The 144,179-nt window shown below is 39.7% G+C and overlaps 1 protein-coding gene across 4 annotated transcripts; it reads right to left on the bottom strand.

Moving 5' to 3' along the window:
• Nucleotides 1–53,730: 53,730 nt before the first annotated feature.
• On the bottom strand, nucleotides 53,731–97,467 carry Jakmip2 (janus kinase and microtubule interacting protein 2). 4 transcript variants are annotated; one of them, XM_035439042.1, is made up of 21 exons: nucleotides 97,339–97,467; nucleotides 88,618–89,115; nucleotides 84,206–84,415; nucleotides 83,246–83,266; nucleotides 82,146–82,244; nucleotides 78,392–78,538; nucleotides 77,634–77,774; nucleotides 75,572–75,628; nucleotides 74,575–74,694; nucleotides 73,770–73,898; nucleotides 72,022–72,105; nucleotides 71,271–71,333; nucleotides 67,975–68,073; nucleotides 66,994–67,092; nucleotides 66,145–66,198; nucleotides 65,327–65,392; nucleotides 64,310–64,378; nucleotides 61,760–61,841; nucleotides 60,414–60,652; nucleotides 54,644–54,709; nucleotides 53,731–53,781 (listed from the first exon to the last, which is right to left on the bottom strand). In XM_035439042.1, the coding sequence occupies exons 1-21, from the start codon at nucleotides 97,465–97,467 to the stop codon at nucleotides 53,731–53,733; spliced, it is 2,523 nt and encodes an 840-aa protein (XP_035294933.1). The 4 variants fall into 4 exon arrangements, with proteins under 4 accessions (XP_035294933.1, XP_035294934.1, XP_035294935.1 ...); XM_035439043.1 differs by having other exon boundaries at nucleotides 60,414–60,617; nucleotides 61,764–61,841; XM_035439044.1 differs by lacking the exon at nucleotides 83,246–83,266 and having other exon boundaries at nucleotides 60,414–60,617; nucleotides 61,764–61,841.
• Nucleotides 97,468–144,179: the final 46,712 nt, after the last annotated feature.

Here is a 144,179-nt window from a genome sequence, read left to right as displayed (position 1 = left end):
GCCAAAATAAACCTCTGATCCTTTAAATTATCCCATTCAGGTGTCTTATCCAAATAATGAAAGTGTCTAACATTGGTACTTTGAAGATTTTAAGTGACATGTTGGTCAGAACAAATGTACCAATGAATATTAATATGCTATGGATTAGCATACCTTCAGCACTCAGACTTCTAGCTGGGAAAGGTTTCTCATTGACTGAGACAGAGGAAGTCTTTGAGTAGTCATCTGTCTTAGAGCTTTTCTTTGCTGTGGTTAAAAAACAAAAACAAAAACAAAACAAAAACATTACCAAAAGCATCTTGGGAAAGAAGTGGTCTATTTCATCTTACACTTCCAAGTCACACTCTATCATTGAGAGAATTCAGGGTAAAAAATCAGAATAGAAACTTAGAGGCACTGAAACAGGCCCCAAGACCTTATATGCCCCCAGACCTTAGCATAATTGACACCATGATGGAAATACAATTCAGGCCTTGAAACCCAACAAGGATGAATAAGGACTTGCCAAAATGAGAACAAAGACCTAAATCAAAGTCCATAGTTCTGAGAAAATCTGTAACAAACTAACCATGCTTTTTGGCTTCTATATTTCCACTTCTGACTAACTGTTCTTGCTAACTGTTGAATCAGTATGTGGTTTATGTGCTTAAAAGCTTACCCTGAGAAAGGCTCTGGACTGCACTTGGATCCCAAACACACAGTATTGTCTCTGGCCAGCTATTAAGAATGTTCTATTGGCTTGAACAAGAGCACCAATGGATACTGTTGGGTTGAACTCATGTACAAGTGGTCTTCTCTGGTGGATTTCTCACAACAGCATTGAAGCAGAAGCCATGAAGGAATGCTGCTTACTGGCCTTTCTGCAGCTTGTTCATTCTGCTTTTATATGCCATCCAGGGCCATCTGCCCAAAGGTGACACCACCTGAAATGAGCTAGGTCCTCTCAACATCAGTCAAGAATCAAGACAATACCCTACAGAGTTGCCTACAGGCCAATCTGATGGAGTCATTTCTCAATTAAGATCTTCTCTTCCAAGATACGTCTAGATTTACTTCAAGTTGACCACAACCAAACATCACAGTTTCTTTGTGCTAAAGAGAGCAGCTGAGGATATAAATCCATGGGAGCTCACTTGCTTCTCAGACAAGAATGAAGCGCTAGGTTTGGTTCTCAGTAATGCACCATCTGCCCCTCCCCCAGAAAAAGAAAGAAATTAGTAATAAGCCTATGTTTTTATTTTTCAAGGTCATTAGCTAAGAAGTTAAATGTTGGTGAAGGAGGGGAAAAATTGCAGCCAGTGCCACAGTGGCTCTGACACTTTATTAGTAGTGTGGCATTAAGGGAAGTACTGAGCCTCTCTTTGCCTCATGTTTTCATCTGGAAAGAAAGAATGATAGTGACAATAAATAACTATCTTGGCATTCTTGGCACTCTTGCTTTATTAAATGAGTTGCCAAATATAAAAACATTAGGAAAGTGCTTTGGTACAATGCCACTTGGTCTGTAAGGAGGAAGTGAGAGACTATATGATCAATAGTAATCTTAAACTTAAGTCATCTGTAAATCCCCACCACCCACATTTATGTATCCTAAAATCCAGACACATAGAAGCCTTATTTCTGGATATAAAAAGTATATGTATATATTCAGATTTTTGCTATGTAAATACTTTTATTCAGTAAGAATTCAAATGACCTCTAACTTATGAATCTGTCCTTCAACTTGATTTTCCTACTTTTTGTTTCTTGGCATTTATTTTACATTTGTTACAAAGACCTATTTTAAGCTTTTGCTTTGTATCATTATCTGCCCATCATTAGCTTAGCCAATGTTTTAACATGGGAGTCCTCTGAACCTTTCACCCTGTCATGCAAAATGTCAAATGTCCCAATTAAGATTTTATAGACCATTGGAATATTCCAGAAAGCATAGTGAGGCAAAGGCCACAGATATAATCTTTGTACAAAGGTCATTTGTTGTCCTTTTAAGGATGTGGAACCCAAGACTTAGAGACTACCTGACTTGTCCAAAATAAGATTCAGACGTTGTACCCTTCCCTAGGGGAAGTAAGTATCCATGGTAGGAGTTGGGTGCTGGAGAAGGCACTGAGATTGGAAGAATTCTATCTGATCTCAGACACAGAGAAGCACCCCCCCCCATAAGCAACTTCCCCAGGACTACTGTTTGACTACTCTGCTGCTCTCTCAAGCTTGGAGCTCCACCATGAATCCAAGGGCTTTATTGCTAAGAAACCAAAGTCAATCCAGTTACTACTGTAATGCTAAGTGACTCCAGTGACTCACGTTGTTGGGTAACTGCCTTTGTTCTGCCCTTATTTTTCCCTTCTGGAAAATAAGAGTTAGACCTGAACCTATTCTTTTTGGCAAGCAAAGAAAAGCACTCACAAAAAAAGGTTTAGCCTCTTGACTGTGACATTTACCAAAATATAGCCTTCATGCTGGTCTTCCTAGTTTCCTGAGTTTTTCATGTGACACATCACAGGCACATTCATTATCAAATGTTTAGTATGTCTACAGTCCTCATGTTAAGCATTTAGTAATGATAGGTGCATGACATACTCATTTTAATAATGGATAAAAAAGAAATAGGCCAGAACATGGTTAGTTTTAATAGGCAGAAAGAAAATAAGGTGAATTTGGAGACATAGCATATATCATGGATAACAGAAGAGTAGACACTTGTCTTATTGGATGGTCTCAAATAAGAGAGCAAAGAAAGAGGTTCTTCTATGTTCTTTAATGATTTTATTGAGATAGAATCAACGGCTATAACTTACCCATTTAAAGCATACAAATCAATTGTTTCTAATATATTGATAAAGCTTATAACCATTACCACTGTAAGGTAGGAAACAAAATTTACTTTTGCATCCATTACTCCATCTGTGCCTCAGACACCTATGATAAAGAGCCTATTAACAACAGATAAGCACAGATTTATTCAAAATGAATAATTTACATGTGACATGGTGGGGGATCCATAAATAAACACCCAAAGAAATAGAAGAAACCATGACATTAGCAATTCTTGTCACTGTGACAGAATACCAGCCAACCTAGACTAATGGGGATTTGTTTTGGCTCACAGTTAAAGGGGATATAGTACATGATATAAGACAAGCTCCATGGTAGTGGGAGCATGCAATTAGGACTCTACCTTACATCTTGGCTAGAGAGTAAACAGGGCTCGTTTATAAACCCCAAGACCCACCCTCCAAGGTCCACCATACCTGATTAGTGTCAACCTCCTGGAGTTCCACAACCTCAAAAAAGGATACCACAATCTGGGTATTAAATGATAAAACACATGAACCTAATTGTCAGCCAACATCTAACATTCAGAACATGACACCTGTGCATGGTAGTTCCTCCAAAATTTTTGGTGTTGTTCAGAATTTTTGGGGCTATTCTTTTGTCCTTTCATGTGAAATTTAAAAATAATTTTTTCAGTTACTGTGAAGAATTGAATTTGGATTTTAATGGTGATTATGGTGAGTCTGTAAATTGCTTTTGGTAAATAGTTACTTTTCTATAACTGTGATAAAACACCATGGCAAAGAAAATTTATAGAAGAAAGGCTTATTTAGGGCATTTTGTTCAATAGGAACAAGAGCCATAACCATCATGGGAAGAAGCATGGCAGCAGGCAGATAGGCATGATGCTGGAACAGCAGCAGAGAGCTTGCATCTTGATCCTCAACAGAAAGCAGGGAGGCCTGACTTGAAATAGAAAGAGCCTTTTGAAGCCTCAAACCTGCTCTCCACAACAACCTTCCTCCAGCAAAGTCACACTTTCTAATGCTTCCTCAAAAAGTTACCAAAGCTGGGAGCAAGTATTCAAATGCCGAAGACTTGTCAGGGACCTCTCATTCAAAACAATACAGCTGGATGGCCATTTTCACAATATTAATCCTTCCAATCCATTAGCATGGGAGGGCTTTTGATCTTCTAGTATCTTCTTCAATTTTTTTTCCTAGTGTCTGGAACTTTTCATTCTACAAGTCTTTTCATTGGATTTATTCCAAGATTTTTTTTTAGGCTTTTGTGAATGGGGTTGTTTCCCATATTTCTTTCTTAGTATGTTTGCCATTTGTATGTAGGCAGGCTTCTGATTTTTTGAGTGTTAATTTTGTATCCTGCTACTTTGCTGAATGTATTCACTAGCCATAGATGTTTTCTTGAGGCATCTTTAGGGTTTGCTAAATATAGCATTACATCATCTGCAAGTAGAGAAACTTGACTACTTTCTTTCCTGTTTGTATCTCTTTTATCGCCTTCATTTGTCCTTTGGCTCCGGCTATGATCTCCAACACTGTATTGAGTGGGATGAGCGACAGTGAGCATTGTCTTGTTTCTCATTTTAGTGGAAAGCTTTGAGATTTTCTCCATTTAGAATGGTGTTGACTGTAAACTAACTTACCTTAATTATGTTATGTCACCTGTATCTTTTATTGTGAAAGGTATAGGATTTTGTCAAAGGCCATTCTGCATCTAATGAAATGAGCATGTGGTTTATGTTCTTGAATCTGTTTATGTGTTGATCTCCTTCATTAATTCCCTGCCCCAATTTCTCCCGATTTTGCCTTTCAAATTACATGTGCACTGCTATTCCCCTCAATGTTGTTCCTCTTTCATCTATGGTTCACTTTTCCTTTCCTGATTTTTATTATTCCAGGTTATGTATTCATATCTGAAGACTTGAAATTAGAAATTGCAGATGAGAGAAAGGGTGATGTTTGTCTCTCTAGTCTCAGTTACTTCACTCAATGCAATATTCTCTAGTTCCATTCATTTACCTGCATATTACATTGTTTCATTTTTCTTTGTAGCCGAATAGTATTCCACGGTGCATATGTGCGTATTTTCATTATCCATTCTTTGATTGAAGGACATTTAGGTTGTTTCCATTTTTTATAGTGAGTAGAGCATCCATGAGAATGGCTGAGTAAGTATCTGTCAAGTCCTTTGGTCATATTTTGAGGAGTGGTATAGCTAGGTCATATGGTAGATTCATTTTTAGATTTATGAGGGTTCAACATACTGATTTCCAGAGTGAATGGACCAGTTTGCAGCTCCACCAACAGTAAATGAGGGTTCCCCTTCCCTCACATCCTTGCTAGAATTTGTTGTTGGTTGCTTTGTTGATCTTTGCCGTCGTTTCCACTATTATATGCTGTGGGGAGTTTATTTTCTGTTCCCGTACATTTGATGTTCTGTATGCCTCCTGTACCTTGATAGGAATCTCTTTATTTAGATTATAGATTTTATTGAAAATACTTTTCCAATAAAAAGTATTGTTTTATGATTTTCTTGAAAATTCTGTGTCTTTGACCTGAATCTCTTCTATTTCTGTAACTATGATTCATAGATTTGTTCATTTATTCTGTCCCAGAGTTCTTAGATGTTTTAGCCATGTGTTTTTTAAAAATTTATTTAATATTTGCTTTGGCTGATTGATCAAATTCTTTTACCTTATCTTCAAGACCTGATATTCACCTTCCACTTGATCCAATCTAGTGGTGAAGCTTTTCCCAGAGCTTTTCATTTGACTTTCTGAATTTTTCATTTTGAGTTTTATTTCAGTTTGATTTTTTTCTTTAGAGAGTCTCTTCTTATTAAATTCTGTTTTCACGTTTTGAATTGTTTTGATTATTCCACTCAACTGTTTATGCTTTTCTGGTTTTCTATCTGGCATTCATTCACGTCCTCTTTTCCTTGAACATAGTTATTATTGTTATTTTGAAATCATTGTTTTGTATGTCATCTAAGTTGAGTTTTGGGGGGGAACATTTCTATGGGAACACTAATTTTTGAAGAAGACATATTGTAATGATTATTCCTACCTATTATTTTGTGGGTTTTGGTGGGACCTAGACTTCTGGCATTAAGGCATTGGTAGTGTTTCTTGGTGGTATGACTATTTGACCATCTCTTCTTTTGAGTATGTATTTGGATCTCTGTTTACTGTCACTTAATTTGTCAGGTTGAAGACCAGCTGAATGTGATTTCAGTCTTGGAGAAAATCAGTCCTGATGTTCAAATGGAGTATGAGACGTGATCTCAGCTCAGTTAGAGCTAAGTGAAGGTTCTGAGCCCAGGACCAGAACTTTTGTACAACTGGAAGATTCTCCGCCAATCCTCAGGAATTTGGACAAAGTATTCAGAACTGATCCTCAGGCAGCAGAGATAAATAGAATGGCAATGGAAGTCTGGGGTCTCTACCTGGAAAGGAGGGTCAGACAGGAGATGGGAGGTATGTGTATTTGGAGGTGTGTTTTCTGTCCATACTGGAGAGGAGGGGCAGGGAGGAGCAAGATGTGTGGTCCTCAGGCAGGCAGCAGGGGTTGGTAAGGTTGGTAGTGGGATTCTGAGGCCACTACCTGAAGAAGAGGGGCATGTGAGCAAGTATGTCACAGGTAGTCTTCACATAAGATATAGAGATGGGTATTACTGAAGGCTTGAGTCTGAGTCTCCCATTGGAAAGCAGAGGCAGGCAGACACAGGATCTGAGCCTTCTTTTTCATGACAACACCAGCCACTTGCTTATTTCTTTAGGAAATGTCTAACAAAATGTTTTGTTAGTTTCTTATTATTTTGTTGTTGAGTGACAGAGTTCTCCATGTATTGTGGCTGTTAGTACCATATTTTGTATGTGAGGTGCAAACATACTTTCTCATCCCCTTGGTTACCATTTGACTCTTAAGATATATAAACCATTCACTTTCTAAGTTTTCTTCTGTTGCCTTTGTTTTTGGTGCCATTTTCAGGAAATTCTTGCCAAATCCAAGTTCACATTATGTTTGCTACTAAAAATTTTACAGTTTGTGATCTTATATTTAAATTTTTGGTCCATGTTGAGTTAACTATTGTATATGGTATAAGGCTGAAGTCAAACTTTAATCTTTTCCATATATACACAGCTTTATCAACACCATTAGCTGAAAATAGCTGGAGTTCTTAAAGGAAAAAAGTTAATGTCTTGCTTTGATGTCTTTTGAAGTAGACTCTGTGACAAGAACTTATTTATAGATCATTTATTTGGATGTGATCTGAGGAGGCAAGATTAAAGAATAGACAACAAGATAGGAGAAGATAGAGATCCATTATAATGGACACAGTGAAGGGTGTTGTTACAAGTGATAAGGTTCTATCAGGACATCCAAGTCTCCCAAGTCTCCAGCTGAGAACAGAGGATGAGGAATTTACCCCTGTTCCTGATTTCACTGGATAGGGGTTACCCTTGTGCCAAGTTAATGTTTTGACACCTCAAAAGGATGTAGGTATGGGTGGCTAAAGCTCTTGAGCATCTTTCATCTGAAAACCCTTGCAGAGATGGCTTAGGCGCTGAGAGGTGCCCTCAGCAATTCACACACATAATATAAACTGAGGAAAGTATAGCATAGTATCTGCTGTACTAAGTAGCTGTGTGATGTTGATGTGATAAGCAACTGGGAGAGGAGAGGATTTATTTCAGCTTACAACTCTCAGGTTTCACTCCATCACTGAAGTGAGTCAGGGTGGTAACTGAAGGCAGGAACTGAAGTAGAAGCCATGAAGGAATTCTGTCTTTTTACTTTCCTATGGTTTACTCAGCTTGCTTTTTTATACAATCCACGACCACCATCTCAGAGGAAGCACCAGCCACCATGGGCCTTCCCATATCAAACATTAACCAAGAAAATGCCCTTACAGACTGGCCTACAAGCAATCTGATGGAGACATTTTCTCAATTATATTTTCTCTTCCCAGATATGTCTAGCTTTGTGTCAAGTTGACAAAACCCAACCAACCCTGTAGCCAAGAGGTAAATATCATCTTTGTCAACATTTTACACAGAGCTAGCTATAGGACCAAGCCTGTGCCTTGGGCAATTGTAGGGAAAAGGAACAAAACATTGTTATATTTTTATTGGGCCTTTGTGACATAAGCTGGTGTGTATCTATGTGTGCATGTGCTAGTGTGTGGAGTCTATAAAAATGAATTAGACATTTTGTAAAGAGCTATAATTTCAGAGATAATGAAATAGCAAAAATCACCTCTTATAAAAGAAGTGGGAGAGGGATGTAGTTCAATGATAGATAATTTGGTTACCGTGCATGAAGCAGAGTCTGTGGCAAGAACTTATGTACAGATCGTTTATTTGGGAAGGGATCTTGGGAGGTAAGAGAGAGAATGAGACCATATAGGAAAAAAAATAAAAGAAGAGGCCTTTCATAGTAATGGGTGTGTTGCGTTTGAATAAGAATGATCCCCATAGGCTCATATAGTCGAATGCTTAATCACTGAGGAGTGGAACTCTTTGATAGCATTAGAAAGATTAGGAGGTGTTGCCTTGTTAGAGGAAATATGTCACTGGGATTGGACTTTCTGATTTCAAATACTCATCCTCTCTCTCTCTCTTCCCCCCTCTCTCTTTCTCCATCACTCCCCACCTACCTACCTCCCCCCTCTCTGCCTGCTGCCTGTGGATCAGGATGTAACTCTCAGCTACTTCTCCAGCATCACATCTGCTGCTGTGTTCCTGCCATGATGATTATGGACTAAGCTTCTGAAACTATAAGCAAGCCCCAATTAAATGCTTCCTTTTGAAAGTGTTGCCTTGGTCATGGTGTTGGTTCACTGCAATAGAACAATGACTAAGACAGGGTTACAAAAAATCAGAGAGTACATGTATTTATTTATTCATGCAAAACCATTTTTCACCTATTGCCTTTTTATATGATAGTTCTGATATTAGGGGTTCTGTGTTGAACATATCAGAAATGGTCTTTAGCCTTTCATGGCAAGAATCTGACAATGGATTATTAGATGAATGAACAAGATAATGTCAACTGCTGATAGGTGCTTTATTAAAGAACACGAGAGAATCTGGCAGTATGCTAAGGTGGGACATGCTTGACAGAACAATCAAGAAATTCTTTGAGGAGAAAATATCTAAAGCTAAAACCTGAATGACAAGGACAAGTGTCAATCCCACAAAATCAGGGGAAACTTGAAAATACAAAGGTCAGAAGCTAGGGAAGTGTATTCTTATTTCAGAGATTGGGAAAGGTCAGGATTCTAGAGAGCAAGAGACAAGTCTAGGAGAAGGAGTATGGAATAGTCAGATTCAGATAAGTGGATGTGCGCCAGGTCACTCAAGACTCAACAGGACTTGTGTGTGATATCTTTGGAATTAATCTTCATGCCAGGAAAGTGCACTGAGGGATTTTATGCAGAAGAGTGACTGAATGAGACTTAAGTATGTAAGGATCTGACCACATAGGACTGAAGTAAAAATGTGTGTCCAGATCTGAGGCTTGTGCAGAGATGGTGTGGTTCCAGCAGAGATGCAGAGAAGGTTGGGATTCCATGTTGGAGGTAGTTTAAAGTTTGCTTGGGTTAAATGGAGTTGACAGCGGGGCATGGACAGAGAAGACAAGGTCAAACAGGAATGAAACTTCAAAGGCAATTTAACTTCTTCTGGAACAAAGCTTAAGGTTGGATTTACAAACAGTAATAGATAAATGACTCTGAAAGGGATATGGGAGAATTTTGAAGCCATGCCAAGTAACTGAGCTGACTTCTGTAGGTGATGATGAATAACTAAAGGTATTTTTAAAACAAAAAGTGCTCCAAGGTCTTATTACTACATGGTCAAATGGCTCATAGATGTAACAACATGCAGAAACCACAGCTCTAGCAGTGTGTGCAAGCATGTGTGTGTGTGCGTGCACATGTGTACATGCACCTACACATTCTCATGAATGTATGTGTACATGCAGATGTGAGTTTAAGCAGGCAAAGGAAGGGGAATTTGGACAGCAAAGCTAGCATGCTTGTTTTTCAGAGGTTAATTTACTTTTCTGTTTATTGGTGTTGCTATGGTGATACAAAAAACCATCCAGGAGGACAGAGAACAGTTGAATGTCTCTGCACTTAATAATCTGATTTTATGTAAGACATCAGAAAAGAATGCCAAAACGCAGACCATTGCTGGGAGCTTTAAAAGAAACCAGACAGATGAGGCTGAGCTCCCAGGCTCCCAGCCACATCAGTCCCCTCCTTGGGCACAAGCTTCCAGGCCCAGCTGTCCTGGCACTCCCCAGCTTGGCACTTGGAGGAATTACTTCTGCACTGTTTCTTCTCCCTCTCCCTTTTGCTGCTTCAAACCAGAACATTGCAAACAGCCCATAAAGTGAAACAAAACCCGAGGGAAACAGAACAGGGGATTTTGCCTATAAAACGGGGGTGGGGTTTGCACAAGGCTTTTATCTTTGCCTGATGGAAAGTATTCTCTCCTGTAGTCCAGTGGACATGGCCCCAAGCATCCATCCTGGAGAAGACATGGGTTCCTATTTAGGCTGGGACTTTCCACTCTCCTTAGTAAGCTCATGTTCCAGGGCTGGGGTGGGGGTGGGGTCAAGGTATTTACTATAATTGCAAACACATTCCTTCTGTTATTGTTTAGAGTGATGCCAGTGAATTCTTCATTTTTTTCAGTGTTGTGATTTTTCCTGTCTTTCCTTCTTTCTTTCTTTCTTTCTTCCTTTCTTTCTTTCTTTCCTTCCTTCCTTCCTTCCTTCCTTCCTTCCTTCCTGCCTGCCTTCCTTCCTTCTTTTAGTTTCTAAGTGGACTTTTGACCAGATGAGTAGGAAACTCTACTCTCTAAATGCTAAATCCCATTTTATTTTCTGTTTGATAATTAATTTTTTTATTGAAAACAAAGTTAGTTTCATGTATTACGTTATGATTACAGTTCCTCTCCCTCATCTCCCCCAAGATCCTCTCTGCATTCTCACCCTTACAACTACTTGCCTATTTTTCTCTCTTACGAAAATAGGCAAATCAAAATGAAACAAACAAGGACAAAAGAAAATGAACAAGCTAACAAAGGAACTAAGGAAAAAAAACACAATAAACACACACACACACACACACACACACACACACACACACACACACACCATAAAAAATACAAAATTGGAAATCATAATATGCAAGCAAAAAACCAGCAAGATTAAAAAAAAAATGTCTCCAAAAATACTTTTGTGTAGAGTGATGTAGCTAGGTTTTGTGGTAGACTTACTCCCAGCATCCTGAGGAAACTGCCACACTGATTCCCATAGTAGCTGTGTAAATTTGCCCTCCCTCTAGCAATGGGTAAGTGTTCCCCTTACTCCACATCCTTGTCAGCATGACTGTCATTGTTTTATTGATCTTGGCCATTCTTTCTAGTGTAAAGTGAAATCTCAAAGTAGTTTTGATTTGTATTTGCCTGATGACTAAAGATGTTGAACACTTCTTTAAGTGTTTCTTGGTTGTCATGACCTGGCATGTCTCAGTCCCAAACCACAGAAGCCACAAGGTCCAGCATGAGTGGGGGAGCGAGGACTTGGAAATTCCTAGTAAACCATTGGCGATAAGGACCAGACACAGGCATCTTGTCATCTTTAGAGAGCTCTCAGTTCCATGCTGCAAAACTGGAGTCTCTCTTTTATTCAGCATCATCGCATTTGCTTTCTAACCATTCTTCCCTGGCACAGAGACCATTTCTGTCCCATCTCCCTAGACCCTATCAGCTGATCTCTCTCAAAAGACTCTACTCCTGTAGTCCTTTCAGCAGATACCTCCTTAACCATCTATCCTTACTCCTCACTAGACCTAGCCCTCTGCCCTGGTGCAGGCCTATTCAAATGGTTAGTTCTGTAGAGATGCAAAACTAGGGGACATTCTCCACAGAGGCTATGCCATTCAACAGCAAATCAGCCAGCATCTGCAATACAATGCAGACTAGAGCTCCTGGGTTACTGGAACCATTTGGACCCTGAGAAATTCTCTAATGTAATTGTTCTCAGCTTCTGACACTTGGTTATCTGTGTTTTGTTCTTTGAGAACTCTCTGTTTATTTTGTACCACATTTTAAATTAGTTTGTTTTCTGGATGTCCGTTTTTAAAATTATTTATATAGTTTAGATAAAGCCCTGTATCAGGTGTGTAATTGGAAAAGATCTTTTTCCATTCTGTAACCTGCAGATTTTATTTGTCTATCATGTCTCTTGCCATGTGGGAGCTATTGAAGTTCATGAGATTCCATTTGTTAATTGTTGATCTTAGTGATGGCAGTTATTGCCTCTTAGAACTGCTTTTATTTTGTCCCATAGGTATGGGTATGCTGCGTTTTCATTTTCACTCAATTATGAAAAAGTTTACATTTTCTTAATTTGTCTTCACCCACTTTTCATTCAGTTGTGAGCTGTTCATTTTCCATGAATTTGTGTATTTTCTGTTGTCTTTGGTATTGTTAGACCCCCGAAAACTCAAGTATCCAGGGTCCCAGGCCACGTTCGAGGTCACCCCAATCACCAGGCGGATTCGAGAGCTTGCTGCAAACTGCACAAGGCTTTATTGTAATTTAACGAGCTAACCCCATGTTAGCTCGGGTCTTTCACCCACCCACCATGGCAGACAGCTAGAAAAGACGGCTCTTAGGGTCTCCCAAAAGATCTTATATGGCAGCGTAAGGGGAGTGTCTAGGGGTACGCACAGGCTTATGCACAGGCTCACGATTGGTGTGCTTCCAGGCTTGGAGGGCTTGCCCTGTGTTGATTGGTCAACTGGTTGTTATGGCCCATAGGCCCTCCCAGGGTGGTTGCTATGCTCTCTGCTGTGCGCTTGTCTGTAAAGCACACCCAGGGTCGTAAAGCATAGCACCACCAGCTAACTTTCGATTGGCTCCTTGTCATGAGACAGGCATCTGACTTTCTAGTGACTAAGGTTCCTTGTCACGAGACAGGCATCTGACCTCTAAGTGACCAAGGCAGGTTTATGGCAAACACGTGTTCGGCTGTTATGGCTGCCAAAAGGGAAGCTGGTTCCTTCAGTATCCAGCTCTAATCCATGATGGTTAGAAATGATGCATGCTGCTATGTCAATTTTCTTGTATCTGTTGAGACTTGCTTTGTGTGTAAATATGTGGCCAGTTTTCAAGAATACTCCATGAGCTGCAGAGAAGATGATAAATTCTTTTGTGTTTGGGTGAAATATTCTGTAACTATCTTCTTGGTACTTTTGACTTATATGTCATTTAATGCCAGTGTTTTTCTGTATAGTTTTGCATGGATAACCTGTCTATTGGCAAGAGTGAGGTATTGACTGAAGGGACCAGCTTCCCTTTTGGCAGCCATAACACATGCTTGCCATAAACCTGCCTTGGTCACTTAGAGGTCAGATGCCTGTCTCGTGACAAGGAACCCATCAGAAGTTAGTCACTAGAAAGTCAGATGCCTGTCTCGTGACAAGGAACCAATCGGAAGTTAGCTGGTGGCGCTATGCTTTACGACCCTGGGTGTGCTTTACAGACAAGCGCACAGCAATGACGTAGAGAGCATAGCAACCACCCTGGGAGGGCCTATGGGCCATAACAACCAGTTGACCAATCAACACAGGGCAAGCCCTCCAAGCCTGGAAGCACACCAATTGTGAGCCTGTGCGTACCCCTAGAAACTCCCCTTACGCTACCCTATAAGATCTTTCGGGAGACCTTAGGAGCCGTCTTTTCTAGCCATCCGCCATGGTGGATGGGTGAAAGACCTGAGCTAACATGGGGTTAGCTTGTTAAATTACAATAAAGACTCATGCAGTTTGCAGCAAGCTCTCGAATCTGCCTGGTGATTGGGGTGACCTCGAACGTGGCCAGGGACCCTGGATACTTGAGTTTTCGGGGGCCTAACATTGACATTACCCATTGTCATTGTGTGAAGGTCAATACATGATTTTATTGTAGAGTGATTCTTTTATGAACTTAGGTGCCCTTGTGTTTGGTGCACAAATGTTTACAATTGTGATATCCTCTTGGTAGATTCTTCCTTTATGAGTATGCAATTCCTTATTGTTATGTTTTTATTTAAAAAAAGGAAAAGAGAAAGCTGAGATGAGACATATGGACTAGTTTATTATACAGGCCCAGCAGAGTAGGGAGACTAAGAGTAGAGGAACAGGTGTAATGGCTGACCGCCATGGCCGTTCACCATAGAGAGCCAACAATAAACAGAGAGGGAGAGGAGAGAGAGAGAGAGAAGTTGGAGCTTTTAAAGCGAAGACTGTGCATGCGAATTGAGGTTCCACACTTGTCCAGAGTCATCATGGGTGACATGGCGATGACATAGCATGTTTTCTTGTGCATGCCCTGAGTATTGTCAGGGGGTGGGGTCTGTTTCTTAAAGAGGTAGAGCTGATCAGCATCAAAAGCCTGAACCTTTCATTCCCACCTCTACTTATTATTTAAAAAAAGGTGGGGTGTTAGACATGGCAGGTTAAGGAATAAGGGCGTTGCATTCTCAAGACTGCTTCCTGCTGATGTGGTGGGCGTTGATCATCTTTGGGGGACCCAAGAAGGTTGGGGTGCTGCCATGTCCTGTGGTAGATGTTTGTTTCATGGCAATCCAGGCTGTACTGAACTCCCTGACGCCTCTTAGACCTGTTTGTCTGGATCCAATTCAGCTCCTTGGAACATACAAGAATCCTTAGAGTTTGTGGAAACATAAGTATTAGACACATTAGCAGCATATTCATGTTAGAAGCAACTTGGCTGAAAGCATTACCATTTTAAAAATGACAGATTTTTTTTTTTTTAGGACAATGAAAAGCATCTTAATCTTGACCTTGTAGTTATGATCGTATAGTGGTATTGTTGAACTTTACTATGAACAGTAGCATGAGAAATAGAGAAATCAGGAACATATTTCATTCTTTTTCATGTCTCAACTCACTTTATCATCACTTAAGCCTTTTTATCCTCAGACCTTTATAACATTAATTCATACACTTCACATTACTATCTTAGACATTTCATTTTCAGACCTTTATAACTTGCATTTATTCACCGTGTTAAACCTTTCCATGCTCAGACCTTCGTAACTACATTCTCAGACCTTCATACATCTTATACTTTCCTATATTTACATAGATAAACCCTAAAATACCTGTTCCTGGAATCTGTTTTGCTTTAAGCTGGCAAGACTACCAGTTGGCAAAAGCATCAGAGTTCTTGAGAAGGATAAGATTTTGCCTGAACCAATGATTAAGGAATAACAGAGCCTTGCCAGCAGACTGCATGGACAGCCATCCCCAAGGTCCTCCATCTATAGTATCGGGCTGCAGGACACCTGCCTTCTTGCTGATAGCATGTTACCTGTGGATTATAGACTATAGGAAGACTCGCCTACTGTTGGCCCAAGCAATGTGTGGAAAGCTGATTCCACTGTCCTCTTGTCCATGGCCTGGAGTACTTTGTAGCAGATGAGGTGAAGGGCAGGGTTGCTCAGTGACTAGGGTTGTCACTGACTCGAGATGAAGTTTCTTCAGTGCCCTTCAGTCTTCTTGGAGGAAAGGGGTGGGGCCAGCAGCTGGCCTATCTCTCTGTTATAAAAAACTTTTTAACAAAATATTTTAAATGCCATAATTTCTAGATCTCTGAGCATTTGAGGGCTGTCTGTTTAGTATCTCAGCATTTAAGTTTGCCTTTAGTTAGAAAAAAAATCCCTTTTTGTATATAAAAGCTGTACCTTTGTAACTGGCTTACAGGATAGACTGAGTGGTATAAATATTTTGTTAGTTTGAAATAGACCTTTATGATTTTAAATTTTCATCATCATTTAAAGATACATGAGTTAAATTTAAGTTGTATAGACTTAGCTTATATTTTAAGTATAGTTAAATTAGACTTTTATGACTTTAAATGTTTACCATCATTTCAAGATACATGGCAATTTAGAAATATGAGACTTAGTACAGTTTAAGTTGCATATAGAGCTATATAAATATAAAGTTAAATTACAGGTACAGAGACAAGCAGGACTAGATAACAGTAAAAGGGGGAACCAGAATGTAATCTCTGATCCATACATTGTAGCAAACAGAGAGGAGATTTAAAGGGACAGAGTAGACTTAAACAGGGGCCCTGGAAAGGCACAGTATTTAGTAAACAAGCCATGAACAACAGAGCCAGTAAAAGAAGAAATCACAGACAAAAAATAAAATAAAAAGCAAAAAGATCTGGCAGAAATAAAAAATCCGGCAGACAGGTTTGCTGGCACAGGCCACTGGAGCTGGGCGTGCCTACAGGTAGGTCACATAACCAAGATGGCGTCCCCCAGGTCAGTCCACATGGCCAAGATGACAGAGACCATAAGCTGCTTTTTTGTCTGTTTACCTGCTTGTTGGATGAAACCAGAAAGGTTCCTCTATGCATTTCCCATCAGTGAGGCAAGTGGAAAACCGGCAAAAAGCTCCTCTCCAGATGCACGTCTGCCCGTGGGAGTTGCCAGGGGCCTGACCCTGAAGGGGACACAGCTGTCCCAAAACTGAAAAAGGACCCAGTGGTCCGAACTGAAAAGCAAAAAAGCACCGCTCCTTGAGCGGGATCCCATGCCTGACCCTCAGGAAATGCACCCAACAAGTGAAAGAAGAAATAAAAAGCAAAATGTCTGGTGGCAGTGCTTGCCTGTGCAAGTCACTGAACTGAGTGGGCAGGCCTAAGCTAGGTCACGTGGTTAGGATGGCACATGACCAAGATGGCGACCCCCAGGTTAGCCCATATGGCCGAGATGGCAGCCAGGGGAGGGAAGGCATAAGCACATTCTCAATTGCCGGAAGAAGTTTTTCTCCATGAGTCAAACCTCGTTTGTGTGGAAAAATGAAAAACAGCCAATAAACAAACAAAAAAAACCTCTCAGAGTATCTCAAGCAGACATTGCCAACCAAGAAGAAACATGGTCAGAGATAGAACAAACAGAACAATGAGGGACATTCCCAGGTGAAAGAAAGTTCCCACTGGGAGGCAGAATTCCGCTTATTTACCTACTCGCTGGCAGTAACCGAAAGATCCTGTAAAATGTATTTCCCGTGGGCAAGGCCAAAAATGGCACAGATTGCTCTGTCTGAGAGCACCCGGCAGAAAGCCCAAAAGAGGCTCAGCAGTACGAAACCGAAAAAATGTACCCAGAGTGAACTCCAAAATGCAGTGCTGGGTCTGCCCCATGAGAAAAGTTATAGGTATCTTACCAGATTGCAGCGAACAGGCAGATGAGTGAGTTCCAGAGATCCTTAGTCGGAAAAGCATCTAGTTGAAGTGTACAGAGTTCCGGCATCTCAGGCTGCTGCAGGCAGGAGGAAGTGCCAGGCAAAGCCGAGATGGAAGTGGGTTATGAGTTCAGATTTTAGGATCCCCAAAATTTCCCGTACGCGCAGGAGAATTAGAGAGAAAGCCTATCCTGTCAGTAAGCTTCGAGAGAGTTTACAGAGAGAGCCTAAACCAAGTCAGGTGCCAATGTTGTTTTTATTTAAAAAAAAAAAAAAAAAAGGAAAAGGGAAAGATTTAAGATGAGACATGAGACATTCTGACTAGTTTATTATACGGGCCGGGCAGAGTAGGGAGACTAAGAGGAACAGGGGTAATGGCTGACCGCCATGGCCGGTAGCCATAGATAGCCAAGAAGAAACAGAGAGGGAAAGGAGAGGAGAGGAGAGGAGAGGAGAGGAGAGGGAGGGAGGGAGGGGGACAGGGAGGGAGGAGGGAGGAGGGGAGAGAGAGAGAGAGAGAGAGAGAGAGAGAGAGAGAGAGAGAGAGAGAGAGAGAGAGAGAGAGAGAGAGAGAGAGAGAGAGAGAGAGACATATTGGAGCTTTTAAAGGGAAGACTGCTGCACATGCGCACTGAGGTTCCACACATGTCCAGAGTCATCATGGGTGATGGATGACGTGGCGATGATGTAGCACGTTTTCTTGCATATGCCCTGAATATTGTCAGGGGCCTGGGTCTGTCTCTTAAAGAGGTAGAGCCGATCAGCATCAAAAGCCTGAACCTTTCACTTATCTCTTTGATAAGTTTGGGTTTGAAGTCTAGTTTGTCAGGTGCTTGCTTCTTTGAACCATTTTTTCTTGGAATAACTTCTTCCATCCGTTTACCCTGAAGTGATGTCCACCCTTGCTGGTAAGGTGTGTTTCTTGGATGAAGCAGAAAGATGGATCCTGTTTTCTAATGCAATCTGTTAGTCTGTGTCTTTTTATTGCAGAATTAAAGGCATTAATATTGAGATTTATCAATAAGAAGTGTTTATTGATTCCTGTTATTTTGATGTTATAGTGTAGATTCCACCCCCCCTTAATTGGATGGTCATGGATTATCTATTCTTTTTGCTTTCTTGGGTGTGGTCAAACTCTTCAGATTGAAGTTTTCCTTCTGGTACTAAGTGTAGAGATGGATTGTATGTAGATACTACATAAAATTAGTTTTATCATAGTTTTCTTTTTACTGTATATTGTGATTTATAGTTTTGGTGGGTGTAGCAATTTGGATTGGTATCTGTGGTCTCTTAGAATTTGTAGAACATCAACCCAGGCCCTTCTGGCTATTAGAGTCTCCACTGAGAAATTAGGTGTGATTCTAATAGGTCTGCCTTTACTTGGTCCTTTATCCCTTGCAGCTTTTAATATTCTTTCTTTGTATTGTACATTTAGTGTTTTGATATAAAGTGTAATGGGGAATTTTTCTTTTCAGATTCTATTTGCTGTTCTGTATACTACTTACACTTCAATAGGCACTGTCTTCTTTTGGCTAGGGAAATTTTCTTATATAATTAAAAAAAATTGTACCTCTCACCTGGGTTTCTCCTCTTTTCTCTATTACTGTTATTCATAAGTTTGGTCTTTATATGTTCTGAGATTTTCTGCATGTTTATTGATTTAACATTTTCTTTGGCTGAGGTATCCATTTCTTATACCTAGTCTTCAGTACCTGAGTTTCTGTGTGTAGGGCACATGAGTCAGTCAAAGATGGCACTGAGGGGAAGTCAGATGGGCAAGTTCTGAGTTGTTTATAAAAAAGATGATTGGTTGCCTAGATTGAACCAGATGAGGTCACTGCGTGAACAGCTCCTGTTCACTAGGTATAGCCCAGGGCTCCTAGGTGTGTGATAGGCTGACCTTTAAAACCATTAGCTGACTGTTTTCCCACTCTGTGTTTTTTTCTTTTAAAAGATGCTTGTTCTGAAAACATAAACTGTAACATCTTTTAAAAAGCATAAACATTTAGAAAACTTGTTTTAAAAAAGAAATTTAAACTCCCTTAATGTCTTTCTGTAATATATAGAAGTTAAGTTTAGGGCATTGGTGGCACATGCCTGTAATCCCAGCACTTGGGAGGCAGAGACAGGCGGATCTTTGTGAGTTCAAGGACAGCCTGGTCGACCTGGCGAATTCCAGGACAGGCTCCAAAGCCACAGAGAAACCCTGCCTCAGAAAGAAGTTAAGTTTAAGCAAGCAGCTAAAATATGTACATGTAGCTATTGTTTAAGGAATATAAGGTAACTCTATGCAGTTTTAAATTCAGCTGTGATAAGTTTCAAATATTTTACTAAGTTAAAACCAATTACAGTCAGACTGAAAATTAATTAACTACAGAAATAAGACCTTATCTAGCTACCTGTGTGCTTAATGTGTGCTTAAGGCAAGTAACTAAAACAGACAGACAGACCTCTAATTCTTCAGAGACCTGCAGAATATGGCATTTTAAACGCTGTTTTAAAAGTTTATAATATCAGACAGACTGCCAGATCCTGACAGTGACCCAAAGTCACCAAAGAAGATTATGAGGCACCCCAGTTCCTGCACCTGGATGATGAGGACACGGACCAGTGAGCGAGATGCTCAAATGTGACACTGGCTGCCTGCCAGGACCTGGACAAGACTGTGGAAAAAGCTGCTGGACACTAGAAAATTGATTGCACCCCCTTTGCCTAGACAAAACAAGGTCAGTCTTTTCCATGTCCCTCTTCTACAGAGAGAAAAAATAAACCTCTCACCTTATAGGCGTGGCGAAGATTGCTGTTCTTTGAGACAGCTGCCTCCAACGCTAATGGAGAGATTTGGGTATGGCTAACTCTATATGGACTGGCTTTTAACTGGCTTCCGTCACTTTTTAGTAGATTTGGATAAAATATACCCTTCTCAGATTTCTGAAATATTAATGGTTGTCAGCTTGACAGCATCAGGCATTCAGATCCACTATAGACTATAGTCAGCATGTTAGCTGATAAAGTAGTGACTATCTACTGTTCAGGCACAAGCTCAAGGTTTTTAGGTTTATTTTGGTTGTCATCTAAGTATAAACTTAAAGGGCTTTTCATCAGGCCAAAGGCACCTCTGTCCAATCCATACTTGGCTCTCTGGACAGAAGAAAAATGTACATGCTTCTAGCCCAAATCTGTAGTTTTGCTAGGACTCAAAATTATAAATATGTTTCTGCTGTTTAAAGAGATCCAGATATCTGCTTTTTCTGCACTGCGGGCTTCAGTAAATAAATTTTACCTTCTGTTCCTAGTTTAAACATGTCTTAAACAGGTTTCTGCTTCTGGCAGGCACATTTGAGTATCAGTTGCTGACTACAGGCTGTTCCTAAGTAGACTGTGAGCCCTAGACTTGCTGTGGATGTGAACCAGTCCAGCTGATGTGGACACCCCAGTCTCTGCAACAGAGTCTGCTACCCAGAAACTCCTGATGAATTCCCCATTGCCTAAATTCCCTTTTTTGCTTTTGACTAGCATTTCAGCCTTCTTGGGTCCCTAACTTCTTCCCAAAGTCAGCAGGAAGTAGCATGGGAAAGAATACATCACCTATTTTCCCTGGTTGAAATGCTAAGTCAGAAGGAACTCCCTTGCATGGGGATGCCAATATCTCTCACTCCCTGATGGGGACGCTAGAGAGACAGCAATTCCATGATTGGAATTTCCAAAAAAAAAAAATGGGGGAATGAAGGGACCAGCTCCCCATTTCGGCATCCATAACAGCTGAACACGTGCTTGTCTGACCTTGCCTTGGTCACTAGGAGTTTAGGTGCCTCGTGGCAAGGAGCCAATCAGAAGTTAGCTTGTGGTGCTATGCTTTATGGCTCTGGGTGTGCTTTACGGACAAGTGCACAGCAATGACTCGCAGAGCATAGCAACCACCCTGGGAGGGCCTATGTGCCATAACAACCAGTTGACCAATCAACACAGGGCAAACCCTCCAAGCCTGGAGGCATACCAATCCTGAGCCTGTGTGTACCCCTAGACACTCCCCTTACACTGCCCTATAAGATCTCTATACAGATGCTTCGAGCCATTTTTCCTAGCCATCCACCATGGTGGGTAAATGAAAGACCCATTAAACAGCTATAATAAAGCCTCGTGCAGTTTGCGTCAAAACAAAACAAAACAAAACAAAACCAAAACAAGAAGCTTGTTGTGTGGTAATAAATGAGTTCTGGCTTGACTATACTCCCTGCTGTGTCTGATTGTCCCCATGGATCCTGGAGGCTGGGGAAACAAGTAAGCAGAGCACTTACTCTTCCTTGGACATAGCTCAACCTTCCGTGGTAGGACTAAGTCCCTGTACTATCTTTCAAGTCTTGAACTCTGTTGGAGAGGCTTATCTCAGGAGTTTATATTTGACTTCCTAAAAATCTCATTTACAATTTTATTCCAGTTTTGGTTTTCTTGAATGATTTATTTCTACTTTCATGTCTTGAAATGTTTTCATTATTTCATTCTACTGTTTGTGTTTTCATAGATTTTGATAAGGGATTTACTCATACACCTTTTATCTTGAACACAGATGTAATTGTCATTTTGAAGTCCTTGTCTTTTGCTTGTGTTATATTACAGTTTTAATATTAGTATTAATATTAGTATTACTGTATTCTGGTGGAAACATATTGTTCTGGCTATTCTTGATTATGTCTTTATGCTGATGTCTAGGTATTTGGATTTGGGATGATTGAGGTGATTTGGAATATCTTGTTTTTGTTGGGTATGTGTTCTGTTCATTGGTTTATATTGCTCTCTCTGGATCTTAGGCTATGAGTTCCTTGCAATTTTGTAGAGAGGGATAGAGGTGGGTTATGCAGAAAGACTGTGAGGGGCTTTTGGACAGAGCTGAGGGTGTGCTGTTCATATCTACAGGTAGTGTCCCCATTTAATTGAGGGTGTAGTGTGAAGGGAGTCTTACAAGAGATAATTTTTCCTTGTTTTGCTTAGTTTCCTCTGTCTTTATCTAGAGATTTTGACTCTGATTATAATATACTTCCTTGTCTACAGTTTTTTGTTGATGTTAATGTGCCCCAGTTTTCTCAGACCTTCAGTATGGTATTCATCCTGTGGTGGAGAGAATCAGCCTCTAAGAAGCTTGCAGAGAACTGCCCCAAGGGTTCTTCCTGACAAATGACAGGAGTGGTTGCAGGAGACTGACAACACTAAAATTCCCATGAGCCCCATGGTTCCCATTGGCAATGAAGAAAGTCACAGTGATAATATTCTATTTGACTCCTTTACACCAACCTGAAGCTTTCCTGTGTATTGTTTTCCTCACTTCTCACTGGTCAGATTGTTTTTTTTTTTTTTGTTTTTTTTTAATGAACTTAAAAAAAGAAGTTGTCCCCAAAGAAGTCACATGCAGCTAATTCCATCTAGACTTTATTTTGTGCTTGCATACTTAGGACTATTCCATATAAAAGCTTCTCTAAGTGTCTAGAAACCTTGCCTTTTATCTCTAATGTGTCTAGAAGCACAGACTTCTTAGATTTCCTATAAAACTCTTTTCAGTTGCTTTTGTAGGCAAAGGAAGGTGATATCTGGAGAGGAATACTGTCCAGGTGGCAGAATCAGTGGTGGGAACACCAGTTTAGTAAGCTAGAATGTGGGTGTGAATTACCTTGGTGGGGTAGGGAGTGCTGTTAATATTCATGGTACACTGCAGGAGGTTTGGGTCAGGACTTGAGAAAGTCCTTTGGTCCCCCATGCTCTCACCAGAGTTTCAGATGTTGCTGGCCCATGGCCCACACTTTGTGGAATCCACAGGTGACAGGTGCATGAAAATAACTCCAACCCAGGAGCTGACATTTTGGCCATGTGTGTTTAGGGTGAATTTCTGAGTATTTGTTCTCTTATATATCAGGCAATGGTCATTAAAAATCTGCAAACATTTAATACAAAATATACATTTATTAAAGAAGTACAGCTGAACTGAAATACAGTCATGATAGAAGAATCCTCTTACCTCATATCCTCTGTCTCCTCCTTTTACTCCAGCAGAAGAATGAAGTCTACCATCAATACAGGAATGTCTATGAAATGGCCTCTTGTGCTGCAGGAGCCCACAGGCACTGAATTTAGGATGATAAATGGATTCATTTTGCTTTTCAAAGCATGTAATAAATAAAGGAACTATAACCCAAATTGACAGGGTCCCCTGTGTATGGCAGGATGGCTTGAAGGCTTATTTGTTTCTTGGCAATTCTATGACAGGAGAGTCACTTTTCTTGGTTCTGTTCTGTTTCCTCCTTCTTTCTGTTTACATGCCAGAAATGTTCCCTGTAATAACTGTCCATTGCATGGGTTTTTGCTGCTTCAGCTCAGTTTTACTCATAGATATTTCCCACTGAATATCTGCACAGCTCCAGTCCTACAATGTTCTCGGCCTCTCTAGGTTTTGTGTGTTCATGTGTGTCTCCCTACACTGAGGCTCTCTTCCAGGAATTGGGAATTTGTGTTGTCTTGACACAATGAATATTATTTCTTTCTTTCCTTCATTCCTTTCTCTCAATTCCTTTTCTCCCCCTCCTTTTTTTTTTTCAAAAAACAGGACAATCTAAAATAAGCCTTGTGACTTACTCTTTTCAACGGAATTTTCAGCTATTTCTTTTCTCTTTCTTTCTTTCTTTCTTTCTTTCTTTCTTTCTTTCTTTCTTTCTTTCTTTCCTTCTTTCTCCCTTCCTTCCTTCCTTCCTTCCTTCCTTCCTTCCTTCCTTCCTTCCTTCCTTCCTTCCTTCCTTTCTTTTGGTGCTAATAACTCATTTATTTTACACACAGGAAGAAGAGGCCATCAACCACCCAACTTGGCTTTTTACAGAGGAAGGGGCAACAAGAGCCATGCCAGTCTGTGGGAAGAGCTTCTCCCTGCATGGGAAGCCTTCTGAGACAAAGAAAATTTGTCTGGTTTGGCACTGGAGAGATTGGGCCCTGAGTCTGTCTGATGCCTTCCTCTGTCTCAGGAAGTTATTTGTATGAAAAATGAAAGGACTAACTTTAAGAACATCTTGAGTCTGCACTCCTGGGAGTAACTTTTGAAGGCCTCACATTGAGACCACAATTCCTCAATTACACATTTTTGAAGATCAACACCCATGGGCTTAGCCTGGGAATAGTTTTAGCTAGGCAAGGAAAAAAGGAAATAAAATAGTTTAAATAATTAGCCAAATCAAACCAAGATCAAATTCTGAGGTCAGTGTATACTGATCTTGAGTGAGAAAATATTGTCCTTTCTTTGAAAATTTTAGGAGGTAGGAATAATACAATCCCATTTATTCCTACGGAGCCTGGAAGTCTTCAGTTTCTTAATTAGAGGAGGGGGAATCCCACCACAATGTGATGAGAGAAATGGTAGCTTGCTTACTACCCGACAATCTCGTTTTGCTCTAATTTTTTTTTTGTTTTATTTGATAATTATATGGGAAGGGTTGATAGGTGACTATTCCTTAATGGAAACTCTGAATTCTTCCAATTTAATTCCCTCTGCTGGAGATTAAGACCATGTGTTTCTGCCCATGTAGTTAGCATGCCAGGCTTCATGGTATGCCATGGACCGCAGTGGATTTAATACATAGCAAACAGCAAGAACTATACTGGATTAAACTACGGCACAGTTTTGGTTTGTTTGTTTGCTTTTCTGTGGGTTCAGGGATCAAACTCAGGGTCTTGTACATACCAGGATAGCACTGTGCCACTCAGCTACATCTCCCTTCCTTGGATTTTGCTTTTAATGGGACTTTTGGCTAAAGCAGAGAGGAGAACTCTCTGCTTGGGCAGTAAATAATTTAATCTTTATAAAGCCTGCGGCTATTCTCTCCATTGAGGCAGCTAAGGATGAAAGCTCAGAGAAGTTATACCAACTTTAACAGTCAGACAATCTGAACAAGGAAGAGTTAGACCTTAAACTTCAGCCTAATGATGCCAACAATCTCATTCCCAGCCTTATCTAGCTCTGCCATTCCAACATACCCTCCCTACTCCCTACCCTGCGGAGTAACAGAAAATGAATGTCATTTGGGCACAGTTTTGATAATTGCTGAGTAGTTAGGAGTCCCTTCTCTTCCATTCTGTTCGTTCCCTCATTTATCTGAGGAGGAGGGAGGTCCTGTCTGTCTGCCAACTTCTTTATTTCCTATAACTGAGGGATCTTGGGATTCCAGTTCAAAGATCAGTGTATAGAAATCTGAGCTCAGTGAGCCATATCACAGACACATGAAGGCAGATTTTTCTTTCTTTCTCTTCTCCCTCCTCAGCTGCGTAGAACTGAATGACTGGGCCCTTGGCAACCTCATCGTATCTATTATGTCCCGATCATTATTTAAACAAATGGCATCCAGTGGAGTCCAAGTTAGAAGGAGAGGACACAAGAAGGCTTTTATTCTTTGGCTGGATTGCTCGTCCCCTTTTGCAAGTCTTTTGTGTTCCTCTAGGGACTCTTAAGTATGGAGCAGCTCACAGGCACAAGATACACACAGCTTTTGTTTGGGAATGGACATCCAGTCTGCCCCCTCTGTCCCTCTGCAGGCATCTTGATCTTTTTGAAGGTAATTTTTGTCTCAAATCAAAAAATACTGATGAAGTATCTAATATGCCCCTACGACACAGAGGCAGGAGAAATAGTAAGGCCAGAGTCATGGATGTGGGAGAAATGGGAAGGTCCTGTGCAGACTTTTTTCAAGGTCATGGGCTCTAAAGGAGCTTGTAACTGGCTGCTGAGAAGCATTAGGGATTGAGAGATGCTAGTTTTTACACTAGGGACTTGGATTCTAACAGCTGTCCACCCAGTCTTGAAAACATGCCTTAACTGCAAGAATTAGATCCTTTATCTATAAATAAGGAGAATAATTACAGTGGTGTCAGCATTGGCTACAAGATTACATGAAAGATGGTTTTCTTTGTGCTTGTTGGCCCATTATGTGCTTTTATTAATTTTTTTATCCTTATAGCAGAGGAGGGAATTTTGAAGGGAGGTAGCCTTAAGTGCTGAGAAGGAGAAAAATATTAGAATGTATCTTTTCAGATCCAGAGAGTTCTCATTTTGGGGGAATAAGTAACAAATCTACCATTTATCTTTGTCTCATTCAGGATCAGTGAAAAAGCCTTACAAATCTAAAAGTCTTGAGTAAATTATACTGGGTAACTCACTGGCGCTTGGATGTAATTTCTCAAACCACAGTCCTCAGACTAATGGTCTAGGAATTTCATTTTTAAGTTGCCTCCTTCCAACTCTGCAATCTTGCCAAATGTATCGTAAAAACTTAGAATGTTTGGAAATTCATAATGACCATTAAGACAAAGATTCTCAGCAGGATTATACAAAGACAATGTAAACCAGTGTCAATCAAATGCATTTGGATACAGATGCTATCCCTGGTCCTTTCGGTTGTTGCATTGCTACTGTTCCTAGAAAAGTACACACAGTGACAGCCTGAAAGACACAGCTAGCTACCACACTCTGATGGCCCCTAAGATCAGACCGTTGTGTGGAAGGACTCACATTGTGGTCAGAGCTAGCATTTGCATGTAGGGTGTCTAGTCCATGGAAGAATAGGTTTTACAATTACAGTAGTAGCCAGCACTGCTCTTAACAACACTAATTCCAAAGACTTGAAGACTTCGAAATCTTACATGTTACAGTTAGGCTAACATGTTTGGAGAAAATATGTTGTCATAATATCTGTGCCTTGAAGCAAAATTATACCTGTTCTTTTAATGACCTGAATTTTCAATTTTATTACTGATTACTTTCTGAAAATGTATGTGAAAGTATAACTAGCTCTCTTTCCTTTCAAAGAACACCAAGCCTATGAGAAGGCATAGTATTGAGCTGACAGAGAATACAGGCTAGAGATTAGGAAGGAAAGTGGAAGAGGGAGGAAGGAAGGGAGGGGGATGGTGATACTGTGAACTCTTGGTTCCTATGCAATGTATAGATTAAAACATGATCCTTACAATAAACCATTGCCATGTTTTATACACATGTAAATTCTCTCTATCTATCATCTATCTACACACCTAACTACCTATCCTGATCCTTTTGGAATTAGAAATTCCTTAAAATTCATAGCATTTTCAATTTTCTTTTATGTAATTATAACCAAAATAACAGTAACCTAAAATCTACTTATTTTTAGATTTTTCACAAACTAATAAGCATGACATTCATTACTATCACTGCCTCATGATACTTCCTAGTGTTCAACTGTTTTTATTTGAGTTAATCTACTTCATCCATGATACTGTATCCTTAGAATCTCTCTTGTCTCTTTCTCTGTCTCTCTTGGTGTGTGTCTCTGTCTCTCTCTCTCCCATAGAGTATTGTACATACTAGATAAGTACTCTGCTATGGTGATAAAGCACCAGGCCTATAACATCATTTTTATAGTATTTCTTAGCTTCTTCCTTTGCAAACTCAATTTCTGCTCTTTGTGGAACAAAAACTACTACCACTATTATTAAATACTTCTCCATATATGGGCTAGATCCATAACAAACTCTAGTGGATCTATGGGAAATCAAGAAAACTAAGATCAATGTAATGAGGATTAATAGACTTTATATGATGAAAATGAAGATATTTAATCGCTGACATTAAAAAATAATTTTGATGAAATACCTTTGCACAGTTTCTCTTCATTTCCCCCTAGTATTTTACAAGTAAGAGAAATATCAGCATCCCAGACAATGAGCTGATGATTTTGAAACTCCACCCACCAGAGCTACATGTAAATATTCCTTAGAATTCTCTTTTCTGGATGGAGAGATTTCTCCCTTGATACTGGCTGCCTGTTAGTTTTCAACTGTTTGCCCAGAAGGACAGAGTGAGGGAGAAGGAAAGTAGAGATGGGGACCTCTCTTCAGACATGACTAATTGGTGGCTAATCCTTCTCTAAGTATTTTTGAGTGGCCCTCTTAAAGATACCATTGGTACTGTCAGAATAGAGTGAAGGGAATTGTCACAAGGACACAAACTCACAACTGTGGTCTTACCAGGACTATAGTTCTGCACATGGAAACAGGTAATACATTCAGAAACCATGGTTTTGTTGTTCAGATGTCCTGTGCACATCACAAAGGAATTATGATGTCTCTCTTGTTGGTCTTGCTGTATACAGCAATTTCTGTCTCCTTCCCTCTCTCTCTTCCTCCATGTGGTGGTTTGAACAAGAATACTTCATAGGCTCATATATTTGAATGCTTAGTCATCAAGGAGTAGCAGTATTTGGGAAGGATTAGGAGGCATGGCCTTGTTGGAAGAAATATATTATTAGGGGTGGGCGTTGAGGTTTCCAAAGCTCATGCCAGGCACGGGTGTTCTCTTTCTGTCTCTGTATCTCTTAAGCCTGTGGATTAACATGTAGTCCTCATGCTTCAGAGCCATGCATACTGCCATGCCCCACCCACATGAGGATAATGGACTAAACATGTTAAACTGTAAACAAGTTCCAATTAAATGCATTCTTTTATAATAGTTGCCTTGGTTTTTGTGTCTCTTTACAGTGATAGAACAGTTATTAAGACATTCTATTAATCGCTACAGGTTCATTCTCTAATTCATTTGACAATAACCACCACACCCATGACTTGTCAAGTATCATACTGAATATTTTAACTATATTATTTCATTTAATTCCCAGTGTTTATAGGTGAGAAAATAATGCTCAGAGGATAATAAACCCACAAGTGCCATTTATCAAGTGAGTCACTTACCTGTATTAAGTCCTAGGCATGCCAAGTAGCAAAGGTTCCAGCATTGACTATGGATGTTCAAGTCTTCCAGTGGAAAAGGGAGATACAACAGTTAATCAGAAGGACATATCTCCAAAGATATTATATATATATATATATATATATATATATATATGTATATATATATATATATTATCTTAGCTGTTGTGAATGATATTTTTGTTTTACTCAGGATAAAACTGCAAAACTGCATAACCTTCATGGTTGTTGTCATGTTTAAATTGTGTAAATAGAGCACTGGAACATAGTATGTTTTTGTAAAATGGTGACTATTGGTAATAATGCTAATTACGGTAATTGAACTGCGTTCTAGCTGCCTGGGACTTTGCAAGAAATGAGGAGCTAACATGGGATGCTAAGTGAAGTAAGACATTGGGGATGTGAATTCAGCATCCAAAGTCTTGATGGATTGCAACAAGAGCTGTAAAAGTGTCTGGGTTCCAAGGTGGTAAGGACTTCCTTGCTTAGTCTGTCTTACGTGGTGGACAGAGACAGACTTGGAGAAACAGGGTTCTAGTCTGTTGGCTGCAAAGTAAGCTAAACTTTCCCAGTCTTGCTTGGCAGTACATGGACACAAGAAAAAAGAGGCCCATGTGACTGAGACTCTGAAAGAGAAAGGCTCTGGGATGAGAAATGGAGCTTGACTCACAAGGGATACCCTCCACCCTGCTTTCTGGCTCAATCAGTCTTGATTACCTTGGCCAAAATCCCTTTTCCACATGGGTCCAGGAACTGAAAGAAAGATCAGGACACTTCTGGCAGCTGTTGGCATGATCTGGAGCACAAGGTTTGAACTGACTCCAAGGTGGGAAGCAGCTGCCCTGTGGACTGTACAGACCTAAAGGGGAAATAGCTGTGTAAGGAAATGAAGTCATAGCTTTTGCAGTGTAGCATTTCCTCCTGACTGGGGAACCTCAGAGATTAGACATCTCCTAATTCAATGAATATTTAGAAGCTGGCAACACTTAGGGGTGTGTTATGCTTATTTAGTATTTATATGCATACATTTTCAGTATAGACAAGGCATGGGGGAGTTGTAACTTCTCCAGAAGATGATTCATCTCTCCTGGGCTTTATCCTGCATATGCTGTCTAGGAGACATGAGAAACACTGAGGTTAATTGTACTGAGTTTTCTACAGTTGTTTTTGTACATTTATATATGTCCCCTGTATTTCCAGCCCATGTAACAGTTACTGATTGCATAACCAGCTGCATTGATCTCTCATTATGTATACAAAGATTCCATTGCGAACCTCATCAGATTTCGAAAACAATCCTCCCTATCTAAGTTTCTTATACAATCGGAACCACAGAATTAAAATTGGCACTGAATAAGTGTAGTAGTTTTCTGTTCATTCAAAAAAGATTCAGAAATGTTCCATTTCCCCAGTTTCCTGTTATCCCCTTATTGTCACCCATTTTCCCCTCCACCTTGTTTAGCCCTGACCAACAATGAACTGGTTTTGATATTGCTATTTTCCATTATCCATGGAATCATATTGCAGGCCATCTATTCTTCTATTCACTCCATGGGACTGCAGAGCAGTCTAACCAAATTGCTTGAATTGGTAGCACAGTACCTTTCTATTGCTGAGAAATATTTGATAGTATGACTACATGGTGATTGGTTTAATCATTTGTCTCTTGAATTTCTGCTTTAATTATGGAAATCATAAATAAAACTTCTTGGAGAATTCATGTACAAAATGCATGTTTATGTCAGTTATCTGGGATAAATGTCCAAGAATGTAGTTGCTTGTCTGCTAGGAACATATATTTTCATGTACAAAAATATGACAATTAGTAATTTGATTCAATTTACACACACACACACACACACACACACACACACACACACACACACACACACGTTAAGTACCAAAATGTGATTGAGCATTCCAGTCAGCCATCTGTTTTGGATCCTGGTTGCCCACATACTTAACAATATTTTGTTCAATCAACATTTTATTCTCCCAGTTCTAATATGTATGCAGGGATAACACAATTGCACTCCTTAAAAAATGTGCATGTGGGGTGTGTGTTTGTGTATGTGTATGTGTGTGGGGGGGTGTTCAAGTATATACATATGTGCATGCATGGTCAGAGAATAACTTATGGGAAGTGGGTCTCTCCTTCTATCTTGAGATCCATGGATAAAACTCAGAGTGTTAGTTTTGCTCAGCAAACAATTTACTAGCTAAGCTTTTATGCTGGCCCTAAGTTATAGTCTTATTGTATATTTCCAACAGCTGAGTTGCTACATGTAAACAGCTTTATTGAGATATAACCCATTACAACACCACCTTTAAAATAGGATTAATTGGCTGACTATATAGAGTAGTCAAATGAGTAACAAATCAGAATATTTTCATTCCCTCAAAATGGTCCCTGACCATTATCCCCCAAAGCAAACTATCCCCCCACAGCCATAGTTTCGCTCATTCACTATTTCTAAATATTTGTCCATTATGGACTTTAAATATAAATTAAATCATTCAAACTGTAGTTCTTTGGGACTGGCTTCTGTCACCTCTGTCACAGGAAATAAAAATACTGAATCTCTCTTTATTATTTATTCTAACTTATGAGGTTACACCTAGCTGTGTCACTTCCTGCCTGTCTGTACAGACCTCCACACCTCTATGATTAGCTAGTGGCAGTTTCTGCCCAGCTACGTCATCCTGCTTGGACAATCAATGTTTTATTCATCAACCAATAAGACAAACATATACACAGAACATTCCCCATCACCAACTCATGGACATACAACATTCATTTTATCCACCAGTCAGTTGACAAACTGAAGTGTTTCCATTCTGAGGATCTGATAACTGGTGCTGTTTCCATATACATTGAAGAAATGAATATACATTTTTGTATCAATGAGTTTTAAGTCTCTCTGGATATAGACCTTCAAATGGAATTGCTAGGTCTTAGGGTAACTTTATTTTATGTATTGCCAGATTAATTTCTGAAATGACTGAACCATTTTCCATTCTCACTAACAGGTGTTTTAATTTCAGTTCATTATTTCTTGCTAACAGTTGTCTTTATTCCTGGTTAGAGCCCTCCTGAAGACTGTGAACTGATATCATTGTGACTCTTACTCTAATTTCATCCTGTCTAATGATAAGAACATCTTTTCATTTTGTCTTGGACATCTGCATGCTTTACAGGCTATTTGCATATATTATAGGTCATTTGCCTCTTTTCTTTAGTAGACTGTTTAGATCATTTGTCATTTTTCAGTTGGATTCTTCTCTTTTATTTTTGTTTTAAAAGTCCTTCATGTTGACTCTGGAGAGATGGCTTAGTGATGGGTAGAGCATATATTACTCTTGCAGGGACCTGAGTCTGGTTTCCTGAACTCATGTTGAGTCACAACTGCCTGTACATCCTTTACAGGGAGACCTGACCTCTGTGGGCCCTTTCACTCAAATGCACATACTTGGCACACACATATACACCTTGAATTAAAAACAATAAAAGTAAATTTTTATAGATAAAGTTTGTCAAATATTTTAACATGGTTTATCTGAGAGGGGACAGACATGGAGGATGGAAAAGGAGCAGGAGTGTTGAAATTAGATTTTTAATTAGAAATATTTTTTTTAAATTCAAATAAACAAACAACAGCAAATGTTGAGCTTTAAATTTGTTATATCTGAAAATAGTTTTTATCATTCCCTTGTTGTAATTACAAGTATAAGCTGTGGCAAAAATCTCAATGTTAATTATGGTTTTCTGTTTCATTAATACTGTATTAATGGCCACAAAATAAAGCTGAAAACTTTATTTTGAAATTGAGCAGGGGGTTACATATAAAAATCATAGTCTTAGATGAGGGTTGCAAGGCAGTTTGAAGAGTCAATGTTCAGTGTGTTTGGCATCCTTTTCTGAAACTTCCAAAGCCTGATTCTCTGGATCCTTTCACAATGGCATGGGCTCTGAGAACAAAAGCACATGAACTCAACTTATAACTTGAAAAGCTTTAATTTTAAGGGCAAAGAAGTGGTCCCACAGGTTGGAGTTGGGTGTGCCAGAAAGTGTTTACACCAGTGCATGCTACATGTACTGTGTGTGTGCCAACAAACTTCATTGAAATGGACTGATTTAAAAGTTTAACATCAGGTTATGTTAAATTCAAGTACATTTAAATTATTTAAGTGTAATTTTATTTGTATATATTTTGAATTGTAATCTCTTATAGAACTATTTCTCTAAATGTAACTCCGATTTCCCCCTCATTATCTGTGTATTTTCCTGAAAAGATATCCACAATGATGTAATCAAGATTGTGTCTCTGTCGTATGAATTTTTGAGGCATATTTTCATTTATTTTTATATTTGCCTGTTGTTTTGAGAATTTGTTGTCTTGTTTGATATTCTCTTCACCTTCCTCTTTACTGTTCACAATTTTTTATGTATTAGAAAGATGTACTAATATTTTAATTTTGTGTATATGAGTGATTTGTCTGAATGTATGCCTGTGCACCACGATTAGTGTTTGTGGAGGTCAGAAAAGAGGGCGTCGATACTCTGGAACTGGAGTTATAGATGGTTGTGAGCTGCTATGGGGAATGGAATCTGGGTCCTCTGGAAGAGCAGTGCTCTTAACCAAGCCATCTCTCCAGGCCGACAACTTTAATTTGAAATTAACTATTACCCAATCTAAACTATTTTTTTTAGTCATCAGAATTACTTTTTTGGTTCATGTTTCTTTTTTTTTCTGTCTCTCCATTTTTTATTTAAATTAGAAACAAGATTATTTTACATGTCAATCCCAGTTCCCTCTGCCTCCCCTTCTCCCGTCCTCCCCTGCCCACCCCAACTAACACCCTATTACATACAATTTCTGCTCCCCAGGGAGGGTGAAGCCTTCCATAAGGGGCCTTCAGAGTCTGTCATATCTTTTGGAATACGGCCTAGGCCCACCTCCTTGTGTCTAGGCTCAGGGAGTATCCCTCTCTGTGGAATGGGCTCCCAAAGTCTATTCCTATGCTAGGGATAAGTACTGATCTACTACAAAAGGCCCCATAGATTTCCAAGGTCTCTTCACTGACACATGTTCATGGGGTCTGTATCAGTACCATGCTGGTTTCCCAGCTATCAGTCTGGGGACCAAGAGTTCCCCCTTGTTCAAGTCGGCTATTTCTGTGGGTTCCACCAGCCTGGTCTGGACCCCTTTGCTCATCACTCGTCCTTCTCTGCAACTGGATTCCAGTTCAGTTCAGTGTTTAGCTGTGGATGTCTTCTTCCACTTGCACTAGCCACTGGGTGAAGGCTACAGGATGGCTAAACTATTTATTTTAAGAAGTTTAGAAGCCCTGTAGCACATTCAAGTAGTAGACAATGTCTTATGCACCTTTGACTTATGTCCTCCTATAGCTGACAACTGTAGTACAATGGAGAAACTAGGAAGTAGATTCCGGTACAACTCCATTCACATTTCACCAGGCTACGAACTCACTTGTGGCAGTGTTCCATCCTCCCTGAGTGTCTTCCTTCAGCACTGTGGTGAGGCATGGTGGAAGCATATCGAACTAACTCACCAGGCATAAATGCTTACCATGGATTTCTCATGTGGTACCAAACTATCACCATGAGATGTGCTGGAGCTGGCAATCAGCTGTGAGGTATTTGGCAATCCCATTATTGATAGTTTGAATCAGCCAGGGTGGAGCAATCTGCAAGACATAAATCCAAGTTTGTCTTCCTTCTTAGAGCTTCCTGCTCAGCGGCCCGCTGCAGATGGCAAAGCATTTGCCATTTGTCTTGATTAATCCCTACTCCCTCTACTGCCTTCCCTCTGGGTCTGTCAGTAAATCCTCATTATCTACAGGAACTTTCATTTTCTTATCACTCATCATACTTCATTTCCTGTATGCTTATGAAACAGGACTGCTAAATAATCTAATTGAAAAAGCCAGGCTCTCTGTTAATGGATGTTAATATCTTCTTAAATGACCTTCCTAGAAGTAATTCATTTTTGTTTACCTCTGGGAATTTCTGGAAAAATTATATAATATATTATATATATATATATATATATATATATATATATATATATATCTGAGAGAACATTTCAGTATGTGTGTGTGTGGGTGTCTGTCTGCTGTCTGTCTCTCTGTGTGTGCCTGTTTATGTAAGTACACACATGTGTAGGGTTGGATGGAAGTATTTTAACCCTTAGTTTCCACCAAGTGGGCAGATATTGATTTCTTGCCCATATAAGGTCTTTCCCTTCCAGATCAATTCCTTTCTTTTTAAACTTCTAGGACTCACTGGGACCTTTCCATGAGGCAGATGGTGAAATCTGAAAGGAGAACCTTGGTTTGAACCTGAGAAGAATTCTGTCCTAGTCAGTGTTACCATTGCTGTGAATCACTGTGACCCAAAACCAGTTGGGGAGATCAGGCTTTGTTTGACTTACACTTCCACATCATAGTCCATTATTGAAGGGAGTCAGGGCAGGATCTGACACATCAGTCATGGAGGAGTGCTGCTTACTGGTTTGTTCCCTCTGACTTACTGAACCTGCTTTCTTACAGAACCCAGGACCATCATCCCAGGGGTGGCACCACCCACAATGGGCTGGACCCTTCCATCAATTACTAATTACAGCCAGATCTTATGGAGACATTTTCTCAGCTGGGGTTCTTTCCTCTCTGATGACTTTAGCTTGTATCAAGTTGACATAAAGCTACCCTGCGCAAGTGACCCTCTTGTCAACTACTCACACAAACACATCATCATTAAGCCACAGCCTCTCCTTTCCAGTTCATACCGAGATCACACATGCATATCAACATCACAATATAAACGTTCCAAATTTTAAGCATCCCACAGTCTTCCTAAATTCAAACACTTAAAAATTTAGCCTCTTTCAAATATTCAGTCTCTTTGAAAAATTCAGACTTCAAAAAATTCCAAAACTTTCTTTAAAAGTTCAATCTCTTCAATTGTAAGTTCCTATAAAATAAAAAAAATACGTTAAGTTAAATACTTTCTTAGTTCAAGATGGAAGAGTTAAGGCAGTTACAATCAAATCAAAACAAATCCAAACTCAAATTGTATAAATAACTTAATATCCAATGTCTGGGATCCAAATGGTATCTTCTAGGCTCTTCCAAAGGACTTGGGTCGTCTCAGGCTCCACCCTCTGCAGCTCACACCATTAGTCTTCTAGGCTTCAGATGGTTTCACACCATTGCTGCAATATTGTTCTTGGTGGTCATCCCATAGTACTTGCATCTTCAAAATCCTGGGGTTTTCCTGCTACAAAATGGGGCTGCACATTCACCAATAGCTGACCCTATGCTCTTTTCATGATGCCAAGCCTCAACTTCAGTGTATGACCCCTGCATGCCTTTGAAATCAGTACTATCTGGGTTTGTTTGACTTACACTTCCACATCACAATCCATCATTGAGAGAAGTCAAGACAGGAACTCTGCAGGAGCTGATGCAGATGCCATGGAAAACTGCTACTTGCTGGCTTGGTCCCCATGGGTTGATTAGCCTGCTTTCTTATAGAACCCAAGACCACCAGTCCAGAGATAACCCCACCCACATCAATTACTGTTTAAGAAAATGCCCTACTTGCCTTATGGAGGTATTTTTCTCACTTGAGTTGTGATGACCCTAGTTTATGTCCAAAGTTGACATAAAACCAACCAGTACAGAGTCAAAAGCCACGTGAGCTTTTATAAACAGCAAAGTAGGGCTCCAAGCTTCTAGATAGTGAAGTTCTATATCCTGTTCTCTTATAGCTGTCGTAGAGAACAGCTATTTCCTCTAAACCCTGAGCATATTTGTCATAGACAGAAGAATAAAGCAAAACAATGCCTTTCTACTTGTACAATCTCCTTTTCCATGCTCATTGATTATATATGTGTTAAGTATTTGTAATGCTCCTGCTACCTTAATGAACCCAGCAGATTGCAAATGTGTGTAAAACAAACAAACAAACAAAATTCAAAGATCATTCAATGAATACGCTTAGGCAAAGGTAACTGTATGGTCTATTTCTAGTGTTTCAGTGGATTACATGTTCTTGTCATCTGAAAGACCCAATTAACTGTATAGAGGCCACTTGACAACTGCCTTGCAACCATGTCAAGATCATCAGCTTGAGAGTTAGATCAGAGTTAGTTAGTATTGAATCAGCATAATACCAAGGAGACATGATTGTGCAAATTGTAAGGCATTTGAGCCTCAGGAATATTCAAGAAGTAGGTCAAGGTTTTGGAGGTATGGGGGGGGGATGAAACTGGGATTCAAGGGTGAGCCTGCAATCTGAGATCTTGCTAGTGGCTGCATAAGGATGTGAAAAAGAAATGCTTGGAAACTTCCTGCCCCATCAGGGACTCTGTCATTCCAACACTGCTGTTTATTGAATGAGTGAGAGATTGCACATGCCAATCATATTAGTAAGCATATCAGTACATTTACATATCACACCATCTAAGATCCTATGATTTATTATAAAACGATTAAATAGGTTGATTTCACTATTGTTTTCAGTAAAGTTCTCTAGCTTTGGAGTCAGAGGGTCTGACCCAGGTCTTGGCTTTGTTGCTTCCTAGTACCCTCCCAATGTATGAGTCACTTACATGAGCCACTCACTTTATGCACAGCCACCAGCCCCCCTGTAGCTGTTCAATAAATATTTACTGGAAAATGAACAAACAAGAAAATAATGGGACTGATCCAGACACCATGAATGTGGGTTTCAGTGAGGAGACCTCGGAAATCTGCGGGACCTCCTGTAAGTAGTTCAGTACTTATCCCTAGAATAGGTGTGGACTTTGGGAGCCCATTCCACATAGAGGGATACTCCCTGAGCCAAGACACAAGGGGGTGAACCTAGGCCCTATCCCAAAGGATACAAAAGACTCTGATGGCATCCTATGGAAAGCCTCACTCTCTCTGGGAAGCAGAAATGATATGCTATAGGTAGGGTTTTAGTTGTGGTGGGGGGTGGTAGGGGAGGAGGGGAGGGAGAGGGAACTGGGATTGACATTTAAAACAATCTTGTTTCTACTTCAAATAAAAAACATCGAAAACCCCCCAAAAAACATAAAATAAATAAAAATGGAGAAAAAAAGAAATGAAATGAATATGCATTAAGGTCTTTTCTGGGTCAGAAGCACTTACTTTGTTAAGTCACTAACAACCCAGTCAGACACACCTTGGAGGGTTGTTTCTTCTACTGTACCTCCTGTATGGCTCTGGGCAATTTAGAGCACAGGCTTCCAAGTTCTATCTGGCTCTTGGCATTTTGCCTGTGTTCCCCGACTATTTGTTCCTCTTATGCAGCCTATAACCCTAGTCTAAAAAGGAAGACTGCAGTCTTGCTTGTCCTTTGCAATTTTGAGAGGTGATGGGGCTATAATTGAGGGCCTTGGGTGCTTCAAACTTGCACTCTTGTCGTGGGGCTGCATCCCATCTCTGATCAGACCTAGAATAAAGCACTGCATAATTGTTTACCATTGAGAGGCAGTTTTGCATTTTCTGGCTTTGACAGGGAACCAAGCCACCAGGAGTTGGGGAGGGGTCCTGAAGGCACAGATGTCAGGGGAAATCAGCTTTCTTTTTTACTCCCAACCTTTCATGCTACAAGCTACCACAGTGTCCTTCTGCGCTGCCCCCTTCTGCACTAACAAACTACAAAACATACTCACAAGAGTGCATCCTTACCGGGTTCCAGCCATACATTATTCTTTTGTTCCAACCCTTTTGTTGCTTACTTAATTTTCATTGTAGCCCAATGAAGCACATGGCATTGTCTCTTCACTTTACATGGAAGAAAACGAAGGATGAGAATGGCTAAGTTACTCACTGAATAACACTTAGCTAATGACATAGCTAGGAGTGGGGCCCTGTGTGACTAACTGCTATGTACACACCTCTTGAAATAGAGTAGAGAGGAAGTCCAGAAGAAGTTGACATTAGTGGATCACGAATTTTCTTCCATTTGAAATTAAAATGAAGTTGAGGCTCCCGGTATGCTTGAACTTGTACTTTCCCATAGGTGCACTTGTGTAACTGAAGAAACGGGAGCGGCAGAAACCAGGGTACTGTGTCTGTTACAGTACCATGGATCATTAGGAATGGTAGACTTCTGGAATTCAAGTGTATGAAGTCAACATTTGTACGAGTAAATTATTGCTGTTTTTCATGCTGTGCTTCTTGGGAGGTAGCTAATGTCTTAAGGATCCAGCCATAATTCTTTACTTTAAAAATTCCTTTAGGGAAACAGAGTATGTTTTGCCAATGACATTTTAAACATAATACTGGAATTAAAAAAAAAAGAAAAACAATCAAAGATTCTACATACTCTTAGACACAATAACATGCCGTCCCTGTCTGTTCCCCGGGGCATCTTATTTCTGAGTGGGAACTTAGGGAGTGACTGTTGAGTTGCCTTGACCCCTTTGTCTGTGTCTGGAGCAAGTCTCGGTATTTGGAGGGTGTGTAATTGGTCAAGTTCCTCAGGGCTTCGTGTTTACAGAAGAATTTCCTGCTCAAGTGAAGACAGCCAGAAATGAAAGGCTGCAAATTCGGATAGTGAAAACCATTGTAGAAAAATGAGCACTCCAACACTTGATTTTAGGCTGTCACTTAAGATGGATGTGTAAAGGGGAAAAAAAAAGGAAAGCAAAACCTACAAAATACTACATAAAGGCAACTTTAGACACATGTTTTTCCTGGGCAAATCTTCCCTCTGGTGGTCAGATAGTAGAATACAAAATAGAAACTAACTGGAGGATGCCCAGAAGAAGCAGGCATACAGTACAGTATAGATCCCAGAAGGAACGGACTCACAGTATGGTAGTTTATTTGCATGTTTTGGAAATATTTTCTGGTTCATGGAAACAACAAATTCTTCTTAGGCACAAGGCAGCAAAGCAAGAAAGGGATAACGAAGGAAGGAAAGAAGGAAGAAAGAAAGAGAAAAAGGAAGGAGAGAAAGGAATAGTATAAGGAAGAAAATAACAAAACAAACAAAAGCCCTTTTATGTCCATTAAAGCATTCTGGTTTAGCTTCTCTTCCTTCTTCGAGCCTTCTCCGATCACCCAGATGGTTTGTGAATCTTCTCTAAATTGTCCAATACAGAAAACAACAGAACGAGAGTAATTTAGTAAGATTCTGTTTGGGACAAGGACCTGTCCTAGATGGAAAGGTATGGTAACTTAAAACTACCCTGGGTTTAATTAGGAAATTGAGTGAAAAGGTATAAAACCAATAACTTTATGTGGGAAAGTGCAATAGATGGCACAGGGAAAATATGAAGGCTCTTTTATCAAAACTTAAAATTTTAAAACTTTCTTCTTTTTTTTTTTTTTTTTGAGACAGGGTTTCTCTGTGTAGCTTTGGAGCCTATCATGGCACTCACTCTGGAGACCAGGCTGGCCTCGAACTCACAGAGATTCACCTGCCTCTGCCTTCCAAGTGCTGGGATTAAAGGCATGTGCCACCAACGCCTATCTTTTTAAAAACTTTCTTACTGACTCATATTCATTGAACAGAGTGCTAAATTTCATAAAGACAGTTTTGACTATATTCATGTCTTTTTCCTTTCATTCCCTCCCTCTCTCCCTCTCTCCCTCCCTCCCTCCCTCCCCCCTCCTTCCTTCCTTCCTCCCCTGCCACCCCTTCCTTTCCTAGGTTCATTTTCACTGTTATATCTTATATAGACATAGATGGTTTTATGTATCTATAAGGAATCTGACTTTAGCAAATGCTAGAAAACACATTCATTCAATTCTTATGAAAGCTGCTAAGGTGCAGCTTCAAATGTAAGACTTAAGTAGGTGAGGGGAAAATGAGAGAGAATTCCTGGCCAGGAAGAGCTTAAGTAAAATCTAGAGCAGGGATTTGACTCAAAGCCTATGCAATTACCAGCTCTTCAAACCTGCCAAGGTTTTCTACTACATCAGGGTGAAATTTCACCTAGAGCTTCCAGGCCATAGAATTTGACACATGGTGGGTGCTCATGTTGAGCACACTTGCTAGGTTATGATGTCTGGTGGCTCTCCAAAGCAGAGGACAAGGATAAACAGTTAGGAACAAAGAAGCAAGATCTAGATGAGGATTGCAAGTGCCTGACACAATCATCTGCAAAGGGATCCTAAGAGCCACAGCTCTTTGCAGAAGGCTGTAAGTCCTGTCTTGGTCTCCTTGTAATTGTGTATGTACCAAACACAGCATAAATTTGAGGTTTCAGAAAACTGACAAGAGAAAATATGTGCCTCTTTTTCTTGATGTTGAATTTTATTTTATTTTACAAAATTATACTGTTAATCTTAATTTGCCTCACCCTGCTTTTATAAAAAGGTTATGAATTGAGTTATAAGTTTTTTTATGCTTAGAAATAGCACAAGGTGTTTTTCTTAAAAATGCAGTTTGTTTTATTTTTCATAGAAACTAAAACACCAGAGTTCATTAATTGTTATATTAAATACATAAATTATAAAATAACCATTCATAAAACTTTACATACAATAAATGGATTCCACTCTCTATGGTGGTACATACAGTACATGTACACATCCCATGAACTTCAGATAACCACTCTGCTGCAACCAGTCAAGTTCAACCTCTCATTAGTAAGCAGTGAAGTAGCCTACAGAATCATGCTGATGAGACAGGAAACACCCTGACTAATGCAGGTGACTGTGGGAATGCTTTGGAAACAGGTCCCCTGGCTACACTACTCAGTAGACACACAAGGAATTGTGGATTCAATCCTATTTGTTCTAAACTTAAGTCCCCACAGAATTAGACACTGTAGGTTAGATCATGCACAAAAGCTTCTTGAGATGCAAGTTTAGTTGATAAAAAAAAAACAGGACTCTTGACTGATGTTAATACTGTAAATTGCTCTGGGTTTTTCATTGAGAGTCTAGGGACAAAAATTTCTGGTTTAGGGTTACTGGGTCATTGAAAATTCACAGGCAACAGGAAATAGTGGTAATGGGTGGAAGGTGGGTCAGCTGGACCAAGAGGCAGCCAAATGAAGGGTGAGTATAGACACCATATACTAAACAAAACCAAGTTGCCTAGCAGCATAGAAAAGCATCTTTTTTTTTTTTTAAGTCTTCTGTCCAGGTCTGAAGGACATATCTGTTAATGCCTGCACCATCATACTGTGTACATAATACCTATGTGTGAATATGTATATTTCATGTTGGATGTTGATCTGCCTTACTGTAGGGAGATGGTACAGTTAATAGGCACATTTTTGTGAGGTGTCTGTCAAACTTAAGTGGTTACAGTTTCTAATGGGTTCTCAGTATATTTCTGATTCTTTAGTAAGAATGTGGAATCCTCATTGTGGGCAAAGAGGACTCAAGATTGCTTGTTTGCACCCTGCCACCCTGTAGGGACTGTATATTGCAAAAATGGAAATATACTGGGTATAAAGATTTTTGTACAGAAAAGCAAAATAAAACCAGAAAGATCCATTAAGTCAATCATTTGTAATCTAGGTTTGGCACAGATTGAATGTAGTAAATTGTAATCCATTTTCCTGTACTACCCTTTACATATATCTTTTAAATTACTAATTAAGAATTGGACTCAAGTTTTCCAAGCAATAGAAGATTTATTTAGGAGGAACTCAACTTCTAAATTCAGGGATGGAGTGAGAACTTGTTCTGCTCATCTCTGAAATGGAATAATAGAATTTGGTCCCTGAAGAGGTATCCTGAGGACCAACCCCATTCTTCCACCATAGTGAGTCCTTCTGTAGACATGTCTGGAATTCACTCTAGGCAGTATTCTATATGGAAATTATAAAGTAGTCAGGAAGGAAGAGATCTTTCTCTTATGTTCCCTTTCCCACCTAGAACAGAGGTCCTCTGGAGAGGTATGTGGGTCCATCCTGGAAGCAGTAAGCTCATGCCATAAACAGTCATCTAAGATCTACTTCCATTATTGATACTTCAAAAGGTTTTGTTTCGACATAGTAGATGAAATTTTATCCCTAAACCTACTACATTACCATGGCAAGGATCTGGTAATATACAGCTCTGTACTGTCGAGAATACTCAGGCACCTTGTCACAATCTCTAGCACCACCATAAAAAAAAAAAAACAAAATAAAAGGAGGAAAGTGAGGGAAGGGTGAAGGGATAAAGGGCAGTTAATTGTCACAAAAGCAATGCGACTCCCAAATGGCACAATTGATTCCTACAATTCTTATTCTGCACACGTGTGTGTGTGTGTGTGTGTGTGTGTGTGTGTGTGTGTGTGTGTGCTTCACTCCACTCTTTGACAGATGAAAAGAACACAATTATATGTTTTAATATAGAGTACATTGGTCATCTACTTTGATGTAACATTGCAGAAATGGTTCGGTTATTTAAATATCAACATATAAACAACAGATACTCTTTTTACAGTTTCTGTGAACCCAGGCAGGTTAAAACAATAGGCATCATTTTTAAATAAGGTACTTATCAATTACATTGAGGATATGAACATACAAATTTTATAATGGGCTTATAGAAAAAGTTAACAATAAATAGGCAGAAGAAAACTTGGGCAAGATTTATTTAAAGTAAAAAAACATAGGATGAAACAAAATACTACGGCACAAATGATTTGGCAAATTTCATTTCTTCTACAGCAAGTGGAGACCCTTTATGACTCCAGTGATGGCCATACCTCCTAAGCAGGGCAGAACCATACACTTGCATACGAAGTTGCCTCTGGATTTAATTAAAAAATCAAAGCAAAATATATGCTTTCATTCTTAAAACCTTGCTTTTAGCAGCAATTTAACTGATATGACCTAAGTCAAAGAGGGTCATCACTAGTCTAATTCTTCATCTGAAATAAAAGTTAGATGGCATTTAGATAGCGATGGTGAAGCCGATGACAATGTTTTGTAGAATGGTTATCAAATAGAGTCTGTGCATTTCTTCTCCCTCATGAAAATTCACTATCCTGATGAAGCTAAATAGGAGCTTTTGTTTCTCTTGAACTACTTCAGTCAATTTCAAAGAGATGCATGCTTGGCTAAGACAACATAGGTAAATGAACTCTTAAATCTCTGGCCAAGTGTATCTGGACAGGACAGACACAGAAATTAAAAAGAATGGAATGAGGATTATCTTTTTGAAAAACAAGAAACAAAGTCATAATGGAACTCTTTATTATTAAAGTTGCATTCTTTTGGCTATTCTGAACATCATATGCAAGGAAGTGTTCCACTTTCATGGATCTGTGAATAAGCAGAATACACATCTGCAATTTTCTCAACACTGCTCTAATGTAGATGGTATGGATTCTGTCAACATATTTAAACTTCCCTAGTCTAAATATTAGAGCATTCATTTTGAATACATGACCAAAATCTGGTAAAGGTATCACCATTTAGATTTCAATCTAGAGAAATTTCCTTGGTATTCTGGATATTAAGCAGAAAGAATGACCTACAATACACACACACACACACACACACACACACACACACACACACACACACACACACCCCTAAGTTTTAGAGATGATCAATCAGCCACTGCTCTCAGACAGTTCAGTGTAGCATGGACCCAATTCAACTAACAAAGGGAAGCAGATATGGCATATTATTAACATTCATAATAATAATTTAGATGTAGTTCTCTGGCATTCTCTGGTATTAAAATTTACTCATCAGGTTCTTGGTAGGGAACGTCAAAAGGAGAGAAGGAAGGCATGTTTGTAGCAGATTAAGTATGGATTTTCTCATGTGGGCCCCACAAAGGTAGGTGAAGTATAATTAAGAGGTAAAAAGTCATTTGTATATTTCCATACATGATTGAGAGTTAGCTAGGTGGCAGGCATAATAGAAGTACCCTGTTTCACATCAACTGCACAATGAACCTGCTAATTGCATTTGATCTGGAACTTACCTTATTTGCACAAAAAAGTCCATTGGATAGTTCTGATTTTTATGTTTGCATTAGGACACATCATCTGGCATTCCTTGAAAGAAATATTCAGGCTTCTCTGTTGCTTTCTGTTCTTGCCAACCCTGGGTTGTGAGGTTAGCTCTCCTGTGATGACAATGGAGTCTTGTTTGATGGTGTATTTATGCAATCGGGAGAGCATAGGAGGTGCTTAGATTTGAAATGACATAGTATTTGTTATAGATGATACAACATTGTGATTTTGAATCTGACAATTTATTGCTAGTAATGTCCTAAGTAGCTTGGTGGGGAAGCTTCAGTAATGCTATGCTGTTTGAACCAAAATCAATAACTATTTCATTATACAGGGAAGTCAAACAATATAGCATTTACAACAGTTACAAAGCACTTTGTGCTACTTTAAGCACCTCTTGTTCCAGAATTGCAAATAAAACCTTACAAAAAAAAACCCATTTAACCCCCATTTTGCAGATGAGGAAACTGAGGCACAGAGAGGTTCAGTGACTGGGCCAAATACTTGGGTAAGCATTAAAAACAAGGACAGAAATGTGGGACCCCAGCATTCTGTTTTGCCTTGGAGATCTTTCAGTTGCGTTTCTGGCTTTGAAAACACCAGTGCTAAAACTGAAGGAGAATATGTTCAATTCACATATGGAACTATTTGTGTAACATTTCATAGAAAGAGTTTCTGGCTCCCTACATACATTCCCTAGGCATGGGAATTCCAGCCCCAGAAGGAAAACTTTGAATATTTTAAAACTTGAGGTTTTCTTGTTATCTACAGTAAATGAAGTGTAACATTAGCCTTTCATACATTTACTGACAGTGCTGAATTAAGACTCAGCAATACATAACTTGGGAGAAGTATGAGTCTTCCATCCGCCTATGGTTAAGAACCATGGTGTCAGTAACAGGTTACCTCTCTCTAAAAAAGTAGACCCATCTTGTCGCTGTCAGCTATCTCAGAAAATAATGTTATTGTTCTAAATGACAAGAGTTCAGGTTGCTCTAGGTATAGCAGGATACTCAATATCCACAGCTCTCTGGCAAACCCGACTGTTGGTATCTGACTTATCACCTGTATGATGTCACCCATGTCGGATAGCATATTCATCTGCAGGCAATTTGAACTTGAAACGGGGAGGATGGAGAGGTGCTCTCTGGCCCTAATTCCCTACAGATCTTGATGCTCTAAACAGAGCTAAGTCAGGGAGTTTGAAACTTGTGGGTATCATCTTCATCATTTTCAACATGAATAAGACCAGTCCATCCACAGTGGAGAAATACAGGTGCATGATTACAGGAAGCATCAGATTTCCATTTATATCCTATGTTATACTCCCCAGAGTCCTTTGACTTGGCTGCTTGTAGAGTAACTGGGATCCACTTCTGATCCCCAATTCCACCTTTTGGAGAAACAAAATGGAGAGTATTTTTCTTCCATCTGTATCACAGATGTCTCTGTTCCTGAGTTTAAAACAATCATTAGGACAGAAAAGTAAATCCCTGTAGTAAGAAACCAGACTTTTCAAATGAAACATTTTATTGTAAATAGCTCCTCATAGGTATTCCTCGTGCTTCATTCCCCACCCACCCTCACTTTTTTCTTTTGTTTGTTTGTTTTCTTTAAAATGATGTATATTTTCAGGAATAGTGTTTCCATGGGGTGTGGTGTTACATTAAAATGACCCCCCCTGCACAGCAGGAGTTGAATGTTTCATTGTAACTTTGGTTCCATGCCCAAGACACATCTTCTCTTGATCTGCTGAAACTGGTTCCATTGCTGAATTTTTCCTTCACACAATATATGTTTATAGTTCATTTTTTTCTGGTTCAACATACACATGTTTCATTAAATGCAGCATATAATGTAGATATTTCAACAGGGTCATTATAAACTGTCAAGTAAGAAACCTTGAATAATGGCTTTAAAGCACATAGTCTTGGCTACAGGGTAGTTCTTAGCTTTTGATTTCCCTTACATCGGTGTAAACAATTTTGCCATCTTTGAAGGTTTAAAAGCATATGCCTTCTGGGGGTATGATCTGTGTTCTTGATTTTTCTGTAAGACAGAGAAAAAGAAGTTATCCACCATCATCTGTGTTAATAGCTAAGTCAGAAAAAGTCAAACTCTTACACAAGACAAGTTTTGTTCAGTCTCTGGCACCAGATCCAAACAAAAATCCTAAACAAACCTTAAAAAAGGAAGACACAAACATTATTATTCTTGTCTGTTTTGTGCTGATTTTTTTTTGAAAAATCATGTAATATCTCTAGTCTTAGCTGCTTTAAGAGAGAAAAAAGTTATTTTTCCATAATTTATTGAAATAAGATACATATAAAGAAATAACAGTTTTTATAGTTAGTGCCCAGATACATTAGATATTATCATTATTGCCAGATAATATAGTAAAAGATATGTTATCTACAACTTTCTATGACTTACTTTTATGTCACACTTCCTACTCTGTAATTACAACTGCTGGCATGCTTTCTCACCCTAGGGACTGACGGAAGAACCTCCTGAGGATTCTGCAGTACAGACTTTTATGTTGACTCTGAACTGTCCCTGAAAATGAGCTGTGGTCACTCCCTGTTCCAAGTTAAGTATTACTGTCTGGATTTTTCACTTAAATAGAACACTTCTTTATAATGTTCTCTCTTCCAGCGAAAGCCACAGATGGCACAAGAGGACATGTTATCATGCCTTGCTTAAGGATAGGCCTTCACTCTGAATGACATGGATAGAGAAAAAAAAATTCTTTGTTGCTGCAACAAGTTATTCAGATTCTCTAAGCAGTGATTTTTGTCATCTAGCTAAATGATGAAAATACTGATTCTGTAGAAAAATTATTCTATTGCTCCAGAAATGTTGACCAAGATTCAAATTGAAAGATAATGAAGTGTTTTGTATCTCAATCACATTTTCAAATCACCACATAGAGGCACATTAAACCAACAAACTCTTGATTCAGGTACAAGTTAGACATATCTGTAATGTATGTTTGTGTGAACATTTTTCTCTAAAGGATTAGATTAGGAAGGAGAGTGTAGTCACAGAGTAGGCTATAGGGAAGACATACAATGATTGAGGGGGTGAGGTTATGATGGGAGAGGGCACAGAAGATGGGCAGGTGGATAAAAGTACTTGCTCCATAAGCCTGATGACTTGAGTTTGGATCCCCAGAACCCATAAAAAGCTGGATGTTGTAGTACTTACATGTAACCCCAGTACTTCTATAATGATATGGGAGGTGGAGACAGGAGAATTGTCTAAAATCTTACAAACCTTCTAGCCTGGAGTACAGAGTAAAGCCCCAGAAAAAAAGAGAAACTTTGCCTTATCCTTGTGAAAAAGAAAGAACCAACCCCCCACACACATATGAAATAACAAATGAATGAATGACTAAATAGACAAATAAAAGAATACACTGTGTAGGGGACACCATAACCATGCCTCCTCGGGGCTGGCTACAGATGTGCCTGACTTCCAGGGCATAGTCAGGGTGACTTGAGGGTGTTGTGAGGGAAATTTAAGAGTGAGGGGACGCACATCGGAGCCCCCTCCTTCTGCCCTTGCTCCATTGGCTTGCTTTTTATTTTGTTCCCTGCCGGCTGGCTAGGTGCTCTGTAACTAAGGCATATCCCTAATAAATATACATTAATATCTCTTCTGGCTCCTTATCAGTATCCACCTTATAACACAGGGAAGAGGGGGCATTGCCAAGAGGCATTAAAAGATTGGTGATGTGTACACAGGAAGAGATCTGTCTTCTGTATACATAATTCTTTCTCTTCTTTTGTTTTTCAGAAGAGATAATTGGAGTGGAGGACAGAGTAGAGACAGGGGCAGAAGTGCCATTATTTCTGCTTATGTTTCAACAAAGGATAACCTCCCCTGCAAGAAGCTGTGGGCTAAAGCCACTGATGGGAGCCAGAACAACACTGGAGAAGGTTGGTTCTCAGATAGGCTGAGACAAATAGACTGGGCGTTCTTAGAGTGGTCTTTGAAGAGCTCATGCATGTTTGATGCATACTCTCAGGATGGCCAGGCTTTGGTCATCTCTCCAAGAAAAGACTTCATAGACCTGGTCAATCACAGCGAGTGAAATTGTGACAATCACTCAGAAGCAGGATCCCTCTTCTTTTGCTGCTCTCTCCTCTCAATCAACACTGAGCCCCACGGATGGAAGGAAGGCACAAGATCTACAGTCAAATCATGAACCTATTCGTCTTCCGGGGTATCTGACCTTGACTAAGATAGAATAAGAAAAGACGTGAGATTAAATCAAATATGAGACTGAAGTTTTAAACTGGGCAAGATTTTCAGGTACTAGAAGTGAATGCAAAGTGGGGGAATACATTGAAGAATTATTTAAAGGATGAGGAAAAGAAATGAGGCTGAACTGAAAAGAGAGGACTCAATTCACATTTCCACTCCACTACTAACTACAAGAGCCTCAAACAACTATTTCTAAGAATGGCATTTGTGGGGCCAGAGAGATGGCTCATTGGTTAAATGCACTGGCTGCTTTTCCAGCAGACCCAGGTTTGATTCCCAGCACTCATGCAGTGGTGGCTCACAACTATATGTTACTCCATTTTCAGGAGACCCAATGCCCGCTTCTGGCTTCTGTGGACACTACACACATGTGGTGCACAGATACACATTCTATAAAAGCACCCATACACATAACATACAATAATACTTAATAAAAAAATAGTGTTCTTTACTCCTTGGCAAAGAGATCGTATCCCAACATATACAATGATATTTTAGAGAAATGTTTATGTATCTGTATACATAAAATAAATATATTTTCTTCCAAAGGCATTTACCTGTAAGTTTTCAGTTTATAATCTATGAGAGATTATATCATATATTCTGGATCATATATTATTTTCATTTTCTTTTCTGTTTAATTTTGGCTGTCCTTGTACTCACAATTCTGCTCTAAGTGCCCCAGTGTTGGAACTGTCCCTATCTGCCACCATAATAGGCTATCATTTCTTCCTATCATAGTTGGCTAGATAACACTTGTTGTAGTTAGAACATGTTAATTTTTAAAAACAATTAGTTTATAAGCAATTTACTAGAATTTTACATTTCTTCAAATTGAGTATCTTTAAAGGAAATTATTATTGCTATTCAGACTGAATAACTTCAATTATCCAGAATCATACTGTGGGTCACAGAAATTCTTTTAAGCAACTACTTACAAGTGCCAACCTTTACCTTCCTTCTCTGAAGCACACTACTTGGCAGCTATCACTCTGAAACCCTACATGCCACCAGGCTCTGAACCAAGAGTATGTCACCTCTTATTTGTGATTTAGCATCATATAATACATTTTGATAACACTCATTTCAATTCTCCAACTCCTTCCATACCAACTCCAATTCCTGCCTCCCTACCTTTTGTTCTCAAATAATTTTGTAAACCTAGGAGTCCAATTGGTTCTACTGTTGGGTGGTGACTATCCAGTGGAATGTGGCTGACCTACCCGGGACCACACTCTCAAAGAAAACTGCCTCTTTTAGCAGCTATCATTTGCCAAAGACTTAATATCTTAAAGGCACTATCATTTAACAAGTCACGTCATTTGGAAATCTAGGGACAGCACTCACACTTGTCATTCCTTCATAACTCAAACACAATTTATTATTCAATAAATTCATGTGGTATTCAATAAAAGATAGCCACTGTTATCTCTATTTTACTGATAAAAATGGCACAGAGAATTGTTAAGTAACTGGACAATGGGTGTATGAGTGTGAAAACATATAATATTGAATGAGACCTAATTGAAGCCAGAGGGTAGAGGCGTCCTTGGTTTCTCTACTGACATAGGAGGTGATACCGTCATGGACTGGATTATTATCCCATAAAATGCTTGAGGGAACTAAGTAGATTCTTTTTACCCTTCTATTCCTTCTCGTATATGAGGACATAGTGTCACATAACAATGAGTCACCTTGGAAACAGAAACTGAACCTTCACCAGACGTAGATCCTGACAATGACTAGATGAAGACTTCTTAACTTCCAAACTGTGAAAAATAACTTTAATATTTATAAATCACTCAATCTGCATAATTTCTATGGGAGTGCAGATCCATAAAATAATAAGATATAATAGGAGAATAGCATTTATTTTACAGGGCTGTTATTAGTGCTAGATAAAAATATAGTTATGATCCACTCCCCCTCACCCACTTTTGGCTGGGGATAGAAACTGAAATCAGGGCCATGTAAATGCTAGGATGAAGCATTTTTAAAAATTACCATGGATCACTTACAGGACTGATCAAAGAACAAATGTGTAACTATGAATCACTTTGCTTTAAACAATGCATATCTTTATATGTAAGCTAGTTTTAGGCTTATGAACAGAATAAATTATTGATTTAGTATATACATGATTATGTGTAGTATGCTTTTATTATCTGTGAATAATCTGATCATTTTTCTTCTTTCCATCTTTATCTAAATAGCTTCTCAGACACAAATAACATCATTAAGTTTTCAATAGTGTTGATTTTTCCATAAATTAATCAAGAAAATATTATTTTCTGAAAAGAGGCAACTTTTTGTTTGGATTTATGTCATAATTTGTTTAGAAATACTTCACTTTCATATTTATATTACAAAATCAAAATGTAATAACTAACATTTAAAAATAATAGCTAGCTAAGAAGTCAATTAACTAACATTAATTGACTTCTGTAATTCTCAACCATGGTCATTTTCCCTGCATAATTTTATACTGACCAGATTAATTATCACATGCATTTGCTATTGTATTTCCACATTAGTCCTTCATTTGAGAGAGGATTACTAAGTATCAATTACATGCTGCTTTGAAGCCATAGCCAATCTTGAATATTTCCCAAGAACCTCCAAAAGTTTAGCAGAAACCATGGCGATGACACAGTGTGATTTTACAAGCCAATGGCTGAATGACACATGAGACAGCAGAAGAAGCTGCACCTGCACAATGTAAATTCCTTTGGGATTCAGTACAAATGCCCTGGTATTTGCTGATTCAAGGTGACTGTAGCATGAGGCTTGTGGGTGCAGCCCCTACTCTTGTGTAGCACAGCTGCATGGTAGTGGGTAGTCACTTGATGCCATGTTTCTCACTGTAAAACATTAATAAAGGCGATACTGACCTTGGAGAGAGATGGATGAGGATTAGAAGCACTTGTTGCTCAGAATAACTCCCAGCACTTGATAGCATGAGTGTTAGTGATACTGAAGTTTCTTCCCTTTCTACCTGACGTTTATGAAATCTAGTTTGTCTTTTCTGAATTACCATGTAGCATTGTCTCTTTAATAATTTTATTCACTCTGTTTATTTTGAGGAGGAACTGTTTGCTGACACTGTGGCTCTGTCAGAACAGTGCTAGTGTCTTCCTTTGTTCTCCCTCCTTATAGGAGGCTCAGTCTTCTCAGTGTGTGGGAAAATTATTGCCAGACAGATTGTTTTCAGACTATAAGGAAAATATTTTGGAAGAAGAAATACAGTCAGAGGATTGATAATCAAGGGCATAAATTTCCTAAGCCTTTTTGTTTCACTCTCCCAACTTCAGGTCATGCTAAAGTCTTCTTACATGTTTGTTTCACAGGGAGACAATGAAGTTGACATTGGTGGAGAGGGAAAGTGTCTCTCTTCTTTCTGCTTGCTAGAAGAATAACAACTAACATGAAGCCTAGAAGGGAACTCTGCATAATGTAATTTCACTGGATTGATCAAAGTGGAAGTAGTCTATAGGAAATATATTTAGAATGGCAGGGGGAACTCCCCGTTTATAAACAGTGGTGTTGAGATTTGTGGTTTCCATTGATGATTGGACATCAGAACCACCTGCTATGCTGTGACATGCAGACCAGTCCCTGCTCTTGATCATTCCCACCTTCCATCAACTCTATTAGCCCAAGTGGTCTGGCTCATGAATGCATGGTAAGGCTTCTGTGAGAACTGAGAACACAGAGAACCACAAGCTAGAATTACTGATCAGACATTTGCTTGGTAATGACCATAACAAGACTTCATCTTTTTTTTTCTTTAATTGATATTGAAAAGTATCTTGTTTTAAAAACAGGATCCGAGTTTACTTAATCTCATGTTTTGTTAGTATTCAGGCATCTGTCCAGGCCTGTCCTTGAGGTTCTGACAGGATATGCCCTGAGATGCAGTCACTAAGAGCACCACCTGTACACATTCACCATGTTCCCTTTTAAAAGGATCCTGCCTACCTCCCATCCATCTCTGTCTCTTTCTTTCTCTCCCCCTCTCTTTGCTCCTGTTTCCTCTTTCCTGCTGCTCCTGGCCCCAGAGGCTGGTCTCCCTCCTCCCCTTTCCCTTCTTTATGATCCCTTTTCCCTAATAAAAAAACCCTCTGTTTGAACCCTGTCGAATGGTGTCTTTCTCTCGAGTGTTGCTTTTCTTAAATTACAACATGCTTTTCTGACTTCTGATGTGGAAAGATTGTGACAGAGGTGCAATGGTGGTCAGAATTGGTTTCTCTGAGTCTTAGAATTGCCATTTCCAAGCTGAAGAAATACTAAAGGCGAAATGAGATTTTCTCATATGGGCGATACACAGACAAACCTGCTTCTGCATGATGGAAAGTCACAATAAGAACACTAAAATTCACAGACTTTGAAATTTCTTAAGGTAATATAATTAAACTTAAAATGTCATTTTTGAACCATATAACTATAAATTAAAAAAAAAACAGAAAACAGTCAACCTAGATTGGATCCATTTCTCATTTTATGGCTAATAAAGTGCTTGGTTTGCAAAACAAAACAAAAAACCCAAAACACATGTGATGCAATAGCAGCATGTAACATCCTTCTTATCAGCTGCCTCCTACAGCAGCATCATTGAGTTAAAAGGAATCTTACCTTTAAGAGGCACCTTGACATCAAGGCCATAGAATGAAGGCAAGAGAGAAGAACAAGAATAGAAACAGAAACTGCAGAAGAAAAAGAGGGAGATTATGTAAGTCTGAACTTCCATCAGCATTCAGGTAGCACAAAACCTCAGCTTTCCAGATTATCTCGTTATAAAAAATAAAAGGAAAAAAAAAAAAAAAAACCAACCCATCCCATTTCATTCACCTATGGCCATACATTTTAGAAATAATGACAAGGGACTCTCCATGGCTCTAAGATTTAGGCTTGCAGTGTTGTAGAAACACTAAGCACAGAGCAGTAAAGCAACAGTCTAGTTCCATACATTCTTGGAGGGCAATGGGAGCCAGAGTGTGGGTATGTTGAGTTGTACTTTACTGTGTTCATTGTCTCCCTTTTTCAGAGATCGGAGGGAATTTCAAAACTGTAATCAGAGATATGTGCTTACTAAGCTGTCACTGATTAGTTAATGTGACAGGTTTTGGAGCCAAGACACAGCAGGAAGTGTATTAAGGTTCAGTGTGATGACCACCCTCTTGGGAACACATCTGAGGAGATGAGACACTATTAGGAATTGTATAGTGGTGATGAAGCAAATTTTTATGAATAATGGGAAATGGTGTTTGTTTTGTTTTGTTTTGGGTACTAAAATACATTAGAAAGAAAAAGCAAATTAGAGTAATGGGAAAAAAGTATTAGAAATTAAGATGAGGATGGTAGAGTGAAGGAAATCAAAATTATAGATGGCAAAAATATCAAGGCTTCTGGTGGGACAGCATCACCCCAAATCCTGGTGTTCTACTGAAGGTGAGCACCACCTTCCCTGTACCTATGTCTGCCTGTTCCAGACACAATAACCAAGGAGAAAGTACAGAGGCCAAATCAGCAGCACTTAAAGATTAAACAAAGAAGTTTAATGCATACCTTTTCTTCTAAGTCCTTTATCTGCCGTTTTTGGATGTCTGTCTTATCTTCTAGGTCACGGATTCTCTGAATAAAACAGGGAAAACAAATTAGATGCTAAGTTGTTGAGGAAATTATTCACTACACAAAACAACGCTTTCTATGAAAACATTTATATTCGAGCCAGCACATGGAAATAGCACAAATACACTTTTCGCTATCTACAAGTTTTCTGCTTGTCTCAACCCTGATCTAGACTCACAGTGGGAAAATATTGTCACTGATAATATTTTTAAAAAGAATATTTTCTACATGCTTTAGTTTGGATCTTAAAAGCTTTCCCAAATAATGCATGCTACAAACATGGTCATCAGCCTGTGTGGCTGTACAGGAGGTAGAGTTTTGCAGAAGGCAGCTGAGGTAATCTGGGCACTCCCTTGATTCCATTCACTTTTGCTTTCCAACTGCCTCAGGGCAAGCAACTTTGTTCACTCCTGCTTCTTCCATGATGAACTGCTCCAAAGTAAAGAGCCAACTGTGATCATGGACTAGAACTTCTGAAAGCATGAACACAAATAAACCTTAGCTTTTATTTAATTGGTTTTGTTCTGAATTTTGTCACAGTAACAGGCCACTAACTAACCACCCCCTCCTTACCACCTGGAGAGTCCTAGCCCAGGTGAGAGGCATGTATTCCACCATACAGCCACTGGACTTGGCTAGATTGCTTTTCGCCTGGGGAATGTGAGCTTATATGAGATATGGGAATGCCATATCCATATCCTTGTAAGAGAGCAGTATGTTCCAGAACTAGTGAGAATAAAGTGATTGCCCTTGTCAACCCTTTGGTTGCTTATTTGTACAGTAAAAAGGGCTGAAGCTGACTGTGCAAGGGCAGACAAGTGTTGGCTTTTCTTGTCTCTCTGCTTCAACTCCCTTTGGGGATGGAATTTCCTCACAAAAGGTGATTGGCCAATTCTCAAAAGCCAGCAGAGATTACAGTTTAATACAACTTCTCAGAAGTGAGCCAATAAGCTGGGGATGAAGCAATTCTAACAAAATACCACAGCAGTCAGGAATGCAGAAAAGCCTATGTAACCACATTCCACACAGGGAGAGGACACAGACTGGATAAAGGCATTACACAGACAACTGTTTGGGAGAAAAATAAGTCTTCACAATTTCTCCGACAGCCTAAAGGCTTTTGGTACCCATGTGCATTGTTGTGCATTGCTATTTATGGACCACTGTTTGCAAGAGCTTAAACAGTGACCTTCAGTAGACTAGGGTGATAACATATGTAAAGCTTTTGATAATGCAAAGTGGGGAGAAAAAGAAGGGAAGCCAGAAGAAAAAACTATTTCAACATGGATACCAATTCCCCTTTCTAAAGTGTCATCTGGAGGTGATTTTCACCCTCTCCTGGAGGTGGGCATTTGGTGATGTCTGAGAATCTTTCTGGTTGACTGGTATGCTTATTATATAATGCATAATTATTTCATATTTTACTATCATAGCAAATTTGTGTACCTATCACCAGTACTTAATTGTGTAAATATTTCTTACTATCACAACTGCATTGTAAGATATTTAATGGCGCTACTGATTTAGACCCAGTAGATCCTACAATGCAGGAGACATTCTCCCACTCCCCCAAATTAATAATGATGTGGATGATCTCTCTTAATACAGCCAAGATGGACAAACCCTGCTATCAAAGAAAGGAGGGGAGGCTTGTGCTCTAGTTGTCCTTGTGACATGCTGATGAATGATGGAGATTCAGGTGAACCTGGAATATGGTGGCACTGACATGTGTGTGATATGTGTGCTGGTGTGCACTTGAGTTGTACTGCATACATTCAAAGGCCACATAACAAAACAGTAAATGTGCCAGACATTTCTCTCTTGTTGATGCAGACAATTCCTTGGCCTGTGTCTGCATACAGACATAAATATTGATTGAGAGAACCATATATCCATCAGATTGCTTATTCAGCCATCAACTCTGTGCTAGCTAACAATTTTCTGTCTATGACTGTAGCACCTATACTGAAGAATACAGCTAAAGCATCAACTAATTCCTGATCCGAAAGAGCCATGATATTTTTTGACAAGTTAGAATGTAAAAACAGAATAACAAAATTAAGTAGCCAAGGTAGAAAATGGCTAAGATATAAAACACTGTCACCCATCTCCAATTCCTAGGGCTGTGATAGTCTGTAGACAGACCAATCTACACAGTAGATGAATCCATTGTTCTTCATTGCGTGTTGTAAGATCATTTCTTTCTCTTTCCCAGCCACTTGCCATCCAACCAAGAGGAAACATTGTGAGACACCCAAACAGATTCTCATTTTCTCTCTTTCCATCCCTCCTCCTCCTTCCTTTCCTGCCTCCCTCTTTGTTTATCATCTTCATCCCTTGTTGGGACTGGTGAGACAGTTTATTATTAGTTCTTCCTGCCTCTTGTTTGGTCCATCCTACACCAACTCTGTCCTCCCTACACCAACCAATATTGCTAATATGAACTTGAAATGTGAAATAATCAGATTGGGGTGTGCATAAGATCCCCACTACTATTCTCAGCTCCATAAGGTTAGAAAGATCACAGAAGTCCTGAGTCTAAGAGGTGGAGAAAGGAAAAACTATCTGAGTTGTATCAAACTAAGGGCTAGGTTCCTGCAAGGCCCCTGCACTGATCTTGAGGTTTCCAGCTTCACTTCTTAGCCCAACTGTGCACACCAGCTGTACCGGCTTCTTCTGTGGCTCTTGAATGTATACTGAGTCTTAGTACTTGCTGCTTTTTCTGAGACCTTTGTGTGGATGGTTCCCTGGTTTTCGTGGATCTTTAGAGGTGTCCGATGACTAACTGGCCTAACATGCTTATTCTTTCTGACTCACATGTGCACCTATATACATCGTCTAAGCTTCTTCCCAGCACTTAGTGGCTCCCTTAGGGATGGTTCACTCTGGGGTTCATTTGTGCTGTGCCTTTGTCCTTTCCCATCTGTACAGCAGAGCAGCTGTCTTCAGGGACTGCCATAGTCACAGCATCTGGTACACAGCTGGACATGGATTTTACTGATTATAAAACAAGGTTTTAAATGTATTTTTTTAAGAGTGCTTGGTACATTTTGTTCATCTGGCAGAGGATTCTGGAAGAGGCAGACCTTCAATAGGGACTGGAAACAATGAGAATGTTTGAATGCCATTCTTGGTGGAAAGTTAGGAAAACAAAGGCTTGGGAATAGGAAACTCTGGGCAAGTGACACTAAGCTTTGCACTGGAAAGAACTCATGTGTCCCCAGTCACATCTTAAGGGAGGGATGACCAGCTAATGAAGGACCTTAAGAGACCTACACAGGACTTGATTCACTTAGAAAGAGAGACCACAGATACACTTGAGCAAGAAAAGTAGTAAGACCAGGGTTGACTCATGCAGTAAATTGAAGGGAGAAAAATAGGAAGTTCCTACAATGTGTTTTCCACAGCTCCTGGGCGGCTCATGGGCTTCGTTAATGCTATTTAACAAATTCCACCATAATTATTTTCTTGATGCTAATCACCTTTATCTTGAAATATATATTGAATATACACACACACACATTATTTCAATATATATATGTGTGTGTGTGTGTGTGTGTGTGTGTGTGTGTGTGTGTGTGTAGATGACAGAATCAAGTTAGCAGGGGCCACCTGGAAGCCCTGTAATAATGAAATCCTACAAATGCCTGTAATGGTGTGAGCAATTTAGACTGGCTTCAAAGCAATTATGGGCCAATATCAGTTGGATGTGGTGCTACCTAAGTTCGCTGAGGGAGAGGACAGAGAAGGTGTAAGTGTTGAGGCCTGAGTGATTTTAGATAAGGTTGTTCTATTGACCCAAGCAGATGGAGAGGAGAGAGGAGACAAGGACAAGGAATGCATATTGTTTTCATTTTGGGACATCTAAGCATAAATGTCTAGTAAATAGCTAGCAATTGTCTCTAGAATTTACACATCATAATTATATCATAGTTATCTTTGATACATCCCAGCCAGTGCCTTCTGGAGTGACTCTGCTATTAAGCTACTGATTAAAAGGAAAGAGGACAGTAAAAAATAATTAGGAAAGATACTTTTAATGTGAACATGTTTCAGAGAGGGAGAAATGTCAGGGAACTCTCTCAACTCAACCTGAGTCACATAAAAAGTGAAATTTTTTTCAAGAGAGGTAGCTTAGCTAACAGATTAATGAGAGACTCCAACTGGGATACCAGCATTTTATCATAAGCAAATTTAGATAACCACGTTAAAACAGGCACATATGCATTTATAAGACAAAGCTCTCAATTTGTTAAACTTGATTGGATGCTTTTTAATGTAAGGAATTTGTGCAGAAGACACTTTTATCCTCCAGTAGAAGTGGAAAACAGAGAAACAAAATAACCTATTTTCAAAAGCTTCAAAAACTTTCCACTTGTCAAACTGCAAATCTTTGTAATCCTGGGGGCTTCCTGATAGAAATTTGCATACGCATATCATCTTGGGGCAAATGACTTGAGTGCTCTGCTCCCCTGGTGTGGAGAACACAAAGCCCCTGGTTCTATCTGTGCTCTCAGCCTTCCATGGTTTGCTCTTACTGCTAAAATAAAGTAACCACAATTCATTTTCTACTCTGTTAACTTCAATGCATGCCTTGCACCTCCTATATATTTCAACAGATTGCCATAGCCTGAATAGCACATATTACAACCTGCAATAGGAATTCTAAATTCCTTTGAATTTGAGTAACTCTACTGTTGCTCATTGGTACAATATGAATGAAGAATTGCAAAGATTTTTGGCTGAAAGTTGGTAATAGGTGCCTACATTTTGGCTTGCCAGTCTAGACAGATCATGTAAGTCACAAATGCCTTAAGCTGCATGTGGCAGCAGCCTGAAATGGTTAGCACCTGGGGCTCAGGGGCCGGCACACCTGGTCTGTGATTTTGCTCTACTACTTACTATCTTGAATAAGTCATTTGACTACTTTTGTTTCCACAACTGAGCTTATAGGAACACTTATCTCTTAAAGCTTCTGTGAAGATGAGGTGAAACAATTCAACTACAGACTTTACATTCTTTCTTTGTTTTTATGAATGTGGGTGATTTGCCTGCATGTATGTCTATATTCCATGGGCATACCTGGTATCTGAGGATGTCAGAGGGGGCATCGGAGCCCTTGGAACTGAAGTTACAGACAATTATGAGGCATCATGTGAGTGCTGGGAATAGAACCTAGGTCCCTCGGAAAAGCAGTCAATGCTCTTAACACTGAGCATAGTTCCAGACACAAATACAACCTTCAGATCCCGATGAAGCAAATGCCAGGCAGCACACAGCAGCCTCCAGGTTTTGTTATTATTGCTGTTTGTCCTGAGAATGAAAAGATGGACTCTGCTGCCCTTTACTCTTTCCAGATGATTGCCTCAGGCTCTGTTACTGGCAGGAACAAATAAAGCAGAGGCAGGTCTCTGTTCCCTCACACAGGTGAGTAATCAGGATCTAATAGATTTGGAGCCTATGACAAAGTCATGGAAAAAAAAACAAAAAACAAACAAACAAACAAAAAAACAATAGCCACATCCAGCACCTCTGAAATACCATTTTCCTCAAGACTAAGTTTTATGATCAACCTGTCACCCTGTATTGAGTGATAGTGGGAAGGAGTTACTCATTTCACTCGCCAACAATCTCTGGAGCTGTTGTGCTTGTTACTAAGTCCCATGTGCTTAGGGTTGACTACACCAATGTGGGGCTTGGTCCTCACCTGGTGGGCTTGCTGCAAGAGCTCCATCCTCTCCTGGAGAATCTGACAGTCGTACTCCCTGCTCTTTCTCAGCATCTGTCGCCGTAACTTTTCTACAGCCGTCCTCAGCTCCTCTTGCTGTTTATCACTTAACAGTTCACCAAACTTGATCACAGTTTCTTGTTGGAGAGCATTGTACAAGGTAGCCTCTAGTTCCTGGATTCTCTGGCAAATAGAATCAGAAAAGTCTACCTTGGGGACTGAGCATTTGGGTGTGAGTTTCCAAGTCCGGGTAGTGCATGCTTTTCTACTACTGCTCCTGGACCACACATATTTCATCTTTTGAAAATTAAATATGGCATCCTGTATGAGGTCTCAAGAGTTTCTTTCAGGAACCTAGCTTAATATTGTTTTCTCAAGGCAGGAGAGACAAGAATAAAAGGATAAGGCTTGGAAAAAAATTAAATTTGTGTTTTATTTTCTTATCAGTGACCAATTCTCATTCTCTTGCTTCCCCACTAGAGGATAGCAGGATCTCTTACTCATTTGGGAGAGTGCAGACTCAACCATGTTGATACAACAGGGGTTCAGAGTTTTACTCTTTCCCCAGAGTTGTGAGAGCATCATAAAAACCTCTGCTAGCAAGCTCTGAAATCTTCCACTAATTTGTTCTTTGTCTCCCGGTTCATTAGTATGAACCCATGAAGGAGGGCATAAGGAGTCCAATGTCATGCATTTGGCAGTATGCATCTTGTAGAAGGGAGGAATCAGTCATGAGCCTCTATAAGTACAATTGTCTATGGGGAGAAGAAGGCACAGCCCATTTACCACCATGGCCTCAATTGCTGTGCTGCATTATGGTGCTAAATTAGGCTACAGTTTCTGGAGTAAGAGATACATTGCAGCTTACTCTTCTACAAACTTGAGCAAAGGCTTTACTCTATAAGCCTTGTTTTCCTCATATGTGATTTAGAAATAACAAGATTATTTGTAATTTATATGCCTATTTTAAGAAATAATGAATTTAAATATGCATAACACAATTAAATCCATTTTTATTCGATTACTACATTAGAGTTCCAAATGATGGTACTTGGCTTGGATGTACACTAGCATTCAGTATGTCTTTCATCTAGATATTACCTGAGAGTACATATTTGATTTAAGAATGAATTAGAATTATGTATAAAATATAAGAATATTATAGCAGCAGCAATCTTGGGGTTTCTGTTCCAAAATTGAGGCAGCAGTTAATAGCTGCATGCACACTGTGTGTATTCAACTACACGAAATGACAAATTAGACAGGACATCTTAGTGCTATTGTACAGTGTGATGAACAAGCAGAGTGTTGGCCACTTATGGTACTTACCATATATGCCTGGTCAAGAGCTTGTTTTCTGTAGTCTAGTTCTTCCTCCAGGTAGCCTTTTATTTTGCAGAATTGTTCCTATAAAAAGGGTCACATTGACAAATTGAGAGAACAAGCTCAGTTAATTAAAAGCGATACATGAAAGCAACACAGATGAATGTTTTCTCTAGCACACAAGACAAATCACTAGTATTTGTAGAACTGTAGTTCTCTTCTAAGAAATTAGTATAGCTTTCACAGCTTCATACAGGGAATGTGAAAATCAATAGCAAGAAGCATAAAAGGTATAACAAAGAGTCGCATGAAATGCTCCTAGACCTTCCAGCCTGTCTGAGAGTGGGTAATTAAAGATAGATTTTGAAATGGTTCTTGCTAAGTTATAAGTCTAACTGTGTAAGTACACTTGGCTTTCTGTTTCTCCTGGTTTTGCACCTAGAGACTCCGCTATCTCTGGAATGAAACTATTTGAATAAAACATCTGTTGACTTTGTCATTTGCTTTCATCATCCCTTAGACACATGGAATAAGTATAATAATAGCTTAGAAAGCAGTTACATTATTAAGGTGAAAAATACATAATCACAATCTAGGGATGATTTAAGGTTCATAAGAGGGTGTGTTATACACAGAGCTGTGGTATTTCATAAAAAGAACCTGGGCATCTGAGGACTTTGGTACTTCCAGGGGGGCCTGGAACCAGTTCCCTGAGGACACAGAGAACAGCTGTGTATTGTTATAGTATGTTTTCCTAAGAATGCCATGAAATTTAACACAAGGGTGTTATATAATAAATAGACTTAATTTATTCAAATTAATAAATACAAAGATGAAGGACATTTTAAAGAGCCAGGGAGATTCCACACACACTGCCATTTGATGAATATTTATTGGCCCCTGTTGCAAAGCTTGTGCAGGCTGGGGAACATAAATCTGAAGTTTCTTCACACATCCTCAGTTCTTGTACATTGCTCACTGCTTGACCATCTTGCCATTATTAGTTAAAGCTTTATTTTTGGGTACAGCATATTGTCATATGCAAGTCAATCATTTCTTGGGGTGCTTAAGTGAAGAGTAAATAACTCTTCCAGCTGATTGGAAGATTGAAAACACAGCTGTGCTCATTTCTGAGAGTGTTCAATAATGCTGCTTGGGCTTCCCTGACCATTGCTGGGTCCCAATGCCCAAAGCACCCCAGAAAGGCTGGCTGCTTCATTAGTAGCTGTCTATTGAAGGGTCTTCCAATGGCACTTTAAACACAAACAGTTCTTACATTCTTTCACTATAGATCTTAATTTCTTCATTAAACATGAACTCTGTACAAGATATTTATGATCACCAAAACTGTTAAGTTCTGTAAGACACAAATTATTGTTATAGAATTTCATGACTTGACAGGAACCTACTACCTTAGTTTTAACAATGATCATTTAAATGACATGTTGTTAGAAGATTATATATAATGCTGCAAGTTAATAACCTATTAATTCTTATGTTTAGAGATGTTATTTCAAATTGTGTGAAAACACACATGAAATACAATTAACACTTTAATCATTAAAGTACATATTCATGGTGTGAAATACATCCACACAGTTATGAAATCAATAACTCTTTAATTTTGCAAAAGAGAAACTACTCCCCTTTAATAACCCTATGGTTTTTCTTTCTCTCAACTCTTGACAGCCACAGTGTGCTGTCTTTTCCCATGAATCTTATGACACTAGCCACTCATATGCATGGAATGATAGTGTTTGTCATTTTTTGACAGCTTGTTTCATCACTGTTATCTATGTTGTACCCTTCACTAGACAGTATGGATGCTTGTTTGGAGATGTTGGCTGCAACCAGAGTGAGAGATGTTTAGAAAGAAGATGAGGAGGGAGCCCCAGAAAAAAGAGATGCTCTGTCCAACAGTTATCTTAGACTTAACCAACACATATGCACACCACACTTTGTTCATCCATCAATCTCCAATAGGTGTTTTGGCTGCATTCACCTTTTAGTGAAAAATGTCATTATGAGAGTAGGTGTACAGTAAGCTGCCACAATGCAATTTCCATTGTATTTCTGGGTCATATGATAATTCTATTGAGTTTTCAAAGCAATTCCCATGCTGTTTGCCATATTTGTACTAGTTCACACCTCAGCAGTGCCCTGAATTCCAGCTTCTACACTTCTTGCCAACTATTGTCACTTTTCATTTTTATTTTTAACAGTAGCTATCCTAATGGGGCTGAAATAGCTTGTGGATTCTTAAAACCAGTCATGCCTATCAAGTCTGTAATTATTCACAGCAGAAAAAAAATATTCAGCCTGAGAAAATACCCTACTTAATTTCTTTCAACACTAGTTTTATTAATGTTGCCTATTAATGGCATGCTTTGGGGGAAACAAGAGCTTGATGTCAGGGGCTAATTCTGAAAAATAGACTCCAAGTCTGTACACAGACAAATAGGGCAATTAATAACTTCCGCTGGTGCCAGATAAAAGTGGTAGGAGTGACGTTCATTTTCATTATGGCATAATGTTTTCCTCTTTATGCTTACCATGTCACTTTCCAGTTCCATCATTTTCTGGTGCAGGGCAGCTTCTGCTCCTTCAATCTGCTGGATCCACTAAAGCATTAAGAAGATAGAAATGTTGGTCATGATTGTTGGATGTGGCATGAATTCTGGGGTTGTTCACTGGAGTGGTTGGTCTTTCCCTTTATGTCTCTGGATGCTGATTGAAACCTTAGGTGAAAACTTAATACATGTTTATGTCCTGAAGTTTAAAAAAATGCTACCATCATATAACTTTTAACATTATTGCCATGCCTTTCAGAATTGAGAACATATCTTAATGAATATATGCATTACATTTTTCATGTTATTCAAACATGTGTACATGACTCTCTGCTATGTGCAGATTCTTTTTCATAATAAAAAATTAAGACAGATTCTTGCTATATAAATCAGGGTGGCCTTGAACTTGCCTATGTCTTTCCAACGTGTTGTGATTAAAAGTGTGTACCACCACACCTGGCTATGGGTTCATAGACTTGGACACAATCAGGAATCTGGCTTGCCTGTCTTGGTTCTCTTCCATCTGTCATGTCATTTACCAGGTTCAGACACAAGAGGTCAGCAGTACACCAATATTGTTGCACTTCCAGACTGAAGCTGTAGTCAGTTAAGACCAAGCCACAGAATCTATGGGGAATAATAGGTGTACACACATGTACTAAAGGGACAGCCTACAACTAGAGCAACTCTAGATTCACCAGCTCTCAACAAAACCCTTCTTACTGGCTCCCCAGTTTGCTGGGATTGCTTGAATAATGTAACTGAGAAGGTTCTCTATTTTGATGAATGATATATTTTGCAAGTGACTTCAATGTAAAAAATATCCATCCATCCCAGAGTGGTATATAGGCTTCTGTCAGTTCTCACTCTCCTGGGTCAAATAATTTATTACATATTCAATAATGCAAAATTGGGTACACAGGGCAGGTGTTCCACTCTCCTGCTGTGAGACACCAAGCTCAACACTGGATGACTAGAAATGTCAGCTTCATTCATTACCTTCTCTGCCAGTGACAGCACAGTGCTGGCCTGAATTATGGCCACCTGTTCTTCATTCCTTAAGTTCTGTGAAGGACAAAAGAAAGACAGTAAGGTGAAAATGAAAGTGCCCAGCATGTGTGCAAATAGCCTCTGTACATTCTGGCTCCTAATAATTCCTCAGAATTTCCTCAGAAAATTCTGCAAAGTCTAGTGCTTTGTTTGACTGTACACACACCTTATTACAGTTGTGCTAAGAAACATGGAATAAAGGAGGAGCTGTCTTGTTCCTACAAGATTTCACTGGGTCTCATTTTCAATGGAAAAATGGTGCACCATTTTCCTTGTACATCTGTCAGTGTACTAGGTGTGCCATTCACCTTAGGCTGCTAAGAGTGGTGCTGCCCTGAATTAGTAACCCTTGGCCCTGCTCAGAGGGAGCTGCTCAAAAGAAAAAAATTATAGCTTCCTGCTTCACTTTATAGGGCTGCCAACAACCCTAGTGTTTAGCCATCTTTCCGACGCCTGGCTGATTAATTCTACACTGGATGCCTGAGAACTGCAGTCAGGAGGTAATTAGCTTTAATCACTGCAGATGTGGTCTGCATTCCAACCTGAAGCCTTTCTATGAAAAGCCCTCTTCCACATCTCCTTTCTGTAGTTACCTTCCCGTCATGCCTATGGATGCTTTGGCATGTGGGATTCTCTGTGAGGAGGAAATGCTTAGGTAGATATGCTATCTACTTGCTGTTATGTTACACTTGACACACTGCCAGTGTTTTTTAACTCTGTTCAGGCCAATCCATACCTTTGTCAAATGTAACTGGTGCGTTACTTACCCCATTATCGCCCAGGATATCAAGCTGCTTTATGAGATCAGGGATGTTGACATCCTGCAAAATCAAGGGGATGCATTCAAGTCAGGCCCAGATGAGGCAGAGAGAAGGGCACTGATGCAGGTACACTGGGCAGCTCAGAGTGGAAGCGGGAAGAGCCATGCAGAAGGTAAAGGGACCAACCAGATACAGAAGGAGGCACCCCAGCTATCCCTCAGGAGGAAGTCCTCATGGCTTTCATGAGGATTGCTGGGCAATCTATTTTGTGGGGAACAGAACCACACCAGCCATCTCAACCTTGCTATGTAAAATGTGTTCCACTAAGCACTAAAGGAAGAATCACTTTTGATCTAGTAAACAGCATGTTATAGAGCCTAAGCCCTTCCTAAAGGGCTAAAATCCTCCAATAATTGATTCTATCAAAAGCAACAAGAACTGGACAACTTCAGAAGTCTCATTCACTCAGTAATCCATAACAATGAATTCCATTGCACCTGCGAAGCTGCAATAAAGGGACACAGGTGACATATTCCATCTGGCCGACTTGAATTGTCTTTCTTGAAACACATAGTTTATTAATATTTCCCCAAGGCAATTAATACCATTTATTTTAATGCATGCTTTGATCCTACCCCACTCACTGTGTTACTCTGACCCAAATGGCCCCTCTCTGTTCTTTGCTGTTACCTTTTATAATCCTGTCAAACATTTATGTTGTGTCCTATTGACTTTCCAATAGATGAGTGACTATTTTTGTCGTGCTGTCTAGGCACTGACATACAGAGCAGCCTTGAGCAGCCTGTCCCCGTTTTCCTAATATCTGCATGCGCAGAAGACCCAATGTCAGCCTACCTTGACACCTTCTTTCATGCAGTAGATCTGCAGAGCACTCACACCATCAGAGAAGGGGTGAATTTGTAGGTTAAATGGAGGTGATCTCCTCTCTCTCTCCTCGAAGAATGTAAGAAGAGAAAAGAAGTGGCAACTGATCAAACACTAAGCTAGCTGTCTCCTTACACTGTAACAGCAGTTTGTCAATATGTCATTTGGCAAAAAAAAAACAAAAACAAACCTAGACTCAGTATGTACATGCCTAAATTGAATGAAAGAGAATTAATCAGTCAACTAAAAATATGGGAGAAAATTTATAGATGGTACCATCCATCCTTGAGGATTCCTGCTCAGGGAAATGTGGCAAGTGGAGAAACAATTTAAACAGTATGAATATTTATTCCCTTCAGATATCAGAGGGTGGATTTGCTCTGAAGGTTTATGATGGCAAAGAACCTCTGCACATTTAGTCATCTCATTCTTTAAGGGTTAGATAGAAAGGCTGCAGGGATGCCTCACTCTCTTCCCCTGGAGCACAGTGATTGCTAACTTCACCCCCAGACCTAATCTGAAATAACCTCAAGACAAACATCACTAGCCAAATAACAGAAAACCCAAACAGGAATTTGCCATCACCCAGAACCTCATTCAGATTTTGTAGAATACAATGAAGGTGTATTCACGTGTTTTATTTCAATAAATCCTCCAAAGCAAGCGCCTCAAGTTTGGCCTGATTAATCTAGGTGTTTCCTAAAACCAGTTGCCCAGATGTTGAAAAAGCACAGTCCCTGTGAGGACAGTTTCAAGCTTCCTCAAGACTCACCATTTCCAGTCATATAGCATGGGCAACATTTAGTCTCAATTGTCACAGCTATAGAATTCTGAGCTCACTCTGAGGTCCAAATGAGAATATGATTCTGAAATGCCTACTTCAGGCCCCCAGCCCTAACACACTCTGCATATATCATAATCATGGCATCATGAGCATTATCATTTCCTTACTTCTAGTTCTAGGTTGCGAAACTCCAGCAGCTCATTCTGGTCTCTGGCATCCTGAAGTTCCTGCTGTAGCCGGTGATTCTCTGCTTCCTGTTTCTCTATCTAATAAAGTAAACCCCGGAGTTAGGTAAGCACAGTAAGGAGCACCTTGGCAAAGCAAGCATGGACAGCCCTCATCCACTCATGGAAAGAATTTGCTCTGGACCATGACAACCATCCCTAAGATGTGGTTGGGGGTAGGTCTGGCTTTCCTTGTAGCCATCTTCCAGCCATTTTTGGAAGACACAGAGACAAATGTCAAGAAGAGCCTTTAAGGATAGAGGTTCTGTAGACAGTGAATTTGAAATACTCACATTTCCGGTACAGGTCAGACACAGTGTGCTGGGAATAGATTTATAGGTGTTTATGAGGGCAATTGACATGTTTATCTCTGAAACTACCAGTTGTCACAGGAATAATTTGACCGTTAATATACAGCTCACAACTATGGAAGTTTGTGGCTACAATCTAATCAAGTTATGCCCATCATCTCAAACAACCTTTTGTATTGTGATAAAATTTGACATATACTCTTGCAGGAATTATGAAACACACAGTAATTGTTGAATAGAAGGACATGAGATTCCATAATATGGAATTCTAAAACTTAGAAAATTGCTCAACTCTTGATCACTCAGTCTTCAATGTTATCAGTGTGTCATCGCTGTACAGGCATATGTGAACATGTAGACACACACACACACACACACACACACACACACACACACACACACACACACACACCCCTAGCAGTCCCGATCTATTCCATGATTCCAGGAGCTTTCTCTGTCCTCATCTACCTGGCAAACACTCCTCTATCTTCTTCTTCTTCTTCTTCTTCTTCTTCTTCTTCTTCTTCTTCTTCTTCTTCTTCTTCTTCTTCTTCTTCTTCTTCTTCTTCTTTAAAGATTTTATTATTTATTTATTATGTATACACCAGAAGAGGGCACCAGATCTCATTATAGATAGTGTGAGCCACCATGTGGTTGTTGGGAATTGAACTCAGGACCTCTGGAAGAGCAGTCAGTGCTCTTAACCTCTGAGCCATCTCTCCAGCCCTCCTCTATCTTCTATACTACAAAAAAAAAAATCATTCACTTCCCCAAATGCCAAGCCGTGTGTACCTCCGCTCACCCAAACACTCACAAATGGCACCTCTTTCTCTATAGTCCTATAAGGCTGTTTGTTGTTTATTTGCTACCAATTGCTTGGTTTTCTAAGACAGAGTCTCTCTATGTGGATCAGGATGACTTCCAACTCCTGGCCACCATTGATTGTCCTACTTTACTGTTTGTATAGGGACTACAGGTACACAACATCACACCATTGTCCTAGACAACTTTATCAAGGGCATCTTGTACAACCTGATTTAGCATGAGACAAGGGGTTAACTCAGATGTGCACCAAAGTGTCTTCCCCTCAGATCAAGTCTGAGACCCCTGTGGATTTTAAGGAATCTCATAGTTTCTATGTACTATTTTTCTTGTTGTTGACTATGAAGCAATCATTATGTACAGTGGCAGTTTAAAAGCTTAAATGTAGAAATACAGACACAGAGGCTTTAATTATAGAGATCTTATTTTCCAAATCATATAACTGAAAATAAAGTATTCTCTCTCTCTCTCTCTCTCTCTCTCTCTCTCTGTGTGTGTGTGTGTGTGTGTGTGTGTGTGTGTGTGTGTGTGTGTGTGTGTGTGTGTTTCTGTTAATGAATTAGAAGACGTAGCCCCCAAATTTCTCTTTGGCAAAAAAAAAAAAAAAAAAAAAAACAGACTAAAGAAATTAAGAAAGAATCAACTGCATGATAAAGGATTGTAAAAACACATCATGGGACATCTCTGAGATTAATGATTAATAAGACAACAGCAACAGAGCAAGGGTGAGAAGTTATGTGACATGTGACATTTACTAATATGATCAATAAGGGCTTTTATCACCATGCACCTTCTCAACTTCTCTATCTTTCTGACTGTCTGTTTCTGTCCTCCCACTCTCTCTCCTCCCTCCCTCCCTCTCTCTCTCTCTCTCTCTCTCTCTCTCTCTCTCTCTCTCTCTCTCTGTGTGTGTATGTGTGTGTGTGTGTGTGTGTGTGTGTGTGTGTATGTGTGTAATACTGACTTTTTTCTTGTCTCTTAAGTTTCTATTTAACTTTTTATTTGTTTTGTAACATGGACTGAACATAGAGCTTTAGGTATGCTAGGCAAGTGCTCTACCTCTAAATCCTCTTTTCTATTTTTTCTTCCAGAATGATCTCACTAAGTTACCCAGTCTAGTCTTGAACTCACTATGTATCCTTGGGAGACCTTCAAGTTCTGATTGCCCTGCCTCAGCCACTTGAGTAGCTAGCCATTTGTGTTACCAGGCCCACCTAATCACATTTCTTTTTAGAAGCCTTAAGGTTTGAATTTTGGGTACTGGCCATCTCTGGACTCAATCCTGCCACACCTGGAGAAAGACAGGATGCACTAGCTTTCCCAAACTGGAAGGAAGACAACAGCGTTTTCCTTCCAACTATAACCAGAGCATAGCGGTCATTTTTTTTTAAACCAGGTTTTCTATATTCAAAAGCTTTAAAAGTCTGTTTCTGTTAAGTATAAGATTATGTTTTAAATCTTTGATTAGATTCTATTGGTTATAAACATATCTGTTTTTAACCAGTGTTCTGGACATGATTTTTTTTTTTTGGATGCAACTAAAAACAAACAAACAAACAAACAAACAAAAACTCCCCCCAAATCAATCCCTTCCTTTAAAAAGTAAAAGAAAAGAAGCAGCCAAGCTTAGCAAATATGTCTAAAAGTGAGAATATAGTCTGTGAAAGTCAGAACACAGATATATTCTGTCACTTTCTTACACAAGACACCATGTGCAGTGAGATTTCTTTTTCTTTTTTCTCTTTTTTTTAAGGGGGAGGCAGGTGAACAACCACACAGGCAATACTCATGGGTATGTAAACACACACACACACACACACACACACACACAGACACACACACACACACACATACAGTACATATACATGGTGAACAAATCAGTGGGGCACAGGAGTCACGTCCTCACAAGTCCGCAGCCATGCACGAGTGCCACTTAACGGATGGTGATGGCAGTAATGGGATGCAGTTGTGCGCGCAGCAGAGGACAGAGCAGTGGCGGAAAAGCCTCCCCTTCCCTGGCCCCTGTGCCACTCCTGAGAGCACCCCCTGCTGCTCCTGGATCATCACTTTTTCCTTTGCCCCGCTAGGGTGGTGCGCCCAACATACCTTTTCTAAAAGCTCCTGGTTTCTCTTAATGAAAAGTTGTTTATCTTCTACCCAGTGTGAATCCTGTTTGACAAAGAATATCGCGAAGTCAGCATTTCAGAGTGCCAGGAAGGAGTATGTGTCCTCAAACTAGTTGGCCAGAGCTGTGTTCTTTCCACCCAGTTTGCCTGCACAGAGTAACTGGTTCTGGTAAATGACACCCACCCTTGCCAGCTACTTCTTTAAGGATTCTGGGGCCAAAGTTGCAAAGACAAATTAGCCCTCTTTCCATTGATTGCCACTTACTATCTCTAGCTTTTTCCAGTCTGAATAATCCAGGACCAGCCTTCTGGGGACTCAGAAGTGACCACACAGGCAAAAAAAAGTGAAACAGGTCAGAATGCACACGGGCTCAATACATATGAATGGAAAACATTACAATGCAGAACCATATATGGAGCACAGAGGCAAAGAACGCGCTAGGGGATGGAAGTACTGCCTAAGCAGTTGTGACAGCTCCAAGCCTTGTCCAGACTGGGCACCCCTCCCTTTGGCCTCTCTCTTGCCCACCTTCACTCACCACTGTGGCTGGGTTTGCACTATGGGAGAATAACACTGGGGACAGGAATATTTTACATTCTGACACAGTTTGAGAAAAGTCACTGTGGTGAGCCAAGCCATGTCCTGGGTGTGGCCCATGCATGGGGTGAGCCAGAGGAGAGACAGCCTGAACCAGATGCACCTGCAGAAGAGCTAGCAACCAAGCACCTACCTGCCCTTTCTGAGCTAACGTTGCCTCCAGATCTTCGATTTTGGCCTTGTATCTTAGCACCTCTGCTTGGAGCTGCTCTTGTGCCTGGTGAGATCAAAATTCCAGAGTTCAATGAGTAACATGACCATGTCCTTCACTAGTGCTCAGCAAATTCGTTTGTGCAGGGGAGGGGTTTACAAAAACAAAAGTATTCTTCTAAGTTGCCTTTATGATAAAGACGATCTAGTGTCTTGAATAAATCTCCTTGTGGTTCCACTTGTCATCATCACACTAACATGCACACTCTCCAGCTAGCCAGGAAAGGGTTCTTGTCGTACTCCAGACTCCATCTAGACTTCACCTCTGACCTCAGGTGACATTCCTGTTTGCCAAATCCTCTGTGGTAACTCACCGCTGCTCTCTATCTAAATGAGCTTCTTTTATGGGGGCGGGAAGTATTTATTATTTTCCTCCTCAGGTTCGATTCATTCTTTCAGAGCCAACATTGTGCTTCAGTACTTAAATATAAATTGAAAACTTTTTGTTTTACTACTCATTATATATGTATGTATATACAGTACTATGCAGTATGAAGGTTAACAAATGCTGACAGTGAGAACCTCAAATATCATAGAATTGAGGAAAATACATGAGCAAAAGAGAGCATCTCTTTCTCATGATAGCTTGACTGTCTGTTCCACATCAAAGTTTGGTCTTTAACATTATCCCCATGGGTGTGTGTGTGTCTGTGCTATAAATTAAAAATAGACTTGTATTACCTATCTACCTTCTAAATGAATAAGAGTGGTTGCTGTGGTACCCCCAGCATGTTGTGATCTCTTCACAAAGAAAAGTAGGCAACAGTACTGCAGAGACATGATACTTCTGGTTACTTGCCAAAGTTCATAAGGCAGGTTCTTCTGATGGCTCTGATTCCTCAGCTTAAAGGCTGGGTTCATGTCCTAGCATCAGGACCCAGGTAAATCATTTGACTTCCACTGAATGAATGAATACATAATTTCTTCCCTCCTTCTTTCCTCCTATCCTCCCCACTCCTCTCCTTCTTTCCTCCCTTCCTCCCTCCTTCTTTTCTTCCTATTACCTTCCTTCCTTGCTTCCCACCCTCTCTCCTTCCCTTCCTCCCTTTCTTCCTCTGTCCTTCCTTCTTTTGGAGAAAGGCTTATGAGTGACAATTATGATATTCTAGAAAGAAAGTAGACACAATAATAATTGAGCAATCATCCAAGTTTTAGCACATACTAGCTATGTGACCTTGGGCAAATCCATTAATCTCTCTAGGACTTAAATTCTTCTCTTACAAAAATATCTTCCTTGGGTAGCTGACACAAGGGTTCATTCAAACTTTGTGAAATTCTTAGTGAGCTGTAAATGCAATGTTTTACACTAGTTAATTAAGAAGAGAAAATGGATTAATCAGTACTTTTGAAAAGTGAAATAACTATTTTTAAAGCAAGGAACTTAAAAAAATGGATCATCAAAAATCCAATATGGGTTAGAAAAATGTAAGTTTTAAAGTATGGAAAATAATAAGCACACAGCCCACTATCTTTAAAGGAACAAAAGCATTGATCTGTGCTGGTCCTTATGTGTTTAGATCTGAAGTTTGTAGGAATTAAATAAAAAACAGTAGCTTTGGAGGATAAAAAGGCACACAGAAAGCTGTGCCACTGACATTTTAATGTTCTTGGTGCTTTTGAGATGCAACACCTGCAACTTGACTCCAGACCCTCTTGCAGGTCCACACTTACCTTGGCTTCTCTTTCAGCATCTATGATGCCCCCAGTCTGCTCCTGCAAGAGGGCATATGCTCTCTGGAGGGCCTGGTATTCTTTTGTTAATTGTCGAAATCTTAGCTCGGATTCTTCAGCAGCTAGACTCTGGGGTTTGAAAAACAAAAAGTCCAAAAGTAAATATACTATGTCTGTGTCCCTTGTTTTGTGTGAAAAGTGACATTTTCCTACTCTTGTAAAGAATTATGACTTATTTGATTTGTTTTTAAAACCGAATTATCAGTGAAAATGTGAATACAGGATATGTTCAACATAGTTGGAAAAAACATAAGACATTATTTTAATGAAAGAAAATTATTTTTTACATTAATGCTTACTTCCCATTTGGCCTTGAATAATATCCAATTTTAGATTCAAATAAGAAGTCATACCCAAAGTTTGGATCTAAATTTGAGGCAAGTGTACTTAAATCTTTGCTCTCATTTCTTTCTAAGCACTCAGATACATAAATAAATCATCAATTTATGGTTATAATTCATCTCTAATAAATCATATTCTCAGCCTTAGAACTTAGACTTAGCGCATAATACAATCATCACCAGAGAATTTTCTCAAAAACATGGGATGGGGAGCTGGCGATGAAATTTAGTTGGTAAAATGCTCACGTAGCATGCACAAAGTACAAAGTCCTGGCTCAGTTCCCAGATTATATACATATATATATATATATATATATATATATATATATATATATTTTTCCTTCCCCTTAGAGGGAAGATTTGGTGACAGTATCATACAGGACCAGAGAAAAGAAAAGGCCTACCTCATCTAAGTCATCATCCGGAGTGGCAGGTGTCCGGTCTGTTCTAAAGGAAGCCATGGATGATGTTTCTGAATCCATGGAGTCCTCATCATAGCCAATGAATGGATCCAAAACAGGCCTCTAAGAGGAGAGAAAGTATAAACTTACTAATATGACTAAAATCAGTGAAAAATGCCATATCCAAACACTATTCACTACAGATACAGATGAGCACAGAGATCATGGGTTTTTTAAGGTTCCTCGGTGAAGTACAAACACTAGTCAGGAACACAATGCCAATCCATCTTTTCCTCATGTTTCTCACTTGGACATACTCAAAGGAAGTGTATGACTATTTGGGTATGTTCTAAAGCCACCATAATCTGTTCACATTACCTTCTATGCCATAAATGGTCAATGCATCCTACTCTTTTTAGTATTTAAAATCGGCCCAAGGGGCTTTGAAGATGGAGGCATCCATGTAAAGGAGGTCATGGTCTTCACTCTAGTCATCCAATCCCACATCCAAACCAAGTGACATACATGGTAAATAACAATCACAGAATTCAAAACCAGGAAATGCTGTGTGTCGTAAGGGCTATAAAAATAATGGTGGGCTGAGAATGCCATTATAATATTTCCCAAATGATAATAATGCAAACACATTAATCAGTTACAGGACAGATATCAGAAATTAATATGATTCAATGGAAGATATCAATCATGTATATCTCTTACGTGTTCTTAGAATGTAACCCACCCACTTGTCAGAAAAACCTTCTAACACTAAGTCCACTGGCTTTCCTATTAGAGGAAATCATGGCCTTCCAGATTAGTGCACAACACAGCCATTTTCAGACTGAGAAATGTCAAGAATTTTTTTTTTTAAAGAGTAGTGCTCATAGTTTGCTGCAGTTCAGGAGTGTCTGATTTATCACACTTTGCAGGAAGGTTCCTAGGCACGCCTCCCCTTCCTGGCTCTTTTTGGCAAATGTCAGATAAAAAGTTTCCCCGTTACCTTGATTGGCTTCGAGCTTCTCCTGTGCTTTCTCCTACGGATGAGTTTTTCTCGGTCCTAGAAAACAGATAAGAACTTTTCAGATCGAAAGTTGTGGTACATCTCCCAATAGCTTTATTGCCACTTTCTTCTGCCTACAAAGGCTGGAAGAGAGCACTGGGTCCAAGAGAGTCTCTAGCAGTGTGTTCTGAGGACAGAACTCACCTTCTGAGTTACCTGTGCAGGGACCCTTGTTTTGTTTTTCAGAGACAGTTGTTTTCCCCTGAAAGGATTATATATTTTTATCTGGGGTGGGATTTTACTTTATAAATTTGGTAATGTTTGGATATGATGTGCTAATATTTCCATAGTATGTATATTATAAATTTCCTGCCACTTAATCAGGAGGTGTCCTGTATTCCTTCATTTTATACCTGAAAACAGGGTCACACAAAGAGTAGTTGTTATCCTTTCCAATGCCCACAATTTTCATTTGTGGTGAGAAAATATTATTTCTAATTAGAACACACATTTATTTTTCATATTTTGTCATTTCTTAGCATAGGCAGGTGTCCCTTGACTATTTTTGGATCCTTGTTTTGACTCTGCATCTGGTGAGGATGGAACAGGAAGCAGAACAGCTACTCTATTGGAGTCACCTAGTTTTGTTTCTGTTTTATTTGGGGAGAGATGACTGTGATTTTCTGAGAAACTTGGTGAATACCTACACTCTGTGATCATCTTCATGACTTTATGCTGTGAGCATAGAAACTGGGACAACTTGCATCTATGCATTAAGTACTCTGTGGTTTAAACATATTTGAGCTCCATGGAACTCCCTGACCAATGGGAAACCTACAGCTAAATTTGAGGGTGTTCAAAGACAGGTATATCCCTAGATCAATGACTACATGAGATTTAGGTATTATCAAGGCAGGAGTGAGTAATCAACTATATTTGAATATGATTCAAATCATTAGCCTTTAGACTATTTTGCCTTTATATATAAAATATTTTGATCTTGCATCCTCAATATAACTGTGAAATTTTAAACATTTACACATTGTACACTTAGATTACTCTCAATGTAGGAGGTGCACAGTATAACATATAAGAACAGTGGACAATTTTATTTTCAAGACACGGTTTCTCTGTGGAAGAGTCCTGGCTGTCCTGCAACTTGCTTTGTAGACTAGGTTGGCCTCAAACTCACAGAGATCCTTCTGCCTCTGCCTCCTGAGTGCTGGGATTAAAGGCATGTGGCACTGACACACAGCAACAATGGACAATTTTTAAAAGGTGAGTAGTAATTAATTACAGACAGAAATAGACTCCTTTACTCTCAATGGCAGTGAACCAAAGTTCACCCATTCTGGATACTATTGTGTAACAGCCCACCTGTCCTCATAATTAGTGCAAGTCTTCAGACTTTGGCTTATTCTTGAAATAAGAAGAAATAAAGATGCCATTCACAGAATAAAGACAGAGAGATGAAGAAGGAAGTCTGAAGGCCTTAAGAGGTCTTATTCCACCATATCGATAACAGAAACCTAAACTGGATGCAAAGGGTGTGGCTGTAATCACCCAGTCAACAGGTACTTAAGTATCTATCAATCAAGTGTAGACTGGATTTCTTGCTCTATTACAGAATTATGACACTATTCTTTACCTGTAAAACCTATCTATGTGCTATGCAGATTAGGTATTAGAAACATGGTTTATATGGTCCTGTTTTTGTAGCCAAAAAGTTGAATTGGGGAGCCTGGAAAGCCTGACAGTGGAAAACAACTACAAGGCATGCAGACCTACCCTGTATACTTACATAACAATGCATCTGAAAAGTCCTTAATGTGGCTCATTTTTATGTGTCCAGACTAGTTGGCAAATGGTTATAATTGAAAGGTGTAAATCAGTTTAATGATACTAACATTTGTGGATAGAGTTTCTTGTACATAATTACATGCTGGGCACATGAATATTGGATTCCAGAGTCAATCCAAAATTATTAAATGCTTCCTTACATAGTGGTTGTTGGTTAGACATCCTTGAGAATGGCTAGGGGTTTGCAGATGGGTTCACCTACCCTTGTGAGCTCATCAATGATGTTCTGCTGCTCAATGACCTGCAGTTTCAGAAATTCTGTCTCTTGTTCTTCGTTAGCTTGGTCAAGGTCATTCAGAGACTTCAGTTTCTTTAAGGGTGGGTGAGATGTTATTTTTTCTCTCTAAATTGGAGAAGAAAAAGAAATTACAAGTGGAAAGCTTAAAAATCCCCAATTTTAATCACTGGTAAATTTGTAAAAATTGAGCCTCAACTAATTAGAATATTGTCTCCATTCAGTGTCACACACACACACACACACACACACACACACACACACACCAACTAAAAACCTCAGGTACATCTTATCTGATCTAACACATTGAAGTCCGTGACAGCATTTTTGGATATTTCTATAGTTATCTTATCTCAGCAGTCTTTCCAGGAATATACAATCATGTCAGTCATCCATGATGCTGATTTTCCAACTGTCAAGCAATTTAGAAGGCAGGCATGAGCTCACTCCACGTTTCTGTGGCTTGAAGAACCACACTAAGGCTTTGCTTCTCCATTTGCAAGTATTTGAAGAGTGAGTACATCCCTGGAAGAACTCCTCCAGTTCTGCAAGGTTAAAAACCCTATATGATTCAGAGGCAAGCCCTTCTCTTGCTTTCTTCTTCAAGTTTCCTTGCTTAGATGGGAAGTCTAAGCAGAATATAAGAAATAACCTCAAGGAAAACCAGTAGGTCACAGGGCTCCAAAGGAGGAAGCAGTAGCTTCTGCAGAGTCTTTCATACACACCATTTCTGAGTTTTCCTTGGTTACAGCTTTTAGTTTCTCCTCCATGCGCTGCAAAGACACCATCAGTTCATCGTTTCTCTTGGCGAGGCACTTGTTCCTTTCCAGGAGAGGTTTGCATTGTTTTTCAGTTTCCCGCACACGTTTTAACTGGAAATAAACACATTGAGATTTATTTTTGGTATCCTGAGGGAAGTAGGCAGGAGGGGTCAAATGTAAAAGAGGGAAAGCGCGCCTGCAGTCATTCCACGTATCCCAGGATTGACCAGTACATTCCTGTCCTCCATTTAAGCAATCAATCTATTTTTAGTTTCATTTAGTGGTTATTTGCTTTTTCTCCCTCCTTCCTTCCTCCCTTCTTTTTAATAGGATTTTGTTTCGGAGTGCTAGTAGACTCAGAACTTACTATGTAAGCTAACAAGCATGGGACAGACACAAAATCATCTTGTTTCTACCTTTCCCAGTGCTGTGATTAAAGGCCATGAGCCATGATGCCTGGCTCTAGTGCCTTCCGGTACAATCTTCACATCCTCTCCTGTCCATTATCTTAACAGAGATGCTGCTGCTGCTGGAAGTGGCCAGAAGAAACCAAAGTTCTCTTTGCTCCCTTTTTCTTCCCTCGCCTCACTCACCCATGCATGGACGCATCCACTTCTGGACCAGGAGGAACCTCTCATTGGCTCAGAATGATATAGAAGTACATTGAACCTCACGGTCACAGAACCTGTCTCCAAGCCTCATGCTTTCCCACTGCATCACCTCCTTAAAAGGTCTTGCTGAAATCTCCTTCCTCTCAGTAAGGCAGTTTATATTTTTCTGTTGTTGTCATTGGGGCCTGTTCTATATTTCACAGCGCACTGAACAGCATCCCTACGCTCGGCCTGTTGATGACAGTAACACCTGCCAGCTGTCATGACTATGCATGTTGCCTACATTGCCTTTAGTTTAGAAGCTAAATGTATGAATGTTGTCTTGTAACCATCAGCATCCCTTCCTTTCATTTTCAAAACAATTCTGTTTAGTTGATGGATTATAGGCCAATCTATATAGACACATTGGATTTCCATTCTAATGATTAGTTTATTCTTTTCCTGTCACAAGGAAAAGGGATCTCAGAAATTTCAAAAACCATCACTCCTCTTATGGAAATCTATTATTTGGGGAGATCAAGGAGAAAATGACTTGTGATTGAAAAGAAAAAGACTCCATTTGTGGTTCTTAGCACTACCCCAGTCCTATCCTAATGTCAGTTTGAAAACTACAGTGTTAGGGCAATGACAAAAACATAGAATTTTCTTTTCAGAAATAATCTGGCACAGTACCTTTAGAGTTTTGGTGTCTGAATTGACAATTCAAAATTTTGAGTATGTGTAAAGACAAATTATTCACTGAGTTTATTATTGCAATATTGATCTCTTCTGGAGGTTAATGTCCTGTGTTTTAAATATTTAGGTCTATTTGGTGCATAGTATTCATAGAAAATGCAAACAAGCAAGAAGAGAAAAAACTGCCCAATTTTAGCACAGCATTTAGTCAGAGATTGGAAGTACCCAACAGAATGTGTCTTCAGAAAGACTGGCCGTATTATGGGGAAAAGACTGAAATTATACATATATACTCAACCATGCATATGCATGCATATATATTAATAAACAGATTTGTGTAAACTCTAAGAAGCACTGCTATAGTTTAACTAATAACAGATAGATGTGAGATTAAGGAAAGAAAGCATTTTCTAATCACAAAGTGGCTGATATACCAAAACCATCAGCAAATATTAATTTATACCTATCAAGTGACATAACTTCAAATACGTATAAAAATGGGCAGAACTAAGAAGAGACATGGGCAATTTTGTTGGGAGAAAAAGTAGACAAAATTATTAGAAGTATACACAAAATTTAAAACAAGGCAACAAACTTGACTAAAACTCTAACAAAGATTATAGAGCACAAGTTTCTTTCCTGAGAATATGAGATATTTCTAAAAGTGACTGTACTCTGGTTGGATTTGTGCCAACTCAACACAAACTAGGGTCACCTGAGAAGAGGGAACCTCAATTAAGGAAATATCCCATGGGTATTGGTCTATGAGACATTTTCCTGATTAATGATCCATGTGGGAGGACCCAGCCCATGAGCAGTACCGTCCTGATCAATGGTCCTAGGTTGTATAAGAGAGCAAACTGAGCAAGGTGGGCTCCGCAAGCAGGTTTGCAACATTCTTCCACAGTTCTAGTTTGAGTTCCTACCTTCCCTTCCCTCCCCTTCCCTTCCTGTATATGAACATGCAAGCCAAATAAACCCTTTCCTCCTCAAACTGCTTTTGGTCATGTTGTTTTATAGCAGTAGAAAGCAAAAGAAGACACTGACCCTATGCAATGACCATAAATAAAAGTGTAATAACCCCAAGGGAACAAAATGTTGCTAAGTGTGGTGAGTGTTAAGGAGTAACTAGTAACAGAAGATAATCTAAAAATCTCTAGATGTCTGGAAATTGAGCCACACACTTTCTGGAAGAAGTTGTATGACATTATTTTTAAAAAGCTAGCGGTCAATGTCAAATGATTTCCTCTGATTTACATATCATCATTATTATCATCATCATCATTGTAGGCAGAGTTTCTCTGGGTCTCAGCAGCTGCTCTCAAATAACCACACAGAGGCTTAATATTAATTTTAAATGCTCAGCCTATAGTTAGACTTGTTTTTATTCTAGATCTTATAACTTAACTGAACTGATTTCTATTCAACTAAAAAAATAAAATAGAATGAAGCAGCAATATATTATAACACTTAAAACTTGTGAGAGGTGACTTAAAGTAAGACCTAGAGAGAATGACCCAAAATTAAGGGAAAGGCTAATGTCACCTTTACATAAACAACACCATCAAAATACAAGTCACAGAGCAGTATATCTAAATGTCTAATTTTGAAATGTTCAAATGTTAATAAGAAAATGAAGGAGAATAGAGAAAGAACAAAATGCTGAGGACAGATACTAAAGAAAGCCCAGCAGCCCAGCAGCCCAGCTCCCCCAATCTCATTAGAAAAGATAAAAATCAAACAAAAGTCAGAATAAAAATACACCACACGACCACTGAAATGGCTGAAGTGAATGGTTATCTTTGCATGTTGGCAAAGACATGGAAACACTGAGACCCTTGCACATTGGCAGAGAACATAGTGTTAGAACAACTTCAGGAGCGAGCTGACCTCATTGCAGAATCCAAATTCCTATGCCCAAAGGCAAAAGGCACTTTTCTTCATCACAGATACCTAGCTGCCCCAGTCTTAACAGCCTTAAATGTGCTTAGAAGCTCAATAAATACCCCTTAAGTATAGCTGCATGTATTGCAATGTATTAACTAGATGCTATAGAGTTACTAAAGAGAACCATTTCACAAACAGCTCAAGGGAGACTCTCATAGGCAACACTGACTGAGCTAAAGCAGCCAGACACACAGGCACAGTATGCAATTACATTTTTAAGTTAATTATGACAGATACCTACATAGAAATCAGAGTGGTGCCATTATTAGGTGGGTGTTGGATTGGAGGGAGGGAGGGGTCTTGGTCATTTTCCACTTACTCACTTGGAAGGTACTTCTGTGGGGCAGCCACTTTGTGAGGATTTACCATGATGTACTGTTACTGCTTGCTCATTTTTCTCTCATGATAAACTACACAACAGAATGCATACTTTTATAGCTTAGCATCTAATTCAACACAATAGAAACAGTGTGTGTACAACTTACCAATTCATTTCGCTCATCTCCAAGCAAGGTGTTCCTATCTTCTAACTTTCTTATAGTGGCATTCAATTCAGCTATTCTCTTTTGATTTCTTCGCAAATCCTACACATGAGAAGCAAAACAAGCATCTCTTCAGTAATATTTTATGAAGTCTGGAAAACCATTCATGAATGTAATAGGCTCCTTTCTTCCATTTTGGTCCATGAAATGACAGATAAATGTTCTTTACTAAGAGAAAACTAGTTACCCTCCCTAATTCCCAACATTTACTGCTAGGTTAAGCCTGGTTAAAACTACAAATGAATTCCACGTGGCAAGCAGACCCTGGAGCCCAGAATTGTGGCATGGAGCATGCAGAAGGTTGAGACAGTTCAGCAGAGCTGTTTGCCCTAGGACCAAAATAAGGTGTGAAGTTCGGAGACCATCCTTGTGTTGCAAATGTCCATAGCTTCCCACAACACAGACAACTGTCTGCTATCATACTTAGCCATAGAGTGGACCAATTAGGAAGTAGGCATGGGGTTTGGGGAATTTTTCTGTACTCCTGAAGAAAAAGATCACTGTGGGGAAACATATATTACCTTCATGTATAAAAGGCAGGGTTTACAATATAATCAAGAATAAAATATTTGTACAATATAACAATTGTATGAATCACCTTATTCACAGCAGTTATAGCTTAATTCTGTGCTGTATGCCTACTCTAATTACATGCTTGTGATTCTATTACTGTTTTTTATTTTGATTGTGGTTCACTATTGATGGAGCATCCCTGGAGTCATCATATCCTAGAGGATTCAGCACAACAGGCTAATCTGAGGGTGGTTCTAAATTAGCCTGGGTCTTGTGGTGGATACCAGTAATCAGAGCTATGGAAGTTAACTATGTACCATATACACTGTATTCCCTATATCACATCTTCTAATGCATAGACCAGCCCTGCAGAAATCATCATGACCTTCATCCTACAGATAAGGATAATGAACAGGGAAGTGGTTTGTATAAGGCCACTCAGATAATGAATCTGAACCAAGGGGTCTAACTTTAAAGTCCATTTTTTGGGGTAATCATGCTATATTTCATATAGGTATTAACAAAAGAACTAAAATTTCCATGTGTTGCATCTTAGATCGGTATATATTTCCCACCTCCTACTAGTGTGTGTGTGTGTGTGTGTGTGTGAGAGAGAGAGAGAGAGAGAGAGAGAGAGAGAGAGAGAGAGAGAGAGAGGGAGGGAGGGGGAGGGAGGGAGAGAGAGAGAGGGAGAGAGAGAGAGGGAGAGAGAGAGAGTCCTGAAAAGCAATTCATGAATTATTCAATTCTTTGTTCAAAGTAATACTTTGGAACTTATTTTTTGTTCCTAAATGATATATTTTCAGCCTTTTTTGCAGATAAATCATCTGATAGCCTATTACATTCATGCTTATGTCTTTCATTATACTTTGGAAAATAATTTCTCATATAAGATGATGCTAATCTAGTGAATAAGTGGCAAGTTCACTCAGACTGGAAGTGTTTGTGATATGGCTATGGACGATTCAGTCTTTCTTATAGGCACACACCCCACCTCTGTAGATGATAACTTTCTTTGTCAATTTCTAATCCAATTGTTCACACAGAAAAATTACCAATCTTGGCAACAGGCAAATATTTTCTTTTAACTTATGGTTCTTATGATAGATTCAAGTTTTTTTGTTATTTTTAATTCATTTTATTTTGGTTTGGCTTGGTTTTTGGTTTTTCAAGATAGGGTCTCTCTGTGTATCCCTGGCTGTCCTGGAACTCTCTCTATAGACCAGGCTAGCTTTGAACTCACAGAAATCCACCTACCTCTGCCTCCTGAATGCTGGTATTAAAGGCAGTGGTGGCACACGCCTTCCCACTACATTGTCTGTGAGTCTAGGAAAGCCTTTTCCCATGATACTTGTGGGTTTTACAGTAGGCAGGAGAATTGATTTATTTGTACTTATCAATAGGAAAATAGCTTAAGTGAAAAAGCAGAACTTGAGAGCTAAATAAAAGATGACTCTGGAGTTGTTCAACCTCAACCCAAATGGACTCACCGGGCTGCTGCAGTGTTCGGAGCCATCTCCCGCCCTTCCCGGAATCTCTCTCTTCGGACTGCTCATGTTACACTCTGCCTCCTTGACCAGGAAGAGCTGCTCATCCAAAGCTTCCTTCTGCAGTTGGAGTTTCTGTACATAGCCTGTCTGAGTCTCCAGTTCCTTTTCCAGGGAAAAGATGATCCTGTCCTTGGCTTTGATTTCGTCCATCTGAATTAAATGAGACCCAGGATACTTCATTTAACTATGTTATAAGTAAATCCCATTTTCACTATGGGAAGCCCTTCTTCTAGCCACCTCTTCTAGTTATGATTCAGAAAAAAGCATCCTAAGGAATCTGGCATGTGTACTGAAACTCACAAATAACATGAAGCAAACACTGAATAATAAAAGACTGTTTCGTTTTCTCTCTCTAATCCTCTGGTATATCCTGTATGGGTGTTGACTTCCTTGTAGTGTTTGAAATGGTCTGGGTTGGCTAGGAAAGGCACAGTTTAAAATGGATCATTTGCTTTTATAAAGTTAAATGCAGAATATTCTACTATGATGTTTCTCAGGACACAAACAAAAAAATCACTGTCTTCTTCAGGGAACAAGCATTTGATCTTGATCCTAGCACTGATGGATACTATCAGCCAGTTATTTGAAACTGGAGGAACTGCAGGTTTCCTAGTACTGGTCTACTGATTTTTTAGGAATGTCAATTCTGGTGGTGTCTGGAGGAGGTTCTTGTAGCCATTGCGGTCGTGTGGCCTTCCCTGCCTTCCCATACTTCCAGGCAGACAGCCTTAGCAATTGTTCTATCATTACTGTCAGAGAAGCATCATTGGGACTAGAATAGAGATTTAAAATGCCTGTTAATTTCAGTCAAAATATTTACTTGTGGCATACAGCTATTGATTTTAGCACTCATTTGTGCTAAACTTGGATGTGGCCTCAAATATATGAATTTTCAACTTTAGGCAGAGGAATCAGGTACCAATGGATTAGAGTACTACTGGACTGGACGCAGTTTGCTGTCCGTAGATGAGGAACATACAATAAATGAAATGAATGTCTGTTGTGGAATATTAGTTTAAGATGTGTTACATTTGCTTATGCTGTGGAATATTTGTTTAATGAAGCAAAGATGTGTTGCATTTTTTAAATTTTGCATTTGTTTAAGTCTGTGAAGCTGTGTTACTTTGCCTGCCTAAAACACAACTGGTCTAATAAACAGCTTAATGACCAATATTAGGCAGGAGTGGAATAGGTGGGGCTGGCAGGCAGAAAGAATAAATAGAAGGAGAAAAAGAACAGATGGAAGAGGAGGAGAGAGAGAAAGAGAAGGAGAGGAAGATACCAGGGCCAGCTACCCAGCCACACAACCAGCTACTGAGTAAGAAGGAAAAAAAATCACTTCTCGGCCTTTTGGCTGAGATCAAGTGTAGTAAGAAGAAAAGAAAGATATATAAATAAAGAAGAGTAAAAAGCCCAGAGGCAATGAGAAATGGCATATCTTAAGTTAGAAAAGTGTCTAGAAAGAAGCAAAGCTAAGGCTGGGTATCTACAAGTAAGAATAAGTTTCTGGGAGCTGGGTAGCAGGTCTCCAAAGAGTTAAAAAGAAGACTAAAAATGTAAGAAATTTGAAGAGATTATAGACACTGGTAGACACTGGGTGGAACCTTTTGTCTCATTTTACTATATTCTATGTAAATACTTAAAACAGAAATAAGAAAAGACATTTAGCACAAATGTCATTCTTTCTCCTTTCTCACATTTCATAATTCATGTTGGGAGTTTCTTTACTGTGCCTTTTAGATGAGGAGGAGAGCAGAAAATCATCTGCTTGCACAGTTCCTCATTTTCCACACACTATTGCCTGGCTGTTGACTTTAGGTGACAAAGCTAAATTTTAGGTCAACATTGTGGGACCCTTGGACTGAAGTCTGCATTGTCCTGCAACATCACCTGATAACTGCTGAGTATTGAAATAGTGTCCTGTAGATTTGGGATAGAATTGCAGCTGCATTTTCTTACTCTTCGAAGATGGCTGAGTCATGTTAAGCTGAGTGCTCATTGGTCAGAGTTGTTACACACAGTGTTCGCTGCAGTTTAATACAGTTAATAAACTGCATGTTCTTGGTTGCTTGTGATGCCCTCCAGTGAATGGCAGATGCTAGGCTGTCAGCTCATTAAACCCTCATGGAGTCATCTCTAGTATTATAAATTATAAAGCATAAATACCATCTTTAGTATTATAAATGAAATCTCATCCTCTATGGTATTGGAAGCGCTATAGTTATGAAAGTTATCTCACTTTCTAATAGTGTCACTTTCTAATAGTTCAGTAGGTTCGATGGATGACCATGTGCCAGATGAGAACCTGAAAGGTTAAATATTTGGTCATTGTCCCCTGCCTTGTGAGTGATGAAATATTGATACTTTCACTTCCTCTTTCAGAGCCCATTTATCATGTACTGTGCTATACTAGCTCCAAGATTATTCACACGCCATCAAGAATTTTCCAAAGTGGGTCACTGTAGAATATCTAGCAATAGAGGGGGCTCTGTTATACAGTGGTTGTGAACATGCAATCTGGTTCTCAGAATGTTGCATAATTAACCAGTGCTCCAGTTTGTAGATGAGAAAGAATATATTGCAGAATCCTTTGGTGATATTTTCTAGAAAGAACAGAACTCATTTCTTTCCCTCCAGGTCCAAGAGTGCATATGAGAATGAGGGTAGGTATAGGAAAGGGAAACGAGAAAGTGAAGACAGGGATACAAACATTAAAGAAACATTCCCCCATCTTAGTCTGTTTGCTTCCAATGTTGGAGCCACTCTGGGTGGTTTAGATCTCAGGTGGTTATTTAGGAGAATGTTGTGTCTACTTCAGCAGGGTTCTTTGAAAGATGTAATAGGAAAATTATGACTAAATTGTAGATTTCACACCAAAAGGCAAGCAACAATTTTTAATTCAAGGCTTTCTTTAAACTCACCTACATGATGGCTCCACAGTTCACAGTCTTGAATCCTTCATCAACCACGGTCATTCCAGAAGCCAAGAGCAGGGCAGAGACCACCATTTCTGCACTGCCTTTGGCCTCCATTGTCAAACAGTGCAGCAGAATGAACTGCAGTAAATCCCTCAGGAAGCATGGCAACATTTACAGTCACATCATACAACATTACTAAGAAAAATGACATGGCTTAACTTGTAAAATGTTCTATGGAAGCCGCTTTTAGCTTAAAGTGGAAATCCTGGATATATCACGCAAAGCACAACAGTGGAATTCCTAGGAACTGGTTCCTGAGGATTGGCAGACACAAGAGGGAAAGGATGGTTTTCCCTGAACAGTATTCTACTAAGAACAGTGGTTCCCAACCAATGGGTTGTGACCCCTTTGGGAGGAGGGTGTTGAATGGCCCTTTCATGGGGTCAAATATCAGATATATATCAGATATCCTGCATATTAGATATTTACATTACAAGTCATCACACCAGCAAAATTACAGTTATGTAATATCAATGAAATAATTTTATGGTTGAGGGTCATCACAACATGAGGAACTCTATTTAAAAGGTCTAAGCATTGGGATGGTTGAGAATCACTGGCTTAGAGAAACATAGTATTAAATCCATTCTAAATGGTTTAAGCTAATCCTCAACTTTTGTACATAGATGAATATCAATTTCCCTTCTAAGATCACAGGATGAGGTTAACCTAGGACATTATAGGACAGCACTAGATTAATGCATTAGACTAATTTATTAATGCATTGACTAATTTATTTTTAGCATTACGAGGCATCGGTATATGGTTTTTGGCTTTGCAAGCAAAACAAAACAAAACAAACAAACCAATTCTGTGTGGGTTGAAGTAAAGTATATTGCAAACAGAAAGGAAACTCTTTGTGAATGACACCCAATTAAAAAATAGAATGGCTCATAACAAATATTCCTTGATTATTTGTGGGAAAGGAACTCGGTTTCAAAATGACCAGGGATTTTATAGCTCCACGTTTGCACTGATGAATCACTCAGCATGTTTTCAATAGTGACCATTTTCAGACAAATTGTAGAAACATCCCTTTGTCCTGTAAAATACCCAGGGGCACTTTACAACTGGGAAACCCACAAAAACAAGCTAAGGTTGGAATTGTTTGTAATTTACAATCTTTTCATGGACTACCCAAGAACACATGTCGCTGAGTGAATACCTGTGAAAATGAGGACTGTAAAATCTCTTACATTTTATAATTCCAATTTCTACCAAAGTACCTATCAGTCTACCTTGTGTTTTGAATAGTGTAGCGGCAAAGCCAGGGTGTATGTTTATAGTAACTGACAGTTGAACACTCAGCAAAGCAAATCACACAGAGCTCTGGCAGAGAAAGGTTTCTGCCGGGCTCTCATTATTATTACTGACCAGCCTCCGAATGTCCCGTTCTGACTCCCACTTGATCTTCGAGATGGCTTCCTGGTGGGATTGATGCTCACTCCTAAGGTCACCAGCCTTGATTTTGTCCGCTTGGATCATATTGCTCAGAGCCTCATCCACCTGCTTCTTGGCAGTTTTCAGGTCTGTAATTTCCTGCAAGAGCTTCAGACGCTCTGCATCGAACTGTTTCCGGGCCTCCTCCCTGGCCTCAATGGTGAGAGCTGTCCTTACTTTGTCACTGCTGCCATCCCGGAGGGCGCACAGGGCAGACTTGAGTCTCTGGATCTCCCCATCCCGTACCTTCACTGTCCTTGACATTTCCTGCTCATGCTGCTTGATGAGATTCTCCCTCACCGCCTGCAGCTCCTTCATCTTCTCCTCATGGAGCTTGGCTTTGAGCTCTGTCACCAGGACCGTGTGCTTGCGCTGCTCCAACTCACGAATCCTCTTTGCTTCTTGCGTCTTCTCTCTTTCAAGCTTTGATACCTAGAGGCAGAGAGGTGAAAGGAAGAAAAAGCGTGAGCCTCAAAGAGAACTCGTGCTCCCAGGCAGGATCTTGCAGCTTAGGCCGCTGTGATCTCTTAATATCTTATTTATTAAAAAAAAGTCCAAGCTACTGTGTGCTCAGAGGGAAAGGAAGCACAGACCTTAAAGCAGAGACTAGGGTGTATAAAAAAGGAAACAACTAAGATATTTATCTTAGTGTGTTCAGACAAATACTTGATGTCCTGGGCCTTCTTAATCAGCACGTGGTCCATAGATTAGCAGTTCCAGAGACACTCAGAAGTCTGTTAGAATTGCAGAATCCCAGGTTCCCCACCAAATCCATAAATCAGAATGAATATGCCTTTTAACAACTCCCCAGGTGACTGGTTTACCCAGTCAAACTGGGAGGCTTTGCTGGGGTAGTTCTCCCATTGGTGGAAAAGAGTCTACAACTACTGACTGTATAATTCTGGCTCCACCCAACCCATAGATGTGAGCATCTCTGGATAGCTCAAAGTTTGATACTGCAATAAGGCAAACAAATAGGTGCCTAAAATGTTACTATATAATACCTCTCTTTCTCTTACAGAAGGGGAGAACAGATTGCTGATAATGGAGAAGGTAAAAAATAAAGATAATTATAATAGCAATGACTTTATCTTTCTTTGTATAGTAACCATGTTCCATTCCCCGACTTGTGTATATCCACATATGTGCACATTAGGTAGCCAATTAGCTACAGCCCCAGAGCCTATAGTCTGTTGGGTTCTGTTGTAATTACAGGGCTTCAGGAATGCTATTTCTGCGTGCTGCCGCAGGTCTCTTTGTATTATTCTCTAGTCTCACTCTTATCCCTTGACCTTGATGCCACCCAAGCCAAATACTCCAAGTGATGTACGCATTTCTTCTAATCTTTCCACCTTTCAAGAATTCTGCTGAAAATAATCTCCTGAGTTTTGTTACATTTCCACTGACAACGTTAGTTCTTCCTGCCAATTTGTGCTACTTAAATCTCTGATTGAACAGGTCCCTATGATGTGGTTTGGCCACTTCAGTAGCATAAAAATTCCCTCTGGGGTCCTGTGCTATTCTCTCATCCACTCAGTTCATTCCATCACCTGTCTACATCTTCTCCCTGTTTCTTTTCTTTAGTGGACACACACACACACACACACACACACACACACACACACACACAGAGAGAGAGAGAGAGAGAGAGAGAGAGAGAGAGAGAGAGAGAGAGAGAGAGAGAGGGGAGGGAGAGAGAGAGAGTTTGAGAAAGTGAAAAAAAATGGGAGCCCCAGCAGCATTACCTAGTTGAGTGACAGAGAGCTCTGCCTCTCCCCGTACAATAGATTCTGATTGTGGTTTCCCCTCTCTCAAAATTTGAGAGAGTTTCAACCTACAAATGTCTGATGAGTCAAAGTCCCTTTTAGGATCATTGTAATTACAATATAGAGTGTTTAGGATTTCACTTACCTCAGTCACTTACTTACCTATCTTCAGCTAGTGCAGTATTTTCTAAGTGAAGTAATGTTTTGAGGCCATATGATTTTTAAAAGCACAGCAATTAATCTCACAATGGTTATCCTGTAAGGGTGGAGACCCCAGGAGGACTTGGTAAAGCAGCAGTGAGGTGTCTTCAGATGACTGTCTTCTGACCTCTCCTCAGCTTACTGTCAAGAATGCTGGCCACTGGCTACACTGAACACTTGCAATGGTGCAAAATACACTCTGGATTTTGAAGATTTATCACAAGACAGAGTTTTTGTTGATCCTTTTTTAATAGCTATGTGTTGAAATGATACTATTTTGTATGAATTAAGTTAAACAGGCTCTATTAAGGAAAGTAATGGATTGCTTTCAATTTTTTACGTTTTCAGCTAGAATGAAATTAATTAAAGGTCACATATCTGGCATACATTTGTGGTCCACACTCCGTTTCTTTTGGCCAGTATTGTTCCAGAGTTCTTTGGGCTTCTTTTGGAGAGCTTGACTTCCTTCACACTAGTGATGTTTTCTTAGGAAACCCAGGCCCTGGCAGTACTACTGCAGCAGCTCCTAAGCTCCACAACTGAGGACAAAAATCCCTGTACTTCAGCCTTGCCAGTCCAGACTCTACACAGGTTGGGCTGGAAAACTTCCTGATTCCTTCCCCTTATCTGCCCCTGCTCCTGGTACAAGAGAATATGCTATTTTCTGCACATAGTATATATTTGTACCAATCTGCCTATGGTTTCTTTTCCCTGGTGGCTCTTCCCTTGAATCGCCTTGGGAGTCTCACATTCCTCCCGGCCCAGCTACTCAACATCCTTTCCTTTCATGTGACCTGATTGCCTAGTATTAAGCATGTCTACTGCCTTTGTCTTTTCTGTGAACTTCACTGGGCCTTAGTCCATTTTTCTTTATGTTACAGGTTTTGTGCCTGCCTCTCTCTCATCCCCACCTCCACTTACCCTGCCTGCAGTGGAAACTCCTAAGAGACTACCACTGTATATCCACTGATTGCTGGCACAGCACAATGAGGAGCAAGAAGGCACAGGTGCAATTAAAGGCCATATGCCGTTGTTGCCTAGCTAGCCCCCAAAGCAGAGTAATGAATAAGCAGCCCTGCCATACAGTTTAGAGAACACAGGCTTAGGGAGTTACCAGGGTAACTATGCATCCACTCACTCATCCCCTGTAAGACTCTACAGTAAAGCACAAAATCTCTAACAGATAAGAATGCCTAGTTCTGTTCTCAATGCCTCTTTTGTTGTTTCTCTGAGCTTTTTGTTCCTGTTGTTTTGTTTTTGTTAGCTTTGCTGTGCTGGAACTCTATCTGAAGTCCAGGTTGGTTTCAAGCCCACAGAGATCCATGTACCTCTACTTCCCAAGTACTGTGATTACAGGCATGTGCCACCACCTTCCAACTGCCTCTCTGTTCTTGACAATCTAGAGTTTATGCCCATCTTCCCAGAGTAAACAGAAAATGATATCTTCCAGGAATGAGATGTGGAAACTGGAACTCATAGGCCAAACTGTCTCTGTCTTTATGAATAAAGATCTATTGGAATACAGAAATGCCCATCCACTGACAGATCATTTAGGGCTGCTGTCATAACACAGCGATTGAGTACTTTGAGAGACTGTCTGGCCAATAACCCTAAAATATTTAGTGTCTTCCACTTTGTAGGAAGATTTGTTGATTTCTGTTCTAGATAATGTATGTATTTTTAGAGAAAGGGCTTTTGTTTTCTAATTTAGAAATTCAGTTTAGCATATATATATATATATATATATATATATATATATATATATATATATATGCGCCTTTAACTTGAGTGACGAGAGCTTAGTCCTCCTGAGTTTCAGCAGTAAGTGTTTGTGGTAGCATTGGGAAGAACATAATGACCACAAGGCTGCTGCATCACAAGGTACCAAGGGAAACAACAATTCATAGGACAGTGACAAACTGTAATGAAAATGGACAATGGATAAGGTGTTCTGGGTTTCCATTTCTGTTTCACCATCTAAGAAAAGTATTCAAAAAATACCTATAATAGATATTTCCAGGACTCTGTTTAAAATGCATGGGGAAGGGGCTGGAGAGATGGTTCAGAGTTTAAGAGCACTGGCTGTTCTCCCAGAGGACCCAGGTTCAATTTCTAGCACCCACAATAGCAGCTCACAACTGTCTGTAACACCAGCTCCAGAGGGTTATAGCCAACATCCTAACACAGCCATACATGCAGGCAAAACACCAATGCACATAAAATAAAAGCAATTTAAAAAATGCATGGGGAAATAGTGTGAACTGTAAAGCGTTGTAGTGTATAGAGCAATATTGTTATTAGATATGACAGGAGACACTCCACCCTAAATGACTTATGTCAAATTCTCCTGAGGTACTTAACATAGCATCTCCTTGTGATTTTGTCTGTGATTATGTTTTTTCTCCCATATTATAAATAGTAATCTTTCATGTGTATCGGCAGGAAGGGAGATTAAAGGAAGAAAAAAGTTAGACTCTGAAAATACAGCTGTGTGGAAAATATATTCCAACCCAAAGGGGAAGCTAACATAAACAGAGGCTGGCCATGGTGCCAATCACTTGGGAGAATTCACAAAACAAAGAAACAGTTCACATTTGTTTCAGTTGCCATGGAAACTGCCATTATTTGCAGGATTTCTTGACATGACTTGTTTTCCCTTTAAATTCCTCAGGGAAAGTGCTTCACTTTGAGGGATAGCCAAAGGATGCAATTTGGGGGATGGACAGGAGAGGCAGAGTCTTTTTCTGAGCTTATTTATACAGATTTAGGCATTAAAGGTAGAAGATTTAAATCTCCTAATATAGATCTTGAGATGTGTGATGACACAAAAGAGCTATTGCTGAGTAAAATGTACAATGGTATTTTGAAATGGAGACAATTATTTAGTAAATGGAAATCATTTTGATCAGTGAGGGTGTTTTGCGTAGATCACTTACACTCAACCATAGGCGAGCAGTGTCCCCAAATGTTTTACTGTAGTTGACAACTTTCAAAATAGGCATTGTACATACTAGTACTTCTATCCTCCAGGCCACTCCTGTGATATTTGTTTTCCCACAGTTTCAGGGGAGAAAGCAAGGAACAATTTCTATATGAGCACAGAAATCAGACCAGTGTGGCCAAGAGCCAAGTCTGGCCTATAGCCCAGGCCTGCCTTCTCTCAATCTTTGGGCAAACTCCTTTACCTTGTCGGCCTTTTTTTTCCCATTGGCATATTGGGATGATGTTCTCTTTCTCATCTGGTTGTGGTGAAGATGACTCAATGTATCAAAAGCTAGTGACTAAGCAACAGTAGATACTATCATGTTCATTTTGAAAATATTGTTATATATGGTAATAGATTATACAGTGTTATATCTAGCCACCACCAACAAAAATGCAAATGCCCATATGTATGACTAACACTGCTATACCACATTAAGACTGTAGTAACTGCTTCTCAAACAGAAAGAAATGTCCAAAGGGAAACCTGGGTTTCCTTAGGATGCTTTCTGTTCCCTGGTGCTGGTGACATAGGGTCTTGACTTGAAATGTATTTAGAGTGAGCATGGCCTTAAGGAGAAGGGGAGGGGCTGGGAAGGCAAGGACAAGGGCTAGTGAACAAGGCTGTGAAGATGAACTTTTAAATCCTTTCTGCTCTGGAGATTCTATGGGAGGAAGAGATTCCTAAGAAAAACTAATCCCTGTGTTGAAGGTTTCAATGGGACACAAGAAGGAGTCATGCCTGCTTTATGCAGAGCTCACACTGTGTTTTCTGTCAGTAATTCTAGTCTGGCCTTCAGAAACACCTGTTTAAATTCTGCCAAGTTAAACTTGGCAGTGGCGGGAGTTTTAATGCACTCATAGAAGTCTAGGATTAAAAATCAGAAGGGAGTTAAAGGCAAGGAAAGGGCTGTGGGTTATCTAGAGGGGTCAAGCTATCTGAAGCTGAGGCTTGGATTATCTGCTTTGCACGTTCCTGGAGAATAAATTCACAGACAACCAGCAGGGATTATCACTGGAGCCTGGGAACTTTCAGACATAAGCACTGAGAGGGGAAGCAGCAAGAAGCAGGCTTCTTTTATGGAAAACCTTTCAAGTCCTGCAGTAACAATCTCTTCTCTCCTTTCCTCTTCACACTTCCCTCCCATCTCCTCTCCCTTTCCTTCCCCTCCCCTCTTTCCCTCTTCTCTAGTATCTTCTTTCACACAGTTATACTTCTTGAAAACAGAGGTAGAGGTGCAGAGAGGAAATACCACACTCCAAATTTGAACCCTGAACCAGGGGCTCTAAGAATGGAGGATAAAGAAGATTGCATTCATTTTTTAAGGGGTGCAGGTGGGCAGAGATTAGGTGGTCAAGCACTCCCTTGATCTCTTCTATTTCCTAGAAGAGAATTGCCATTTTGGAGGCTCCACTTGAGGCCACCAGGAAGCAAGTGAGCTAAGCATATTGAAGTTCATTTTCTCCCCCCACCCCAGTGAAATCAGAATGGTACCCACAGGCTGTCTTTGTCCCAACATACTGTGAAGACCAAGAGACCAGCTGTCACATGCTTTGCAGTCTGAGGGCCTGCTTCCCCTGGCAGCTTCTATTTGAAGCTGCAGCTTCCCAGGCCTTGCAACCCGGGCTGGCTGGCTTCAGCCTGTGCCTCAGAACCCTGTTCTCTGCTCCCTGCCCTTCATCCTCTTTGTCACCTCACCCATACTGCTCATTAAACTGTATCCCAGTTCTGAGGCAAGGCACATTCCCTGGTGAAGCCAGTGGGTAAGCTTCTTACCACGGGGAGCATGGGATTGTAGCCTCATGGTATCCACAGACAGGAAAACAGCCATGTATTTGGTGGCTTAAATGTTCAAAGCAAAGACAGGCTTTTCTCCAGTCAGGTTTGAGCTTTCCTACCCAACTACTACAATAGTAATGGAGTCACGAAGGCTCATTTAGGAAGCAGCTTTGAGTTCCACCTACACACCAGGTAAGTACTTTCTTCATACAAACGGAAATAGCAACACCGCCTGTCTGAGGGGGAAGAACTGTGGGTCAGATGAGATAACGGCACAGTTCATTTTCCATGCTTGACACCAACTAACTCCTCCGCCTGCCCTCACTCCCTCACACACTCATTGTGAGCAGGCGCCTCGGCCTCCTCACTTGACAGACAAGGGAAAGAAAGTAAAGTGGGACTCGAAGACCTGCACAGGATCACTCAGGTGCCGAGTGTCAGAGCTGGGCCTGTTCCAGGATGAAGTGTGCATATTGGAGTGTGTGATGGATAGTGTACATTGGGCAAGTTGTAGCTATTTATAAAATCAACCAAAGCACTCACGATGGACTGTTCTCTGCATACTGGGCATTCCGCAAATGCCAAAAGCATTATGTGATTTGCTGGGAAGATGAGTAATGGCCCATCAAAGGTTTTCAGGCTTTACTCCATTCTCTCCCAGTAACTGGATTGTCATTTTCTTGTAAGGGCCCCAGGGCTAAACCAAGAGTGTAAATTCTTACCTTGGCTTTGATCATTTTTCTCCCCTAGAGCCTGCTTCTTTGAAAACACAATCGTATTTATCTATAATGAAATTGCTTTATGATTCCTTTGCCCTCCACTGTCCCTTTGCTTCAGAGGGGCTTTGCTCTAATGCCTGTGTTGAGGTTGTAACTGACTGCCTGGGAAGGGGAGGAGGGCGGGGGTACCAAGAAGAGGGAATGAGAAGATGCATTCTTGTCAAGAGGCCTACTGCCAGAGCCTTGTCAGAGAAAGGGGGGGCGGGTGACACATGCCTGCCCTTGTGGATGCTGTCCTGGGTACTGGACGACAGGCTTCATTCAAATTCAAGAGCTGATCATTTTAAAAAGCTTGGACATGTGGGATACTGGCAGTGGTGGGATCTTGTGTTCCCTCCCCCCAAGCATTCCTGTAACCACCATTTTTTTATTTACTAAAAGGAGCCTGCCTCTCTTCAAATGTTACTTTGCCCCAGGGAAACTGAAACTGAATGAACCAGATTCTGGCAAGACCTGGAAAAGTTCTTACAGTGAGGGACTAACCCTCAAAACTGAGTCCCCCCCCCAATCTGAATCTCCTATGCTGTTTCCTTATGTCACCTATTTAACCCAAATCATGGGTTCAGGGACCTCAGTTCCTACTGGGCTCCCCCAGGCCATTTTCTGGCAGAGTGATGTGTGAGAGATGGTTGTGCAGGAACAGAATTGATCACCAAAGTGACAGCTAGAGCCACTGAGACACCCAAGTCTGTTTCCAAGAAGAAAAAAAAAATAATGCCTAGAACTTCTGAGTCACAAATCAATGTCTTTTAAATGTTGGAACATGCTTCTCTTTGTTCCATGGGGATAAAGATATTTCCTTCATAAACTTCATGTTGGAGTTTACTAATAAAGGCCAAACTTAGCTGACATAGGAAGAAATAACCTCTAGCTGATTCTGAGCTCGTTTGTTATTTTCATTGAAATGGGGTAAAATAGGTTTGGGGTAAAATTAAATTTTTACAGTAATAGAAGAGGATGATGAAACAATGAAATAAGACAGTGAGTTGGTGATCAAGAATGTTTTCGGAGTAAAAATTATCTATTGATATGGCCGTCTCTGGGCTTCAGGCATCAGAGCCCAGGATTCAAAGGAATTGCTGAGTTTGCTGTCCATGAAGACAGCCAGGGCTGGCTAGAGCCATGACCCCAAGCATCCCCTGCTCACCTTGGACTTCTCTTGATGCAATTCTATCTGAATGTCTGTGAGTTTGGTCCTGAGGTCTTCGTTGGCAGCTTGAAGGGCGACAATGAGTGCCTCGGGCTTCTCGCCCTTATTTCGCCCTTTCTTGGACATTGTTCCTTTCTAAACGGAGTCTTTTGGGTTTTAATCCTCTCAGACAGGTACTGCCATGTTATTGTTTCATTTCGAAGACTGAGATGTTGCAGAAACTACTGCGTGGTGTTCCTTGCTAAGGTCTTCTCGGCTGCTGCCCCAGAAGCCCTATGGAGAGATAGAGACAACAGTGATTGCTTGGTGAAGAAATGAGTTTGCACCAGTCCATCCAATCCCAGCCAGAGTGGCCTCTAAATGCTATTTCCTGAGGCATTTCTGTGTTCAGAACCTCCTCTATACTATAGTTTGTAGGTAACTCACAATGACATTTCCAACTACACTAACATCTACCTACAATCATTTACCTGAAGTGTATGCCTTTCACATTGCCTAGTGCCCTTTTGGGAACACCAACCCATTCTTCTGTCTTTTCTCTGTGTCACTCATTGGTAAAAGTCCTTAAAGGAAGGCACAGATATGGAGATGTCTTAGCACTCATACCTCAAAAATAAGAAAATAGTATATATGTAGCTGGATAGTATTCACTGGTTAAGATTTGAACTGTGGGGAATAACTAAGTGGAATTCCTGGATTGAGTCACTCACGTAGTTAATATTGTTACAGTGATTTTTAAATGCTTTGCTAGTACATTATGTTACATTTTTTAAGTCATAGTTCTATGACAGAAAAACAAGTCAATGCCCCATTTACCTACTATCTATCACCTATCTCCCTAATTTCTGCCTATATCTATCTGTCTCTATCTGTCTACCTACCCATCCATCCATCCATCCATCCATCCATCCATGTATCATCTATCTATCTGATCTATACCTACCTATATTCATCATCAGAACTGATACCTAAATGACCTCTCTGGTAGGTGTTTTGATTGCTTTATTTTTTTTTCTTTGACACAAGGTCTCACTATATATCCCTGGCTGGCCTGAAAGTTGCTTTGTAGACCAAGCTGGCTGCAAATTCACAGAGATCAACCTGCCTCTGCCTCCCAAATATTACTGCTAGTATTAGAGGTGTGTGGCATTGTACCTGACTTTAATACGTGTTTTTATAAAATAAACATAAAGTATTTTACAAGTACAGACAAGGACCTTTCTATCTACCTTGCCTACACATAAGGAAGTGTGCCAGAAGATAGCATCCTTAGCCTCGTAATGAGGAACAGGTGGGTGCTAATATCCTAGGTAAAACATTCTAGGTCAAGAAAATGGCAGGTGTTGTGACAAAACAGAGAAAAGTCACAGAGACTATTTTGGGGAGGAAGAAGATCTGATTAAGTGTGGTCCTAATCTGGCTACACTGGAAATGGTAGTTGGTAGGAGACTCAGAATAATTCCAATCTCAGAGTATAGGACTCATCATCCAATAAGCAGTGGGGGAGAGCTGATATCCCTGACTGCTGAGTATCTAGGTTTAGATGAAGTCGTTCTGGTGACAGACTGGGGAGAGAATGGAGATGTGGACACTGGAGAGGAGGTTGCTCAATTTGTTCAGGTAACGAAGACCTAACGAGAATCCTGACAAGAGGAGAGTGGAGGTGCATCTTAACTATGGGTCATTAAATGCTGCATTAGAACAAAGGCAGAGTAGAGAGAACTATGAACATCCAACTGTTACCATCAATGAGGAGGACAGGAGACTAGGCCTTCAGGGTATGCTTCCAGGGATTGGGTGGTGGTGCACTGAGATCTCAGTGAGAACTAAGAGACTTCTCCTGATCATCCATGTGGTCCAGCAGCTGCTGCTCTCCAAAGACCCTGGTATTTGGCTTCAAGGATTGGGATCCTGATCTGGGTGCCATCATTTACAAACACTGTAGCTGTGTCCCTTGGAGTGTCCCCAGTGACCACGTGCATGCAGAGAAGATGAGATTGTGGCAAGAGAGAGCAAACCTCTATACAAATCATGGAATGATATAGCACATTCCACCATGGCATTGTTGTGAGAGCTAAAAAGCTGTGCTACACAGGTTATAGGTCCCAGAAGACAATCAACTACAATTTCTCTGTTAAATGGCCATGATATTAAACTGAGTCCAAGTTCCTTGCTGTTATACAAGGAGACTAGGATATCTCTCAGATCTCATTAGGGAAGGCTATTTGGCAGAAGATGGTGATTGACACAGAGACTCACAACTAGTCCAGGAGTTCATAATAAGAGAGTGTGGAGTGCTCAGCCCTAAGTGAGATATCTGTACCACACCAACAAAATAGTGTACTCAGGACACAACAGGGTAATATTGTGCTTAATGTCAATTTGACACAAGTTAAAGTCATTTGAGAGGAGGGAACCACAATTGAGAAAATGACTCCATAAGATTGTGCTTTACAGCAAGCTTGTAGGGCATTTTCATAATTAATGATTAATGGTTGAGGGCCAAGCCCATTGTGTATGGGTCCACCCCTGGGCTGGTGGTGCTGGATTCTATAAGAAAGCAAGCTGAGTAAGCCATGAAGAACAAGCCAGTAAGCAGCACCCCTCCATAGACTCTGCATGAGCTGCTGACTCCAAGATCTTGCACCTGTTTGAGTTCTTGTTCTGACTTCCTGCAAACTAAATGAACTCTTTTCTTCCCAAGTTTGCTTTGGTCACAGTATTTCATCACAGCAATGACAACCCTAATTAGGACACATATATGAACTCACAGAGGTTGTGACAGCATGCAAAGACCTGCACAAGTTCATGCCAGACAAAATCCCAGCCAGAGGGCAGGGCACAAAGTCCCATTGCTAGCTGCAGAGCTTGAGTAATTGATATCTGCTAGGAAAAGGAAATTTAGGGTTTTTAAAAGGCATAGCCCCTGGTAGGTGAGCAACTTTTCTGTGGATGGCCATGACAATATGGATATACAGGCAGTACAAATTGGCTTTAATAGTTTTATTTTTTTGAAGAAGAAGACACAAGATTGAGTAGAGATGGAGGTAGGGATAAATCTGAAAGGAGTTGGAGGTGTACAGCCAAAATACATTTAATTAAATTCTCAAGCATTAATAAAATATTATTTGAACAATGTATAGTCGATATTTACTGCGGCTGGCTTTTAAATGTTGATAAGAAGCATTTATGTCACTCCTATCTAGTGGTAGCTTCTAGTTTTTATGATGGGACTTGTATCTGCAGAGACAAAACTCATTCTAGGAAGCAATGAACAGATGAATGATCAAAGCACAGGACCAGATTAAGAAGGCATGAATGCTTTCTAAAACAGCTGGTATGGGAACAAAGCCTGCATTGTACTGCCTCTCCCTAAGTGCCTGGCACTGTATCACACACAAGTTCACTGAGCTACTCTAATCAAACCCTTTTTGGCATTTACTCATTATGTTTTACACTGACCATTAAAAAGGTTAGTTAACCTGGAAGATGTTGGTCAGCTAGGAAATGGCAGAGCTTACACTCAAATGCATATCTATCAGTCTCTGAACCTTTTAGGATACAGTAATACTTTCTTAAAGATAGCAGGATTCTAGCTGCCAGCAGGATACAGACAGAGAGGGCACAGAATACAGTTACATCTTGTCCTTAATGAAATGGAATGATAGGAGGTAGTCAAGACCCTGGAATTTAAAATCAGAAAAACTGGCTGGGCATTGGTGGCACATGCCTTTAATCCCAGCACTCGGGAGGCAGGGGCAGGCTGATCTCTGTGAGTTCGAGACCAACCTGGTCTACAAGAGCTAGTTCCAGGACAGCCTCCAAAGCCACAGAGAAACCCTGTCTCCAAAAACCAAAAAAAAAAAAAAAAATCAGAAAAACTGACTATTACACCTCCTTATTGTATATTCTTGAGCAATTAAATTTTCTAAGCTTCTAAACCCTTTCTGACTATAGTGTGCTTACCAAACTGGACTCTTTCAAAGAATAAATGCATTGAAGTGTGTGATGAAAACATTAGCAAATATTGCTCTTATTGTCATATTTATGGTTCTTTAAGGACATAACACTCTGCTAAACACCAGCTAAAACATAAAGGACAAAACCAGAGAATTTATCACTCCTTTGTTTTAAAAAGAAGGGTCAGGGAAGGTGGAGAGACCCTGGAAGAGAGCAAAGAAATTCATGCTTATGCTTGCAGGGAAGTGAGGCTCTCATTGACAGGATAAGTATTCCCAGGGGTCTTTGGCTTTGTGGCTGCTTCTGCCTCGAGCTAGAAGCTGAATAAAGTCGTAATTAACCTCAAGCTTTCCACTAAGGCTGCTGCCACTGAGTTATGATTTGAAAGCAATGTGATATGAAATAGCTAGAGTTCACATGTGTGCAGTCAAATGCTCTAGCAGTTCTGCATAATTGATATTGGAAAATGTCCATCCTGAGGATGCTGTGAGAGCTTGTCTAAGCCTCTCTTCTTCCCAGAGTTGATGCTTTTGAGTGAGATGGTGTCAGTGTTTAAAATGTCCAAATCACACCTGAGCACATTATCCATGCCAGCCAGTAGAGGCATGCTCCAGCCCCTTAACCCCTCCCAAAATTCAGATGTGTTGCACTGTGTGTTCATGAGTTAGGCGCAAAAATGTAATACAAAGGGCTGCCACTTTAATCATTTTAACTCCAGAGACCTAGTTTCCCTGTATGTAGGGATAGTTGTTGTGTGTTTGGAGGGGGAGGGTAGCTCTCCAATCCATTACACCTATGTTAGGTGTTGATACTTAGTATAGTAGTCATTATGCATCTTCAGGATGGCAAGCTGTTAGGCTTGTATGTTTATGTTTTGTTACCTTCTATTCTCTCACCAAATTGGCTCCTTTTTCACATACAGTAGCAAATATTAAGAATTAACATTCAATGCCATCAGTACAAAGAGTATTATATTAATGCAGCACACACTTGCCAAAATTTCATTTTAGAATCACATGTATAAACTGTAGGGATGTAAAGAGCTCTTACCACACATGTAAGAAACATCTATTCTCTCTAAGGGGGATTTCCAGGGACGCCCAATGGAAGCAGTGTCTGGTGGAAGGTGAAGGCCCAGGCAGGTGACAATTATCTACTGCAAACTTTTGAATTTGGTCATGTAGTTTTTTGCTTGATATCCCCTTTCTTCTCTCATCTCCCTGGAGAAATCCTTTCAGCTTTATCTTTCAAAACCATATCAAATGTTGCCTCTTGCCACTCTCCTTCACACTTTTTCACTCTACCCTGTTGTAAAATAAATCACTCCCAAGCCTGAATTTCTGGTTTCATTATGAAGGTATGTTTTGTACCAGTTGTCACTCATTATTTATATTCTCATTAATTTACAAATAATTAGTGAGGTACCTGTTACAGGACATAAGTGTTCTTAGAAAGAAGAGATGTCTGTCCTTCCTGAGGGGTGGGGAAGCCAGTAGCTTAATAACTGTGACATTTGCTCAGACAATAGATTATAAGAATCATATCCTATATTCAGGTGAGCAGGAAGAGATTACTTAGGGAAGGTGAGATAGACAAGCAAAAAAGAGTCAGCCATCTAATCCAATCGTTAGAATGGGAAGTAACATCCTAGACAGAAGTATTGACTATTAAGTTCTTCAGGTAAAAAGGAATATGAAAGATGGTTGAGAGAAAAACACTGCAGGAGCTTCATGAGTAACCAGACAAACAGCAAAAGATGAGCTTGGAGAAGGTGACAGGGACTAGAGGGCCAAAGTTACCTGTTTTACCGTAGGATTTCAGATATAAAAAAGACCCAACAGAATTAGATTTTCATGACAATCCTCTGAAAATGGGCTTCAGGGGTTGTTGGGGGCTAGATAAACCAGAGGCTTTCCCTGAGACCTTGATATGCAGAGAAGGAACATAGCTTCTTCTCTATAATCACGACAGGCTTGACAGCCAGTAATGGGCTGGGACCAGGGCCTTAGGGGAACTAAGACTTCAGATCCTGATAACCCAACTCTTCCTACCCTAATGGAATGTGGTCATCGGTTGCTGCATCTGTGATGCTCTTGAGATACCCTGCATTCCTTTTGTGCAACATTGCTCAGTTAACTTCCTACTGACACCATCCCACTAAGTGACAGCTTTCTGTCTCACTTTCCCCCTGAAAAATGTATATAAGATACTGTATTTTCTTTTTTAAAAAGTAAACTTGCTTGTAGGAGTCATCAGCTGTTTAAGACCTTCTCATCCTGAACTTCCCTATTTTCTTCTTTATATACTCATTCCTTCTGATCATCATCCCCCTTAGGACCCTCTCACTGAAGGATGACAGGTCAAGGAGTTAGGAGACTGTGGCCTGCCCATGATTATGTAACTACTCATTTTATTTCTGTTTTGTGCTCTTACAGTATTAGATATTGAATGCAGGGCCTTGCCCACATTAGACAAGCTCTCTAACACTGAGTTCTCTGTACATCCTCGGCCACATTTGCACTACAGTTACTCTTCAGTAGGCAGTTGCTGTCATTGAAGAGTAAAACAGCTTCTTGCTTATCTATGTACAAAAACTATCTATCCACAACATATATTACAAAATGCAATTTACTAAACCTTGGTCTTTACCCTCAGAAAATGCCAAGACCGAGAAACACAATATCAATTGTACAGATACATATATTAAGATTTATTGTGTGATATTGCTGCTACTTTGTGGGAACTCTTGAATAGCTGTTTGGATTTTAGGCAATAGTCAAAGTTTCATGCAAGAGTTAATGAAAGAATAAAATGAAAGGAGTTTTATGTAGATCTCAAACTAAGTTTGTTTTTTGATTTGTTTTGTTTTTCTGAAACATGCTGGCCTCAAACTCAACCCCCACCTCTACCTTCTGAGTGCTGGAAATACTTAGGTGTTCTAACAAGTGCATTCATTCACTAAGGTTTCTTAATTGTTACCACTGCCCATCACAGTCCCTAGCTCCCTTTTACACCTAGGTACAGGGTTTGCCTTGCATCTATTATTTTGTCTGGATTTAGAAGGGCTTCATGGGGATGGGTTGAGTCTCATGAGGAAAGGTAAGTCTCTGTGTGACAAGTATTTTTACTTCATTCTCTCTCTAGATTCAAAGTGCCATACATCTCTTGTGGAGTGACAAATATCAACTCTTGGACACTGGAAGAACCTCCCGACTCATCAAGAAGTGATTAAGGTTAGACAGAGCAAGGAACACACAAGCTCGGAGCCTCTGCCTGAGGCAGGCATTACTGTACATGTGCACAGTTCTAAAGACAAGATGGTGTGATCAGAAAAGCACACCGATCATTGGAGGAAGTTTTATAGAATTATATTTATAACCCAGAGCAAGCTTTTCTATTTTAGGTATAAGTGAAATATACATAACTTATCCAGCTGTTTCCTTGGTAACAGTTTCCAAAGACCTTGAATTTAGAAAAAGAAAACTTATGGAGAAGACACCTCTGTGAAGTACCAAACATAAACAGAGACTTCTATAAATAGAAGATGACCCAAGTATGTCAGCTGTTTTTACAAAAAGGCAGAATAATTTCAATGCAAAATTTTATAATGACTAGTGTAATACTATTTAGACAAAAGCACATAAATTTGCATAAAATAGCTTTGAGTATTCATAGATGTATGTACATAGTTCTATTATGAAAGCTCCATTTAATTTTCGGTATTCCATATAATAGTAACTGGCTAACAACATTTTGTTTGTGTTGTGGTATAGCATATTAATGAACCTCAAAGTAATGTGGACCTTTTAAAAAATGAGAAGGTCAGGAAATGACTTAGCTGGGAAAAGCCTGACAACCTGCATTTGAGCCCCAGAACACACCCCAATGTTAGATGTGCACAATTAACTCTCACAGGTTGCTCTGAGACACCTACATGGGGGGAGGTTGGGGAGTGAAGAGAAACATGCAATAAATTAAATAAATGTTACAAAATTACAAAATAACATTCTGTGTTGAAAGTTATTCCTTGCAGAAACCAATGTTTTTACCAGTGGACTCCTGTCTGTGTGTGTGTGTGTGTGTGTGTGTGTGTGTGTGTGTGTTCCAACTGATGGCCTCTTGAAATAAAAGTTTTGTTGTTTACTAAAGTGGTTATCCTAACTCTATAGACTATTCTCCATAGGATAAACAAACACAAAAATCAGTTCAGATACCATCTCTGAAAAATAATTATACATAAACATTATGTTACAGTTGAACATAGTATAATATGTATGCATTAAATGAAGCTTCCTGTTCTCAATGGTGAGGATATTTCAGGTGCTCACACACACATGCACACACACAGGAAGAAGGGTTGTACCCTGAGTCTAAGATTCTGTCCACATGATGCCATCTCCTTGTTGAATCTTGAATCCCACTGTTAAGAACAGTGGCCACAAAGTGATTCAGAATAAATATTTCAGAGTTAATAGATGACTTCACCACCATGGAAGGACTTTGTAAAGCTGGGTCCTGAAGGCTAACATGGAAGGGATAGGAAAATCTGGAAGACAGGACACATGGCAACAATAATTTATGGATTATTATGTTTGATATGAGTGGTTCATTCTAGGCACTCAATATATGTGATTCAGGCTGGTGTGGTGGAACACAGCTGTAATAGCAACACTCATGACACTGTAGAAAGAGGGTTTTTGTGTGTTTGACACCAACTATACTGTGTAGAGAGACACTGTCTCAAAAACAAGGTAACGAACAACAAAACAAAACCCAAGACACAAAAACAAAAAAATAAATAAATAAAAGGGAAGAGGTGAAGAAAAAGAGCAAGTCCTGATGGCCTAGGTACTGATTTGCATATTGTCTAATCCTTATTGGGAATCTGTTGTTTTAAAAAGAAGGGGATTAAATGTGCTATTTTGTAGCCCATGGCTGGGGAGGTCCTTGGTCCTAAGGTAGAACTTGCTTTACTGAATGGTCCTGATGTCAGATCTCATTCTAAACCTTGGTGTTTGTACCAATGGATCTGGGCTGCACCCAACAGAAGTGTGTTATTGAAGAGGGCAACAGTCAGTGGAGAGATGCAAAGTGCTTAGGTTAAGAGACTGAAGTGCTTAAATGGGATATCTTTCTTGGTCCCTCCCTGCAGCAGACTCGGGGTACATCAAGAAAGAGTCAGCAGACAGAATGTAACGAATTTAAGAGCAGGTCTATAAGGACAAGCACTGGGAAATGCAAACCTCTGGGCTTAACCTGGCTATAGCACTCTTTTCTCCACACCAGTTGTGCTTACCTGTATATGACCTGTACAAGATCTGCTCAGCAAAAATCCAGCATACATGTCAGAAGGACCATGCCAGCTATTGATAATAGATAGCTGATGGGGAGTAAGAATCATTCATTCAGTGTGTCAACACTGTTAGATTTCCCTAAACTCCAGTGAATGGCCCCAACCCCATATTCATTGGGGCAGTAATAATTGGATTTGATGGGTTATCCGAAAAGGATGTGGAGTCAGGAAAGGAGTATGTTGGTGTTGGGGGGAGGGATTTGAAGGGAGCTGGATACAGGAAATGAAGGGTGATTATGATCATATTTCATTGTACACATGTATGAAATTCTCAAGATTAAGGAGAAATTAATAAGATAATCTCTCTCTCTCTCTCTCTCTCTCTCTCTCTCTCTCTCTGTGTGTGTGTGTGTGTGTGTGTGTGTGTGTGTGTGTGTGTGTAGTGTAAGTGCATGGGCCTGTATAGACATGCAGAGGGGCCTGTATAGACATGCAGAGGCGTAATTTCCTCACTAAAGCTCAAAGCAAGGTGTACAGCATCATCGCGATACATTTGGTGGTCTTCTGCATGTTGCTGTTTCTCTCTGCCTGGTCTGTTACAAGTGAAAGCCCAGATAATATGTTGACTGTTGGACAGCAGTGAGTTAGTGGAATTTACAGACAACACAAAACTAGCACATGGGACAACAAAGAATGCAAAAAGTATACCCCCAAAACCCCTTGTGGTTTAGGAAAAACATAAACACTTCAGGGACTTTAAAACCAAAGTCAGGCACTAAATTACATAGTGTGTGTTCACATCCCCGCTACTGCACATTATAAATATTAGACTGAAGAGAAAAAAATCAAGAATGCAATGGAGACTTTGCCCTTGATCATGTAATCTAGAAGCAAAGTCAATATAGCTAGGACAGCATTGCTCCAGGAGTTTATGAATACAACTATCAAAAGTATTGTATCTGAAATAGTCTTTTTCTTTGAAGACTCACATGTGAGGAACAACAGCACTTTCTTTTTATCCCTGGTTTATTTATTCACCTATTTACCTACAGGTGTCTTCTGAAATCAATACCAAAGCACTTGAAGGAAGTAAATTTCAATTCAGTAGGGTCTATGACACTGAAGAAAGAACAGACAGCTTATCTTACAGTGATGTAAAGATAAGCATTCAAAGAGAAACCAGACATCAGCTTTCTTAATGTCAGATGGTGAGATATCACAACTTTCCTGAAGCTTTTCTTCCCCATTCCAAAGATATCTACAGTGATGACTGTGCTGCTTCTATAATGGGAATCGAATATTGCTTAGGGAGAAAAAAGAAAAACACAAAAGAATCCAGAGAAGGAAATGGAACGAAGAAAAGGTACAGACGGGCAATCAACTGAAGCCAGGGGTGAGGCTGAATACAACTGACTGACACAAATGAGAGCTGAGATCCAAGTAGATACATTGTTCCAAATCTGAGGTAGTTTCAGGAGACAGTCCTTAGTCACATACAGACCAGAGCTACATCTTGCTACAAACCTGGATTGCTAAGCATCAAATGAGTAGAACTATCCACTAAGTGCATGTTGGCTCCCTCTCAGGAACTAAACAAAGAGGTCGACTAGACCTGAGCTTAAATAGATACTATTTTGGAAATCACCAGGGACACTGTTGTCTCTCAGCCTGCCTTTCTTAAAGAAGCCTTCCTGCCTCCTCCCATGAAAATAAACTGCATTCCCTACACTCTTCCCTCCCTCGCTTAGGAGCTCAATTTCTTCTGGTTGGAAGACACAAGAATTCCTTGGGCCTATCCATGCCTCTATTTTCATTGTTGGGCACAGCGCCTGATAGCAGATACACGAAAACAAAAGATTTATTGAAAACATGCAAAAGCCTGAGTGGCAGTGCTGATGGAAGAATAGTGAGTTCTGTCAATTGCCTCAGTGTCATTCCTCAGGTACATGGCTGTTCCAGGGGTGGTCATAGGTCACATTTATGATTGGCAGAGGCTTGCTTCCCCCTCATTAAATGTTGCAATGCCCAAATAATATGTGAGCCCCGAGAAAATTAAGCAAGATATTTTCAAATGCTAGCAATCTCTATTTGAGAAACACATCTGCCCTCAGTATTTTCTTTGATTTATTACTATCTGGCACAGATACCTGGAACGACACTTTTTCATTTTCGGTTTTAATCTATTTCTCTAGACAGCATTGTTAGGAAAAATGAAGCCTCAGGGCCATTTTCCTCCACAGCTCAGAATGTCAGGAGGTTCAAGAATGCCCCATGTGTGTAGTAAGCAATTTTCTGTGTTACAAAGTGCTGGTGTCCTGGCCTGTCATATCCTTGACTGCAATAGCTTTGGTAAAGATAATTCTACACCTCCTGTGCTGACTCACCTCAGGCTGTAAAGGATAAGGATCCCAGGCTGCTTGTCATCATCACCACCGTGGCCACTGACTATGCATTACTGCTGGTCACTGTGCTAAGGTATTGACATGCGTTATCTGCTCAGTGCTCTGATGGAGGAGGGAAAGTCACCCCACAGTGTATGATGTATGAAGCCTCTCTACTCCCCCCATACCTGGGAGGCCAACATGTAAATAATAAACTGTCATCTGCAGATTCAATGAGAACCAAAGGAGCTGCATGTCTGACATTGGGGTGCACAGAGGAGGGGGATCTGCTCCCTGGGGAGAACAACACTTCAGGCAGAAAGGATGGCCAAACTGAGTCTTGGAAGATGACAGCGGAGCTGCCTTGTGGTCTGAAGAAGAGGGAAGGATAGAAGAAAAGCTACAAGAGAAGAATCAGGGAGAACTAGGAATAGATCAAGGCTGTTGCCTGACATGGGCATGGAAGTAAAATGGAGGAAAAAGGGAGGTTTTTGAAAGGGCCCCTTTTTATGAATGATATTAAATTCTTCAGTATTCTTATACCTCAAATGGGATACTTATTGTGGGAGAAGAGTGTTCCATTTTCTGTTCTGTGAAGTGGAACACAGTGCTTAAAAATAGCTCTGTTGAGGGGCTATGAGAGCAGCATGCAGGAGGCTTTCTGTTTAACCCCCAGCTGAAAAGCATCTCACATCAACTTTACTATGTACATCTCTTTCTTTTTGTCTCATTCTATTTCAGTTTTTGGAGACAGGGTCTCACATTATAACACAGATTGGCCTGGAAATTACAATGAAGCCAAAGATGACCTCACACTCATTCATGGCAATCCTCCTGCCTCACCCTTACAAATGCTGAAATTACAGATGCAGGCACTGTGTCCAGCTAAGATACACATTTCTTATTGTGAGTATTGGGAATGTTTACATTTGGTTGTGTGTCATCCATCACTGTGATATTCTGGACACTTTCACACAGTTTTTACCCCTGGCCAAGTATTTCACCAAATAGATTTGTGAGGAAGACACATCCTATTATTCAAATAAGGATATTGAACCCTGTTTTTGCTATTTGCCCATCATCATACAGTTCATATGTCTATGAGCTACTCATCAGCTCAATCCATGTCTCCTGACAGCTGACTACTTCAAATAGTTCAGAAATGGCTGCACATCACACTCAGTTACTAAGGTTTAGAGGCCTAATGGGCTTGATGGTTTAGGGCATTTCAATTGAAAATTCTTCTATTTGTGGTACTTATAACCTCTCAGTTAATATTTTATTATGTAAAATAGGGTACAGACAAGAGCATCCATTACTTCTATAACAGTATACAGAGAACAGCTATGCTATTCCTAATGATCATTAGAGATGATTAAACAAGACAGGTTCAGATGTCTGAATCTAGGGATGTGGTTCATAGACTTCTTACATTGTTGAAATGGTTAGTTCATACTAAGTCTGATAAATTGTAAAAAGTAGTAACACATAATCATCAGAAATATTCCATTTTATCTATTCAGGTGGAGTAACTGGGTGGATTTAAATATAATGAAAATTCTGTCCAGAACAATGGAGTAAGGATTGAATCCAAAGCATTTGGTTGGAGAGTATCTTAGACATGCAGAACACCTCTCAGAGAACACTGCTGGAAGTTTCACTGAGCAACAAGGGTGAAAATGCTCCAAATTAAAGCCAGCTTGACCACTATTAAGGCACTGAATTTATAGCTACTGTGGTATTTTGAATGAAATTGGTCCCCATAATCTCACAGGGAGTAACACTGTTTGTTGGAATAGGTATGGCCTAGTTGGAGGAAGTGTATCATTGTGGAGGCAGGTTTTAAGGTATCATATATGCTTAAGATACTGCCTGGTGAGACACACCACTTCCTGTTGCCTGCAGGATGTGGGATACTTGACTACTTCTCCAGCACCATGCTTGTCTGAATACCACCATGTCACACCATGAAGATAATGGACTAAATCTCTGAACTGTAAGCAAGACATTCCAATTAAATGTTTTCCTTTATAAGAGTTGCTGTGGTCATGGTGTATTTTCACAGAAATAGAAACGCTATCCAAGACAGAAGTATTGTTGTGATAGACCTGACCACGTTTTTGTTTGGAGTATATCAACTTTGGTATTTTGTCATAGAAAATGTTTCTTAATGGGCCCTACTAGTAGGAACATAGAAAACAGTATTACTGAATGTGACTTGTTGAACTGTGGGTACCTAGATCGAGATGTTCAGAGGAGAAGAATTTTAGCACATTGCCTGGAAATCATTCTTGTACTATTTTGATGAAGAATGTGCCTGCCTTTATGCCTTGTCTGAAGAGTCTGCCTGAGGCTAAAGTGAAGAGTATTGGATCAATTCTGTTGGCACCATGTCCCCAAACAGCCTAGTATAGGCTAAAATTGGTTCTTAGTGGTAATGCTAAGGAAAACTTGTAATGGAAGGAACAAGATGAACAGGGTAAATTACAAAGTATAAAATTTAAGAAGAAAAGGAAGTGGAATAGAACTAAATCCTGTGTTCAAGGCCATTAAACAGATTAAGAAATGTTACAGTGAGAGCCTCAGGCAAGATCCTACCCAGCTAAGTTTCCAACTTGTAAAAACGAACTAAAGAAAAACTTAGAGCCAGGTGTGGTGGTGCACACCTTTAATCCCAGCAGTTGAAGGCAGAGGTTTGAAGATATCTGAGTTTGAGGCCAGCCTGATCTAGAGATCTAGTTTCAGGACAGACAAGCTTAGGCAACGAAGCACAGAAAGCTGGTGAAGGTGTAATTGAATAAGCCGGCCGTGTTCCTGCCCCAGTAAGCAGAACTTGGCAGCTTCTGCCAAAGATTATGGAGTTAAGGAGAAAAGAAAGGGGCTATGGAATTTGCCCCCAAGACAAGGTGTGTGTCTGGGGTTCCTTGAATGGAGGCCATTGTGTGAAGCTGTGAAGTTGAAGCCTGGATTGCCTTGGAGACCCCAAGATGTTAGAGATGTCAGAGTCATGGGATACCCGTCAAAGGAAATCTGCTAACAGGGAGTGGAACAAGCCCAAGAGAAAGAAGTTTGTTGCCGTCAACAAAGCTGAAAGGAGTTGGAGATCTGAAGAGCATTTGATATCTGACATGGAGATGCAGAGTTTAGAGTTTGCTCAGCTGGTTTTTAATCTGCTTTTGTCCAGTATTTCCTCACTATGCCCCCTTCACTACTCTACATATTAGAATGGTAATGTATATTCTGTGCCAATATATGTTGGAAGTATGTGATTTTTTTGACTTTAATTTTATAGGGGATTAGAGTTAAGAGATTACATGAATCTCAGAAGAGACTTTGGACTTTGGACTTTTAAACATTGTTGAGGTTGTGAAGGACTATGGGACTTTTGAATTTGGAATAAATGAATATTTGCATTATGGTATTGTTACAAGGTTATGGGGGCCAGGAAGTGGAATGTGGCAATTTGAATGTAATTGGCTCCCATAATCTCACAGGGATTGGCACTATTAGGAGGTGTCCCTTTGTTGGAGTAGGTATGGCCTTGTTGGAGGAAGTGTGTTACTGTGTAGGTGGGCTCTGAGGTCTCATGTATGTTCATGATACTTCCCAGTGAGAAACACCACTCCCTGTTGCCTGCAAGATGTACGACACTCGGCTACTTTTCCAGCACTATGACTGTCTGCATGCATGCCACTATGTCTCATGATAATTGACTTAAACTCTGAACTGTATGTGAGCCACTCCAATGAAATGTTTTCCTGTGTAAGAGTTGCCATGGTCATGGTGTCTCTTTACAGCAATACAAACCTAAGATAGCTGCTGAGCTCTGTTCTTGGCATAAAAGGGTCAGAAATCAGTCAATCAATCATTTATTGTTATACTTCATTGACTTATGGAACTAACATTAGTTGAGAGAACACACAATAGGCATACACACACGTACATACATACATATATACATACATACATACACAAGTATATGCATGTAGTGCTGGAGTATCATAATGTGTTAAGGAAAAAAACACAGAGGAAGAAGCAGAATAGGAGCTAGTTGAGAAGACAAAGGAAACAGGAAATAAAGTTGATGAGGGTAGGGGAAGAGGGAGTAACATGGAATAAGTAAGAGTACTTTATGTACATGTATGTAGATGTTATAGTTCTATTCATTCTAGTGTATGTAATTTAGTATAATGAATAAGTGTTTATTTTTGTTTAACCAAAAGAAACTTATGTAGGTCAGAGAGTGAATTAGGCTACTGGGATTTATTTGAAGGCTGGAAGGGAGTGGTTAGGCCATGGGGGAGCCTAAGGAGGAAGCTAACATAAGACTCCAGAGTAGGTTTAAGTGTCCAAATCCTTGAACTGGAGGAAGCCAGGAGGCTAGAGTGAGGAGGGAGCCAGGACAGCAGCCAAGCTGAGGGCTGGCATTAATGGAAGAGCAGCATATGTAGACCATGCTGTGCCTTTTAGACTTCTTTTAATCTATTCTGGCTTCTACTCAAAGAGGGTGGGGAGCCCCTGAGGGTGTTAGGGGAGATGTCCTGATCTGCCTGGGTCCTTAGCTTCTTACTCCGCCTGTGTTAGTCAGAATAGAAAAATAAATTAGCATGAGGGTGGTAGCAAGGAGCTGGGTTTAGATGCTTCTACAAAACTCCAGCACAGAGATGGTACCATCATGTCTTAGAATAAAGAGGGATCAGAAGGAATTGGAGAGGAGTCCTCATTAGGCTGCTCTGCACTGGAATGGCAGTACCCTAAATTGTTGGACTGTGCTGAGTCCCCTCTAGCTGTCTATTAAACTGTTCACCTCTGAAAGCAACTGAGCTTGTCCCTGTGCAAAGCTTTGTGCCTTCATTGCAGCTTGAAGAGGTGAAGTGACTGTCCTTGCTCTCACAGAGCTACCTGACTAAGAAGAGGACAATGTGGATGCACCTCACTGTCTGTAGAGGCAGAGTCTGGCCACAGGACACTTAATTCAATGAATAATTGTGTTGGTAGACAGTTTTAGTGGCTGAAGGGAGATCTTTGAAAACAATAAAGGTCCTTGTCCACATGGAGTTTATATTTAGGAGCATGAGACAAATGTGTATATTTTATAGGAAACTAAAGTTGAGAAAGAGAGCCTTCATGGTGAGCAAACAATGTACTCTAGAAGTTAAAAATTAGGTATGGACCCATGTCCACGTAAGAGAGAACATCTGTATAAAGTCTACAAGACACAATGCAGTGACTTTAAAATATGTAGGTTCACCTATACTGGCCAACAGACTAGGTGAACTTCCAAGTATATGATTAAGTTCCCAAATAATAATATGCAAAGTAATGCCATTCATGAAAAAATGAGTTACATCATACTTATATAAGTGTGTATATATATATATATATATATATATATATATATATATATATATACACATGCATGTTTCTGTGTATATGTGTGTTTATATAAGTACACAAAAACATTTGGAAAAACATAAAGTCCAAGTGTTCCATTGTACCCAGAATCTAAATATCTTTCTTTCTCATGCTCCCTGTCTGAAGGTCTTCAAGGAATGTGGTTCCAATCCTGCAGGTGAGTCCCATGTCATTCTCTCAGTTTCATGGCCAGAGAATGATAGACCTGGGCTGTTGTTTCTGAATCTCATCAGCAGACCCAGGATTGGTTCTGAGTGAGAATAAGTGCTGTCCAGCTTCTCTCCAGTCCAGGCTGCCTCAGGGCTGGCTGGTGGAGCTCTAGCCTGACCTGCTTTCTCCCTTTCTGTGCTTATTATTGTCTTGTCACCTCCTCCCTCCAGCCTTCCCAAGAGCAGTTAATGTGACAAGCCACTTGTGCCAGTGTGCCTGCCTATAATAAGGTTTATATCTAAAACCTCCCCCGACTGCATCAGTTTTATTTTTGAAACAAGTTTTGAATACTCAAGCACTGCCTGAGACTGGGAGAAAGGACTGTTAGCCATAAACTAACATGCCTGTGGTCAGCCATTAAAATGACTCCCAGAAGCTTCCTCATAGAATCCACTGTGCCCAGATCACATGGTAATGTCATCCCCAATCTCCCTACTTCCTCCAGTGGGGTGCAGATTGAGAAAGTTATCTGTAATTCTTCTCCCCAATACAGCTTCTGTTTTCACTGAGGAAGTATTTTTGTTAAATTGTTCCAAGTTTAAAAGGTCGATTATTTTTTTTAAATCTTTGTTCACATTGTTCCTCTTCATTAAAGATTTAAAAACTGGAATGTGCTTTTTCAGATCTAATATTCACAATGATACCCTGAGGAAGATACAGCTGTCTTCACTCTGTGAATACTAGTTTTTTCATTATGAATATTGGGTTTTTAGGTGAGGACCTAAAATCTGTGGCCACTTGTCTGAATTGTCACAAGGCTAAGTTTGACCTCATCAATCTTCCTTTAAATCAGTGGTTCTCAACCTCTGGGTGTTGACCCCTATGGGATTTTCATAATAGATATTTATATTATGATTCATAAAAGTAGCAAAATTACAGTTCTGAAGTAGTAACAAAGTACTTTTATGGTTGGGGCCACTACAACATGAGGAGTTGTACTAAAGGGTCACAGCATTAGGGAGGTTGAGAACCGCTATGTTTTAACAGGGCGTTCATGCAGCACAATCCAAGCTTTGGCTCTGAAGAAGGCTGTACCTCTGGGGTCTTCTCTCCTGAAGTCCAGCCAGAAAAGGGCCAAGGTTTTCCTTCTCCATTGATTGGCAGTAGAGTGGCACAAAGATTAATCATGTTTGTGATGTTCACACCTCCAGTGAAGGGCAGGGGGCAGTATTCTTTACATGACAGCATGTGCTTGAGTCTGCATTTGTGTTACCTGGGGATGTGTTTGACTTCACATATTCAAATGAGACACCCCATCCTACCTCAGGGACTGTGCAAGCCCACTACCTTCAAAGTGAATTCCTTTTCTTAGATTTTTGTACTTCATCTCAAATGTAATGGGCTCGAGGAAGCTAATCTAAGAGGAGGAGTTATGACCTCCAAACACATTTTTAATAACCAGCTCCCCAGAAGTGTCACATTATTTCAAAATAGTGACTTTACACATGAAGCAAAGTTAAGATGGAACATCTTAGATTGGGGGGGGGGAGGGGAAGTGCTCATCTAATGACTGGTGTCCTTTTGAGAGAAGGGAAATCTTGACAGAAACACACATACACACAGGGGACAAGAAGAACTCGAGATGGGAGCTACTTGTCTACAATCCAAGGAGCAGACTGCCTCCTGCCTGTAGAAAGAACATGCAATTTCACACCACTTTCTTCTAGAGGTCTGAAAGAATACATGCCTGTCATCTTAAGCCATCTAGTTGTGGTAATTTCTTACTGTAGCTGTAAGAAACTCACACAGAAGTCCACCTGGTTTCTGAGATCAAGGCCTGTTCCTCAGGACATGCTTACTTAGCATGGGTTGTTTGTCACAGCTTGTAAGCAGATGTTTGGTTTTCTGTTTCTGCCCGGAAGATAGAAGCCCGTGGAAGCTGAGATTGCACTGGGTTAATGATGTGCAGTAGTCAATAAATGTTTCTCAAACAGAAGAAAGAGTTGGATGTATCAGTAAATCTGTAAGTGACAAGAGAAGATAGTACTTGTCATTTGTGGCCTGGAGACACCACCAAGAGTTCACTAGAAAGCAAAATAAAGATCTCTGTCTCAGCAGGCTTGGTAGGCTTTTTATTTAGTTTGATTCAGAAGAGCTGACTTTTTAAAAGGCTGGGTGTAGTGATAACACTGGCCAATGTAATCACAGTGTTAGCACTGATGATAGATACTATAAAACGGTACAGTATAAAACAAACGCCTTCTCTCTAAAAGCAGAAGAATTACGATGCTCCTCATCACTGGATCTAATTATAGAACACCACAGGGATTCCCAGGTAAAATACAGGACTAGAAGCCACCTATGTGTGATTCAGTGAAAGAAACAAGCCTAAGAGAAAAACAACAGACTATTCCTAGAAGGAAAGGGCTAAAGACAACTGACATGAGCTAGGGTTGGAATTTGCCTGCACAAAGAAGCAGCGCACATCGCTCACATCTGGCATCTACAATAGCTGCCTGCAAGGTGTCCTTCCTCATCCTAGACACCAGCAAGACTATCCTAGCAGAGGAGACGCAACTAGAGACCAGATACAGCAGGCACAGTGAGTGATTTAGCAGAGTAAGCAGTGGGGACAGATGAAGATTCCTAGTGCAGAAGCTTGAAGCTGAGATCCTTAGAGTTTTTCCTAGAGTTAACTGAGAGGCATCAGCCCCCCTCCCCCTGTTTCCCCAAGTGAGCTACTGAACATGGCAAAATGTCTGAGTTGGCCTGGCCAGGACGAGACTTGAAAAGTCAGTTGGTGTGAGGGCTTTCAGCAACCCCTTTGAGCCTCAGTCACATTAGAGCCTTGTGCATGGAAAGAAAGATCCACAAAATACCAGAGACCAAATCATAATTGGCAGGTATTCTGGGAGAAAGTGGACTTCCCACATGGAAATCCCTCATTTGGTAGGATACATAAACTTGTTTGATTTACTGAAACTAGCAGCCTTCTCTTCCTTTTCTGTATAATCTTGCCTTCCTTTTCCCCTTCACCATTTCTTACTTTCTATTTAATCACTAACATTCCTTGCTTTACAAAAGCCAACAACTGTAAACTACATATTCACCTGTTAACACCAGTACTCCTGACAAATCATTGCATCTGTTACTGTAGTTAGCTTCCCTGTTAAATAGTACACACCAGATAAAAGAGTAAGGAAAAGCAGAAAATAAATCTGGAGAGCACATTCATTCCAACAGCCATGCAAGCACAATAAAGAAACACATGCAAAACCCCAAGCAAACAAAAACTCACAGCCCCTCAATTATGAGAAAGATAACGAGATAGCTGAAATAGAGGCCTTTTTGAAAAGAGTGCTCATGACCACAATGATGTCTAAAATAAAAACGAAATAGGGAAATCAGTGAAGGCTTTGAAAAGAAAGTTGGCAAGGTGGATGAAGTGTTCAATAATTTGCCAACTTGGAGAACATGGAAGAAAAAATTCATCATGGTCATTGAAACTCTAAGCAGAAAGTGTAGAAATGAATTAATTAATCAATGAAATAAAAATCACAATAGAAAGCATCATCAATAAAGAAAACCAAACAGAACAATGCATCTCAAGGATGGAAGGCAAAGTTAAGACAATATTTCAGACTTACATAAAGGAAAACAACAAAGAGCATGACCAAGTTATTACCCTGGGTTATATTCAAGAGATGAAGCAATGAAGACTCAGAATTAATAGGGAAGAAGAAGGAACTAAAATAAACACTAAGGTCATAATCACTGTAGCTTGGTTCAAGTTGGGTCAGGTGTCTTCTCAAATGAAGTTCTTTTCCCCAGATATACCTAGATTTTTGTTGAATTGAAAAGCCAGCATACCACCCAAACCAAAATAACATCAGATTTCTCATATCATCACCCCTTAAGGCATGGAACAATTAATTTTAAGCTCAGAATATAAATAATGTTCAGGAAATATTTCTATCCAAGTTATCTCTTGAGAATAATATAAACTTGCTAGTAGAAACCAATTTGGAAACAATTCCAAGAACTACATACTGATAGCATGTTGGGATCATGAGCTACAAGGCAATGGCATAGAATGCTGGCTGAAGAAACTAGGTCTCCTACTCTTATCTTTCCATGGACTTTGAGTATAGAATTACAATTATTTAAGCTGTTTCTGTCCTGAAAGCCTTCTCCCACAAGACTATCTTTCACAGTGTCATAGAGTGCTATCAAACTGCTAGGGAAGGAGAGCAGTCAACAGCCTTATGCAGATGTAATGCCTATGAACCACACCAATGACCTGCATGACATGATACCCTTATATGCACAATAGTGGCACTTGTATCTTGATGGCAACCAACAGCTATCTAACTAGATTCAAGGCCTACTTAACAGGACAGTAATCATGCCTGCTATTGCAAACCTAGCCAGATTCGCATGGTTAGTAATGTTATTGACCTTAGAGAGCCTAACATTGCCACTTTCCTAAATCAGTATCATTGCTAACTTTATTTTAAACCCTTACCTTTATCCCCACAGACAGGTGTAGATCTCACCCCTCATCAAAGAAGCTTCTTTTTACAGCAGACAGGAGACTATTGCAGAAACCATGATGAGTCAAAGTTCAGAGAACAACTGATACTGGGGTGCCCAGCCCCAAGTGGTAGATCTACAATACAACCTTTATACCCAAGGCTGGGGGAACATCAAGGAAGAAGGGAAAGAAAGACTGTAAGATCCAGAGGACCAAGAAGTCTGCTGTGAGATTGTGTTTCTCAGCTATGACAGGGATGTCACACACAGAAAATCTCAACATCATGGCTGCCTAAATGAGACCTGAATAATCTAACCAACTGACACGCTGCTATAGATGGAGAAAATATCTTTGTGTCTCATTCTTAGGGGAAAAGGTACAAGCAATTAACAACTGCTGAGAATCATGAGAACCCTGATTGGGTGTCTAATATGAAGTGATCAGTCCCAGACAGAGACACTGAAGGAACATGGCAGGTTGTATTTATGTTTATTTTTATATGTATATGTAATAACAATTGTTGAAGAATTGGAGGCTATGAATTTGGGAGGCAGCTGGGAGGGGCAAGGGTAGATTTGGGAGGGCTAGGAGAAAGGTGAGGGATGGCAGAAATGATGTAATTATATTTTAATTAAACAAAGAAGTTGGAAAATTGAGGTGATAGAATAAATGTGACATGAAAGCAAATTGATTCTTGCTGGGAGAGGAAATGGGACCAACCAGGATTTAGGGGGAATGGAGATGAGCAGGAGAGAAGGGCAAAAAAAAAAAAAAAACATATCTGTGAGAGTGCCATTACTTGGGGCCATTGCATTGTACACTAATTTAAAAATGGATGAAGAGTTTGAACACAGTTGTGCCATTGATTTGTACCCAGCAAGTAAAATTATACACAAAATTTATTTCATAGAATTAGTAAAAGTTGTATACATTCTCTACAGCTGGAGCTAGGTAACAATAAACATAATTGCAGATTTTAGTATCTTAAAATTTACTAGGCTCAGAAGCTAGATTGAAAGACCAACCATGAGCAGCTACTAACTGTGTGACCCTGGACACCTTAACTCCCTACAACCCAGCTTTCAATTTCTGCCTGCGGGGGAGTTGTTTGATGGACTACGCTAATACATGCAAACCCATGCAAAAGTGGCTGTCTCGATCCATTTTAGCTATCACCTTCACAGTTGGATGTCTGACATGATAACACCATGGTGAGTAGTGACTGAGGCATCCACCTGTCTATGTCAGAGCTATAATTTTAAAATCATTTTTCTCCTTTCATCTTTAAGAATCTGAAAGCAATGAATAAAGTAGGTGGGTGGTATGTGGAACTATGATGGTAAAGACATTTTGTGCACATTGTTTCACAATAGAAAAAGATGGTTATCTTAGTTAATCTTTTTGTTTTGGCAACAAAGAAAGGAATAAGAAGTTCAATATCAAAAAAGAAAAAACAGAACCTTTCCCACAATTTGCTTCCATTCTTTAAAAGTCCTTAGTTTATTTTGTGATAACTAGCTAAATTTAGGGCCAGTGAGGTGGCAGTGTTGGCAAAAGTCCCTCCTGACAAGACTGGCAAGTTGAGCTTGATCCTGGGGATGATGTGGTAGAAGGAGAGAAACGACTCCTGTAAGTTGTCCTCTGAACTACACACACACACACACACACACACACACACAGAATAAATAAATAAATAAATAAATAAATAAATAAATAAATAAATAAATAAAAAAACAACTAAATGTTACAAAACAGAAAAAATAAAACAACTTCAATTTTAGACCTGTGAAGTCAATGTTTCTAGGGACTGTAAAAGTTAGCTGAAGGGCTTTAACACTCAGAACTGAAATAAATTTAGGAGTAGAATTTCTGATCAAGTAAGTTGTGTTTGAAAAAATAAAATAACATTAGGTATATTGGTGTTTTCCCCTCTCAAAGAATTGCCTTTTCTTAAAACCACTGGAAACCCTAGTTGATTAAACAATTTGAGGACCAATTATTATGCTTATATTGAAGATAATAACAGCCAGGCTAGAATTTGACTCCTTTGATGTCAAATTATGATCACCTTTGTCCAAACTAAAGTTTAATGTGGAATAATCTGCTGGTAATCATTGCTACCCTTGCTGGAGAAGTACCAGGATTTAAAACATTCCCTCAACATTCTGTTTTGGCTGAAGAGGGCAAGGTGGATGCCAACAGCTTGATCCCATTTTGGATGCCTCCTGTTTATTCTGTGCGGTTAATCATGAGCTGACATTCATATCCTGCACAACTAAAATAAAACAATACTGACTCCTCAAGGGCTCCTCCCCACCACAAGCCATCATTATGCCAGACCAGGCCTTCCTAAGCTGAAAGAGGCTCTGTAGAAAGATGGGCTGCCAACCAGATACTTTCTGGTCGCATAATTGTCTAGTGAAATTGATAGGCTGTATTTGTCAAAGCTGCAGTTTGCCATTCTTCCTGCCTACCTCCTTCTGTCCCTCCACGTGGCTGGCAGTTTCCATCTGCAGCCCTGATGGTCTAACATGTAATTTGGCCATGTGATTCTGCTTCCCTGATAGGGCCTTCATGCTGCTTTCCTTCTGAAGCCCCGCCTTCCACAGACACTTCTCTCTTAGCATTGTGGAGTCACTCTTGGTGCTCTTGAAAAATCAGAGTTAATCTGATGAAGTGTACAGGGAAACAAACAAACAAACAAACAAAAACCCATGAAAGGGGGAACTAAACCATTTTCTATGGAACAGAAATTAAATTTTATGCTTCCTGTCATTTTGACCAAAATATGCACCTACAGATTGGGTGCTTGTGGAATCATGGCATTTGTTGTGTTTATGGTGCTGAATTGCAGGCTGATAGACTTAGAATACATAATAATAAAACTACAAGCAAGCAGGGCCATTAATTTTGTATGTGACCATTTTTAGATGCTGTGTCCAGAGGACTTCTCCTTGTTCTCAAAGAATGGAAGCTTACTAGCGATCCAGGCTAGACATGGTGCGAGATAATGACAAGAATGCCTATGGAATGATTGTTGGACTGTACTTAGCAGTTCTGAAAACTGCTGATGATCCAAGGAAACTAATTGCTCTCTAACAACAGCTAAAAGAATGAAAAGATATTTAGTAGTAGATAGGATAAAAAGGAAGAACGACTCCAAATTCCATGGCTCCCTTCCATGAGCACTACATGAGGGGGATCACTGTAAAGGATGTGGGCTTTATTTCCTTGGACTAAAGATAGCTGTTGTGTATAATGGGCATCGGGTTAATGGCTTTTCTTAGTCTGCAGTTTGGTTTTACCAGTTCCCACATTTCCTGTCTAGAGCGCCAGAAGAATTGGCTTCTGTGTGAGGGCGCCATGCAGTAGGAATGGCACTGCTCCAACTACAGCATCCCTTGCCTTGGCCTTAGTCCCAACATTTACACTTCTTCCCTGCTTCTGAGCAGCAAATATAGGCTTCCTTTTCTCTTTTCTTTCCCTATTGTTACACAAATGAATAGTGTGTGGGTTTTGTGTGCGTGCCTGTGTGTGTGTGTGTGTGTGTGTGTGTGTGTGTGTTGTGTGTGTGTGTGTGACACACACACACACATACAGAGAGAGAGAAAGAGAGAGAATGAGAGAGGAGCACAAGCTAAGAGACTTTATTATATACAAATTTATAGAGGCTGATGACTAAATGCTGGCATGCTTCCTTGATTTATACAGAGACATAAGTTGTATATAAAGTGAAACACTTTTTTCTAGCAAGATTATACAGAAAAATCCTTAGTTCTATGTATTATGTTATGCATTTTAAAGTCCCATCATATCCAATGACAAAAATAAGAGTGTAATATTATGACGTTAGCTTCCATTTTGAAGGAGACAAGAGCATCACAATATTCCATAGAGATCCTCCCAGTACACATGATGCTATCATCCTTCATATTCCTGCTTCAATAAAGGTTAAGCAATCACAAACAAGATATAAAAATGATCCTGTAGGGATACTGGGCAAATCCAGAAGGCACAAACCAGTGCCAGCAAAGTTTAAGTGCAAAATTGATGGAGACTGACATGCTGTCCCACTTCAGGGGACTGTCATTCATTACTGCTTCCTAAAGTTGTAGACAAGAGGTAATGAAATCATTAATACAACATGTGATGTCACTGGTGCCCTTCTCTACCACACTCTTCACAATGCATATTAAACCACATTTATCACAATGTCTGGTGATGGGATTTCATGCTATGGAATGTATTTACTGCATAACTCTTCCTATAATTGGCCTACACTCTCTTACTCCCAGTAGCCCAGTTCACACTGTGGTTCTAATATAATAAAGCAAATAAACACATACTCACTCATTACATATTGTGGGGGAAACACTACTGAACAGCATGTTTCGTGGTAGGATAAGGGAGACTTGATGGGGTAAAAAAGAAAGAAAGATAGCTTAAGCCAAGTAAAGGATTCACTTAATGAGCTGTAATGTTGCCAATGTGTGTGACCTGTGCAGATGGTGTGCTAGCAAGTCAAGCTGGGTGGCAGTCAGAGCCCCACTGCAACCGTTAAACAAGATAGAATCGGACGATAGCCTGAGGTGAAAATGGAGAAAGACAAATGAAAAGAGATTTCCAGGGAAAGAGAAGATAATCAGAGGCTGCATCCTTGGAAGTTATTATGTTTATGGGGTGGGGCTGAGAGAAGAAGGAGTCTTTACATTGGAGATAGATACAGGAAAAGAAGTTCTGGAGAGAGGTAACCAGGGTTGGTACAGGAGTGACTTGTGAAATAGGAAGGCATTGAGAAAGAGTTTTCTTGAACATTTTATCCACCTCAAAAAGTTTTCCTTTAATCATCCAATAGCAACTGCAACAGCCGATAACAGAATCTGAATAGGATTCCAGAAACATAAATAGTTCTTACACATAAGGTATTGGTTGTTGCTCTTCTTATTTCTGTTACAAAATGAATGAAGGGGGGCAGTTTAATGAAGGAAGGGTTTGTTTTAGCTCATACTTCAAGGGTACACCCATGATGGTGGAGAGTCATGGAAACAGAAGAGTAAGACAGTCGCATTATCGACAGTCAAGAAGTAGGGAAAGAAGGAGGGAGGAAGGAGGGTCGAGGAAGAGAAGAGGGGATCTCATTTTATTCAATCTGGCACCTCAGTCAATGAGATACTGCCACCCACACTTACATTTGTTTTAACTCTTAAGTTAAATCATCCAACCTTTTGGTTTCTCTGGACCATAATGAAGAAAGAAAAACCATCTTGGACCATGCATCAACTTTTCTGAAAATTCAGAGAGATGTTCTCACAAAGGTTTTAAATCCCATCAAACTCGCAATAAAGATTAACCATCATGGTTTTATGTTACATAGGAACCAAGACGTACAGACTAGTGACTACTGGAGACAGAAAACAAACCCTAACACTTTTTAAAAAGTAGAATTATTTCTGATGTCCAGGATGAGTAAAACCATGTACCCAAAGAGAAATGAAAGCTAACCTGCTCCATAAGACCACTGAGGTGAAAACTCCTATTTCCATCTCTCTGATGTGTGAGTTGAGGAGAGATCATCTCCTGATGAGGAGCCACAAGCCCTCCTTCACAGAGGTGGTGTTTGATTTGAGTGCATAATCCATATATCAGTAGAAAATATTTCCTTGAAGGACTAACTCTTTCAGCAATAGAGAGGAAAAATGCTGAAAACCCTCCTTTTGCATGGAGCTCAAAAATGATTCTTCAATATAAATTTCAAAAGTAGAAAATTTACTGGAACAAGAGTAGCTGGTAGCAAAATTAGACTTGGGGACACTCATATTTAAAAATTATTAGGAATAGAATTTTTATGTTCTGGTTGTAAAGTAATGTAAGTGTTCAATAATAAGCAAGAAAGCAAAGAACGTTAAAAACAAAGCAAATTCTTAATTGAAAGCACGTAGAGGTAAGCATTAGATGGGATCCAGAGGCATAGACATTTAGAGAACTGGAAGATGGAGCTGAAGAAATTGCTTGATAGTATAAATTAAAAGACAGAGATTAAAAACCTAAGTATAAGTAGTTAAAACAGAAATCAGATAGAGAAAGTCTAAGATGCACCATGTGGAATTTCTAGGAGAAAATCAGGAACTGAAGAAAATGATATTTGAGGAGACAATAGCAGCTTTATTCAGAGTCTGTGTGGGAAGATTCAGCTCTTTTATTCTTTCTTTTTTCTCTCTTTCTTTCTTTTTAAAGATTTTCTGTATTTCCTCACTGCTTTCTGATCCAGGTCAATCTTGGGCTTTTAGCCCCCAGCTAGAGCCAAGAATCAGTAAGTCTCCAAGGAAATATAGACAAACTCTTGCTTCTCTGTTGTTTCAATCCTCTTTTGTACTTGCTTCTAAAGCTCTCTCATCTAAAATGTTTTCCAGAAATACGGCTTCTCTATTTGCTTTTTGGGAAAGCACAGAACCGTTGGTAACTACTTCATTTCAGGAGAAAGTAGAATTTGAAGATGGAGACTTGACTTTGATGTTGGGGCATGTGCAACAGGATGTACCTTTGATAAAGGCCAAAGAGTAAGTCCATTTACTCCACAATCAGAGAAACTGGTTTGTGGTTAAGATGTGGATGGTGCATTTTAAAGAAGGGAAGGCTGATTCCTTCAGCCACCCTCAAGGTTAGTGTAAGCAACAAGAAAGGTATACTGGGCTTCAACATAAGCCTGCTGTTAGCAAGAAGTAGATTCCAGTGACCCCAATGGAATTCTGCTGTGGTGTGATTGCTAGGATCCCCTCCCCCACATTCATGTGCTGAAACCTACCCCCACAGTCAAGGTATGGAGATGTCAGGTCTTGAGGGGTAGAGGTTACATCATGAGTGTGTGCCACTCTCACTAATGCTGCCAGTGATGAAAGAATTTTGAGCGTAAGCATGCAGGAAAGTGTCATCTGAGGGGAAGGTGCTCCCACCAGACGAATATTCTGGTGCAGTGATCATGGCCTTGCTAGTTTCCAGGACATTGAGCAACTCATTTTATGTCCATTTCTCTCAAAGAATTTCACTACTGGGCCCATGTTGTTAAGAAAATAAATGGGGGAGGGAGTTTCAGCATTAGCAGTAGGCAAGGTCTGAGGTGTCAATCAAGAGTAGCCTCAAAGACTTCATTAAATACTGGTAATCAATTGGCCTCTTCATGGCATCCCTTTGCTAATCAATATGCATAGTAATTACTCAGCAGTGACATCTGGAAGAGGACTTACTTCTCTGATTCTAAATATTTCTGTCACTCATCATGTGTAGCTGACATTATTACTTATTGAGACTCTGAGTACAGGATGCAGTGTAGAGTTAGGAAGCTCTTCCAGTGAATTATCACCTCATGACTATACTAAGCCTGTCAGGGCCTTGTGGGAACTGGGTTTCTTCATGTTTCAGAAGGGTACTGCATTTACTCGATGGAGCTAGGCACCAATAATGTAACAGAGTAAGAATGATGCCGTGCAAGCAAACAGCTGCACACAAATCAGGCAGGATAATTTTATCTCATCATCAGCTATGCCCAGGATATGTGTGCAGCATCTCTTTGGAATAAGCTCATTGGTGCTGAAACACAGTCTATTTCTCTGCTCTTAATGATAATTGCCCTCTGATTTCTTGGTTCCTCAATAAACCTATTAAGATGCATGAATGACTTCTATTGATTAAGCTGAATTTGAACTGCAAAGTTTTTGTATGTCACTTGTTTTCTGCACCTAGGTAGCAGTTTTCCAGAGATAGATGGGAATCTAGAGAACACTTCACTCTGAGAAAGAACATAACCTGACAAGTAGAGAACGTGTTAAAGGCCTTCAGTGACCCTTGACAGAGCCCTGGAAACCATTGCTTTCACCTTTGAGATATTCTAAGTGAGAAAATTTGACAAAGTGAGCTCTATGTTCAATACCAGGACAGAAGTGCTGTGGCCAGCTGACCCAATAATAAAGTATAACACTGGGAGGTTCTCATTCGGTTTTGCACAGAGCATAGAAAGAGGAGAGGGTCAATCAAGAAGCTGAAATTTGCATTTTAAAAATTCACTATTAAAAACAAAGATAGTACAAAGAGATATGTCAGTCTGTACTGTGCTTGCCTTGTAAATACAGAGACCCAAGCTGGAACTATAGTATTAGTTATTCCTCCCTGTATTTTCTTCTCTGTTCTACAATACCTGGAACTGTTAACATGACAAGAATTGGTGCCTGTGGAGTACATAGGCACCAAGAGAGAACTTTTTTTTTTTTTACTATTATTTTGCTAAAAGGTCATAGTATTGAAAGGACTCCTAATGACATTGCTATACACATAGATCAGCTCATCTCTCAACTCTCAACTCTCATCTCTCAACTTCTGGCAGTAAATGTCAGTCAACAAAGAGAACCACAACTGGCCCATGTGTAGACAACAAGAGATTAATGAGTGTTCAGCCCTAGAGAGGATATCTGTATCACACTTCTCTCCCCTTGGCTCACTGGGTCTTCATTGAAGAGGGGAAGAACTACTGCAATAGGCAAGGTAGTCCATGACTGTAAGGAAATCTCTGTTTTCTGGATGAAAAGGGAATTTGTGCATAGGAACTCACAGAGATTGGGATAACTGGCAAAGACCTGAGAAAGCTCAGGACAGACAAATGTCGAGCATGGAGTGGGGAAGGTAAGTATCAAGTTCCACCCCTACCTGAGGAGCCATTGGCATGTGACACCTTTTGGGAAAAGAAGAGAGTGTGCTCTGTAATGCTATGACTCCTGATTGATCCCCCACAATACAGGGTGGGCAACAAACCTAAGTAGTTGAACCAAACAAATTAGATTGGATGGTATTTAAGGTATCAGAGGTTATACTCACAAAGTCTCATCAATGTGACTGGCCAAACATGTGTTGAACAATGATAATGCCAGTGAACATGCCAAACTGAAAGCAGAGAAAAGTCCAGGAGGACTCAACACTATACAAAGAACTATTGGCAAACAAGGAAAGCTGGGAGCAGGAGAGGTGGCATTCTCCAGGGAAGAACATGAAAATTTTCTGTCCAATGTCAAGCCATATTTACATACAAGTAACATTCTACAGACAGACTAGGTTATATTTAGGAATATATGTATATATACATACATGTATACACATGGAATAATAATTAGTGAAAAATGAGGCCATGATATTGAAGGAGAGCCAGGAGGGTTATATGGGAAGATTTGGAGGGAGGAAAGGAAAAGGAGAAATGTTGTAATTATACAATAACCTCAAAACTAAAAGTAAATAAAAATCTAAATATTTTTAAAAAGAAAGCATGAAATTGGGTACACGTGGGTTTGAAAACAGTTTGTGAGGGGGTAGATATGAACAAAATACACTGCATGGAATTCGCAAAGTGTTAACTTAAAAGTGCCAGGTGTGGTTGTTTGTTCTTGTAATGCCAGGGTTAGGGAGGTGAAAAGGGAGGATCGCTCACAAGTCACTTGAATATATTTGATGAGCTAAGTATACACATGTGCATGCACATACATATATATCAATCAAAAGATTACGTATATGTATATATACATATATATGAATGTACATTACATATATATACTATGGAGACTGACAGTTTGAAAGTATGATTGCATACTTTTAAACAGAATTAAAAAGTCCTGTGTTTAAAAATGTCTTATTTATGTGAAGATATGAAGAAACACATCTGTTTTCTGGTGGGAGCGTAAACTTGTATGAGTTTACACAGAGCAATCTGCTAACATATTCCATAACTATTTAGAGATGGTGCTTTTAGGAATTTATGCTGTAGGTGTAACAGGCCATGTGGAGAAAATCTTCTACTGAGTCTAGCTTCACCATTACAGTGTTTTCTAATAAACAAACCCTGGAGGTTCCATAAATGTTAATATCTATAAGGCAACATTTCTAATTGAGTATCTGTGGAAAAAAATAAAACAAAAAAGAACCCTAATATTCAAGTTATAAAGGAAAAACTCAAAATATTTTTTAAAAAGAAAGTCTCACATAAATAAATTACCAGGCTAGCTTATTAAAGACAGGATCAAAAATGATGTTGACTTTCCCCTGAGATTTCTGTGTGGAGAGCAGATGAAGTGAATGTGGACTGTTGACAAGAGCATGATCCTGTCAAGAAGGCTAATTCCTCAGCTTATGGGAATGGCAATGCTCTCACTGGATGAGGCTCAGAGAAGTGGCAGTCTTCCTCTAGCCCAAGTATGAATGTTACCAATAATTGCCCTTTACCTAAAGCCATCAGAGGGCTGAAGAGATAGCTCAGTGGTTAGGAGCTCTTGTTGTGCACTCATTAGGGCTGGACTTCAGACACTGGAACACATATAACAAGCTAAGTATTGTGGTTTTAATGAAAATGGCTCCCATATCTCATATATTTGAAGGCTTGGATCCTAGTTGATGGGACTGTTTGGGAAGGATTAAGGGTGTGGCCATGTTGAAGGAGATGTGTCACTGGAGGCAGGCTTTGAGCTTTTGTTTATAAGCATTTTCTGCTAGCACTCTCTGCTTGTGCTTATGAATCAAGATGTGGCTCTCAGCTAGTGCTCCACAACTATATCTGCCTGTGTGCTACCATGTGCCTACAATGATGATTATAGACTCTAACCCTCTGAAATAGTAAGCTCTAAATTAAATGCCTTCTTCTACAAGTTTTCTGGGTCATGGTGTGTTATCACAGAAACAAACAAAAGTAGGACACCAAGTGTCCCGCATATGCCAATAGCACCATCTCTAAGGGATCCAGTGCCCTCCTCTGGCCTCCTCATGCACACAGACATGCAACATACACAAGCAGAGATATCCATATTCACTCACTCACACACACACACACACACACACACACACACACACACACACACACCACACACACACACACACACTAAAATACAACTTTATTTATTTTTAAAATAATAGATATTTGTAATACTTTTAAAAGATATTACTGGAGCTAGAGGGGCCACTTAGCAGTTAAGAGCACATTTACTGCTCTGCTAAAGGACCAGAGTTTGGTTCCCAGCACCCACATGAGGAGTAACACATGCACCTATAACTCCACCTCCAGGCCATGCTCTCCTGCACATAGATTTATACACATAAACAAAAATAGTGAAAATAAATCCTGAGAATATTGTGGTTACATTATAATACTACAGAGACACGATACTTTACTGCAACATATACTTTTATGTCTCTTGGAACAGATGCAGGAGCTACCAGAAAAGGAAAGTCAAATAAAAACCCTAAGATCAAGAGGTATAAATGTAATATAAAGCAAAATGTCAGGAAGAAGGAAAACTCGAAAATTGAAGTGTAAAAATCAAGAGGACCGAAACCTAGTCTTGGCTTTTTACATACAAACTGGACAACCTTGAGAAAAGTTGATTATTAGTAATTTCTGAGGTTCTATTTGCTGGTGTGCAAAACTATGATGATGATAACTGTGCTATTTCTCTGTACATTAAAATAATATATGAGCAAGCAGCTTATATAGAGCTGAGCAAACGAAGGTTGCACTTTTATCCCCATTCCAGTGTTTTAATGGTATTCAGTTAGATACTATTATGGCAACATGATTTAGATCTCACCAAGACTCTACCAAAGGGAAACATAAAATAAAATGATAGATGTGATGGAAACCAGCTCTGAAAACATAATTACATTATGCAAATATACAGTAATACCATTTTACATCTTGATGCAGATTTCTGAGGCAGTTTTAAGTATCTCAGCAACAAATGAATACTTCTGAACAGAATCGAAGAAAGCCTCTAAGCTATTATTTACTTAAACCAAAGTCATAGGTTCTTAAATCTTTCTGAATATTACTGACTGATATTGAAAACATAAAATGTTAAGTAACAACTAGTAACAGCAGCACATGATTAGATCTGACTTGAAAATAACTTTACAAAACTCAGGATAACGTGAAGAGCATGAGCTCAATGGCAAACACAGATACAATGATTATACCCAAAAAGGTGGATGCCTGTGCTTGTGGCTACGGAAACACATCGTTAAGATTCAGTCTATGGCTTTTAAAGTCAAAAGGAAGCAGATGTCACTGCATAGGGATCTGACAAGTCCTGCCCTTCATCCCCAGCTGGAACAGTGAGCTGCTGGTCTAAGGGCAGACCCCATCTCAAAGCAATAAGGCAGGTGGTGGCAGAGGAAGTCATTCACATCCAACATCCTGTTCAGGCCTCCACACATGTGTACACTCACACTCATATGCATGCACAACATATGTGTACACTACATAGAAGGCATAACACACACACACACACACACACAAATATTGCACACATGTTAAACACATTTTTAGAGCTTGCATGTTAGAACATTCTACCAGGAATTTGGCTTTTATCTATGACTTACAGCCAGAACATTAGATTCCATCTTGCAAACTGAACTGCTTTCTGATTTGAAGCTTCCCTTATGACCCTGGCTTTCTGTCCTGTCTTCAGTGTCACACCATACCAGACTCATCCTCTGAACTGTCTTCTCAAGCTCCAGTTTCCTCTCTCAGCTGCACCTCACAGAAGTCACTACTACACACTGAAGTCACATTTTCTTCCTGTTCCAGGAAGTAGATGTCCAGACCACTGAATCAAGGCTTTCCCTGAGTTTGTCCTAGAATCAGAGAATCAATTCAGTCAAATCTGTCAGTGACAAAACAGTTTATGTTTCTTGGGTCTCGAATATATTAGATTCAATCACATAACAGTTCTTAAATTTTATTGTCACAAATTTCTGCTTCTGAATTCTAAAAATAATTTTAGCATGAAAGTAATTACAGTCTTAATAGACACCCTTCTAAAAATCTATTGAGACAATAGAAACAAATATCAGAGTCCTTTGTGTATTCCCTTCTCTTTGTGAGTCTTCCTTGCATTAGAAAATGCCTTCACAATATCAGTAAGTGGAAGGAGAAGGAGAATACATATAGAGCTAGGAATTGGATGTTTCACTTGGTTGCTCCTTCATCCATCTTGATTTAGACAACTTAACCACACAGCATCTAACACCCACCCCTTCTACTCTGGCGGAAATAATGGTTATGCCTGTGAATGTAAAAGGAAAATAAGGATGAATGCACATTTCCCTTTGCAGACAAATACATACATTTCCCCTTTCAAGTAAAATTCTGAGCAGTCACCCTGTCAAGAATGCTAAGTAATGAAACAAATTCCTTGAGTTATGTGGAGTTCATAAACCCAATAAATTCTACTTTGGCAGCATTCCTTTAAGCAATCTAGCTAATGATTTGGAAATGTATATGGTAAAGGAAGAAAGAGAGGAAAGGGGATTATAAAAACTCGCCTGAGCTGAACAGTAATCCTGCATATTAATAACACACCATATAAGATCAAGTTGCTATGTCTTACATTTACTATAGCAAGGAGTTTGATGATGCAGCCACTCAGGTATTTTTTTCACATGGGGTAGCTTTAGTAAACAAAAATATTAAGAAAACTAACGTATATTACATTTTCGTGAACATTCATGATAGGATTGTTATTCCTCTTGAAGCACTGTACACACCAGTTTACTTAAAATAAGCCAAACAAACTCATAATCCCCATTTTTACATAAGAGGTAAGATCAGCAGGGAAAAAAGTAAGAGTTCTAACTGCACTAAGGACACTACTTAATAACAGCAGACAGGATGATCCAAATCAATCCTATCCAATAAAGACAGTTTAAAGGGCCAGGGAAAAAAGTTCACAATTTTCAAAAACATTAGAGAGCAAATAAAATTATGAAAAATGCCCAGGTTAAGATCCCAGGGTGTGATAAAAGCTCTCAGTTAAGAACACAAGATTTTGTGGTGTTTACTTTTATGGTATTGGTTGATTCAGGAGAGGCAGCTAAAAAGATGGCATGATTTTTTTAGATGAATGGGGTGACACAGGAACCATCCTTGGTTTAGGATAGGGATACCACACCCCAAAGCAAGAGGAAATAAATGTCTTAGCTACTGTTCTATTGCTCTGAAGAGACACCATGATCAAAGCAATGCTTACTAAAGAATTCATTTAATTGGGGACTTGCTCACAGTTTCTGAGGGTTAGTTCATTATCATTATGATGAGAAGCATAGTGGCAGGAAAGCAGGCATGATACTGGAGAAGTAGTTAAGAGCTTTGGCAACCTGATCTGCAGGCAGACAGAGAGAAACTGGGCCTGGTGTGGGCTTTTAAAATCTCAAAACCTACCCCAGTAACACATCACTTCCAACAAGGCCACACCTAGTCCAACAAGACAAAAATCTCCTAATCTTCCAATCTAATCCTTCTCAAACAGTTCTACTCCCAGGTAACTAAGCATCAAAAATATGAGCCTATGGGGACCATTCTCATTCAAACCATCATGGAAAGTAAGTAAATAGCCTGACTGTAAGTCCTCTTGAAGACCTAGGGAAAAACTTAAGATCCTAAATTTATGTGAAGTTTCCAGATTGCTCTAACTCAGAAGCCAGAAGGAGGCAAGAATCAAGTGACTAGGGATGGGGTAGCTCTCCATGAAAATACCATGTTCAGCATTTGGTAAGAAGATGTGAATGCATGGAGAAGACAGCAAAAGTGAGACTCAGCACAGTCAAGAGCCAACAAGGCACATGAGGGCTTCAGAAACTAGGCAGAAATATGTTCCCCCCTTAGGTAGCTAGTTCAGGCAGAATCCAACATCAACTTTAAAAGGCCATTTTCAATATTTTCAAAAGATATAGAAGGTAAAGGAGAGAGCAAAACAGAAAATGATAAAACTTACATATCCATTAGAAGTTTACAAGAGAAAAAGGAAAGCAAAGAAAAAGGATAGGTCTGAAGCATGGAGAGAGCAAGGATGGGAAAGGATGCAAGAGAGAAAAGGATGAAAATATAAGAGGACACAGCATGCAGGTCAGCCACATGCTCACTGGGAACAGAGAAGTAAGACCTAAGAGAATATCAGGTCAAGGCAATGTGTGCAGAGATCATAGCTAAATTTGCTGTAAATTGTTTGTTGATGAAAGATACCTATCCACAAAGTTAAGACATCTGGTGTATACCAGCAAGAATCAAAGACAAGAAGACACAAAATGAATAATAAAATGCAGCGATGGGAACGAATGCATTGGTCTAGTGTCTCCAGTAAGCTGAAACGAGTAACTGTTCAGTTAGAAACCCGTATTTACTGAGGATCCCCTTGAAGGAGGAGCATAATAGCAGGGAGTGTGACTCAGTGAGGCTCTGGGATAAATCCCAAGCACAGAAAAGAGAAAGGAAATGAGAGTGAATGGAATGCCAGGGAAGGCAAATAATGTGTGCTTCAGGATCAAGGAATCTGCAGGAAGAAGGAATGAGGGACAAGAAATTGTGGCAGCATCTGGGCTTATTGTAAATGAAGATTAAGCATCTGAAAATGTATTTCTGCTGAGATATACGATCACAATTCACAAAAATGTACAGAATCTAGCCATACATTTCAAGAGAAGTAAATATGGTTTTACTAACTACCAGGGAGATAAATAAACTTTGGACAAGAACATGTTATAATAACTGGATTAATACTAACATATTTCATTCATCATTTTATGAATTAAAGAAGAAATAAATGGAATGATTTTGTTTTCTGTAGATCTAAACAAGAAAGAAGTGAGAAAAAAAGTGACTGATTGGGTTACTGCAAACATGAATAACTTAGTAAACCTGGGTGAAGTAGCCATATCAATCACAAGATAGAAACAGGAACACTAGGGAAAAGATGGAGCAGACAAAGAAAGCAAGAAACATTATTGGCTGTCTAGAGAAAATACTATGTAAACTCATGAAATAATTTTAAATGCACACAGGTTGGGCTGGTGAGATTGCTCAGCAGCTAAAAAACTTTGCAAACAATTGGAGTTTGTCTCCCAGCACCCAAATCCAGCTGTTTACACCTGCCTATAACGGATCCAATTCCCTATTCAGGCCTCCAGGGGCACCTGAACTCAGTTACACATACATCTCCCCTCTCCCACAAACACATAAAATTAAACCTTTTAAAAATATGCATGTGTATTTGGGCTAGCATATGTAATATAAAAGGAAACTTTAAATGAACTCATAGTGATACATGAACACCAGAAAAAACACATCTCAGTGGATCTAAAGGGAGTAACTTCATAACAAGGAAATTCAACTCCCCCAAGAAAATACATCAGTTATACATTTTAGTGTATATGTTGATATATCCATGACTACAGCATCAGAAAACATAAAACAAAGATAGACTAAATTATGAGGCCAAATAGAAAAATGCAATCATAGCAGAAACAACAAAACTTCTTTGAATAAAAAATAGCCTCTTTAGAACTTCTAGTGCTAATATTATTTTAAGATCTCATTTATTTACATATTGATGTTGTGAGGAAATGGGCATCTTCCTGAATTTTTTCTCAGGGCTAGGATTTCTTTGGAAGCAATCACCCTAGAAGTGACAAATATTTCAAAATAATTATAGAACATTATCCTAGCTGTCTGTTTGTTGTCACTGCTACTTGGCTTATGTCTTTATGAGTACTCTATAATACAAAATATATTTGGTAGAATAATATTTTGAAGCCAATGAACTAGCATGGGGTGCAGTTCAATGGCAAAACACTTGACTCAGATTTTCAGAGGCCCTGGGTTGCATTCCCACCCAACATCACACATGATAGATAGATAGATAGATAGATAGATAGATAGATAGATAGATAGATAGATAGATCAGGGGACAAAATGATTTTTTAAAGTCTTTCTTTATGTACATTTTAAAACCTGAACTTGCTGGTATTCTCTACCCAACTGCACTGAGTCACATCCTTAATATTACACTTCTTACTGCAATTTTCAGCTCGATGCCCTTATAAATGCCTGTGCAACTGTGTAAGGATGATTTTGTAGCTTGCCATGGCAGGTGCTAAGTTTGTCTCCTGCTCTTTTTTTTGTTGTTACCCTTTCCCCATTTTCTCTCCTCTGAGCTCTCTCCCTACAGCTTGTATGCTTTATTATATATTTTCACAAAGGAATTTTTGTGTTGAACATCTACAACATGGGTCTTCTTCACTAAAAAAAATCCAGAACTAAAGCCTGAAAATGTCATATTTCTTCTTATTACTTTACCTTTATTTAGTTATTCATTTTGTTTTAATTAAAATATAATTGCATCATTTTTCCCTTTCCTTTCCTCTTTCTACCCTCTCATGTTCCCCTTGCTCCCTCTCAAGTTTGTGGTCTCTTTTTTGTTATTGTCTTGTGTGTGTATGTAGATGCATAAATATATGAATACAGCCTGCTCAGTGCATTTAGTGTTGCTTGCATGACAACTTGGTATTCAATAGCAAATTGGGGGCATCATTCCTGAAGAAGGGTATTTCTCCAGCTCTCAGCATTACTTAGCTGCCTGTAGTTCTTTGTTTATGGGTAGGGCCCTATGAGATTTCCTCCTACAGTATAAGTATGTCCATTGGTGTTGTCCTTATTCCCGTCTTGATGAGGCAGCCATATTGCGGAGGTATTAAGGATGAAGCTTCCCTGTCAATTCTAGGAGATATAATCCCACAGCAGATCTCCTGGTCCTCTGGGTCTTACAATCTTCTAGTTCCCTCTTCCTTGATGTTCCCTGAGCCTCTGGTCCAGGAGTTGTGCTACAGATGTATCCATTGGGGATAGGTACCGCATGATCATTCATTTCCTGTATTTTAGTCAGTGGTGGTTTTCTATCAAATCATAGCTAAGGAAAGGATATCATGGAAGCAATACTAGTCTCTGTCCATTACGAAGTGAAGCATTTTTGATAAAGAGTGTAAGTTAAACTTATCTGTGGGTGTAAGTTAAGCATTTTGAATGCACTTAGGAATTTTGATGGCTTACAGAAGTGGCAGTTGGTAAGTTTTCTTTTAAGAAGTAGGACCACTAGCCTGTGGTAGTTAGAGGTTTCTTATACCAGACTTGATTTCTTTCCTGCTGAGTAGGCCTTATGTCCAATCAGAAAATTGTTGGTCACTGCCAAGATATGAGTGGCAGTATTGTACTCTAGGATATCTTACCACAATGGTAAGGCTTCTCAGCTGGATAAGACTGTTGGTTGCTTCCCTCCCTTGGCAGCTTTCGTAGCATCTCCTGGTATTATGAAAGTAATACCAGAATGCTTGCTAGTCTCCAAGAAGGAAGTTTTAGCCCAGATCTACTTTGGATCCTTTGTGTCCTGTTTCTGAAATTCATGGTATTCTCAGTACTAGGGAATTTATTGGTTTATTTTGATTTTGTCAAGTTGAATAATGTATATTTGGCCCAAGGTTTTAAAATATAAGGGCAGTCCCATCAAATCACATCTAAGGAAAGGAAATCATGAGGCAATACCAGTCATAGGCAGAAGGAGACAGTATTTTGGTTTCATTAAAAAAGAAAGTAAAATGAAGGGTAAAACTACATAATATAAATAATTCCTGTTTCAGGTTTTGTCTACAGAAACAAGAGTATCTTGATAACTGCTAAAATCAACTTTAATAATTAAAGGTAGGGTTGGGGAGATGGCTTAGCCAGGAAACCACTTGCTGTATGTGAGTGTGAGGACCAGAGTTGGAGTTCCAGAACCCATGTAAACTGTAGGTGGTCACAGCAGTTCAAATGCATGCAAATGTATGTAATTCCAGTGCTTGGAAGCCAGAGATAGAATTTTAGAACAACCTCTCTGGTTAGACTGGTCATTAGAGAGCTCTGAGTTCAATTAAGAGGCCTTGCCTCAGAGAATGAGGTAGAAGATAATTGAAGAAGACTTCCTGATGTTAGCTTCTGTCTTCTGTCATACATATGTGGATATGTATGAACACATGAATGCGCCATAGATATAGACACACATCACTCACAATCACACAACATACACTCACGCAGCACACAGACATACCACTAGTCACACTCATGCACACACACAATCACACACACACACACACACACACACACACACACACACACACACACACACAGTCACACACACTCACACAGAGGAGGTAGTAAATAGCTGTGGTTTATTCAGATTTGTACTCTTCTTTCTCTCTGTAGTTCTGTTTCATGTTGCTATTTAGAAGAACTCGTCCTACTCTCACAAAAGTAAGATAGTTTCATGGTATCAGAAGGGCATCTGGAGAGGGGTGAAACACACTCATAATATGCTTCATGACATTTTTGAAATTTGAGAAAGAAAAATGCAACCATGCATGGCCCGTATTTTATTTCAATTAAAAGAGATACTGAGAATTTTAGGAAATAGCCACTGTATTTTACAGCCTCTGGTCCTGGTCTTTCTCAGCCATTTGTACTGTGCATCAGATTAGAGAGAGAAAAATATACCCTGCTACATATTCATCCACAAAGAATCAACATCCCCATATATATAATGTGATGCTCATGTGATGATTTACATAGCATTTAGCAATCCAGCATCTAACAAGAATTTCTAAACTGGTATAAGACTGTTGTTTAAACCTCTACTTTCTAGCTTGTATGCATCTTTAAGAAAATAGTTTTAATTTCCTGCACCTAATCTGTGAAAAAAGATTTCATCTTTAAAGAGAAAAAAAACCAAAATTCTACAAATCAGTGACCTCCCACATCTGTTAACTGGAAGCTTTTCAAATTAATACAGACATCCTGTAAAATAATCTCACTAAAATAAGAAACGTTTGTATAGCTAAAAAAGAATTCGAATGGAATAGGTAGAGTAGAACACATTCCCAGTGGCATGTGCTATGATGGTTTTCTCTTTGGGTCATTAATATCAGTTTGGGGTAATAACACAGTAGGAAGGCTGATCAACTTTCAAAGACCTTTTCTTTCATTGTTTTATATTTAATTATAGGCACTTAAAAATCTAGTTTTTCATTCGTGTGTGTGCAGCAAACAATACTGAGATGCCTTACGTGTCCTGTTACAGGCAATCTTTTAAAACAGGTAAATCGCCGGTTAAACAGTGAAAAGCTGATATTTCTTAATATTCATAGAACAATTTTCTCATATATTTTATGTCTTTGACAGTTATTTTTAGCCATTACTTCTCTGCCTTCTTCCTCATTCATTATGCAGTAGGTATAAACCACCAAGTGACATGCAGGAAGGAACACTATAGAGCTTTAAAAACACTGTATTGTCCAACTGTGGTTGTTTCCTCAGTATTCCAAGGAAAGCAAACCCACAAAAAACAAAAAACAACAACAACAAAAAACCCCCAAATAATGGCAAATAATCCAAAACCCCAAAGGAAAGATATCTAAGGTGTCTAGACACTGCTCGAATGACCAAGAACTTCCTCAGTCCTTAGTAAAAGGAATTTCCCATGCCAAAGAGACATCAATCAGATTCAATTCAATATCCAGAAGATACCTTTTATTATAAAGGACTATTCACTCAAACTGACACTTAACTGAAGACTTTGTGCCAAACACAAAGCAGGATGATAGAGCCACAAATAGAAGAAGCTAATTAAATTTATTACTTTTACTAATATTTGTAAAGCACTGAATCAAGTCTTGAGGATAAAAGGTAGTTGGCTTCACACTCTATTATTTATTCTGCAATATCCTGTCCTTTTAGCATCCCATGTGCTTTATGCTCCTAAATGATGGGGCATGGAAACATACCAAACACATGCTTCCCGGGATCATCAGGAGTAGGGAAGAGAATTCAATGAGGCCACAAAGATTTCCTTTGTCGTCAAAGGCACTGCCTTGCATTTTTAGGGGAAAAACCTATTAAAGATAGAGGACATCCTTTAGGCTATGAGTTAATTAAACTCCTGAATACAGCAATCATAATATTCTGGGTTATTTGGATGGGATAGCTTCATGCCTGCTATGCTTTTGTAATTCAGTAGTGCTCAGAGCCAAACATGGTCTCCACTTCTGACTCCTTTGAAATAGAGGGAGATTATCTGAAGAGAACTGAATTCATTCCAATAGCTGGGAAAGTGGCACTTCCTGAAATAACAGGCATTTAAATCTGTGATCCTGTTCAGCCAGGAAGACTTTAGGATTTGAAATCCCAGTGAGCACAGCCATATCTCTTCTTCCCTTTATCTTGATTGTACACACACACACACACACACACACACACAGAGAGAGAGAGAGAGAGAGAGAGAGAGAGAGAGAGAGAGAGAGAGAGAGTAATCATAACAATACTTTTGAGAAATAGGTCACCTAGATATCAAAGCTATTTTATTTCAAGCCATCTGCTGTGGAAGACAACTTTGAAATGAGCTGCTCTTGGTTTCATAGCAAACCCTCTCATAGCACATTGGTCTGCACGTCCTCAGCATTGCAGCATTGTTCTGGATATTTGATATTCAGAAGATGTACCAAGCATTTGAGTCTCAGAGAAACAAACGACTCAGCATTTCAATTAGGATTGGTGCATTGCACATATAAAAAAATCACTATGAAAAACATCTTGGAAGGCAATGGATTACGCAGGCTCTGAACAATAAATATCTATGAGCAGTCCAAAGTTAAGTTCTGTTTATTTGTGCAGTCTCCATCTCGTCCTTCAATTTTCTTCTAAGAGATGTGGTTAATTTGGCACATGTTCAAATTCCTTCCACACTAGGTTTCTAGAGTATGTTTAGTGAATAATTCTTAGCACGTTTAATTGTATGTCTAAAGCTTTGCTTACATGACATTGAAAAGAGCAGATCATGTGGCTCCGACTGTTTCCCATAAATCCCAAAACAACTATAAAAATGATTAGTGCCTTCATTCAGTGCCATTGCCCTTCCCCCATCTTTCTGAGCTAATAATCCCCATGACTTTGGGCTACTGTGTTCTACTCACAGGTACTAATTATAAATGCAGAAAATAGAGATGGCTCTATCTCCTGTAAGTACTGTGTTAAATTTACATATAAATATTTCTTCCTGTTTGCCTGAGTGGTAGGAGAAAATACAGCCCTTTTTGTGTTCTTCCAGATAATGGCAGATGACATGATAGTAATGACAGTGACAGTTATGTACTGAATGTTTGCTAGGTGCTGAAGATCCTACCTGCCTCTCATCATCAATCTTCACAAAAATCCATTGAAGAAAACACTGTTAAGCCTGCAGTCAGAGTCTGGAGACCAAGGTCTACCAATACCCAGTGCTACCAGCTGGTACTTTCCAATAAGATAAACTTTGAAATGCCTGTCATGCTCTGAGGATTCCTTTTAGAAGTATGTCACATCTGCTACTGCCTTGCCATTTGATTTTACTACACCATATTAGAATTCTTCTACACTTGTGTCCCACCCCCAAACAAGGAAACATCTTAGATTAATGTCTCTGTGGTGCTTACAGTTTCACATTGAGAAGAGTTGGCTGTACAAAGTGACTTGTAGTGAAACTGTGGGTTAGGTGGGGACTTTTTTAGAAACCTTTGAGCTCTTGAGTTCTTAAGTAGAGAGATGGCATCAGTTACCTTGTTCCCATTGGTGAACACAATATCTGTCAGATAGCTCTCACAAAGTGATGCTTATTTAATAAATGAGCATAAAATAGTTTTTAAAACACTCCTGATGACACCCCTCACTTAGATATGGAGGAGCTAACTCAGACATAGGGAATCTAAAGTGGGCAGCTTTAGTGCATGCCTGGCTGTGTCCTGCCAAAGAGGGCATGGATAAAGAAGAGTTCCTGTCTACTGGAACTATACTACTTCTTTCTCTCCTTCTTTAATCTTCTGATGTAGCCATTTCCCCTGTGTTCCCTACATCTACAGTCTTTTGCTTTCTCTTGTACTTTTTTATCTTTTGTTTCATTTTCGGGGGCAGGGTCTTATGAAACCCAGGCTAGACACAGATTTACTATGTAACTGAAGATGACTTTAAAATTCTGATCCTTGCACCTCTAACTGCCAAGTGCTAGGAGTACAGGCATGGAGTGCTTAATGCAGCTCCCATTTGTTCTAACTATATTAAAAAAAATTAATTAAAATGTAATTACATCATTTCTCCCTTCCCCATCTTCCCCCACGCCCTCCCATGTTCCTTCCCTAGTTACATCTCAGACTATGAACTCTTTTTATTATTGTTGCTATATGCACATTATAGAAATGCAGGAATATAAAAAAAGAAATGCAGGAATATATACAGACCACTTGCTGGGTTTTTCTAGTATGGCTGTGTGTCTTCCTCATAAACTTTCCATTCCTTCACCTACCACGCTGTCTCAGCATCTTTGCATGTAGTTATTGATAAAAGCAACTGCTTTCCAAGGAGAACAACACATATTGATTTGAGGGTAAGATGTACTAACTACACTGAGATCATAACAAACTGCTAATAAACTGCCTTCTGTTTATAATGGGTGTGAACACGGAGTCTGATTTATAGTCTGTGTTAAGGGAATGGTGGAGGGAGGACCCTGAGGGCCAGTATGGATGCCTGCACAAGAAGAAAATGATGCTGTGTTAGAAGCAGGGCAAACACCTCCAACATCAGGTGATGCTGAGGGTCAGGGTAGGCGTACATGAAAGGGGTGTTCTCTCTATTTTATTATGCTTTTCTCCAGCCAGACCTCCCTCTGGTCATTGGCTCTGCCAATAGTGTGACCTGGGTCAAATGACGACATCTGCCCTCATCCCTCAACTGACAAAAGCAAGAGATATGAAAGTCCTGTCAGACAACTTTTACAAACAGCAGAATGATTTGCACACCATACATGACATTTCACATGCTGCTCTTTGTTGATACTATTATTGGGATCATCTCTCAAAAACCTCCAAGAACACAATGATTAATTATGTCTTCATGATTAGCCTTAGTTAGCAATTGGCCATCTCAATATTTTATAAACATGTATGTACATATATATTCCTTTTAACTATTGAACATTCTTATGAGTACTTCTACGAATTGATTTAATTTCAAGACCATAACAATGTCAACAAAGTGGGCTAGAGTTTGTATTAGTTTGGAAGTTAGGAATTTGATATTTCTATTCTCAGTATAGAGTCTAACTTCTTACCACTCTTGAAAGGTTAAATGATATAATATTTCATACACAAGTGTTCACTTCCATCATTAACCCTTAACCTGGCTTAAAAATAAACACAACTACTTTCATGTACATCTTTTAAGAAATGAGATTTTTCCAGTTTATTTAATTTTCTGTTTAATTAAAATTATCATTTTATTTCAGAGATTGCTAAAAAACATTCCAGTAATATGAATCCACTTTAATTTAAAGACCATTAGCTATGAAGGCATAGGGACTCTTAGAGGTCCCTTAATCAACTCCATAAATAAATAATGAGTTAAATGGTCCTATAACTTGATTACATATTAGAGGCAGAGTCTGTGCTGTATTCTCTAGTTTCCACTAAAATATGCCTTTTAGTTTCATATTAAAAACCCCTTTCATTATTTATTTATGGTAGGCACATTTAAATTTCTATCTTCTAAGTATTTTAACACATGATGTATTATTGTTAATTATATTTACTCTATCGTGCCTTGGAACATCAGAACTTATTCATGGCATCAAAAAAAAAAGGAAGAAAGAAACTATTGCCCTCCTCTATTCATCTCTTCACCTTTCATGTCCTGATTCTCTCCCATTGCTGTTAAGTACTATTCAGTTAGCATCCCTTTTGTTGAAGTTGGGCTCTATATCCATACTGGCCAAGTAAATCTGATGTTTAGTGCAGACATGTAAACATCCTCTTTCTTTTTTGAAATGCCCTACAGAGGTCAGAAATTTCAGAAAATCCAATGGGTGGAAATCAGCATACTGGTTAAGCAGAGAGCTTTAGGTAGCATTGGTCACTGCCATAGAACTCTCCAAATATAGCCTTAGATTCACCATGTTATAAATAGCAAGCAATTATGTTAGACCTATGATGCTGATGAGGAATAGTGTCTTAGTTATTGAAGGCAGAGAGAGAAAGAGAGAGAGAGAGAGAGAGAGAGAGAGAGGTAGAGAGAGAGAGAGAGAGAGAGTCTCTTCCTGTGGGCTTTTGAAACCTCAAAGCCCACCCTCAGTGAAACACTTCCTCCCACAAGGACACACTTCCTAATCCTTCAAATCCTTTTCAAATAGTTCCACTCTCTTATGAT

Source organism: Cricetulus griseus, chromosome 2 (assembly GCF_003668045.3).
Source record: "Cricetulus griseus strain 17A/GY chromosome 2, alternate assembly CriGri-PICRH-1.0, whole genome shotgun sequence".
NCBI classification, from domain to species: Eukaryota; Metazoa; Chordata; class Mammalia; order Rodentia; family Cricetidae; genus Cricetulus; species Cricetulus griseus.
The sequence above is the reverse complement of the archived record's forward strand: the minus strand, read 5'-3'. Positions and strand labels throughout refer to the sequence as shown.

What these genes read in the sequence shown, in the direction of transcription:
- Jakmip2 (XM_035439042.1), bottom strand. Translation starts at nt 97,467, where the DNA reads ATGTCCAAGAAAGGGCGAAATAAGGGCGAGAAGCCCGAGGCACTCATT. An exon ending in TGCATCAAGAGAAGTCCAAG is followed by an intron (nt 89,116 to 97,338) that starts GTGAGCAGGGGA and finishes CTCTGCCTCTAG; the next exon opens with GTATCAAAGCTTGAAAGAGA. An exon ending in CCAAGGAAAACTCAGAAATG is followed by an intron (nt 77,775 to 78,391) that starts GTGTGTATGAAA and finishes TCTCCAATTTAG; the next exon opens with AGAGAAAAAATAACATCTCA.